A 141,415-nucleotide genomic window follows, 5' to 3' on the forward strand; every position below is an offset into this window, starting at 1 on the left:
AAATTTGGAAGACTGAGGAATTCATAGCGGGGGTGTTTGTCTTTGCAAACATGGACATCAAACAGAGAGTCCTTCTTTTCCACAAATTCGGAATATGTCAGGTCCTCTAGAAGTGAAGTGTGCCACAGGGGATCCGGAAGTGGGTTAGAAGGTATACCTGTAGAATCTTCTTCTGAACCTAATGGTCTTGGCTCATTTATCCAGGACTCCAATGACAAAAAGGGTGTTGCGAGCATGGACCCTTGGCTCGAGGTGGTGTTGGCGTTACCTGTGAGGGAGACCCCTGCAGGTCCCCACCATTGGGAGGAGAGGCCAGATGGGAAGCAGAGGCCAGCAGGAGCTTCGCCACTGCCAGCCCTCGTTCCCCACAGGTTGAGCCCTTGGGTACCAGGGCCGGCTGGTCTTAGGTGGGCCTCTACGCGGATGATCCCGTAAGGCATGATCAGACGAGGTAGGCGGCCACTAGAGACCGATGGTCCGAGGCAGGTGGTAGAAGACGTGGTCAGGTCCAGTCCAGAGGTCAGAGGCAGGTGGCAGAAGACGTGGTCAGGTCCGGTCCAGAGGTCAGAGGCAGGCGGCAGAAGACGTGGTCAAGAAGCAAGCTGGGTCAAGAGCCAAGGTCCGTCCGAGGGGAGAGGAGTAAGGAACCGGAACAGGAATTGGAACGCAGGAACGGGAGCTGGGATGCAGGACAGGAGCTGGGACTCAGAAACAGCAACTCGAGTATGCTGGAAGAAGACAGCGAGGAGACCTATTGCCAACTGCCTGCTGGGAGCCCGATGCTGCCTTAAATAGGTTGGAGCTGGTGATGTCATCGGGGAGGACCGGCATCAATTTCCCACCACCAGCCCTTTAAGGCCTGGGAAGAGATGTGCGCGCGTAGGAGGGGCCCGAGGAGGAGCAGCAGTTTGCGGCGTCCCGGCCGCAGAAGATGGAAGGGAGATTCCAGTGGCCCTTGCATCGGCAGCAGTTGCCTGACGCTGCCAGAGAGCCGGGGCCCGCTGACTTCACTGCAGGTCGGCGGGAGGTGAGTGGGGCCGGCTGTGAAGCCTGCTGTCGACGAATGTAACAGAGGGCAAACCTGGACATTCTTCCAGTTGCCCCTGAGGAGATACTCCCTGGTCCACCACCTCTGACTGACTGGACTCCGCTGCCGAAGAGTGGGATGATGAAGGATCCCAAATTAAGGGTTCTGACAATGTGATTTCCCCGGAGGTGACATTGGGATTCCGGTCTGAGGAATCACTGCAGCAATAGTGGAGAGGAGAGGCTGGATAGTTCCTTCCATCTCTTTGGTCAAAGAGGAAAGGAAACTTCTCACCAAAACTGCAATCTGGTCAAGTGACTGATGTGTTCTCTAACCTGGTGTGGATGGTGGAACATCCTCTTCGGAGACCAGGTTAGGGTCCAGCATCTGAATAGGAGATTTATTAGACGTGAGTGGAACTATGGCGCATACTGGCTCCTGGAGGGGGCAGAGGTAAACTGACTCCTTCCACTGCAGATCTAGGATGGGCTGCATATAATTGTGTTGGGAAAGCAGCCAGATGAGGCTTGGATGGAGTGGAATGCTTGGATGATTTGGAAGACCATGACTTTGATTGCTTTGACAGATTTTTAGTGAGTCACGTCAAGGAATCCAGTGCAGAGCGAGGATGCTGCATCAATGCAAGAGTTGAGTGCAACTCAACTCTAGCATTGATTGACTGATTCCACTTCTTCCTCCACGCGGGGCAGCTGACTCTACTTGACGCCCTGGCTTTGGCCAGAACTGTTGGGGAATCTTTAAGGAATGCAGAGACATCTGTCCACGGGTCTGACAATTCTTTTGGTCACGTTCTGAAGCGAGGCATCGACAGCACAGCTCATGGCCATCGGTGAGAGACATTTACCTTGCCACAGATGCAAGTTTTGAAGCAGCCACTATTTAGTTTTTCTTCTGACCTGACATATTGAGGAGGCCTCTGGAAAATAAAATTTCCCTTTTTTTTCAGATAGTACTAAAAAATGCTGTTCTGGGTGCTGCAGAGGCAGCAAGACAACGTGAAAAAGAGAATTTTGAGGAAGAATATTGAATTCAATAGTTTAGAGAATAAATTAAGAAACTGAGCACATCCATGCTTGTGCACAGACAAAAAATGACTGAGGAGGGATGATCTGGGCATGATTTATGCGTGTTACGAGGTGCTTTTCTCTGGTGTAAGTGTCCGGCTGAGCATGTTCTGGGCATGATTTATGCGTGTTACGAGGTGCTTTTCTCTGGTGTAAGTGTCCGGCTGAGCATGTTCTGTGCATGAGTTATGCGTGTTAAGAGGTGCTTTTCTCTGGTGTAACTGTCCGGCTGAGCATGTTCTGTGCATGAGTTATGCGTGTTACAAGGTGCTTTTCTCTGGTGTAACTGTACAGCTGAGCATGTTCTGGGCATGATTTATGCGTGTTACGAGGTGCTTTTCTCTGGTGTAAGTGTCCGGCTGAGCATGTTCTGGGCATGAGTTATGCGTGTTACGAGGTGCTTTTCTCTGGTGTAACTGTCCGGCTGAGCATGTTCTGGGCATGATTTATGCGTGTTACGAGGAGCTTTTCTCTGGTGTAAGTGTCCGGCTGAGCATGTTCTGGGCATGAGTTATGCGTGTTACGAGGTGCTTTTCTCTGGTGTAAGTGTCCGGCTGAGCATGTTCTGGGCATGATTTATACATGTTACGAGGTGCTTTTCTCTGGAGTAACTGTCCGGCTGAGCATGTTCTGGGCATGAGTTATGCGTGTTACGAGGTGCTTTTCTCTGGTGTAAGTGTCCGGCTGAGCATGTTCTGGGCATGATTTATGCGTGTTACGACGTGCTTTTCTCTGGTGTAATTGTACAGCTGAGCATGTTCTGGGCATGAGTTATGCGTGTTACGAGGAGCTTTTCTCTGGTGTAACTGTCTGGCTAAGCATGTTCTGGGCATGATTTATGCGTGTTACGAGGTGCTTTTCTCTGGTGTAACTGTCCGGCTGAGCATGTTCTGTGCATGAGTTATGCGTGTTACGAGGTGCTTTTCTCAGGTGTAACTGTCCGGCTGAGCATGTTCTGGGCATGATTTATGCATGTTACGAGGTGCTTTTCTCTGGTGTAACTGTCCGGCTGAGCATGTTCTGGGCATGATTTATGCGTGTTACGAGGTGCTTTTCTCTGGTGTAAGTGTCCGGCTGAGCATGTTCTGGGCATGATTTTTGCGTGTTTCGAGGTGCTTTTCTCTGGTGTAACTGTCCGGCTGAGCATGTTCTGGGCATGATTTATGCGTGTTACGAGGTGCTTTTCTCTGGTGTAACTGTCCGGCTGAGCATGTTCTGGGCATGAGTTATGCGTGTTACGAGGAGCTTTTCTCTGGTGTAAGTGTCCGGCTGAGCATGTTCTGGGCATGAGTTATGCGTGTTACGAGGTGCTTTTCTCTGGTGTAACTGTCCGGCTGAGCATGTTCTGGGCATGAGTTATGCGTGTTACGAGGAGCTTTTCTCTGGTGTAAGTGTCCGGCTGAGCATGTTCTGGGCATGAGTTATGCGTGTTACAAGGTGCTTTTCTCTGGTGTAACTGTCCGGCTGAGCATGTTCTGGGCATGATTTATGCGTGTTACGAGGTGCTTTTCTCTGGTGTAAGTGTCCGGCTGAGCATGTTCTGGGCATGATTTATGCGTGTTACGAGGTGCTTTTCTCTGGTGTAACTGTCCGGCTGAGCATGTTCTGGGCATGATTTATGCGTGTTACGAGGTGCTTTTCTCTGGTGTAAGTGTCCGGCTGAGCATGTTCTGGGCATGATTTATGCTTGTTACGAGGTGCTTTTCTCTGGTGTAACTGTCCGGCTGAGCATGTTCTGGGCATGATTTATGCGTGTTACGAGGTGCTTTTCTCTGGTGTAACTGTCCGGCTGAGCATGTTCTGGGCATGATTTATGCGTGTTACGAGTTGCTTTTCTCTGGTGTAACTGTCCGGCTGAGCATGTTCTGGGCATGATTTATGCGTGTTACGAGGTGCTTTTCTCTGGTGTAACTGTCCGGCTGAGCATGTTCTGGGCATGATTTATGCGTGTTACGAGGTGCTTTTCTCTGGTGTAACTGTCCGGCTGAGCATGTTCTGGGCATGATTTATGCGTGTTACGAGGTGCTTTTCTCTGGTGTAAGTGTCCGGCTGAGCATGTTCTGGGCATGATTTATGCGTGTTACGAGGTGCTTTTCTCTGGTGTAAGTGTCCGGCTGAGCATGTTCTGGGCAGGATTTATGCGTGTTACGAGGTGCTTTTCTCTGGTGTAACTGTCCGGCTGAGCATGTTCTGGGCATGATTTATGCGTGTTACGAGGTGCTTTTCTCTGGTGTAAGTGTCCGGCTGAGCATGTTCTGGGCAGGATTTATGCGTGTTACGACGTGCTTTTCTCTGGTGTAACTGTACGGCTGAGCATGTTCTTTTTTTTTTTTTTTTTTTTTTTATAGGTTTAACAATTATTCAAGAAGATATTTCTTGTTTGAAAAAAAGAGATACATCAAACTTCTTAGCAAGAAATATAGCATCATTAATAAAGAAAATAAACATTTTGATCTCAAATCAAAGTCCACAATTACCAGATCTCAAGACTACAACCTAAGGAAAAAACAAATTGTAACTTACAATTTTATATTGAAGAAAAGGAAGCTATAAAATAGATCTAGATACATATTTTTGTTCCTTAGCAGTCCTGAAATTCATTCTATAGGAGAGGAGGTTCCTGGTAATATGTTTTTCCTCACCAAGAAAGCAGTGAGTTGATTAGGTTGATAGAAAACATGTGACATCCCTTGATATTATTTTATAAGACACTTACAGGGATGTTTTATCAAAAACATAGCCCCAATTTCCAATACTCTAGGTCTCAACAAGAGGAACTGTTTCCTTCTTTTTTGAGTGGCTTTTGATAAATCAGGAAAAACATTCACTTTAAGACCTAGAAAATTTTCTGTTCTATGTCTAAAGAACATTTTTAATGTCCATTCTTTATCTGCCTCAAGCAGAAATGTAACCACCAATGTGGCAGGGGTAACCTGACCTTTATGGGATGTTTCCAATATTTCAGTTAGGTTTAATTGTAATGGGTCAACATTAGATGTTATATTAATCTCTTTATCATTTGCAAAATTCTTATTTTTAATAGATGGTATATAACAAATCCTCGCCGTTACAGGTATCGCCTGATCAGAAATCTTTAGTATTTCTATCATGTATTTCTTCCACATCTCCTTTGGGGATATAAACTGACTCTTGGGAAAATGAATAAACCGAAGGTTCCTACCCCTTAAAACATTTTCCATATTTTCTAATCTAGAATTCAAGATATTATTTTCTTTCATTAGGGCATTTTGGAGCACTAAGGTATTTCCCACTTCTGTATTAACTTTAGAAATACACTCTTTATCTATTTCAATTTCTTTTTCAACCTTCTCAATGCGTGTTTCCATTTTCCCCAATATGAATAGACTGGAGCCATCTGATTGTAGATATTCAAATTCGATGCCTGTATAGCGTCCCAAATAGATTCAAGAGAAATATTTGTTGGCCTCAACCCTTCTAATTTCTTAAGCTGAGGAAGCACATATTTCTCCCCAGTATTCCTCTCAGATGAAATATCATTTATACCCCCAGCACCTGATGGTAAAGTAGGGAGACTAACATAAGCCTGTGATGTTTCACCCCCTTGAGCACCCAGAGTTCGGAGATTTCCTAATTCCAGGTGTTCCGGAGCTGGGGCTTCAGGACTCCGCTCTACTGGGGAAAGGGTGGTATTCAACTCTGGAGAGGGGTCCGGTAATTCTCTCTCCTTTCCCACTCTCAGCGAGACTTCACCCGGTTTTTCAGTATCACAGTGTATGTGTGCGTCCATTGGGCCAATAACACTTTGTGGTCTCGGTAGGGCCTCTTTTTCTTTGGCCCTCCGTTTCCTAACAGAATGAGGCATTTAAAAAAGAAGATTTGTGCCACCAGGCACTACTCACAAAACACCGATAGCTTCTATCAGTCTCTGATCTGTCGCTCGGGTGCCACCCGGGCAGGTGGAGATATACGGGAGAAAAATTCAAAGTCCAAAGTCCCCAAACTTCTCATTTAAACCAAAATTCAGGTAATTCAAAGCCACGCGTGCCGAAGGGGCTTAGGCAGCGCGCCGGCGTCTGCTGCACGCCGCAGATGGGCGGGCTTTATAGTCACTCAGCCGGTCCTTCTGAGATGACGTCAGGAAACAATTTCAGCTGTGCACAGTACTGACCATCGAGGCCTGGAAATACCCCCTGGAGAGACTGCTGGAATAACGCCTCAGCTTCAGGTAAATATTAGAGATGTGATTCGTGTCCTCGATCGTCTTAACGATCGATTTCGGCTGGGAGGGGGAGGGAATCGTATCGTCGCAGTTTGGGTGTTTAGAGTATCGTGAAAATCGTTAAAATCGTGAACCGGCACACTAAAACCCCCTAAAACCCACCCCCGACCCTTTAAATTAAATCCCTCCCCACCCGAACCCCCCCCCAAATGCCTTAAATTACCTGGGGGTCCAGCGGCGGTCCGTAGCTAAATCGGGGGAAGGGGGAGGGCAGGAAAACCGGCACACTAAAACACCCTAAAACCCACCCCGACCCTTTAAATTAAATCCCCCACCCTCCCGAACCCCCCCCCAAATGCCTTAAATTACCTGGGGGTCCAGCGGCGGTCCAGAACGGTCTCCTGCAATTGAATCGTGTTGTCTTCAGCCGGCGCCATTCTGCGCCGCCATTTTGCAAAATGGCGGCGCAAAATGGCGGCGGCCATAGACCAACACGATTCGACTGCAGGAGACCGTTCCGGACTGCCGCTGGACTTTAGGCAAGTCTTGTGGGGGTCAGGAGGCCCCCCCAAGCTGGCCAAAAGTCCCTGGGGGTCCAGCGGGGGTCCGGGAGCGATTTCCTGCCGCGAATCGTTTTCCGGACGGAAAATGGCAGGAGATCGACTGCAGGAGGTCGTTCAGCGGGGGTTCCGGACCCCCGCTGAACGACCTCCTGCAGTCGATCTCCTGCCGGCGCCATTTTCCATATGGAAAACGATTCGCGGCAGGAAATCGCTCCCGGACCCCCGCTGGACCCCCAGGGACTTTTGGCCAGCTTGGGGGGGCCTCCTGACCCCCACAAGACTTGCCAAAAGTCCAGTGGGGGTCCGGAACGACCCCCTGCAGTCGAATCGTGTTGGTCTATGGCCGCCGCCATTTTGCGCTGCCATTTTGCAAAATGGCGGCGCAGAATGGCGCCGGCTGAAGACAACACGATTCAATTGCAGGAGACCGTTCCGGACCGCCGCTGGACCCCCAGGTAATTTAAGGCATTTGGGGGGGGTTCGGGAGGGTGGGGGATTTAATTTAAAGGGTCGGGGGTGGGTTTTAGGGTGTTTTAGTGTGCCGGTTTTCCTGCCCTCCCCCTTCCCCCGATTTACAATTTTTTGACGATAAATCGGGGGAATTGGTATTGTATCTTGGCCCTAACGATTTTTGACGATTTAAAATATATCGGACGATATTTTAAATAGTCAAAAAACGATTCACATCCCTAGTAAATATCTCTCCCTTCTGCTCCGCGGAGAACTCAGCAGATGGGCGGGCTTTATAGTCACTCAGCCGATCCTTCTGAGATGACGTCAGGAAACAATTTCATCTGTGCACAGTACTGACCGTCGAAGCCTGGAAAAACCCCCGGAGAGACTGCTGGAATAACGCCTCAGCTTCTGGTAAATATCTCTCCCTTCTCCTCTGCCAGCTGAGCATGTTCTGGGCATGAGTTATGCGTGTTACGAGGAGCTTTTCTCTGGTGTAAGTGTCCGGCTGAGCATGTTCTGGGCATGAGTTATGCGTGTTACGAGGAGCTTTTCTCTGGTGTAAGTGTCCGGCTGAGCATGTTCTGGGCATGAGTTATGCGTGTTACGAGGAGCTTTTCTCTGGTGTAAGTGTCCGGCTGAGCATGTTCTGGGCATGAGTTATGCGTGTTACGAGGAGCTTTTCTCTGGTGTAAGTGTCCGGCTGAGCATGTTCTGGGCATGAGTTATGCGTGTTACGAGGTGCTTTTCTCTGGTGTAAGTGTCCGGCTGAGCATGTTCTGGGCATGAGTTATGCGTGTTACGAGGAGCTTTTCTCTGGTGTAAGTGTCCGGCTGAGCATGTTCTGGGCATGAGTTATGCGTGTTACGAGGTGCTTTTCTTACATCTTTGTTACTTAGATGTAAGCACTATTTTCTCATCTGTTCCTGTGGAATGTTTTCCTTTCCAGGGGATTGAAACCGGTCCTTGTAGCAATGTCTAACTAGAGAAGCTGCAGTTACTGCCCCAGACCGGAGTCCCACAAAGCTGAAGTTTAAAGCTTCCATGTATTCGGATTTGTAAAGATTCTCAGAGGTGTGGAAGAGTAAATAATTATAAGAGCACTTAACAGCATCTGAATTTTCTTGGTCTCTAGATATTTTGGGGGGTAAAACAGATTGAATGGAAGGTAGCCTGGGGTCAATCCAATGGCTCCATGGGGAGACTTCTCTCCCAAATTCACCAGTTCCAAATGAGCTGGAAAACCAAAAGAGCAAATGGAAGTTTCTGGAGGAAAAAGAGGCCATGCTTACCTGCGGCTGCTGTGCAGGATTTTCCTGATCTCCAGCTGAGGCAGAGCCTTGGTCTTGGAGCTGCAGATGTTTTACCCTGACCTCTGACCTTGCAGGCTCGGGAATCTCCCAGGGCTCAGCTATTGGTTTCCAGGAGGGCGATGCCATTTCCCTGCATCACGTGGGAGTAAGAGATCTCCTGCAGCTGCTCCAAGAGATCTTGGTGCAATTTTCTCATTGGCTAAAATGAATTAGACAATAACCTGGAGTCCAAAGGAAAGAGATTTGATAGTGGGAGCTGTTAGTGCCTGCTGTGTCAGGCTCCTGGGAAAGCGTGTTGCTAAGGGATAAGTTTGTTCATGGTTGTCAACAAGAGGATCATAACCTTCATGTTAATGTCTGTGCCTGCAGTGAGCTTCTGTGATACCTGAAGCATCACAGCAAACGCTCTTTCAGTTCTACGTGTTAGTTAGAAGCATTTTATTCCTTCTGTTTTTCACATTTTGCAGGCTCTTCACCATCTCGCAATTTGTTCCTGCTTCCATTTCTATTCGCTTCCGGTTATTCTTTCAGGGCATTCGTGGCATTGATGATATTTTTATTCCCCTCCTGACGCATGCAGGACAAACCAAAGCAGTCATTCCTGTCACCGGCAGCAGCAGTGACGACTCTCACAGTATTTCACAACCCCAGGAACTATTTCTTTTTTCATCGGGAGGGAATATTCAGCTGCTGAGCGGCTCGGCTAGTTAGTCAGATAAACTATCTGCCTAACTAGCAGCACATATACCTGGCTAGCTTAAAGTTAGCCTCATATGTTTATGGGGCTAACTTTAGGGCAGGTCAAGTGCACAAACAGAATTAGCCACTAATTCTGCTCCTCCCCAAAATGCCTCCCACCTACCCCCGGAATGTCCCCAGCCTATGTGCCTAAATTCGAGCCGCATAACTCTTCTAAAATGCTGCTTTTGTCATCGTTTGAGTTATCCTTCTAAATGGCTTTTGCATATGGACATCCAGTCATGCATTTTCAGGATATTATATCAGTTACTGTACTGAAAACGCAGACCTTGACACAGCATAGGAAAATCTTCAAACAACTCCCATCTCCCCCAACTAAAGGAGCCTGATTCCCACTTGGCATGCGTAGCTGTAAAGAGTTCTCACAATGTCCAGTAGCTCTGCTGCCTCGGCTGTGTCCTGGAAGACAAGCCACGCTGTCCCTGTAGTGCATGCACTGCCTGGCAGTGTCCCTGCAGGATCAGTGCAACCTTCAAACCATGCACACAAGTATGAAATCTGCAGGAATGGGGCCAGGAAGAATCTGTTCACAGACCCGTGCCTGCTACTTCAGGGTACTTTCGCCATTCTTATTAAGGGCCACCGAGCTGCATAGTTTGGGAGTGAATATTTTGGGCATGTTTCTGGCCAGCCGGATATCTCATATTCCGGCTTAAATGTATCCAGAAAATGTAAGGTGTTGCAGGGGAGTTTCTGGGAAGTGTTAGGTTATCTGGTAACTCTGACTGTGCCATAGAGCTGCTCTGGGTCTCTTTAAGATGCGGCTGCACCACCGAATATCCCTGAAAAGTTAGCTGCATAGGTTTATCCGGCCAATGACTGAATATGTACCTGTAAATCTGTCCATTGTCCCCAGAAACTCTCCTCTCTCTGATCATAGAAGGTACACAGACAGTGGCACTATGTAAAGAGGGGCTGGGCATGAAACTGTCCTCAGAGTATAAACAGCAGCCCTGCCGTATCCACACGCGGTCCCCACAGAATGTGCACTGTCTCTGTAGTATCCTGTATGTACTATATCTGCAATATCCATGCTGTCCCTATAGAATATGCACTGTCACTATATCCTGTATGTACTATCTCTGAAATATCCATGCTGTCCCTGTAGTGTATGCACCGTCACTGCTGTGTCCATGCTATCTCTGCAGTATACTGTATGTACTCTCTCTGCAATATCCATGCTGTCCCTATAGTATGTGCACTGTCACTGCTGTATCCATGCTTTCTCTGCAGTATTCTGTATGTACTCTCTCTGCAATATCCATGCTGTCCCTATAGTATGTGCACTGTCACTGCTGTATCCATGCTTTCTCTGCAGTATTCTGTATGTACTCTCTCTGCAATATCCATGCTGTCCCTATAGAATGTGCACTGTCTCTGCTGTGTCCATGCTGTCTCTACAGTATACTGTATGTACTATCTCTGCAATATCCATGCTGTCCCTATAGTATGTGCACTGTCACTGCTGTGTCCATGCTGTCTCTGCATTATACTGTATGACTATGTCTGCAATATCCATGCTGTCCCTATAGTATGTGCACTGTCTCTGCTGTACCCACACTGTCTCTGCAGTATCCTGTATGTACTATCTCTGCAATATCCATGCTGTCTCTATAGTATATGCACTGTTACTGCTGTGTCCATGCTGTCTCTGCAGTATACTGTATGTATTATCTCTGCAATATCCATGCTGTCCCTATAGTATGTGCACTGTCACTGCTGTACCCACGCTATCTCTGCAGTATCCTGTATGTACTATCTCTGCAATATCCATGCTGTCCCTGTAGTGTATGCACCGTCACTGCTGTGTCCATGCTATCTCTGCAGTATACTGTATGTACTATCTCTGCAATATCCATGCTGTCCCTATAGTATGTGCACTGTCTCTGCTGTGTCCATGCTATCTCTGCAGTAAACTGTATGTACTATCTCTGCAATATCCATGCTGTCCCTATAGTATGTGCACTGTCACTGCTGTATCCATGCTATCTCTGCAGTATACTGTATGTACTATCTCTGCAATATCCATGCTGTCTCTATAGTATGTGCACTGTCACTGCTGTGTCCATGCTGTCTCTGCAGTATACTGTATGTACTCTCTCTGCAATATCCATGCTGTCCCTATAGTATGTGCACTGTCACTGCTGTACCCATGCTGTCTCTGCAGTATACTGTATGTACTATCTCTGCAATATCCATGCTGTCCCTATAGTATGTGCACTGTCACTGCTGTATCCATGCTGTCCCTATAGTATATGCACTGTCTCTGCTGTACCCATGCTGTCTCTGCAGTATACTGTATGTACTATCTCTGCAATATCCATGCTGTCCCTGTAGTGTATGCACCGTCACTGCTGTATCCATGCTATCTCTGCAGTATACTGTATGTACTATCTCTGCAATATCCATGCTGTCCCTATAGTATGTGCACTGTCTCTGCTGTGTCCATGCTATCTCTGCAGTAAACTGTATGTACTATCTCTGCAATATCCATGCTGTCCCTATAGTATGTGCACTGTCACTGCTGTATCCATGCTATCTCTGCAGTATACTGTATGTACTATCTCTGCAATATCCATGCTGTCCCTATAGTATGTGCACTGTCACTGCTGTGTCCATGCTGTCTCTGCAGTATACTGTATGTACTATCTCTGCAATATCCATGCTGTCCCTATAGTATGTGCACCGTCACTGCTGTATTCATGCTGTCTCTGCAGTATCCTGTATGTACTATCTGTGCAATATCCATGCTGTCTCTATAGTATGTGCACTGTCTCTGCTGTATCCATGCTTTCTCTGCAGTATTCTGTATGTACTCTCTCTGCAATATCCATGCTGTCCCTATAGTATGTGCACTGTCACTGCTGTACCCATGCTGTCTCTGCAGTATACTGTATGTACTATCTCTGCAATATCCATGCTGTCCCTATAGTATGTGCACTGTCACTGCTGTATCCATGCTATCTCTGCAGTATACTGTATGTACTCTCCCTGCAATATCCATGCTGTCCCTATAGTATGTGCACTGTCTCTGCTGTACCCACGCTGTCTCTGCAGTATACTGTATGTACTATCTCTGCAATATCCATGCTGTCCCTATAGTATGTGCACTGTCACTGCTGTATCCATGCTGTCTCTGCAGTATACTGTATGTACTCTCCCTGCAATATCCATGCTGTCCCTATAGTATGTGCACTGTCACTTCTGTATTCTCGCTGTCTCTGCAATATCCCTTTTGACAGGCTGATCTTTTAATTTAATTTATGTACTGGGTTGTTTACATTTTAGGTTTAATTTTAAATTGAACTTTAATTTTATTTTTTAATTGTTTTGAATTTGTTCTTAACCATGTTAATATATATGTAAATAAATGTTGGATTATTATTTTTCACAACCCCTGATGCAGCCGAAAAGGCAAACTCGGCCGGAGACGGACGTTATTGTATTTAAGGCATCAGACTTGCTTTTGTTTTTACACATCTATTTCTGCAATATCCATGCTGTCCCTCTAGTATATGCACTGTCACTGTATACTGTATGTACTATCTCTGCTAATTTCCATGCTGTCCCTATAGTATGTGCACTGTCACTGCTGTATCCATGCTGTCCCTATAGTATATGCACTGTCTCTGCTGTACCCATGCTGTCTCTGCAGTATACTGTATGTACTATCTCTGCAATATCCATGCTGTCCCTATAGTATGTGCACTGTCACTGCTGTATCCATGCTGTCTCTACAGTATACTGTATGTACTATCTCTGCAATATCCATGCTGTCCCTATAGTATGTGCACTGTCACTGCTGTACCCACGCTGTCTCTGCAGTATACTGTATGTACTATCTCTGCAATATTCATGCTGTCCCTATAGTATGTGCACTGTCACTGCTGTATCCATGCTATCTCTGCAGTATACTGTATGTACTATCTCTGCAATATCCATGCTGTCTCTATAGTATATGCACTGTCTCTGCTGTACCCACGCTGTTCTCACAGTATCTGCAGTTATTGCAGTCCTGACTGCTTTCTCCCAGAAGGAAGATCAGATCATAGGCCACAGGGGAAGATGGAGAGACAGGTTACATGGGAGTGCCAGGGAGGCATGCTGCATGGGAGTGAAGAATACCGATTGCAGGGTAGTGAGGAGACATAGGAAGCACTGGAGGAGAGAAGATAGAAAGAAGGGCGTGGATAAACGGGTGTAGCTGAGAGAAGACTGAAGGCAGGAAGGAGAGGAAAGAAACTTGGCTGATTAGTGATAAAGAGTGCAAATTACTGTATGGAGCTGCTCTGCACTGCAGGGCTGAGTCTTAGGAGTGAATTTTAAAAGTGTTGCTTGGGCCACGCATGAGCAGTGTGAATTTTAAAAGCCACGAATTACATGCGTATGTGTGGGTGCTCGAGTAAAAGGAAAAGGGGCAGGGCCATCAGGAACATGTGAAAATCTGAATTTAAAAGTGGCCACTGCAGCGAGCGGCAGACTGTTAGCCACGTATGTTTACTTCTGCTCCTGATGAGTTTTAAATCTGCATAAATCTCTGTTTAGGCCTAAAATGACTGGGTGAGGGATCTGGGCCTGAAGAACCAGAGGGGTCTGGATGACCTCGAGATGGACTGGGCAAACTGGTGGACTAATGGGTAAAACTGGAAATATCCTTCAACGAGAGCACATTTTAAAATCCACTTTTCTGCCCATTAAAGCCGACAAATTCTTAAGGAAGATACGTGAAGTACATTTGCTTGAGTAACCACTTAAAATTAGAAGCTCGCATATGCGCGTTCGGCATGTTTTAAATCAAACGCGCGTAAGTGTGCACACAATTTAAAGTTCCAGCATATGTTCACCCACGCACCCATACGCACGAGTATAGGCACTCGCATGCTTGTTTGAAAGTTACTGTCCATGCCATTAGGAACACCGAATGTTGGGGTTTTTTTTCTTGTGTAGATCTGAAGCCAGTTGAGCCAGTTGTGCATGTAAAGAGGCCTATGGTCCCTTCACTAGGTCTCTGCTCCTCCCAGTGGAAATCATATTAAGAGTGGCATGGTAGTGCTTTGCACTAAATCATTTGCTGGGACAATGCCCTCTAGGAGTGGCCACCAAGGTGCAGTCCTGGGGTTGGGTTAGAGCTCGATAGGATATCTGGTCAGAAGAAAGAGCTGAGAAAAGTGAGAAGTCGAGGCCTTAACTCTCTGAAAGGCATGCAGTTTGGGAAGGGATAAAACCTGCCTTTCTCCCTATAGCGAGTATAGAGGGGGTGCTTCGGATACTAAAAATAAAAGTTCCTGAAGAATACAGCAGTGGGCTGGAGAGTAAACCTCTAACCCTGAGCCTGGTCCAAGTTGATGCAGAACAAAGACCTACACAGGAACTGCGAGACGTTTGTGTCTGGAGGTAACCATCAGTGTGAAAGGAAAGGAGGGAGCAGATCCCGGAGTCCAAAGGAGTCCAGGAAGGGAGAAGGAGAAAGGCACACAGCATACATTGCAGTATTTGGAGTATTGAGAAGGAGAAAGGCTCACAGCACTCATTGCAGTATTTGGAGTATCGAGAAGGAGAAAGGCACGCAGCACACATTGCAGTATTTGCAGTATCGAGAAGGAGAAAGGCACGCAGCATACATTGCAGTATTTGGAGTATTGAGAAGGAGAAAGGCTCACAGCACTCATTGCAGTATTTGGAGTATCGAGAAGGAGAAAGGCACGCAGCACACATTGCAGTATTTGCAGTATCGAGAAGGAGAAAGGCACGCAGCATACATTGCAGTATTTGCAGTATCGAGGAGAAAGGCACGCAGCACACATTGCAGTATTTGGAGTATCAGGCACATTGAGGTCCTTGGGAGTCCAGGAGCCCAGTATCCATCTGCATTCTGGATTTCCATCCTCAAAGAACATTTTCCAACTTAATTCCTGAACTATTTTAGTAGAGAGCTGTGTCAAGTGTCTCTTTAGTGTTACACCATCTAAACGCCTTGGGCTTCTGAAGGTTAATCGTGTCCATGTGATGGAGTGTACCAACAATTCCCTCATTCTACCTTAAGGAGCCAGGCTTGGGTTTCTAACCCAGTCCACCTTATGGCAGAACACCGCAAGGGATTCTGGATGAAGAAGTTCCCTTCACCCTTCCTTAAGGATCCTGGCCTAGAAAGCTTGAGGAGGCCCCAGGGAGCTGGTAGGACCTCCTGGTATATTCTTACGGAGTATCTTTACCTGACAATTGTACCTGATGGAAGGGGAGCCATTATTTTGTTTCTGTAACTGTTAAAAAAGGTAAATAAATGCTTGCACCAGAACTGGCCTTGTCAAGTCTCTTTGTGTTCCTGGACTAGTCTCAAGGCCACAGCAGGTCCGAATACGCTGCACCCTAACCTTTGGAGAATCCATGCTGGAGTTGCAGGACTGAGCCCTGGGAAGGCTCGGCAGTTTTACAAAAGGGGTTGGACTGAAAAACGTTGCTTATGTTGATGGAGAGGATGGTTGTGGTCATGATATGTGCACTGTTTTACTGTTTTGACTGACTGTACACCGCATGGTGGCCTGTTAGGGCCAAGAAAGCAGTTTATAAAACGGTGAAATCAATGAATAAATAAGCATTTGCTTGAGACTTGCGAGCAGTAGCCCAGTCATCAAGGCTAATTCAAGCCTTATTTATATCTTTTACCGTGCGTCGAATACTCGGGCAGCGAGTTTTCTGTGCAATTTCAGTACAGTCTGTAATTTTTTTTTTCTGGATGCTCCCTTTTTTCTTCCAAGTGAGGAGTGACCCTGAAGAAACAAATAGAAAATGCAGGGAACCAAGTCTGAATCATATCATCACTTTCTCATTCTGGTGACGTTGCTGGGTCTATTTAAATCTTTTATAAACAGTGCTCTGGTCGTATTAATGCTATCCTTGGGGACTGAAGCTTAACTGCATTATCTGTCGTTTCCATTAGAAACCAACCCCCCAGGTCTGTTTGTGCAACTTTACAGAAAAGGCTTTGAGGGGTCAGAAAACACAACGTCACCAAGAGTAAATGCTAATCTGTTGCACAGAAGTCATTTGCAGATAAGGATTTCAGCTGCCCGGTAATTGTAACAGTAGAAGGCACTGCTGCAATTAGCTAAGATTCCTGGTGTAAACCCATTTACTTGTGAAGTTCCCATCCAAACCTACCTCCTGGGCAGTGAATGCGCAGTGGCAATTTTATTTAATAAACCGATTTTCAAAAATAATAAAGATGGTGCACAATAAAAGCAGATTTAAAGTACAATACAATAACATATGAGTAAAAAACCAAAACATTCCTAAGCTAGGAAACAATATAGCACAATAAAGCACATTCTTCACTAATAAGTTGCCAGTAAAAAATAGTCAAACTTTTAATATTTCTTAATATTTTTAAGGATAGATGGAGACTTGAATATGGCTCATTGCTGTTGTATGTCGTCCTTTGCAAGTTTTGTAAAAACAAGTTTTATGTGTCTAGGGAGTACTAAAGCTGGAATTTTGGTTATCATGTAATGTATGACTGTTTGAATTTCTGGCATGTTTTCATTGATTTGTGTTTTTTAAGATTTTTTATTTTTTGTATTAATTGTGAATATTTTTATTGTAAACCACTCAGTAATTGATGAGGGGTATATACATTTTATAAATAAATAAATAAGATAAAGCTAAAAACACAATTAAAAGAAAAATAATATGACAGTAAAATGTAAACTCCATAAAAATCTAATTATCAAATCCTTGGTAAATATGAGAGAATTCTTCTCTGTACATAAGTTTAAAAGTGTTGCAGTGAAAAGGATCCTGAAGGGAGGGCACCTTTAATAACTCTAATTATGATGACTTCGGTGTTGTTAGAAGTCAGATTCCTTCCCAGGCTCCTCGGCTTCAGACACTCAGGGTGCAGCAGGGAGCTGCCATTGCACGCTCTGACACGGGTATTACTGGGACCCGGTGAAGAGATGCATAGGGCGTGCATGCACGATTCTGTGCACTCTGGCAAGAGAGTCGGGTACTCGCCCCAATGATGATGTCACATGCTCAAGACTACTTAGCTTGCCTGGCACTAGTCTCCTTGCCTTAGCACTAGGTGCCTTGGTCCCTTCCTGGTTTCTGCCTTGCTTGCTGCGTGCCTGGTTCTGGATCTGCTTGCTCTGGATTCTGCTTTCCTGCTGCCTGCCTTGTTCCTGGACTGCTTTCTGGATTCTGCCTGTGCCTGATTGTATCTTGGGATCTGTCTGTGTCCTGCTGACCATCCACACCGAAGGCTCATCCTGGGGGAACGATGGTTAGTATAGGTGAAGCCTCCCTGTGGTCAGGTTCATCGGTGGTGCTTCTTGCTGCCTGAGCACACAGGAGTCCACATCAGCGCCTATAGTCCAAAAGGGCTTACGGAGTGGCCAGAGGGCTACCCCCTCCCACTGACACCAGAAAGGGCTGCCCTCCTAACAAATGTACTACCAGGCTTCTAAAGAATTAATAAATTATTCAAATAGATAGGAACCTCGCTGAATACCGCCCTATACATTGAACAAAAGAGATGGGAAAACAATCCTGTCCCTTACAGACAACTAGTGGAGTTCTTTGAGCATTGGTGTGATGTGCTCCTATGACTCTGGCTGCTGTATTCTGCAATAATTGTAGCCTCCTCAAGGCAACCTCTGTTGTTGCCATATGCAGAGAGTTACAATGTTCTGATTTCCTCAGGAAAGCCAGTTCGCTTACCATAAATGGTGTTTTCTGTAGATAACAGGATGAATTAGCCATGCCATGTGGGGTGATGCACTGAATGGACCTCTCTCTCGCAGTTAGTAGAGCTTTTGCTTTACCAAGTATGCGGGAATTCCCGCTGCTCGGGTGTTGCCTTGTGATCTGAGAACTAATTCTAGCTAGGTACTCAACTCTCGAGGGAGGCAGGAGTATTTAGCATGGCTTATTCATCCTGCTATCTACGGAAAACACCATTTAGCATAAGCAAAGGAGTGGAGTAGCCTAGTGGTTAGAGCACAGGGCTACAAACCAGGGTACAAATCCCACTGTTGCTCCTTGTGACCATGGGCAAATCACCTCACCCTTCATTGCCTCAGGTACAAACTATTGCGTCCGTCGATCGCAGACGGCTGCAACCGCTCTGCCTTACCTCTTTTTCTCCCCTTTCTCTCTCTTTGGGCAAGATGGCTGTCTCTGTTGCCAGGTGCCGAGGGCCTCGGCGTTTCCAGACCAGCATGGGCGACCCCATCTGCCATGCATACTCCCGTGGCCTCGCGCACATCTCCGACGCTCAAATACACGTCATAGCGGGAACCTCTGGGGCGGCCCCACTGCATGACGACAGTACCTCCGGGTATATCTAACCTCCGCTTCCGCTACTACTTTGAGTTAGCAAAGACTTCGCTTCGCTACTCTGCCTGCTCTAAGCTGCACACTTAGACACCACTTTTACGCTAAGGGCCTCACTCCAGCAGAAGCTCTAGACACCCGCTCCTCGGGGGTCTCTCGCTTCCAACTTCCCTTCGGGGTCCTCACTAACCAAGACAACCGCTCCTCGATATTCTTTTCTCTCTATTCATTTTCAGGATATTGGAGCATTGGGTAAGAACATAAGAACATGCCATACTGGGTCAGACCAAGGGTCCATCAAGCCCAGCATCCTGTTTCCAACAGTGGCCAATCCAGGCCATAAGAACCTGGCAAGTACCCAAAAACTAAGTCTATTCCATGTTACCCTTGCTAATGGCAGTGGCTATTCTCTAAGTGAACTTAATAGCAGCTAATGGACTTTTCCTCCAAGAACTTATCCAATCCTTTTTTAAACACAGCTATACTAACTGCACTAACCACATCCTCTGGCAACAAATTCCAGAGTTTAATTGTGCGTTGAGTAAAAAAGAACTTTCTCCGATTAGTTTTAAATGTGCCCCATGCTAACTTCATGGAGTGCCCCCTAGTCTTTCTATTATCCGAAAGAGTAAATAACCGATTCACATCTACCTGTTCTAGACCTCTCATGATTTTAAACACCTCTATCATATCCCCCCTCAGTCGTCTCTTCTCCAAGCTGAAAAGTCCTAACCTCTTTAGTCTTTCCTCATAGGGGAGCTGTTCCATTCCCCTTATCATTTTGGTAGCCCTTCTCTGTACCTTCTCCATCGCAATTATATCTTTTTTGAGATGCGGCGACCAGAATTGTACACAGTATTCCAGGTGCGGTCTCACCATGGAGCGATACTGAGGTATTATGACATTTTCCGTTTTATTCACCATTCCCTTTCTAATAATTCCCAACATTCTGTTTGCTTTTTTGACTGCCGCAGCACACTGCACCGACGATTTCAATGTGTTATCCACTATGACACCTAGATCTCTTTCTTGGGTTGTAGCACCTAATGTGGAACCCAACATTGTGTAATTATAGCAAGGGTTATTTTTCCCTATATGCATCACCTTGCACTTATCCACATTAAATTTCATCTGCCATTTGGGTACTCGTTTCTCCAGGGCCTATCTACTTCATATCCTGCACCACGGATCTTCGGTCCCACCATTCTACCATCAGGAAGACGCCTTCACTCTGTGAGTACCTCTACGATCTGGAGCTCCAACTCCAGTCACCAGCCACGGCGTTACTCGCACTGCGGGCTCCTGCCTATCGTGAACATCTGGGTGAGACTACACTTCTGAGCCTGTTGAACATACTGGCACTTCGTGGATCAGTGCCTTACCTTCCTGCTTCACCATCTAATTACAGCAGTACAATAAAGACTCTATCCATTCTGTGTCTGCTATCTGTGTCAGCCTATCGCAGTGGCTCCCCATGGGGCTCCTCCCCGTGGGCGGAGTCATCTCCATTGTGACCAAGAGTCCAAAATGCCTCAAACACAATACAAACTTAGATTGTGAGCCCTCTGCGGACAGGGAAATACCTGCAGTACCTGAGTGTAAACTGCTTGAAGTGTCGAAAAGTAGAAAATAAACAAACTTGTTTTCAGCATCAACAAGCAGGGATGAATTAGCAAGCATTGGAGCATTTACTGAAAAAGCAACCCAGACCCCATTGTGGAGAGTGGACCACTGAGTGAATAGGCTATGTACAAATTTACTGTCACCCTTTGATAAATTTTCCAGACAATCCTGAGAATAAAGGTCTGCACTGATGACCACGTTTCAGTTTTGCAGATGTCTTTGAGAAGTAAAGCTCATAGCTGAACCACTGATTCAGCCATGGCTCTCACTTGATGAACATTGATAACGTTCATAAGTTAGATGTAACATCTGGCCAGCCGCAGGACAGCCCCACGACCGGCCTCACTCACCCCAAAGACACCGATGCAACAAGATGCCCCCATGATGCTCCTTGTGTGGGTCCCCCTAGACACGCATGCATGCAGCCCACCCCTACTTAAAGGAAAGCAGGATTGCCAGCGCTCACAGATGATCTCATGCAGCTCAGTATATAAACCCCCAGCTGCGCTCCCTAGTCTTGTCTCAGCAGCTGGTCCTCTTGCCTTGAGCAATGCGTATTGCTACATCCATAAGCCTTGTCCAGCTTGTCTTGTCACTACTTTCTGCCTTGCCCTGTCTTAGTCCTAGTCTTGCCTGCCTGGTATTGACCTCTACTAGGGACATGAACTACTCTTTTGCCTGCTACCTGGTACTGACCTCTGCCTCAAATCCCACCTATGTCTTGCTTGCTGTCTGCCCAGATCCTTGGCCTAAAGTTGGCAATTCTGTGATCACTGCCTACCTAATCTCAGCTTGCCTTTGGACTTTCTTCTCTGACCGCCCACAGGGACACTCACCAAAATCCTGCCGTCCCTGGAACCCAAGGCCTCAACATGCAGGGAATGAGGTTGGTACAGGTGAAGGTCCAGCTCAGTTCCAGTGTAGGATATGTTAGCCAGCTGTCGGCATGGGCCTAACAGGTTCACCTCCTAGGTTGCATCAACCATTCCCCAGCACAAGGGCTCACTACCATTACACTGGATGCCTGCTAGGGTACAGCAATATGCAATACAGTCTGCCAGCCAAATGGACAATGTTCATTTGGCCATTGCTATGCTTAGTTGATTAGGATCAAAAGAGACAAAGAATTGTGAAACCTGACAATGTGGCCGAGTCCTTCTTTTGTAATAAGCAAGCACCATCTTACTGTCCAAGTGCATGTGGCCTTGGGAAGAACGTAGAGAGTATGATGGCTTGAGTAATATGGAAAGCTGATACTACTTTTGGTAGAAATTTTGGGTGCGTGTAGAGCACTATCTCTTTATGCTGCTATAGTGCTACTCAATATATGCAGCACTGTACAAACAACATAGAAAGGGAATCAGTTAGAATCCAATTCAAAACACCTATATATGCCAACTGTTACAGGATCATGGGTCACCAATGTAAGTCTCTGTTAAGAAATTTTGTAATCTTTATTCAAAATATCAAATTCTAAAATGAATCTCAATTTTACATTTTACTATTTTTAATTAAATTATTTTATATATTTTTTATAATAAAGAGACAAGGCCTCAGAACTGGTATCTTAGGTCTGGACCTAAAATTGTTAAACCAGTAAGTTCAATCACCGGCCCATTTTTATAAGTCTCTTATTCTACTTTAAAATAAAATGCCAATGTTGCAAGTTGTTTTAAATTCTCAAAACTACTGTGAAATCAATCTTTACATTTTTAAATTCTCAAAACTGCTGTAGAATCAATTTTCTTTATTGGAATTATGTTTTTATAATAGGGATGATGCAATTTATCCCTTCTGTATATCTTTACCATTGATAACAAGAATATTTCACTTGATGCAAAAACATCTATCGATATTGGTAACTTGTATCCCAATTTGTAAGCCCAACATCTTATAGCTTGCACAACTGTGTAGTGGTTTCAGAATCTGACTGACTGAAACTTGCCCGATATTGTAGGTGTTACGATCCCCCCTGTCGCTGCGCTACAGGAGGTATCTTACCTTCCTCCCGGAGGCCGCTTCAAAGCCAGGGCCTCTCCTGTGCACCATCCGGGACTTGCTCCAGGGCCTGGGAGGCCTAGCGGTTCCTGAGGCCTGCCTGTGGCTTGCATGCATGCGTTTGGACTTCCTGTTTGGCGACGCCCTTCTCCTAGGGGCCGGCCCGCAGCTCTCTACCCCACTTATAGGGCCAGCGAGGGGCGGTCCTGGCAAACTCCTCCCAGGGAGTTGCCTACAACTTCCAGTATATAAGGACTTTCTTGTCACTTGCAACTGGTCTTCGGATCGGGTACTACAGTTGCCTGTAACCTTCTCCTCGATCCAGGTCATCCGTGGTCTTGCCTGTGTTGATGGTGCCTTGTCCTGTTTTGATGTCTGTTCCTGATCTTGCCTTGATGTCTGTTCCTGACCTTGCCTTGATGTCGCCTTCGGATTGAGTGCTACAGTTGCCTGTACCTCTTCCTCGATCCAGGTCCTCCATGGTCTACCTTGTTTTGATGGCTCCTTGTCCTGTCTTACCTTGATGTCCGCTACCTGATGTTACTGATGTCTGTCCTGACCTTGCTTTGATGTCTATTCCTGAAGCCGCCTGATCCTGTTCCAGTTCCGGTTGTTCTGCCCTATGTCCTCGTCTGGCTCCTGAGCCTTCTGGCCTGTTGGGCCCTGGTGTGGCCAACAGGAGGGATTCGTCCCCTGGGCTCTTGAGCTTCTGTTCCTGCCAGCCGACAGGGCTTCGGATGTCATTGGTCCCAGCATCGGAGTTCCTTCTCGACTGGACCTTTCCTGGTGCTCTCCCACTCTCAGCGTGGTCCGCGACCAGCCTTCCTGGGCTGAGTAGGGCGCGTATGGGACAGGGTGGTCTGCGACTCAGTCCCGTGGGTGGGCTGAGTAGGGCGCCCTCAGGGACAGTGCCCATGTCTCCTTCCAGCCCTCATCTTTGATGTCTGCACCTGCCTTGTCTACGATGTCTTCAGTGTAAAGGACTCTGTCTGCCCTCGCCTCTGTCCGGCCTGCCGCCCATTGCCGTACCCAGCGGCAGGTCCGAAAGGGCCGGGAACAGTTGGAGGACCGTTCATCAATCAACTTCCAGTGTTGGTTGCCATGGGCGTGCAGGTCCGGCTGAGGGTCAGACTCCGTGCCTGCTCCCCTGCTTCTGTCCCCGCCTGGCTCCCCATGCCTGCCCAGCTCACCTACCACGGTGTGGCTTGGGGCTCCTCCTTGAGTCCTGCCGTGGCCCAAGGGCTCACCACCCGCCTGAGACGACCGCGCTCCGCGTGCGCTCGTAACAGTAGGAGAACTGTTTATAATCTTGCTTTGATGTGGTTTCTTTTTTTCAGCGATCAGCTTGCTGCACAATTAAATTGAAGCCATCAAGAAACGGCTACAAAGTATCAAGGAGGCATATTACAAATTATCAAAACTTATTGCTGGTGTCTAGCCAAAGCAATGCAGGCCTCTCTTGAATGGCTGTTGTATCTGCTGATTTAATACAGCAAATGCACTTATCTGAAACTTGTAGCGTCATTCTGGTTTTCTTAGCTTAACAAGTCAGTGCCGTGCATTGTGACTTACATTGGTGACCCATGATCCTGTAACAGTTAATATATATAGGTGCACTGTACAAACAATACATAAGAGACGGTCCCTGCTCAGTAGAGCTTATAATCTAATCAAGACAAACATGCAAAGCAAAAGAGACTTTGGGAATTTCATTTATTATAACAATGGTTAAAAATTAATGAGGCTTTAAACAAGACAATCAGGGGTTAGGTGTTGCAATTTGTGGACCCTTGGGCCAAGGTGAGGTTAGCGTTACCCATGGGGAGGAGCCCTGCAAGTCCTCACTGTCAGCAGGTGGAGCTGGTCGGTGCAGAGGCCCAACTGGAGTTTCACCACTACCAGCCCATGTTTCCCGCAGGTTGAGCCCTTGGGTGCCGGGGCCGGCTGGACTTAGTATACAACGTAGAGGAGGGGAACCAGCTAGGAGAAAGCAATCCATACAGACTTGAGCCGGGCTGGTGACAGACAGCAGAGACGAAGATTGGCCGAGGTCAGGCAATCAGCAAGGTTAAGAGGAGGTCCGAGGTCAGCCAGGAATCCACACAAAGACAAAATCAGGAAGCAAGAAGTGACCATAATAAAAGCATACTAAAAGACACAAAATACAAAAATATGTTTAACTTCATAGGCTTGCTTAAAACGATAGGTTTTTAGAGCTTTTTTAAAAAAAAACTTGGGCTCCTTCAAGTTTTGGATCTCTTTTGGAAGTGAGTTCCAAAAAGTTGGAAAGTGCGTTCCCTAGTTTTGACCAGATGAGCTGTCTTTGGAGTAGGAATAGCCAAAAGGTTTTGCCCAGATAATCGCAGCTCTCTAGCGGGGGCATGTATTTTCATTTTGGCATTAATCCATGGTGAATGTAAATTATTCGTAAGGGAGTGTACAATGGTGGCGAGTTTATATTGAATACGTAAAGTTAGAGGAAGCATATAGGTTAAAGAGCATAAGGACTGAGTAAAGGCTTTTGGCTTTAGACATAAACAGGTCATTGGAGACTTAGGTAAGGGCTGTGTCTGTCGAATGCAGAGGGCAAAAATAGACTGGAGTGGATCAAGAATGGCTTGAGATGAAAGAAACTCGCAACAGCAGAGGTAAACAGCAGGTTCAAGGGAGGAGGGAGAGGCGATGATGGTTGGCAGGACGGGCAGGATCTAGTGAAGGTTTTTTTGAGGAATGGTATGATCACAGCAGGTTTGAAGGCAGCAGGAACAGTGGCAGTGGAGAGAGAGAGATTGAGGATGTGACAGATGGAAAGATGACTGCAGTGGAGATAGAGCTGAGGAGCTGGGAGGGAATGGGGTCAGAGGAACAAGTAGTGAGTTTGGAGGAGGAGAGAAGATGAGCAGTTTCTTCCTCTGTGACTTCAGAAAAGGAGGAGAGAGTGTCAACGCCCATGTGAAAGTTAGAGGAACGGAGTGGGGGAGAAGGAGATGGAGGTGATCTGGTTGAGAATTCAAGACTAATTTTGTGAATCCTCAGCCAGAGAGTGAACAAGGGAAAGAAGCGAAGGAAATTTGAGGAGGGAATCGAGTGTGACAAAGAAATGGTGAGAGTTTGCCAAATGGATTTAGTAGCCTTGCTTGGCAAATGCAATAAGACTGGAAGGAGGTTAGCAAAAATGTGAAATGATTGAAGTCTGCATGGGCACAGGATTTTATTTATTTATTTATTTAACATTTTTATATACTGGGATTCATGTAGAATATTACATATCATCTCGGTTTACATTATAACGGTAACAAGCATGTAAGGATGCAATTACATTGAAACAAGGGCGTAGAAACTTGGGACAAATACATGAGGAGTAACGGATGAAATGATATAAAGTATAAGTATAAGAAATGAATAAGATTTTTTTTTTTGAGCTAAGGCTGGTCTGGCTGAAGATCTAGGTACATACTGGAAATAGATTCAGGTCCGGTGCTATGAGTAAACTTGGATTGCTCGTTTGTAGAGTTGGGATGCCAAGCTATGTGTAAAGACTGAATGGATAGATAGTCTGATAATTGGCCTGTTGGCTAGTAAGGTGATGGAGGAGGTATCTCATTGGCAGAACTCTCATTGGATTTTAGCAAGACACATTCTGCAGAGTGGGCACAGGAACAAAGGAAGCAAATTCTAGGGCTAAGCCAAGGCTGGGGATTGGTGCACCTTACAGGGCAAGAGTATCTAAAACACAGGAGAGGATAGGAGCTGGTCCAAGAAACTTCTTCCTGAACTGATTCAGAGAATGTAATGAAGGGAAGGAGAGATGAAACAGTAGTGGAGAGGATTCAAGGGTTGACAGCTTGGAGATTCCTGAAGATATGGCTGGTGACTGGAAAAACATAAGATAAGAACATGCCATACTGGGTCAGACCAAGGGACCATCAAGCCCAGCATCCTGTTTCCAACAGAGGCCAATCCAGGCCATAAGAACCTGGCAAGTACCCAAACACTAAGAAGATCCCATGCTACTGATGCAATTAATAGCAGTGGCTATTCCCTAAGTCAACTTGATTAATAGCAGTTAATGGACTTCTCCTCCAAGAACTTATCCAAACCTTTTTTGAACACAGCTACACTAACTGCACTAACCACATGCTCTGGCAACAAATTCCAGAGTAAATAACCGATTCACATTTATCCCTTCAAGTCCCTTCATGATATTGTAGACCTCTATCGTATCCCCCTCAGCCGTCTTTTCTCCAAGCTGAACAACCTTAACCTCTTTAGTCTTTCCTCATAGGGGAGTTGTTCTATCCCCTTTATCATTTTGGTCGTCTTTCTCTGTACCTTCTCCATCACAATTATATCATTTTTGAGATGCGGCGACCGGAACTGCACACAGTATTCAAGGTGCGGTCTCACCATGGAGCGATACAGAGGCATTATGACATTTTCCGTTTTATTCACCATTCCCTTTCTAATAATTCCTAACCTTGCATTTCCAGAATCCGCTTTTTAGCTAATCACTTTCTTTCTATTTTGCAACTCATCCTTGCTCATTTCTCTTCACAAATTTGGTTTGGTGTTTAAATTCTTTCTCATATCTCACTTTTTTTTTTGCTAACCCATGGTCCCTTTTAAGATACCCTCAGATACCCTTTAGTCTTATACTCCTTGTATTTCTTCTATGCCTAGACATCTGCTTATCTTATTCTTTACCCTAATAGATCCATTCCCAACTCAATGGATCGATCTCTTTTAGGTCATTTATGACTATGTAATGTAAATTGTTTTTCTCTGGTCAGTTAAATTTATAAATATGTTGCCCAGTTTATTATACTGTATGTTCTTGGTTCTATGTATCACCTTACTGGCTGTTTTTTGTTCCTTGTAAATCGGTTTGATTTGTATCTAATGCAAGAAGATCGGTATATAAAAACTAAAAATAAACTAAAATAAATAACATTCTGTTTGCTTTTTTGACTGCCGCAGCACACTGAACCAACGATTTCAATGTGTTATCCACTATGATGCCTAGATCTCTTTCTTGGGTGGTAGCACCTAATATGGAACCTAACATCGTGTAACTATAGCATGGGTTATTTTTCCTATATGCATCACCTTGCACTTATCTACATTAAATTTCATTTGCCATTTGGATACCCAATCTTCCAGTCTCGCAAGGTCCTCCTGCAATTCATCACAATCCGCTTGTGATTTAACTACTCTGAATAACTTTGTGTCATCTACAAATTTAAGCACCTCACTTCTTGTGCCCCTTTCCAGATCATTTATAAATATATTGAAAAGCACGGGTCCAAGTACAGATCCCTGAGGCACTCCACTGTTTATTGTTTCCACTGTGAAAACTGACCATTTAATCCTACTCTCTGTTTCCTGTCTTTTAACCAGTTTGCAATCCACGAAAGGACATGACCACCTATCCCATGACTTTTTACTTTTCCTAGAAGCCTCTCATGAGGAACTGTTCCATCCCCTTTATTATTTTGGTTGCCCTTCTCTGTACCTTCTCCATCGCAATTATATCTTTTTTGAGATGAGGCGACCAGAATTGTACACAGTATTCAAGGTGGGGTCTCACCATGGAGCGATACAGAGGCATTATGACATTTTCCATTTTATTCACCATTCCCTTTCTAATAATATATATTGCAGAATTATTTCCTGTGCTCCCCTGCCATGATTTCTCATTTGCAAAATGCACCATTTTATCTGCCATTATCTATGATCACAATCCAATTGGGATCACCCTGTCTGTTGGGTCATCTAGACCTAAAATATTCTTCTGGAGATTAAATACTTCTCTTTTGGGTGATAAGAATTTTTCAGTTTTACTTAATGAGGCTGCTGCAGATTTCAATATTCATAACCCAGCGGAAGATTACATTCCTGTTTTATGCTGGGAAGCATTCAAGGCTTTCCTTTGTCGGAAAATAATTAGTTATGCTAAATACATTCAAAGGGAAAGGAGATGTAAGGAGAGTGATCTTCTGGTGCAGATTAGAGACCTGGAAATGTTGCATCAACAAGACTGCTCAGCTCATACGTTAAAATATTTAGAAGAACGATGAAGAGAATTACAATCTTTGGAAATTGTGAAGATTTGTCAAGTTCTTAAATATACTAAATTTAAGATTCTATGAACATGGGGATAAGCCTAAGGTCTGGAGGGTAGGCAGAACATTTGTTCCTGGCCTTCAGAAGCCAACGGGAGACACCACTTTAAAATCAGTAAGATAGAGGCCTTGTTTACTAAATACTTTTCTGAGCTCTACGCTGCCCAGTCTCAATTGACTGTGGTTGGATTCATGATTTCTTGAATTTACCACCGTTGACTGAGCTGTAAAAACAATCATTGTCCTTACTTGAAATCCAGACTGTAGTTAAGTCCTTACCTAGAAAAAGTGTCCTGGCCCAGATGGGTGTTCAATAGATTTGTTTAAGAAATATCTGCCTGAATTAGCTCTCTTTACGTCCCTTGTTCAGTGGGACAGGGGATGGTGGCCTGGACTTGGGTGATATGGCTGATGTGAATATTACCCTTATTCATAAAAAGGGAAGGATGCCCTCGAGTGTGGTTCATGTAGGCTGATCTCCTTGTTAAACTCTGACATTAAAATTCTAGCAAACGTTTTGCAGTTGCGGCTTGAGAATGTCCTCACAAATTGGTTCATGCTGATCAAACTGGTTTTGTAAAGGGACAGCAGTCCACCTCCAATACCAGACGTTTATTTAACGCAGAATCCATTCTCAACTCTCCCACTTACACCCGTGAGTTTACTATCAGACGGCGAACAGACTCAATTCTTATCTCTATCACTTATAGCCATGAATTTACTTTCAGCCTTAGCAGACTTCATTCTCACCCCACACTTAACATCCATGAGTTTACTATCAGCCTGCGCACAGACTCCATTCTCATCTCTCCCGCTTACACCCATGACTTTACTATCAGCCTGTGGACAGATTTCAGCCTTAACGCTCTCATTTTTTCCTCCAATATATCTTTATTAAGGTATACAGCAAGAACAATTCAGTCAACACATAAAACACCAAAAAAACTGTGCAGTACACCTACAAATATTTTCACCCACTACATCCATTCCCACCTCATCTCCTCCCCAGAATAACACTTTGACAGAGTCTCACCAGCTTAACAAGGTATACTTCCCATTATTCAAGAGAGTCATAACTATATTAAGACAAAACAAAATGAAAGAGTGGAGTGTATGAGCCCGCCCAAACTATCAGTTTGCATGCAGAATCCATTCTCATCTCTCCCATTTACACCAAATGAGTTTACTATCAGCCTGCACACAGACTCCATTCTCATCTCTCGCACCTACATCTATGAGTTTACTATCAGTTTGTATAAGAACATAAGAACATGCCATACTGGGTCAGACCAAGGGTCCATCAAGCCCAGCATCCTGTTTCCAACAGTGGCCAATCCAGGCCATAAGAACCTGGCAAATACCCAAAAAAGTCTATTCCATGTTACCGTTGCTAGTAATAGCGGTGGTTATTAGAACATAAGAACATAAGAAAATGCCATACTGGGTCAGACCAAGGGTCCATCAAGCCCAGCATCCTGTTTCCAACAGTGGCCAATCCAGGCCATAAGAACCTGGCAAGTACCCAAAAACTAAGTCTATTCCATGTAACCATTGCTAATGGCAGTGGCTATTCTCTAAGTGAACTTAATAGCAGGTAATGGACTTCTCCTCCAAGAACTTATCCAATCCCCTTTTAAACACAGCATAGTTCTCTGCTTCAAAGGCAGGGGGAATGAAGAAAAGTGGATCTATATACAGACAACAACCAACAAGGACTGAATAACATAGTCTGGGTAAACAAATAAGCATGGGTGTAGCTTGCTTAATGTGGCGGTTACTACCCCTAACTAATTAAGCTAGATATTTCACTTAGACGCAGTTCCAACACTGCTCTCTACATTAATGGTGGGGGTGGAAGGTAAATAGAACCAAAAGGTTACTAAGAGCCAAGAGAAACAGATAAGTATGAGAAGAGAAAAAAAAAAGTGCGAAGCTTGCTGGGCAGACTGGATGGGCCATTTGGTCTTCTTCTGCCATCATTTCTATGTTTCTATTAAACCTTGTATTTCTATATATTCTGTGATTTTGATGTTTAATAAAACGGAAAATGTCATAATGCCTCTATATCTCTCCATGGTGAGACCACACCTTGAATACTGTGTACAATTCTGGTCGCCGTATCTCAAAAAAGATATAGTTGCGATGGAGAAGGTACAGAGAAGGGCAACCAAAATGATAAAGGGGATGGAACAGGTCCCCAATGAAGAAAGGCTGAAGAGGATAAGGCTGTTCAGCTTGGAGAAGAGATGGCTGAGGGGGGATATGATAGAGGTCTTTAAGATCATGAGAGGTCTTGAACAAGTAGATGTGACTCGGTTATTTACACTTTCGAATAATAGAAGGACTAGGGGGCATTCCATGAAGTTAGCAAGTAACATATTTAAGACTAATCAGAGAAATTCTTTTTCACTCAACGCACAATAAAGCTCTGGAATTTGTTGCCAGAGGATGTGGTTAGTGCAGTTAGTATAGCTGGGTTCAAAAAAGGTTTGGATAAGTTCTTGGAGGAGAAGTCCTTTAACAGCTATTAATCAAGTTTACTTAGGGAATAGCCACTGCTATTAATTGCATCAGTAGCATGGGATCTTCTTCGTTTTTGGATAATTGCCAGGTTCTTGTGGCCTGGTTTGGCCTCTGTTGGAAACAGGATGCTGGGCTTGATGGACCCTTGGTCTGACCCAGCATGGCAATTTCTTATGTTCTTATGTTCTTAGAATACTTTCCACTATTTTTCCTGGCACTTAAGTCAGGCTAACCGGTCTGTAGTTTCCCAGATCACCCCTGGAGCCCTTTTTAAATATGAGGGTTACATTAGTATCCTCCAGTCTTCAGGTACAATGGATGATTTTAATGACAGGTTACAAATTTGTACTAATAGGTCTGAAATTTCATTTTTTAGTTCCTTCAGAACTCTGGGGTGTATACCATCCGGTCCAGGTGATTTACTACTCTTCAGTTTGTCAATCAGGTCTACCACATCTTCTAGGTTCACAGTGATTTGATTCAGTCCATCTGAATCATTACCCATGAAAACCTTCTCCAGTACGGGTACCTCCCCAACATCTTCTTCAGTAAACACCGAAGCAAAGAAATCATTTAATCTTTCCGTGATGGCCTTATCTTCTCTAAGTGCCCCTTTAACCCCTCGATCATCTAGCGGTCCAACTGACTCCCTCACATGCTTTCTGCTTCGGATATATTTTAAAAAGTTTTTACTGTGAGTTTTTGCCTCTACGGCCAACTTCTTTTAAAATTCTCTCTTAGCCTGTCTTATCAGTGTCTTACATTTAACTTGCCAATGTTTATGCTTTATCCTATTTTCTTCTGTTGGATCCTTCTTCCAATTTTTGAATGAAGATCTTTTGGCTAAAATAGCTTCTTTCACCTCCCCTTTTAACTATGCCGGTAATCGTTTTGCCTTCTTTCCACCTTTCTTAATGTGTGGAATACATCTGGTCTGTGCTTCTAGGATGGTATTTTTTAACAATGACCACGCCTCTTGTACACTTTTTACTTTTGTAGCTGCTCCTTTCAGGTTTTGTTTTTTTTTAATTTTTAATTTATGCATTTCCATTATACAACAAGAAATCTTCCATGAATGAATACAGATCAAGAAATTTCAAACAATATTAACATTTATCTCTCCAATCATGTTTCTATCTAGTATTCATATCTAGTATTTAAAATACTGAATCCCTCTTCCTTGCACCATCGTCTCATCCACGCATTGAGACTCCGGAGCTCTGCCTGCCTCAGGTGACCTGCGCGTGGAACAGGGAGCATTTCAGAGAATGCTACCCTGGAGGTTCTGGATTTAAGTTTTCTACCTGAGACTAAATTTGGCTTCCAGAACCTCCCTCCCACATGCAAATCTCAATCGCTTTCCAAAGATGAGCTGTATGAATGCAGGCAAAAGAGATTGTAGGGCAGTGGCTGGAGCTCAGTTTTCCCACATCTTACCATGCCCACCACATCACATGACCTCTCAATTCTCCCACTTACACCCAAGACTTTACTGTTAGCCCGTGCATGGACTCCAGTCTCATCTCTCCCATTTACACCCATGGGCTTATTATCAGTTAAGAACATAAGAACTTGCCATACTGGGTCAGACCAAGGGTCCATCAAGCCCAGCATCCTGTTTCCAACCGTGGCCAATCCAGGCCACAAGAACCTGGCAATTACCCAAACACTAAGAAGATCCCATGCTACTGATGCAATTAATAGCAGTGGCTATTCCCTAAGTAAATCTGATTAATAGCCATTAATGGACTTCTCCTCCAAGAACGTATCCAAACCTTTTTTTGAACCCAGCTACCCTAACTGCACTAACATCATCCTCTGGCAACAAATTCCAGAGCTTAACTGTGCATTTAATAATAGACTACCTTATCTCCACACAGGGACAGTACTGGGGCTGTAATATACACACACAGCAATAGGGCTCTAAACCCCAAACCTGGATATCACTGTGGCTCTTATCCCCACACACAGATAGCATTGGCACTCTAAACCCTTACACTGATGGCAATGGGGGTTCTAATCCCCACGTGTAGAGCATGGGAGCTCTAAACCTCACACATTGACAGCTCTGGGGCTCTAATCCCCACATGCAGAGAGCACTGGTTCTCTAATCTGCACTCTGAGACAGCTCTGGGGCTGAGAACCCCACAAACACACAGTAATTCCTATATAGATGGCATTGCGACACTAATCCCTTCACAAAACACAGGATGTTCTCCTTGGGGGGCATGAGCTCTCCCCCGAGCTCCCCCTCTCCCTCGGATAAATGACCTCACCCCTAGGCTCGCCCCATGCCTCTCACCAATTCATGAGCTCCACCCTTATGCTCCCCCAACTTTGGCTACGAGCTCAACCTGAATCTCTCCCCAGATTCATGAGATCATTGTTGCACGCCTCCTAGGGGGTGAAGAGAGCAACCAAGGGCACGCTGGGGTCAGGACAGGCAGCAAGCGGGAGACACAGAGACAGGCCAAAGGTCAGGGCAGGCAATGGGCAAATGTGGTGAGGTTCAAGCAAGCCAGCAGGCAAACATGATGAGGTCCAAAGCAAGAGATCAGGCCAAAGTGGATAACGACACTGGATGAGACCAGAAGGGAATGAGGCTGGACGAGCGAGGCTGGAACAATAGGGTCACAGGAACAGATGGGGAGCAAGATGCTGGAGCAACACCCTCTGCAGGATGCAGCAAAGCCGCTGCTGAGGCACTGGTAGGCAGTCCAGGAGCCCTTATATAGGAAGGGCCTAGTGACATCATCAGAGGGCACCGCAGGGATTTTCCCCACCGAGGGCCCTTTAAAGCAGAGAGTTGTGCATGACTTAGGAGAAGCCAGGACATTGGTGGCATCCATGCAGCATTGTGCTCGCGGATTCAATGCTGCGTTGAGTTTGAGGCCTGTCGGCGGCATGGAGATGAGTGCAGTGGCTCGCAGGGCTATTCCACGAGCCGCGAATCCTAACAAGGGCAGCAGAGTTTTAAATAATCAGTAAAAAGTGTAATATATTTTGGAGTAAACCAGAATAAAGAGAGTTACAGTAGTCAATGGAAGGAAAGTGTGGAAGTTGGCAGGCTGAGGAGTCTCAACATCCTTAGTTTCAAGAATTCATTTTTAACAAAAGATTTGATATGTGGAATTATAGATATATTTGTGTCGAGAAAGACTCCAAGGTTACAGTCTGGGATGTTGGAATAGTATCACTAAGGAGTTGAAAGGAATCAGGGATTGAAGATAAGTGCTTTGGCCTTTTTGATTCAAAGAAAGCCAGCACTGAATAGACTGAAGACAGATAGGTGCAAAGTGAACATAGCAGACAATGAAGAGTACAGCAGGAAGAAAAACTGCATGTCATCTGCATACATTTTATATATGAAACCAAGCTACACAAGAAGATGACAGAGAGGAGTGAGGTATATACTGAAGAGTGCCACAGAAAGCGCAGATCCCTCGCGTACACCAGATGTGATGGGGTACCATGACCTCTGGATGCTGAAATATATGAGGAGAGCGGTGGTTAGAATCAACAGAAAAAATAGCCAATGCGGTAAACCCCATTAAAACATTACATATCAAAGAAACAAAACAAAATAACCAATGGCATAATACAAAAATTAAGGATGCAAAAAGAAAACTCAGAAAATTCGAGAAAACATGGAGAAAAAACAAAACAATTGAAAACCTAACCAAATTCAGGAAACACCTAGCTTACTATTATTATTATTTTATTATTATTATTATTATTTAACGGTTTTATATACCGACATTCATCAAAGATATCACATCGGTTCACAGCGTAACAAGAAACTAGTGCCAGTGGCGGCGCTTTACATCGAACAAGTTTAACATAATACAGTTAAAAAATATTGGAACATAATAACTAGAGCATGAGGAAAGGTAGGGGAAGTAAAACATTAAACTAAAATTAGAATCACAAAAAACTAATCTTGAATACTAAAAAAGAATACTACAGTAACAAAATAGAAAAATTCGCCAATAACCCAAGGACCCTCTTTGCTATAGTAACAAATCTTACAATCGACAAGCAAGAGTCACCCCAAAGCATACCTGAATCAAAATGTAATGAAATAGCCCAATTCTTTAGTGATAAAATATCAAATCTAAGAAATAAGCTCCCAAATAACACCAAACAAACAATCATAATGCAAAAGAGAGATGTTAACCCATGGTCAGCTTTTGAAGAAATATCACAACTAGAAGTAGAATCAATGATAAAAAATACAAACCCCGCCCCCCATATGATTGATACCATACCCACAACAGAGATAAAAAAGATCACCGAGGTAGTAGCCCCAACTTTAACAAATATCATAAACCTATCCCTAACAGAAGGAATAATGCCAGACATACTAAAAGGGGCAATCATTAAACCAATAATCAAAAAGAAAAACAGTGACCCCTTAATTCTCAATAACTACCATCCAGTCTCAAACCTCCCACTAATAGCCAAATTAATAGAGAAAGCAGTGCAAAAACAATTAGCTGAACACCTAGATGAAAACAACATACTGTACCCTTCGCAACACGGATTCCGTAAACACTACAGCACTGAGACATTACTTCTCTCATTAACTGACAACATCTTAAGAGGTTTTGATAACAGTAAACACTACATCCTTGTATTGCTAGACTTATCCGCAGCTTTTGATACGGTTAACCACCAATCATTACTTAAAAGGCTAGAAGAAATTGGATTATGCGACAAAATGATTAACAGGTTCAAATCTTACCTCAGCAATAGGTTCTTCCAAGTCATGATAAAAAACACTCTTTCAAAAAAAACTTAAACTTGAAACCGGAGTACCTCAGGGTTCAGCTCTGTCTGCCACCCTCTTCAACATATATATGCTGCCCCTTTGTCATCTATTGGCAGGACTAGGGTTAATTCATTACATTTACACTGATGACATTCAGCTAATTCTACCAATAGAGGACTCCATTGATAAAACACTAGGGTTAGCGAACATGTACCTTGGCATAATAAAACAACTTCTAACCCAAATGGAACTGGTTATTAACATTGATAAAACAGAATTCCTACACCTTGAACGAAGATAAACCGAAATCATCAAAACACCAATAACTCTAGGAAATAACCAGAAAATAGAACTGGCCGAAAAAGTAAGAAATCTGGGAGTAATAATGGATCCAGAAAACAATTTAAAAGAACACATATCCTTAAAAGTAAGGGAAGGTTACGCAAAACTCATGATCCTTAAAAGACTGAAACCATTACTCACACCTGCCCACTTCAGAACAATCCTACAAACACTTGTTTTCGCCAGTACCGATTACTGCAATGCACTCCTACTAGGACTCCCCAGTTCATCAATCAGACCACTCCAAATACTTCAAAATACTGCAGCCAGAATACTAACCGGAAAAAAAAGAAGGGACCATATAACAGAAACTTTAGCAGAACTACATTGGCTACCAATTGAATACAGGATCAAGTACAAAGTCTTATGCACAATACACAAACTAATATACGATAAAGAAGCAGACTGGCTAAATACAGCTCTAAGAGTCCATGTCCCGCAAAGGAACCTTCGTTCAGCTAACAAGGCACTACTAACAATCCCTACAGTAAAATCGGCAAAACTAACCCAAGTAAGAGAAAGGGCCTTATCACTGGCTGGACCCTTTCTATGGAACACAATGCCCACTGAACTAAGAATACAGAGTGATATAAAATCCTTTAAGAAAACCTTAAAGACATGGCTCTACAAACAAGCCTTTCCAAAAGAAACAGTGGGGTAGAGAGGGAGTGAGAGAATGAAAAATACAGAAAAGCGCAGCTAAGAATAAATGACATCACAATATTATAAATACATAATAATGCTGAGAAGTAGATCGAATCATAGTATCCCAATAACTTTCCTGGATTAAGCCATCACTACACAAAATTTAATTTATTAATGATATTGTAACCGTTCTTATTTGGCACCTGTTAGAATGTATGATAACTACCTATATATACCTTATTTTGTGCCTATTTGTAAACCGTTGCGATGGGGCATAACTTAGTGACGGTATAGAAAAGTTTTTAAAAATAAAAAAATAAATAAAAGAACTAGGAAAGGACGGAGCTAGAACTACCTGTCTCAGATAGCCATGAAGGAAGGATACTGTAATCTAAAGTATCGAAAGCTGTGGAAATATCTAAGAGCAGATAGCAAGACCCAGAGTCAAAACTATGACAGATGGAATCCAGACTAGAAGAAGAATTTCTGTGCTATGATACTTGCGAAAACTGAATTGATGCTGATTTTGCACAGCCTTGCTCGCGCCGACCCCGGATTTTAAAGGATACGCGTGGCTACGCGCGTATCTATTAAAATCTGGCGTACTCTTGTTCGCACCTGGTGCACGGGCGTACTTTATTAAAATCTACCCCATCATGTCCATCACTGACAACCATAATTACTGTTATATTTGCCTAGGTCCAGACCATGACCAGGCAAAACGTAAGGACTGCAGCGACATGTCTCCTAGGGCAAGGAGACAAAGAGCGGTGAAAATCGCTACCTTCCAGGAGCAAGAAGATGTTTCCTCATCAGAAAGTTATGCGCCCTCTCCGAGGTGCTCAGTACATTCCTCCCCGGGACCCAAACTGAAGGCTCGTGAGGTAACCATAAGAACTTCATCAGACGAACTGAGGGGTCAGAAACACTTGACTCCTCCGCGGTTAGAGATCGCCTCAGCACCTAAAAAACCCAGACCTGAAAAAGAGCATAGGCACCACACTAAAGATCATGATGTGTTGGAATCACCGAGGGAAGTGGATGAAAGAAAGTGTGCCGATATGCACGACGCACTGAAGCATCACTCGGAGCACGAGGTAGCGACACGGCCTTCGAAGCACAGACATGAAGCTCCTATGCCAAAACCATCCAAATTCTGTGCTTCGACGCAGACTAGTCATTCTAAATCCGTCGCAGTCTCCACAAAACATCCTGCAACTCAAAAAAGCAAACTCCTAACTGGGAGAGTTGAATCACACAAATCTCCATTCCTCTCATCTGATCACTTACAGGAAACGCTTTTCAGCCTCCCTGGGTATCATCTCCTCCTGTACAGACTGGGCCAGATATTCAAACCTACGCGCGGGCGTAGATTTCTGCGCGCAACCCGGCGCGAACAAATCTACGCCCGATTTTATAACATGGGCGTGCTGCCGCGCGCATGTTATAAAATCCGGCGCGCGCAAGGGGGTGCATACATGTGCACCCCCTTGCGCGCGCTGAGCCCAAGGGGAGCCCCGATGGCTTTCCCCGTTCTCTCCAAGGCCACTCCGAAATTGGAGCGGCCTTGGAGGGAACTTTTTCTCCAGCCCCCCCCCCACCTTCCCCTCCCTTCCCTATGTAACCCACCCCCCAGCCCTAACTAAATCCACCCCCCCCCCCCACCTTTGTTGAAAAAGTTATGCCTGCCGGCCAGCTGCCAGCACACTGTGCCGGAGCACTCGACCCCGCCCCCGACCGCCGCCACACCCCGGCCACACCCCCGGCCCGCCCCTGATCCGCCGCCACGCTCCGGCCATGCCCCCGCCCCTTTTTGCAAGCCCCAGGACATACGAGCGTCCCGGGGCTTGCGCGCGCTGTCGAGCCTATGCAAAATAAGCTTGGCACGCACAGGGGCAGATTTTCTCGGGTTACACGCTTAGCCTTTGAAAATCTGCCCCATTAGCTCTAGATCAGCGTCATCACTGGAGACCCATCTGTATATTCTGAAATGTTGTCCCATTGACACCAACAACACTCTATTCTTCAAGGGGATCTCTTATCAAAAGCTATACGTCCTGACCGAGAACAGAGATCTTGGATACATAAGAACATAAGAAAATGCCACACTGGGTCAGACCAAGGGTCCATCAAGCCCAGCTTCCTGTTTCCAACAGTGGCCAATCCAGGCCATAAGAACCTGGCAAGTACCCAAAAACTAAGTCTATTCCATGTTACCATTGCTAATGGCAGTGGCTATTCTCTAAGTGAACTTAATAGCAGGTAATGGACTTCTCCTCCAAGAACTTATCCAATCCTTTTTTAAACCCAGCTATACTAACTGCACGAACCACATTCTCTGGCAACAAATTCCAGAGTTTAATTGTGCGTTGAGTAAAAAAGAATTTTCTCCGATTAGTTTTAAATGTGCCCCATGCTAACTTCATGGAGTGCCCCCTAGTCCTTCTACTATCCGAAAGAGTAAATAACCGATTCACATCTACCCGTTCTAGACCTCTCATGATTTTAAACACCTCTATCATATCCCCCCTCAGTCGTCTCTTCTCCAAGCTGAAAAGTCCTAACCTCTTTAGTCTTTCCTCATAGGGGAGTTGTTCCATTCCCCTTATCATTTTGGTAGCCCTTCTCTGTACCTTCTCCATCGCAATTATATCTTTTTTGAGATGCGGCGACCAGAATTGTACACAGTATTCAAGGTGCGGTCTCACCATGGAGCGATACAGAGGCATTATGACATTTTCCGTTTTATTCATCATTCCTTTTCTAATAATTCCCAACATTCTGTTTGCTTTTTTGACTGCCGCAGCACACTGAACCGACGATTTCAATGTGTTATCCACTACGACACCTAGATCTCTTTCTTGGGTTGTAGCACCTAATATGGAACCCAACATCGTGTAATTATAGCATGGGTTATTTTTCCCTATATGCATCACCTTGCACTTATCCACATTAAATTTCATCTGCCATTTGGATGCCCAATTTTCCAGTCTCACAAGGTCTTCCTGCAATTTATCACAATCCGCTTGTGATTTAACTACTCTGCACAATTTTGTGTCATCTGCAAATTTGATTATCTCACTCGTCGTATTTCTTTCCAGATCATTTATAAATATATTGAACAGTAAGGGTCCCAATACAGATCCCTGAGGCACTCCACTGTCCACTCCCTTCCACTGAGAAAATTGCCCATTTAATCCTACTCTCTGTTTCCTGTCTTTTAGCCAGTTTGCAATCCACGAAAGGACATCGCCACCTATCCCATGACTTTTTACTTTTCCTAGAAGCCTCTCATGAGGAACTTTGTCAAACGCTTTCTGAAAATCCAAGTATACTATATCTACCGGTTCACCTTTATCCACATGTTTATTAACTCCTTCAAAAAAGTGAAGCAGATTTGTGAGGCAAGACTTGCCCTGGGTAAAGCCATGCTGACTTTGTTCCATTAAACCATGTCTTTCTATATGTTCTGTGATTTTGATGTTTAGAACACTTTCCACTATTTTTCCTGGCACTGAAGTCAGGCTAACCGGTCTGTAGTTTCCCGGATCGCCCCTGGAGCCCTTTTTAAATATTGGGGTTACATTTGCTATCCTCCAGTCTTCAGGTACAATGGATGATTTTAATGATAAGTTACAAATTTTTACTAATAGGTCTGAAATTTCATTTTTTAGTTCCTTCAGAACTCTGGGGTGTATACCATCCGGTCCAGGTGATTTACTACTCTTCAGTTTGTCAATCAGGCCTACCACATCTTCTAGGTTCACCGTGATTTGATTCAGTCCATCTGAATCATTACCCATGAAAACCTTCTCCATTACGGGTACCTCCCCAACATCCTCTTCAGTAAACACCGAAGCAAAGAAATCATTTAATCTTTCTGCGATGGCCTTATCTTCTCTAAGTGCCCCTTTAACCCCTCGATCATCTAACGATCCAACTGACTCCCTCACAGGCTTTCTGCTTCGGATATATTTAAAAAAGTTTTTACTGTGAGTTTTTGCCTCTACAGCCAACTTCTTTTCAAATTCTCTCTTAGCCTGTCTTATCAATGTCTTACATTTAACTTGGCAATGTTTATGCTTTATCCTATTTTCTTCTGTTGGATCCTTCTTCCAATTTTTGAATGAAGATCTTTTGGCTAAAATAGCTTCTTTCACCTCCCCTTTTAACCATGCCGGTAATCGTTTTGCCTTCTTTCCACCTTTCTTAATGTGTGGAATACATCTGGACTGTGCTTCTAGAATGGTATTTTTTAACAATGACCACGCCTCTTGGACATTTTTTACTTTTGTAGCTGCTCCTTTCAGTTTTTTTCTAACAATTTTTCTCATTTTATCAAAGTTTCCCTTTTGAAAGTTTAGCACGAGAGCCTTGGATTTGCACACTGTTCCTTTTCCAGTCATTAAATCAAATTTGATCATATTATGATCACTATTGCCAAGTGGCCCCACCACCGTTACCTCTCTCACCAAGTCCTGTGCTCCACTGAGAATTAGATCTAAAATTGCTCCCTCTCTCGTCGGTTCCTGAACCAATTGCTCCATAAAGCTATCATTTATTCCATCCAGGAACGTTATCTCTCTAGCGTGACCCGATGATACATTTACCCAGTCTATATTGGGGTAATTGAAGTCTCCCATTATTACTGCACTACCAATTTGGTTAGCTTCCCTAATTTCTCTTAGCATTTCACTGTCCATCTCACCATCTTGACCAGGTGGATGGTAGTATACCCCTATCACTGTAGTCTTCCCTGACACACAAGGGATTTCTACCCATAAAGATTCAATTTTGTATTTAGTCTCATGCAGGATGTTTATCCTGTTGGACTCTATGCCATCCCGGACATAAAGCGCCACACCTCCTCCCGACTGCTCCTCTCTGTCATTGCGATATAATTTGTACCCCGGTATAGCACTGTCCCATTGGTTATCCTCTTTCCACCATGTCTCTGAGATGCCAATTAAGTCTATGTCATCATTTACTGCTATACATTCTAATTCTCCCATCTTACTTCTTAGACTTCTGGCATTAGCACACAAACATTTCAAAGTTTGTTTTTTGATTGTATTTTTATTCTGCTTTTTAATTGATAGGGATAAGTTAGAATTTTTTAGCTCAGGTGAGTTTTTAGTTACAGGCACTTGGACTACTTTTCTAATTATTGGAACCTCACTGTCGAGATGCCCTAATTCTAATGCATCATTAGTATCCTTTAAAGATACATCTCTCCGAACCATGCGCTGCTGAGCGACTGTCGGCTTTCCCCTTTGTTCTAGTTTAAAAGCTGCTCTATCTCCGCAACCATCTACCAAAATTCTAGCTGCGAAACTTCACCCTCAGGGAAGATGCTCCCATTCTTCTCAGGGAGAATGACATCATAGGAAATCCGATGCACAGGCCATAGACCAGATCTCCTTTATCATTAAGGATCTATTCTCAACATTATATCCACAAATGTCTCCTCCACACATTCCTGGACCAAGTGGAGATGCAGATCCACCATCCAGTTTTTCTCCTGAGGAGCAACTATCTCCAGCCCCAGGGGATAATCCTCGTACAGTCCCACGATTCTCCACAAGATTACTCTCCATGAGACCATTCCCCAGACAACTCAACGGGAATTCCTTCTGATCCCCCAGATGAGCCCTCGGACCATTCATCTCCTCCAGAGGATCTCACCTACTCAAAATTTGTGGAAAAACTGGGCAATCTGCAGGAAGAAGAGATCCATAAAATATCTGTCCTGTGAGAGGAAGAGTTCGGTTTACTAAAAATACTAGATGTACCGGCCGAACCATCAGCTCTTCCAATACATACACTGCTGGACTCAGTCCTGTCCAAAATGTGGGAAACCCCTCAGTCAATTCTTCCAGTATTCAGAAAGTTAGATTTAAAGTTCAGACTTCAAAAGTTGGACACATACGGTGTTGTTCAGCTACCTCATGCTTCTAGTCCTCTGATAAAAGAACATAAAATCCTAGACGACTATGTCAAAACATTTTTTCAAAGCACTATGTTAATTCCAAGAATTCAACAGCACCAATTTTATATGGTGCAGTATCTCTGTGAGACCTTACAACTGCTGAAACCATTTTTACGCTCTGAATCAGGCCAACCAGTTACTCCTCAGCCATTCTATGACCTACAGGAAGGCCTACACCACCTTATCAGAGCAGTATACGAATCTTTTCAAACGTCTTCTCGAACATCAGCTACTGCTATAGTGGCTCGGCAATGGCCTGGCTCCGCTCTAGCTTGATCAGAGAAGATGTGCACGAAAAGCTGGCCAACCTTCTATGCTTTCCAGACAACTTGTTCGGTGAGAAATTTAAAGATACTGTGGCCCAATGAAAGGAACAGAACATAGCTCTTCAGTCTCTTTCAGTATTTTCCAACTCTCACTCTTCTAGATGCTACTATCAGCAGTTCAGGAAATCATACTATAGCCAACAGAAACCGTACAAATATTTTCCGCCTTACAGACCACAGCAGTTTCAATTATTCCAGGAACCTCGAACCCAGACTCAACCAGCTCCATCTAGACTTAGTTTTTGGGTACTTGCCAGGTTCTTATGGCCTGGATTGGCCACTGTTGGAAACAGGATGCTGGGTTTGATGGACCCTTGGTCTGACCCAGTATGGCATGTTCTTATGTTCTTATTTAGAAACTGTCCAAATGATAGGAAACAACAAAAGTTATCCCAGCCCTCAGTTCAGAAAACTCCATTGTCTTTTTAAGGAACACCGAGCCACAGCCTCATCTTCCAGAAGAGCATCCTTTGCCATGCAATGGAGTCATATCACCATAGACCAATGGGTCCTTCACATTGTCAGTGAGAGTTATCACCTAAATTTCCTATCCCATCCTCTTCTTCCACGACTTATAACACGTTTCAAGGATTCTTCTCAGTCACCTTTTCTGAAGCAGGAGATACACACTCTTCTTCATCAGAAGGCCATTCAAGTGGTGCCCAAGCACCAGATAGATACGGGTTACTACTCCTAATACTTCCTCATTCCCAAATGCTCAGGGGGTCTCCGCCAATCTTGGATCTACACTCCCTAAACAAATATCTTTGGAAAGAGAAATTCAAGATGACCTCCCTCAAACTAGTACTCCTTTTCATCCAAGAGAACAATTGGATGTGCTTTTTAGATCTCAAGGATGCTTACACACACATTTCAATACACCCCTCCTGTGACGGTTCCTGTGCTTCCAAGTCAACTCCAGACACTACCAATACAAAGTTCTACCCTTTGGTCTATCCTCGGCTCCCAGAGTCTTCGCCAAGTGTCTAGTAGTGGCTGTGGCTCACCTAAGGCGTCAGAGGATCCACCTCTTTCCCTATCTGGATGATTGGATGATAGTTTCCCCCAACCAAATGTCTCTGTGTCACCATCTAGAATATACAATCTCCTACCTGGAATCTCTGGGATTCTTCATCAACTATGAGAGAAATCGGTACTCAAACTGACTCAAATCTTGCAATTCATAGGAGCCAGAATAGACTCGATCCAATCTCGAGCCTTCCTTCCCCAAGAAAGAATCGATCGTCTTCATCACTTCTGCATAGACTTGCTCCTCAATTCAAGGATCACGGCCCGTCAAGTGTTAGTATTGCTGGGTCACTTGGCAGCAGCTATCCATGTAGTACCTCACACTCGTCTTCACATGCGCCATCTTCAATGGGGACTAAAAGCACAATGGACCAATATCTTCAACCAATGTCCTCCCAGATAACCATATCAAACTCCATGAAGAAGGACATTCATTGGTGGCTAAATCCGAAAGTCCTAACCATCGGATCACCTCTTCAAGATCCCATCCACATTCTCATATTTACCACAGATGCTTCCGCTCAGGGTTGGGGAGCGCACTTATTCCATTACAATACTCAGAGTCAATGGTCAAAAGAAGAACTTGTTTACCAAATAAACCTTTCGGAACTCAGAGCCATGAGTTATGCCTTAATGACCTTTACACATCTTCTACTAGGACCTACTGTCATGATTCAGACGGACAATCAAGTGACCATGTTTTATGTAAACAAGCAAGGAGGGTCAGGTTCCTGAATTCTATGCAGAGCAGTATGGATCTGGGAATGGGCCCTCAATAATTTGATAAACTTGAGAGCCACATACTTCCCGGGCATAGCGAACACCTTAGCCAACCATCTCAGCAGACTTTCATCCCCACGAATGGTCTCTTAACCCATCAGTAACAAACAAATCTTTCTACACCGGGGTCAACCTTGGATAGATCTTTTTCCCACAGAACAAAATCAGAAAGTTAATCAGTTTTGTTCCATATGCCCAATCCGTCTCAGAAAAACATAGGATGCCTTCCTAATGTCATGGTTGACAGGTCTCCTTTATGTGTTCCTTCTGATTCCTCTCATCTCAAGAACAGTTCAGAAAATGATAAGGCCCGTATGATACTCATAGCACCTGCGTGGCCAAGACAACCCTGGTTTGCTTATCTGGTACAGTACTCCAAGACCAAACCCTTAGATCTTGGTCAAAATCCAGATCTCCTGATTCAGGAGGATCTCTTCTACACCCTCTTCATGCTCCCTCCACCTGATGGCTTGGATGTTGAATGCGAAGCTTTACAAACCTTAATACTTTCAGCAGATATCAAGGAAATTATAATAGCAGCTAGAAAACCATTAACCAGATGCAATTATTCCTTTAAATGGAAAAGATATGCCGACTGGTGTCAAAATCGAAACATTAGCCCTTTCTCCTATGCACCCACAGAAATCCTTTCCTACTTACTACATCTGTCTAATGCAGAGTTAGCAACATCATCAATTAGAGTTTACCTAAGTGCTATTGCTGCTTATCATGATAGGATCAAAGACTCTTTAGTAGCAAACTTGCTTCTTCTGCAGGTTCAGATGACAGATAGAAGCCGGCAGAATGAGCTACACAAGAGTAAAAAGTGCTATTCTCCCCCTGCCAAAGGAAGTGGGGAGGGTGAGAATCATGCAATCATGGTTCCACGAGGACTGAACAAAATTGAGTGTGCCCTAAACTAAAAAAGGTTGAGAAACACTGCCCTAGGATTCATGAGCTCGTCCCTGCACAGTCCCCTCCAGCAGGACTCATGAGCTCGTCCCTACACAACCCTTCTCCCCCATGATTCATGCACTAGGCCCTATACCTAAGGCTGGATTTAAGATTATGGTGCCCAGAGCCAAAGGAACCGGGATGCTGGTTTTATCCCTGAAAATCAGAGAGCAGCAGAGGGAGTCCCAGTTTTGGGATGCTTTCAGAATTTGGCATCCTAGGCACATGTCTAAGTTGCAGCTGCCTAAAATCCAGCCTTGCCTGTACCCACTCTCCCAGGTTTCATGAGTTTGCACATATATAGCCTGTTTCCACCAGCAATCAGGAGCTAGCGCCTGCAATGCAGGATTCATGAGCCTCCTCCTGTATCCTCCCATCCCAGGATTCATGAGCTCTCCCTGCACTCCCCCCTCCCCAAGGAGACATGAGCTCGCCCCTGTACCTTCCCATCCCAGGATTCATGAGCTCTCCCTGCACCCCCCCCCCCCCCAAGGAGACATGAGCTCGCCCCTGTACCTTCCCATCCCAGGATTCATGAGCTCTCCCTGCACTCCCCCCTCCCCAAGGAGACATGAGCTCTCCCTGCACTCCCCCCTCCCCAAGGAGACATGAGCTCTCCCTGCACTCCCCCCTCCACAAGGAGACATGAGCTCTCCCTGCACTCCCCCCTCCCCAAGGAGACATGGGCTCGCCCCTGTACCTTCCTATCCCAGGATTCATGAGCTCTCCCTGCACTCCCCCCTCCCCAAGGAGACATGAGCTCTCCCTGCACTCCCCCCTCCCCAAGGAGACATGGGCTCGCCCCTGTACCTTCCTATCCCAGGATTCATGAGCTCTCCCTGCACTCCCCCCTCCCCAAGGAGACATGGGCTCGCCCCTGTACCTTCCTATCCCAGGATTCATGAGCTCTCCCTGCACTCCCCCCTCCCCAAGGAGACATGAGCTCTCCCTGCACTCCCCCCTCCCCAAGGAGACATGGGCTCGCCCCTGTACCTTCCTATCCCAGGATTCATGAGCTCTCCCTGAACTCCCCCCTCCCCAAGGAGACATGAGCTCGCCCCTGTACCTTCCTATCCCAGGATTCATGAGCTCACCCTGCACTCCCCCCTCCCCAAGGAGACATGAGCTCTCCCTGCACTCCCCCCTCCCCAAGGAGACATGAGCTCGCCCCTGTACCTTCCTATCCCAGGATTCATGAGCTCACCCTGCACTCCCCCCTCCCCAAGGAGACATGGGCTCGCCCCTGTACCTTCCTATCCCAGGATTCATGAGCTCTCCCTGAACTCCCCCCTCCCCAAGGAGACATGAGCTCTCCCTGCACTCCCCCCTCCCCAAGGAGACATGGGCTCGCCCCTGTACCTTCCTATCCCAGGATTCATGAGCTCTCCCTGCACTCCCCCCTCCCCAAGGAGACATGAGCTCGCCCCTGTACCTTCCTATCCCAGGATTCATGAGCTCACCCTGCACTCCCCCCCTCCCCAAGGAGACATGAGCTCTCCCTGCACTCCCCCCTCCCCAAGGAGACATGAGCTCGCCCCTGTACCTTCCTATCCCAGGATTCATGAGCTCACCCTGCACTCCCCCCTCCCCAAGGAGACATGGGCTCGCCCCTGTACCTTCCTATCCCAGGATTCATGAGCTCTCCCTGAACTCCCCCCTCCCCAAGGAGACATGAGCTCGCCCCTGTACCTTCCTATCCCAGGATTCATGAGCTCACCCTGCACTCCCCCCTCCCCAAGGAGACATGGGCTCGCCCCTGTACCTTCCTATCCCAGGATTCATGAGCTCTCCCTGCACTCCCCCCTCCCCAAGGAGACATGAGCTCGCCCCTGTACCTTCCTATCCCAGGATTCATGAGCTCACCCTGCACTCCCCCCTCCCCAAGGAGACATGGGCTCGCCCCTGTACCTTCCTATCCCAGGATTCATGAGCTCTCCCTGCACTCCCCCCTCCCCAAGGAGACATGGGCTCGCCCCTGTACCTTCCTATCCCAGGATTCATGAGCTCACCCTGCACTCCCCCCTCCCCAAGGAGACATGAGCTCGCCCCTGTACCCCCTCCCCAAGGAGACATGAGCTCGCCCCTGTACCTTCCTATCCCAGGATTCATGAGCTCTCCCTGCACTCCCCCCTCCCCAAGGAGACATGAGCTCTCCCTGCACTCCCCCCTCCCCAAGGAGACATGGGCTCGCCCCTGTACCTTCCTATCCCAGGATTCATGAGCTCTCCCTGCACTCCCCCCTCCCCAAGGAGACATGGGCTCGCCCCTGTACCTTCCTATCCCAGGATTCATGAGCTCTCCCTGCACTCCCCCCTCCCCAAGGAGACATGAGCTCTCCCTGCACTCCCCCCCTCCCCAAGGAGACATGAGCTCGCCCCTGTACCTTCCTATCCCAGGATTCATGAGCTCTCCCTGCACTCCCCCCTCCCCAAGGAGACACGAGCTCGCCCCTGTACCTTCCTATCCCAGGATTTATTTATTTATTTATTTATTTTAAGTTTTTCTATACCGGCATTCGCGATAAATATCGCATCATGTCGGTTCACAATTAACAAGTGGATAGGAACAAAATCAAAAAATAACATTTAGTAATAAATAATAATAATAATAGTAGTAAAAAACATAGATCAAGAGAAGGCTAAGGAATGCAGTTACAATAAAACAAGGGAATAAAATAACTTGGATCTGAGAAAAGAATGCAGGGGTTTAAATTAACAGAATATATATGCCAGTCAATGTGCTTATAGCATTGATGAATTGCCCTTATGAGGTAGGGATGTTAATTACCATGATTAAGGCAAAGTCTGGGCGACTGGTTGATAATGTAATAAGTTCAGTTTAGTTCAGGAAAAGCTTTCATGAATAGCCACGTTTTAAGTCTTTTCCTAAAAGTAGGAAGGCAGGGTTCCTGTCGCAAATCTGGTGGGATAGAGTTCCACAGAGTTGGTCCTGCAGTGGAGAATGCCCTGTCTCTGGCGGTTATGTGCTTCATGGTTTTGGAGTGTGGTATTTGTAGGGTTTCTCTATAGGACTCTCTGATTGGTCTTTTGGACGTGAATTTTTTGAGAGGAATTTGAAGGTTGAGCTGAGATTGTTGATGTATAGCTTTGAAAATAGTGGTTATGGACTTATATATGATTCTGTAATGAATTGGCAGCCAGTGCAGGTCTTTGAGGATTGGTGATATGTGGTCTCTTCTCCGTGTGTTTGTTAATATTCTCGCAGCCGTGTTTTGGACCATCTGAAGGGGTTTAGTGTGAGATGCTGGAAGACCTAAAAGCAAAGAGTTGCAGTAATCTAGTTTAGAAAATATTATAGATTGTAGAATAGTTCTGTAGTCATGAAAATGGAAGAGTGGTCTTATTCTTTTTAGGACTTGGAGTTTATAGAAACAGTCCTTAGTAGTTTGATTTATGAATGCTTTTAGGTTTAACCTGTTATCCACGATGGCTCCTAAGTTTCTTACTTGTGGATTCATGAGCTCTCCCTGCACTCCCCCCTCCCCAAGGAGACATGAGCTCGCCCCTGTACCTTCCTATCCCAGGATTCATGAGCTCTCCCTGCACTCCCCCCTCCCCAAGGAGACATGAGCTCTCCCTGCACTCCCCACTCCCCAAGGAGACATGGGCTCGCCCCTGTACCTTCCTATCCCAGGATTCATGAGCTCTCCCTGCACTCCCCCCTCCCCAAGGAGACATGAGCTCGCCCCTGTACCTTCCCATCCCAGGATTCATGAGCTCTCCCTGCACTCCCCCCTCCCCAAGGAGACATGAGCTCGCCCCTGTACCTTCCCATCCCAGGATTCATGAGCTCTCCCTGCACTCCCCCCTCCCCAAGGAGACATGGGCTCGCCCCTGTACCTTCCCATCCCAGGATTCATGAGCTCACCCTGCACTCCCCCCTCCCCAAGGAGACATGGGCTCGCCCCTGTACCTTCCTATCCCAGGATTCATGAGCTCTCCCTGCACTCCCCCCTCCCCAAGGAGACATGGGCTCGCCCCTGTACCTTCCTATCCCAGGATTCATGAGCTCACCCTGCACTCCCCCCTCCCCAAGGAGACATGAGCTCGCCCCTGTACCTTCCCATCCCAGGATTCATGAGCTCTCCCTGCACTCCCCCCTCCCCAAGGAGACATGAGCTCGCCCCTGTACCTTCCCATCCCAGGATTCATGAGCTCACCCTGCACTCCCCCCTCCCCAAGGAGACATGGGCTCGCCCCTGTACCTTCCTATCCCAGGATTCATGAGCTCTCCCTGCACTCCCCCCTCCCCAAGGAGACATGAGCTCGCCCCTGTAGCCCCCGACCTCCCAGGATTCATGGGCTCTCCCCTGTACCCCCTCCTCCCCCAGGATTCATGAGCTCTCCCTGCACTCCCCCCACCCCAAGGAGACATGAGCTCGCCCCTGTACCCCCCCTCCTCCCCTGGGATTCATGAGCTCTCCTCTGTACCCCCCCTCCTCCCCCGGGATTCATGAGCTCTCCCTGTACCCCCCTCCTCCCTCAGGATTCATGAGCTCTACCTGTACCTCCCCTCCTCCCCCAGGATTCATGGACTCTCCCCTGTACCCCCCTCCTCCCCCAGGATTCATGAGCTCTCCCTGTACCCTCCTCCTCCCTCAGGATTCATGAGCTCTCCCCTGTACCCCCCCTCCTCCCCCGGGATTCATGAGCTCTCCCTGTACCCCCCTCCTCCCCCAGGATTCATGAGCTCTCCCCTGTACCCCCTCCTCCCCCGGGATTCATGAGCTCTCCCTGTATCCCCTCCTCCCCCGGGATTCATGAGTTCTCCCTGTACCCCCCTCCTCCCTCAGGATTCATGAGCTCTCCCCTGTACCTCCCCCGGGATTCATGAGTTCTCCCTGTATCTCCCTTCCCCTCAGGATTCATGAGCTCTCCCCTGTACCTCCCCCGGGATTCATCAGCTCTCCCTGTACACCCTCCTCCCTCGGGATTCATGGACTCTCCCCTGTACCCCCCTCCTCCCCCAGGATTCATGAGCTCTCCCTGTACCCTTCTCCTCCCTCAGGATTCATGAGCTCTCCCCTGTACCCCCACCCTCCTCCCCCGGGATTCATGAGCTCTCCCTGTACCCCCCTCCTCCCCCAGGATTCATGAGCTCTCCCCTGTACCCCCTCCTGCCCCGGGATTCATGAGCTCTCCCTGTACCCCCTCCTCCCCCGGGATTCATGAGTTCTCCCTGTACCCCCCTCCTCCCCCAGGATTCATGAGCTCTCCCCTGTAACATAGAAACATAGAAACATAGAAATGACGGCAGAAGAAGACCGAATGGCCCATCCAGTCTGCCCAGCAAGCCTCACACATTTTTTCTCTCATTCTTATCTGTTACTCTTAGCTCCTTGTTCTATTCCCCTTCCACCCCCACCATTAATGTAGAGAGCAGTGATGGAGCTGCATGCAAGTGAAATATCTAGCTTGATTAGTTAGGGGTAGTAGGGGCAGTAACTGCCGCGATAAGCAAGCTACACCCATGCTTATTTGTTTTACCTAGACTATGTTGTACAGCTCTTGTTGGTTTTTTTTTTTTTTTTTTACTTCTCCCCTGCTGTAGAAGCAGAGAGCCATGCTGGATATGCATTGAAAGTGAAGTATCAGGCACATTTGGTTTGGGGTAGTAACCGCCGTAACAAGCCAGCTACTCCTCGCTTTGTGATTGCGAATCCTTTTTTTCTTCACCCCTGTTGTTGAAGCTATGCAGGATATGCGTGAAGCATCAGTTTTTTTGTTTTTGTTTTATTTTTCCCCCTGCCGTTGTTTGTTGTTTGTTTGTTTATTTTTTTTCCCCTGCCGTTGAAGCAGAGTGCTATGCTGGAAATGCGTGATGTATCAGTCTTTCTCCCATGCCGATGCAGCAGAGAACCATGCTGGATATGCATGGAAAGTGAAGTATCAGGCACATTTGGTTTGGGGTAGTAACCGCCGTAACAAGCCAGCTACTCCCCGCGTTTTGAGTGCGAACCCTTTTTCTTCTCCCTTGCTGTTGTAGCAGAGAGCTCTGCTGGATGTGTGAAGTATCAGTTATTCTTCTCCCCTGTCATTGAAGCAGAGAGCTATGCTGTATATGCATTGAAAGTGAAGTATCAGGCATATTTGGTTTGGGGTAGTAACCGCCGTAACAAGCCAGCTACTCCCCTCTTTGTGAGTGCAAATCCTTTTTTCCATTACCTCTTGCTGTTGAAGCTTAGAGCGATGTAGGAGTCACAGTAAGCATGTGTATGTTTATTTAATAAGGGTATTGTGTCAATAGCCATCACTCTGGCGAGTCACCCACTCTTCATTGGCGGCCTCTTGACTTTATGGATCCGCAGTGTTTATCCCACGCCCCTTTGAAGTCTTTCACAGTTCTGGTCTTCACCACTTCCTCCGGAAGGGCATTCCAGGCATCCACCACCCTCTCCGTGAAGAAATACTTCCTGACATTGGTTCTGAATCTTCCTCCCTGGAGCCTCAAATCATGACCCCTGGTTCTGCTGATTATTTTCCTACGGAAGAGGTTTGTCGTTGTTTTTGGATCATTAAAACCTTTCAAGTATCTGAAAGTCTGTATCATATCACCTCTGCTCCTCCTCTCCTCCAGGGTGTACATATTTAGATTCTTCAATCTCTCCTCGTACGTCATCCTATGAAGATCCTCCACCTTCCTGGTCGCCCTTCTCTGTACCGCTTCCATCTTGTCTTTGTCTTTTTGTAGATACGGTCTCCAGAACTGAACACAGTACTCCAGGTGAGGCCTCACCAAGGACCTGTACAAGGGAATAATCACTTCCCTTTTCTTACTTGATATTCCTCTCTCTATGCAGCCCAGCATTCTTCTGGCTTTTGCTATCGCCTTGTCGCATTGTTTTGCTGTCTTCACATCATTAGACACTATCACCCCAAGGTCCCTCTCCTGCTCCGTGCACATCAGCCTTTCCCCCCCCATCGAGTACAGTTCATTCGGATTTCCACTCCCCATATGCATGACTTTGCACTTCTTGGCATTGAATCTCAGCTGCCATATCTTCGACCACTCTTCCAGTTTCCTTAGATCCCGTCTCATTCTCTCCACTCCTTCCGGCGTGTCCACTCTGTTGCAGATCTTAGTGTCATCCGCAAAAAGACAAACCTTACCTTCTATCCCGTCCGCAATGTCGCTCACAAAGATATTGAACAGGACCGGTCCCAACACCGATCCTTGCGGCACACCACTTAAAACCGCTCTCTCTTCAGAGAAGGCTCCATTTACCATCACACATTGTTTTCTGTCCGTCAACCAATTTGCAATCCAGGTCACCACCTCGGCACTCACTCCCAAGCTTCTCGTTTTATTCACCAGTCTCCTGTGCGGAACCGTATCAAAAGCCTTGCTGAAATCCAAGTAGATGACATCTAGTGCTCTTCCTTGATCCAATTCCTTGGTTACCCAGTCAAAAAAGTCAATCAAATTTGTCTGACAGGATCTTCCCCTGGTGAATCCATGCTGCCTCTGGTCCATCAATTCTCCAGACTGTAGATAGTTCACTATTCTCTCTTTCAGCAGTGACTCCATTACTTTTCCCACCACCGAAGTGAGGCTAACCGGTCTGTAGTTGCCTGCCTCTTCCCTGTTCCCACACTTGTGAAGCGGGACCACCACCGCTCTTCTCCAATCACTCGGCACCACTCCTGTTTCTAGGGATCTATTGAACAGGTCACACAGCGGACCCGCCAGAACATCTCTGAGCTCCCTCAATATCCTTGGATGAATCCCATCAGGCCCCATGGCTTTGTCCACTTTCAGGTTCTTTAGTTCTTCCCACACATTTTCTACTGTAAAAGGATTTTCATCTATTCCCCTTCCCTCCAGTTTCTTGTTGTTTAGAGATGGTCCTTCTCCAGGGTCTTCTTTAGTGAACACAGAGCTGAAGTATTCGTTTAATATTTCTGCCATTTCTTCGTCTCTCTCTACACATTGATCATTACCACCTTTCAATTTCACTATACCACTTTGGACCTTTCTCTTTTCGCTGATGTATCTGAAAAATGTTTTGTCACCATTTTTATCTCCTTGGCAATCCTCTCTTCCGCTTGACTCTTTGCCAACTTGATTAATTTCTTTGTCTCCCTCAGTTGATACAAATATTCTTCTTTGTGCTCCTCCCTTTGGGATCCTTTATATTTCTTGAATGCTGTTCTTTTAGCTTTAATTTTGTCAGCCACCTCCTTTGAGAACCAGATAGGTTTCAGTTTTCTTTTGCTTTTCTTTACATTTCTAACATATAGAGCAGTTGCCTTGGTGATTGCTCCTTTTAGATTGGTCCACTGCTGATCCACATCTCTCTCGTTCTCCCATCCTTTAAGTTCTTCCTCCAGGTAGTTCCCCATTTCCTCAAAGTCTGTGTTTTTGAACTGTAAAACTCGGGTCTTTGTGGTTCTTTTCCCTATTATTTTAGTGTACCCCCCTCCTCCCTCGGGATTCATGAGCTCTCCCCTGTACCTCCCCTCCTCCCCCAGGATTCATGAGTTCTCCCTGTATCTCCCTTCCCCCCAGGATTCATGAGCTCTCCCTGTACCCCCTCCTCCCCCCAGGATTCATGAGCTCTCCCTGTACCTCCCCTCCTCCCCGGGGATTCATGAGCTCTCCCTGTACCCCCTCCTCCCCCGGGATTCATGAGTTCTCCCTGTACCCCCTCCTCCCCCGGGATTCATGAGCTCTTCCCTGTACCTCCCCCGGGATTCATGAGTTCTCCCTGTACCCCCTCCTCCCCCGGGATTCATGAGCTCTCCCCTGTACCTCCCCCGGGATTCATGAGTTCTCCCCTGTACCTTCCCCTCAGGATTCATGAGCTCTCCCTGTACCCCCCTCCTCCCTCAGGATTCATGAGCTCTCCCCTATACCCCCCTCCTCCCTCAGGATTCATGAGCTCTCCCCTGTACCTTCCTCGGGATTCATGAGCTCTCCCTGTACCCCCCCTCCTCCCTCAGGATTCATGAGCTCTCCCTGTATCTCCCTTCCCCTCAGGATTCATGAGCTCTCCCCTGTACCCCCCCTCCTCCCCCAGGATTCATGAGCTCTCCCTGTACCCCCCTCCTTCCCCAGGATTCATGAGCTCTCCCTGTACCCCCCTCCTCCCCCAGGATTCATGAGCTCTCCCCTGTACCCCCCTCCTCCCCCAGGATTCATGAGCTCTCCCTGTACCCCCCTCCTCCCCCAGGATTCATGAGTTCTCCCTGTATCTCCCTTCCCCTCAGGATTCATGAGCTCTCCCCTGTACCCCCCTCCTCCCCCGGGATTCATGAGCTCTCCCTGTATCTCCCTTCCCCCCAGGATTCATGAGCTCTCCCCTGTACCCCCCTCCTCCCCCGGGATTCATGAGCTCCCCTGTACCTCCCTCCTCCCCCGGGATTCATGAGCTCTCCCTGTATCTCCCTTCCCCCCAGGATTCATGAGCTCTCCCCTGTACCCCCCTCCTCCCCCGGGATTCATGAGCTCTCCCTGTACCCCCCTCCTCCCCCGGGATTCATGAGCTCTCCCCTGTACCCCCCATCTCCCCCGGGATTCATGAGCTCTCCCTGTATCTCCTTTCCCCCCAGGATTCATGAGCTCTCCCCTGTACCCCCCTCCTCCCCCGGGATTCATGAGCTCTCCCCTATACCCCCCTCCTCCCCCGGGATTCATGAGCTCTCCCTGTATCTCCCTTCCCCCCAGGATTCATGAGATCTCCCCTGTACCCCCCTCCTCCCCCGGGATTCATGAGCTCTCCCTGTATCTCCCTTCCTCCCAGGATTCATGAGCTCTCCCCTGTACCCCCCTCCTCCCCCGGGATTCATGAGCTCTCCCTGTATCTCCCTTCCTCCCAGGATTCATGAGCTCTCCCCTGTACCCCCTCCTCCCTCGGGATTCATGAGCTCTCCCCTGTACCCCCCTCCTCCCCCGGGATTCATGAGCTCTCCCTGTATCTCCCTTCCCCCCAGGATTCATGAGCTCTCCCTGTATCTCCCTTCCCCCCAGGATTCATGAGCTCTCCCTGTATCTCCCTTCCCCCCAGGATTCATGAGCTCTCCCCTGTACCCCCCATCTCCCCCGGGATTCATGAGCTCTCCCTGTATCTCCCTTCCCCCCAGGATTCATGAGATCTCCCCTGTACCCCCCTCCTCCCCCGGGATTCATGAGCTCTCCCTGTATCTCCCTTCCTTCCAGGATTCATGAGCTCTCCCCTGTACCCCCTCCTCCCTCGGGATTCATGAGCTCTCCCTGTATCTCCTTTCCCCCCAGGATTCATGAGCTCTCCCCTGTACCCCCCTCCCTCCCCCGGGATTCATGAGCTCTCCCCTGTACCCCCCTCCTCCCCCGGGATTCATGAGCTCTCCCCTGTACCCCCCTCCTCCCCCGGGATTCATGAGCTCTCCCTGTATCTCCTTTCCCCCCAGGATTCATGAGCTCTCCCCTGTACCCCCCTCCTCCCCCGGGATTCATGAGCTCTCCCTGTATCTCCCTTCCCCCCAGGATTCATGAGATCTCCCCTGTACCCCCCTCCTCCCCCGGGATTCATGAGCTCTCCCTGTATCTCCCTTCCTCCCAGGATTCATGAGCTCTCCCCTGTACCCCCCTCCTCCCTCGGGATTCATGAGCTCTCCCTGTATCTCCTTTCCCCCAGGATTCATGAGCTCTCCCCTGTACCCCCCTCCTCCCCCGGGATTCATGAGCTCTCCCCTGTACCCCCCTCCTCCCCCGGGATTCATGAGCTCTCCCTGTATCTCCTTTCCCCCCAGGATTCATGAGCTCTCCCTGTATCTCCCTTCCCCCCCCCCCCAGGATTCATGAGCTCTCCCTGTATCTCCTTTCCCCCCAGGATTCATGAGCTCGCCTGCAGTGTTTACACTCGGAATGGCCGATTGAGGAGAGGCACAGGGGGGGAGCGCGAGCCGGACGGTTAATTCCAACCACTTCACTGAGTAACGCTTCTGCGTGCGCGCGTGATCGAGGCCAGGACTCGCTCACTCGCGCGCCGGCCGCGGTGGGCACTGGGCTGCGCAAGCCCCGCCGTGGCGCTGTCCTGTGCTACCTCCTCGGGCTGTGCTCCCCCGCTGCCTCGCGCTCATGGTACGCTCCGGTGCGCGCTCTGCCTGGCTGTGGCGGCGCGAGCGCACTGCTCCCCGGTTCTCGCTGTCGGCGATGCGAGCGCGCGAGCGGCTGCCCGCGCCCCGCTGCCTCCTCCTCAGCAGCGCCGCCGCCGGGGCGATGAGGGCGGGGGCTCCGCGCCGCCCCCCCACCTCCCGCCTGCGAGCGCCATGGAAACGGCAGCGGACGGCAGGCCGAGCGGGCCAAAAAGCAGCGAGAGGCGGCGGCGGGGGGGCTGCAGGCCGCGGCTGAGGCCGCCGCCGCCCCCGGCCGGGGAGAGCCGCCGCGGGCCCCGCTACAGCCTGCTGGCCGAGATCGGCCGCGGCAGCTACGGCGTGGTGTACGAGGCGCTGGCGCGCCGCAGCGGGGCCCGCGTGGCCGTGAAGAAGATCCGCTGCGACGCGCCCGAGAACGTGGAGCTGGCGCTGGCCGAGTTCTGGGCCCTGACCAGCCTGAGGCGGCGGCACCGCAACGTCGTGCGCTTCGAGGAGTGCGTGCTGCAGCGCAAGGGCCTGGCGCAGAAGATGAGCCACGGCAACAAGAGCTCGCAGCTCTACCTGCGGCTGGTGGAGACCTCGCTGAAGGGTGAGGCCCGGGGCCGGGGGGCGGCCTGGGGGCTGGTGCAGTGGGCCACGAAGCAGGAGACCAGGGCTTGTGAGCGTCAGCGAGTCCCCTGCCCCTCCTCTGTTTGTAAGCCCCACAGTACCTGAATGCAGGTGACTAGCGAAAATGACCGAAGGGCAAAAAGAGGGAGAGGATTTACCAAATTCATTTCCATTCCATGCCTAATGTACTGCAAAAAAAAAGCGTAAGTGATGCTACCAAAAGAGAAACGAGAAGAGGGGCACCACCGAAGCTCTGATTGTGCATACTGGGTCACGCCACAGGTCCAAGCCCGGTCTCCTGTTTCCAATAGTGGCCTATCCAGCCTATAAGTAACATGGCAGGGGCCATACATCCTGGCTTAAGAAGTGGATTTTTGCATCTCCACCTTAATAGTTTATGGACTTTTCCTGCAGGATTTGTCCAAACCTTTTTTAAACATAGCTACACTAATACCCTTCATCTCATCCTCAGGTGGCAAATTCCAGAACTTACTAATGCATTGAGGACATTTTCTCTGTTCGTTTTAAATGTATCATCTACTAACTTTATTGTGTGCCCTTCTACTCTTTGTACTCTTTTTGAAAGAGTAAACCAATTAATGTTTACTCTTACACTCCTCATTATTTTAGAGACCTTTAGCATATCTCCCCACAGCTATCTCAAGACTGAAGAGTCCTAACTTGTGAGCTCATGTCTGGCAGGGGAATTGTTCCCTCCCCTTTATTATTTTGATTGCCCTTCTCTCTACCTTTCCAATTTTTCTATATCTTTTTTTGAGATGTGACCAGAACTGCACCCAATACTCAAGATGAAGTCTCACCGTGGAGTGATACAGAGGATTTATGATATATCTTTTGTTCTCTATTCCACTTCCTACTAATTCATAGTATTCTATTTGCTTTCTTGGCTGCTGCTGCACACTGAGCAGAAGTCTTCAACAATGATGCCCAGATCCTTTTCCTGAATAGTGACTCCTAATGTGGAACTTGCATTATGTAGCTATAATTCATTTGCCTTTTGCATACCCAGTCTCCCAGTTTTACAGTGTCCTCTTGCAATTTCTCACAGTCCTCTTGTGATTTAACAACTCTGAATAATTTTGTGTTATCTGCAAATTTGATCACCTCACTTGTTAACCCATTTCCAGGTCTTTATAAATATATTAAAAAGCTGATCCAGCAGAACAGATCCCTGGGGCACTCCACTATTCACCTTTTTCCATTGATAAAATTTAACATTAACCCTACCCTGTTTTCTAACTTTTAACCAGTTGGCAATCCACAATAGCACACTGAAACCTGTTCCATGACTTTTTAATTTCCTAAGAAGGGACTTTGCCAAATGCTTTCTGGAAATCCAGATACACTATATCAACTGGCTCACCTTTATCCTCATGTTTATTTACACCCTCAAAAAAAATGTAGCAGATTGGTGAGGTGAGGAGGGTAGAATGCAGGAGGTGAAGGGCAATGTAAGACAGGCCAATGACCAGAGTCAAAAATAGAGACAGTTAAGGGAAAAGAAAATGGATATAAATGTTAAGAGCCAACAGATTGTGTATAGAGAGTGGCAAGCATGCTGGAGTCTGGGAGAGAGAAAGACTAAGATAAACATAAGATATACCATACTGGGTCAGACCCAGTGTCCATCCTGTTTCCAACAGTGACCAATTCAGACTACAAGTACCTGGCAAGTAACCAAACAGTAAACAGATCCCATGCTACTGATGCCAGTAATAGCAGTGGCTATTCTCTTAAGTCAGGTTGATTAATAGTATATGGACTTCTCTAGGAACTTATTCAAACCTTTTTTTTTTTTTTTTAAACCCAACTACTAACTGCCTTAACCACATTCTCTGGCAATGAATTTCGGAGCTTAATTGTGCGTTGAGCTAAAGAATTTTCTCCGATTTGTTTTAAATGTACGTGAGTACCCGCTAGTTCTTGTATTATCTGAAAGAGTAAATAACAGATTCACATTTATCTGTTCTAGACCTCTCATGATTATATAGACCACCATCATATCCTCCCTCAGCCGTCTCTTCTCCAAGCTGAAAAGTCCTAACCTCTTTAGTCTTTCCTCATAGGGGAGCTGTTCCATCCCCTTTATCATTTTGGCTGCCCTTCTCTGTACCTTCTCCATCGCAATTATATCTTTTTTGAGATGCTGTGACCAGAATTGTACACAGTATTCAAGGTGTGGCCTCCCTCCCTCCCACAATAGAAGAGGCATTATGACATTTTCCGTTTTATTCACCATTCCCTTCCTAATTCCTAACATTGTTTGCTTTTTTGACTTCCGCAGCACACTGGATGATTTCACTGTATAATGTCTAGATCTTTTTCTGGGTGATCACTCTGGATGTCAGGTTTCATATTAAGAGTTAAATGCATGATCAGTTAAATCAGTGAGGGTATAATCTGTATAATAAACATTTTTTAATATTATATAAGTGAGCTCATGCAGAACTGTGCAGGAAAATTATTCCTCAGAAAATGTTACCACCACCGATGCAGGGACGGAAGAAAAGAAGGAAGATCTCTTCCCTGGAAAATGTATTGGGAAAGAGTAAAACCAGTTAAAACATCAAATAAAGCTTTAAGTAGGTTATTGAGGAATATATAGGAAAGTCCACTTGTACCCAAGAGAGAAGCAGAATAGCTATCCAGCATAGGATACTGGGTCAGAAAAGCAAGGACAAGGTCCATTGAGCCCAACAGCCTGTCTGACAATAGCCGGGCCAAGTCGCATGTACCCTGCAGAACCCAAAAAGTCAATTGATTTTTTTGGTTACACACAGGGGTAGTGATGGCTTTCTGTAGTCTTATCTGGCTTTTCCTCCAGGAACTTGTCAAAACCTCTTTTAAATCCCACTTTCTAAGCTGCTCTGACCTCGTCCTTCAGCAGTAAATTCCCTAGTCTGATTCTACAACTTGTTTTAAATTTACTGATGGTTAGTTACATGGAGTGTCCCTTTTTTAAGTAGTTGAAAGTGAGTAAGCATTCCACCTAACTTGTGATTTTATAAACTCCTGTCTTGTCCCCTGAAGAAAACTAATATGTGTCGTCTCGCCCTTCAGTCCCTTTATCATTTTTGTTGTGGTCTCTAATTCCACTTTCTCTTTTGAGATGGGGCGACCAGCACAGCACACACTACTCCAGGTTCGGTTGCATCGTGGATCGTTAAAGTCAATGGGATATCTTCTGTTTTTTTATTCTCCATTCCTTTTTGGGTCATTCTTAACATTGTTTGCTTTTTTTTGACCACCACACACTGAAATCCTCAGCTTAGTATATTTCCACAAGGACGCAATGTCCTTATCCTGGGTGGTGACTCCTAATATGGAACCCGATATTGTGTACCTGTGCATCGCTTTGCACTGTGACATTAAATTTCAGGTGCCCAGTCTCTCAAGGTCCTTCTGCAGTTCCTCTCAATCTGCTGCTTGAATAATTTTATCTGTAAATGTGATCACCTCACTTGTTCTCTTTCATGTCATTTTATGTACTTGACATTTTTTGCTAACATGCTTTTTTACTGTTTTATTTGTATTCCACGTTTCAGCATTTCACTGCAGATTACATCTTCATTTGGGCCTGCTTTCCATTTTTTAAAGGATGCCCTTTTAACTGTCACCTCTCCATTGAACCAGTTGGTCCTCAACCTTTTTTTTGTTTTTAATTACGGAATGCAGGGCACACTTTATGAGCTTTGCTGGTTGCGCTTCATACCTGTAAAAGCCTTCCTTGGTTGCCTTCACCAAATCTCACAATTAATCAAACTTCCCAAGTCTTCTTTTACTTATTACATCGACCTATGCCTTGTATGACCTTAGGAATTTTTCTTACCTGTGTAAGATTCTTTGAGTCCCTCCTGACGCAGCCCCATCTGTAAAACATGGCCGTGCTGGAACTATACCTTTTACAACAAGACTCAAATTGCTTTGCTGCACATTTTGAAGACTCTAGATTTATTTTCTAAAATTTGGAACAGCATTACCCATATTCACACAATTTATTGACTTTTTTTGGCATGCATGGAATACATTTACTTAAACTGAAGAGAGACAGTCTTAAGTGAAGTCCCTTGTGGATCAGTTTTGGGACAAATTCTGATCAATATCTTCACGAGAAACATTGCAGAGGGGATAGAAGGAAAAGTTTTTTGTCTTCTTGCATATGACACTAAGATCTGCAATGCAGTAGACATGCCTGAAGGATTAGCGATAATAGAAAGTGATTTTAAGGAACCTTGAAGAGTGATCAAAAGCTTTGCAGCTGGGATTTAATGCTAAAAAGTATAGAATTATACTTTTGGGGTGCAGTAATACAAAATAATTGTTTGAGATGGGTGGTGAAAGACTACATTTATTTTTATTTTATTTATTTAAATTTCTTATATACCGGCATTCGCGATGGGAGTCGCATCATGCCGGTTTACAAATAACAAGGTGTGACAACAGAATAAATACTTAATAACTTAAAAACATTAACATGTGATAGAAGAATAAGGTAGCAGTTACAATAAAACAGGGATAAAATGCAACTTGGAATGAAGAGAAGGCAAAAGAGAGATTAACACTGAGATAACAAAAGAATGACCAAGGTAAATAAAACCAAGGTAAATAAACCTGCCTCATTAAAAAAAAAGAGAGAGAACATTATTGAGTTGTCAAAGGTTGTTGATTACCCTGACGGGAGTTCTTAGTTGCTTGAGTTGAGAGTGGGTTCAGTTGGTGTCTGGAAAGGCTTTCAAGAATAGCCAGGTTTTAAGTCTCTTTCTGAAAGTGGGGAGGCAAGGTTCCTGTCTCAGTTCTGGTGGGATAGAATTCCACAAGGTAGGTCCTGCTGTAGAGAAAGCCCTGTCTCTGAGAGTCCTATGGTTAAAGGTTTTTGCAGGAGGCACCTGCAATGAGTCTCTGTAGGACTCTCTGATAGGTCTGATGGAGGTATGTTTTTTAAATGGGATTTGGAGGTTAAGCGGAGAGAGTTGATGGAATGCTTTGTAGATGGTAGTAATGGATTTATATAAGATTCTATAGTGCACTGGCAGCCAATGTAAGTCTTTGAGAATCGGAGATATGTGGTCTCTTCTTCTTGTGTTTGTCAAAATTCTGGCCGCCGTGTTCTGAACCATCTGAAGAGGTTTAGTATGAGAAGACGGGAGACCTAATAGAATAGAATTGCAATAATCTAACTTAGAGAAGATTATTGATTGCAAAACTGTTCTGTAATCGTGGAAATGGAAAAGTGGTTTGATTCTTTTTAAGACGTGTAATTTATAAAAGCAGTCCTTCGTGGTTTGATTAATAAAAGATTTTAGATTTAGCCGATTGTCGATAATGGCTCCTAGGTCTCTTACATGTGAAGTTTGAAAGCCGGTTGGAGGATTTGAGGTGAGGTTACTGTTTTCAGGGGAAATTAGGAGGACTTCGGTTTTAGCGGAATTTAAGATTAGATTTAGGCTGGAGAGGAGGTTGTCAATATTTTGAAGACAGTTTTCCCAGATTTTGATAGTTTTTGTAAGGGATTCTTTGATAGGGATGACAATCTGGATGTCATCTGCGTATAGAAAGTATTTGAGGTTAAGATTGGTTAATAGTTGACATAGGGGTAGGAGGTAAATGTTAAAGAGCGTGGGGGAGAGAGAGGAGCCCTGTGGAACACCTAGCGAAGAAGGGTAAAACTGTGATTCTTTGTTATGTATTTTGACTTTATATCCTCTGTTTCCCAAGAATGATTTGAACCAGGCAAGAGCAGAGCCTGTAATTCCGATGTTCGCTAGTTGATTTAGGAGAAGGGAGTGATTCACGGTGTCAAAGGCCGCCGATAGGTCGAGGAGTATCAGCAAGTAGGCGTGACCTTTATCGAGGCCCATGATGAGGTAATCTGTCAGAGATATGAGAAGTGATTCTGTACTTAAAGATTTTCGGAAGCCGTATTGAGTGGGGAATAATATGTTGTTGTCTTCGAGGTATTCAGATAATCTGGTGTTGACTAATTTTTCTGTAACCTTGGCTATAAAAGGAAGGTTGGATATTGGGCGGAAGTTGGATGGATCTTTAGGATTAAGGTTCGGTTTTTTTAATAGGGGTTTGATAGAAGCAACTTTCAGGTCGTCTGGATAAATTCCTTGGGCTAAGGAACAATTGATAATGTCAGTTAGGGTTTTGGAGATGGTATCTGGTATTAGCAGCAGTAGTTTGGGAGGGATCTGGTCAAATGGGTGGGATGATGGTTTCATTCTCTTCAATACTAACTTGGTCTCTGATATTGCAATGGGTTCGAAGGTTTGTATAGCAATGTCATTGCAGTGATGGCGGAATGTGCTGGGTGGGGCTAGGGTATTCGTTTTTAGTTGAGATTGCAGGTTGGAAATTTTGTTACTGAAGAAGATGGCCAGCTCCTCAGCTTTTTCGTGCACTTGGTTGAGTGGGATGTCCGGAGAATTGGGTTGAGTTAAGTTCGAGACGTAAGTAAAGAGGGCTTTTGAATCGAAGATGAGGTGATGTATCTTGTGAGCGTAGTAGTCCCTTTTTGTTTTTAGTGTGGCGCTCTTGTAAATGTGAAGAGCGAGTTTGTAAGCTGAGAGGGAGGTCGGTGATGGTGCTTTACGCCATTTATTTTCTTTTTGTCTCAGTGAAAGCTTGAGTTTTTGTAGTTGGTCATTAAACCAGGGTTGTCTTCTGGCGGCATTATGTTTAGGTTTTTTTGTTGCCAGTGGGCAGAGTTTATTAGCTGCCGATTCTGTGATGTTGGACCATGAGTGGAGAGCCGTGTTGGGAGTGGAGATGTCTATGTGGGGGAGTTCTAGGACAAGGTGTTCGTGAAGTTCATCGGATGAACATAGGTTTCTGTAAGTAAATTGAGGTTGAAGATCTTGTTTGATGTTAGATTGTGCCAGCGAAAAAGTGGTAGAAATTAAAGCATGGTCTGACCAGGGGACTATTTTGCATATGGGGGGTGCTGAGTACGCGATGCCTGAGTTTACAAAAATGAGATCCAAAGTGTGTCCTGCTCTGTGAGTAGGGTTGTTGATTATCTGCTTGAATCCCATGGCGGTCATTGCATTTAGGAAAGTTTCACAGTTTGTAGATGGAGAGGGGTCATCAACATGTAAGTTGAAGTCTCCCAAAATGATGGCTGGAACCGCAAGATTTAGGTTAGTAGCTATTATTTCTAGAATGGGGGAGGCATCTGATTCCAGCAGTCCCGGAGGGGCGTAGACTAGAATGATTTGTAGCTGGTCAGATTTGAAAAATCCGGCTTCAATTTTTGTGGGAGAATGAATTGGGAATTGAGTAAGTCTCAGCTCTTTTTTGGCTGCAAGGAGAATACCCCCACCCTTTCTTTTCTGTCTGGGAATAGAGAAGAAGTCATGGGATTCCGTAGGAAGTTGGTTTATTAGTGCGGTGTCCGTCTGTTTAAGCCATGTTTCAGTAATTGCACAGAGGTCGGGTTTGGTGTCCAGTAGAAGGTCATTAAGTATTAGTGTTTTTTTGGTAAGGGATTGAGCGTTGAATAAAATCAGAGAGAAAAGAGCCAGGCCTAGTGTCTGTGTAAGGGGGGAAATCATGATAGGAATGAGTGATTTATAGGTAGTTGGCCGTGAAAACACTGATGGGTTTCTAATGAGAAATGACCTTTGTTGGAGAATTGGAATAGGGAGACCAGTATGCATTGAGGCTTGGAGGGGTGAGCGCTGGATGCTTGCTGGAGTGGAAGGAGGAGCGCTGGATGCTTGCTGGAGTGGAAGGAAGAGCGCTGGATGCTTGCTAGAGTGGAAGGATGAGCGCTGGATGATAGCTGGAGTGGAAGGATGAGCGCTGGATGATAGCTGGAGTGGAAGGAAGAGCGCTGGATGATTGCTGGAGTGGAAGGAAGAGCGCTGGATGATTGCTGGAGTGGAAGGAAGAGCGCTGGATGATTGCTGGAGTGGAAGGAAGAGCGCTGGATGATTGGAGTGGAAGGAAGAGCGCTGGATGATTGCTGGAGTGGAAGGAAGAGCGCTGGATGATTGCTGGAGTGGAAGGAAGAGCGCTGGATGATTGCTGGAGTGGAAGGAAGAGCGCTGGATGATTGCTGGAGTGGAAGGAAGAGCGCTGGATGATTGCTGGAGTGGAAGGAAGAGCGCTGGATGATTGCTGGAGTGGAAGGAAGAGCGCTGGATGATTGCTGGAGTGGAAGGAAGAGCGCTGGATGATTGCTGGAGTGGAAGGAAGAGCGCTGGATGATTGCTGGAGTGGAAGGAAGAGCGCTGGATGATTGCTGGAGTGGAAGGAAGAGCGCTGGATGATTGCTGGAGTGGAAGGAAGAGCGCTGGATGATTGCTGGAGTGGAAGGAAGAGCGCTGGATGATTGCTGGAGTGGAAGGAAGAGCGCTGGATGATTGCTGGAGTGGAAGGATGAGCGCTGGATGATTGCTGGAGTGGAAGGATGAGCGCTGGATGATTGCTGGAGTGGAAGGGTGAGCGCTGGATGATTGCTGGAGTGGAAGGGTGAGCGCTGGATGATTGCTGGAGTGGAAGGGTGAGCGCTGGATGATTGCTGGAGTGGAAGGAAGAGCGCTGGATGATTGCTGGAGTGGAAGGAAGAGCGCTAGATGATTGCTGGAGTGGAAGGATGAGCGCTGGGTGGAAGGGTGAGCGCTAGATGATTGCTGGAGTGGAAGGAAGAGCGCTGGATGATTGCTGGAGTGGAAGGAAGAGCGCTGGATGGTTGCGTAGGTCTCTGGGCTATTTGAACAGAATGTAAAAGGTCCTCATTGAGCCTAGGCTTCAAGATGTGGTTGTAGATTGGTGGAGTTTCACGTAGCTGTAGTTGTTCGCAGGTGGGTGGTGTCGTCTGCAAGAGGCCTTTGTTTGTTTGTTGGGCTTCCCTGGGTGGAGAACGGGGCTGCAACGAAGGGGCGAGACAAAGGGGCTGGCCCCTTTGTCGTGCTCCTTAGGCGTGCGACGCACGGCGTGCGACGCCTAGGCGCTGTGGTCGATTTAAAGGGCTCCTGGCCCTGCTGCTATTGGCGGCTTGTGCGGGTACGGATTGGCCGCTTCACGGCCCGGAGGAGGGCTGTGGGTGGCGCCTCGGTTCGCGGCTCTGCGCCTCGTGGCCGGCGCTGGGGGCTGCCGGGGGCAAGGGTGCGAATCAGGGCCTTACCCCGGTGGGTCTCGGCGCCGGCTGCGCAGGCCTCGCACGATGGGAGACGCTGGATCGGAGACGCTGGAGCAGGTAAGAGCCATACTGAGTCAGACTGAGTAAGACTGAGTAAGACATGCCATACTGAGTCAGACTAAAGGTCCATCGAGCCCAGTGTCCTATCTCCTAGCAATGGCCAATCCAAGTCAAAAGTACCTGGCAAATACCCAAACATTAAATAGATCTCATGCTACTAATGCCACAACAAGCAGTGGCTGTTCCCTATTGTTTGATAGCAGTTTATGGACTTCTTCAGGAACTTATGCAAACCTTTTTTTAAACCCAGCTACACTATCTTAAGTACATTCTCTGGCAACAAATTCCAGAGCTTAATTGTGTGTTGAATGAAAGAATTTTCTCCGATTCGTTTTAAATGTTTCTTGCTAACTTCATGGAGTGCCCGACTAATATGCAGGGACTGGGAGAGGGACCTTGGGATAATCGTGTCTAGTGATCTGAATGCAGTGAAGCAGTGGCACAGGACTATGGAAAAAGCCAGAGGGATACTGGCTTCACAGAAAGAATAACCAGCAGGAGAAACAAGGTGTTAATGCCCTTGTACAGGTCTTATGGAATACTGGGTTCAGTTCTGGAGACCTAATCTGAAAAAGGATAAGGACAGAGAAAGCTGACCAAAATAGTGTGGGGGACTTGAATCTGTGTACCCTGGAGGGAGAGGATGTGCAGGGGAGATATGAAACAGATCCTCAAATACCTGAAATGCATTAATGATGCAGAAACATCAAACCTTTTCTGCTGGAGAGGACATTGAAGAGTAGGAGTATAAAAGTCCGGGGGACACCTCAGAACCAGCATCAGGAAATATTCCTTCTCAGAGGGAAGTGGAAGCATGGACTGCCCTCGCGGAAGAAGTGGTGAAGATGAGACCGGTGATGGAATTCAAAAGCGCAAAGGATAGGATAAACGCTGCGGATCCCTATATGTTAACTTTAGGTGTAACACTTCTGAATGAGGTAACCTGCAAGGAGCAGCAGTTACTACTGCCCTTAAGAGAAGGCATGGGAGTAACCCGCATGGAGCTGCAGTTACTACCAAAACAACTTTCTGGGCTTCAAGATGGTGTGTTAAAAAATATCCACAGAGCATGTAAACTTCTAACCTTTGCAACCACTCCTTCTAGTATTGTTTTCTAAATTTCCGCATTATGTCATAGTCTCCCTTTTTAAAGTTATACGCTATTGCCGAAGTTTTACCTAATGTGATATCACATTTGTTCACATTGTGGTGGTTGTAAAGCAGCTCCGCTCAGTGCCCTCATCCATCAGCTTGTGCGTTTCATGGAGGACTACATCTAAAGTAGCTCCCCCTCTTGATTCTAGGACAAGCTGCTCCATGGAACGGTCAGATGATTTTCCATACTGGGTCAGACCAAAGGTCCATCAAACCTAGTTATGGCACCTTTAGCATGTCCCAGTGAGGCAAGGCCCAACCAATAGCTGGAGTAAATGACATCGTGTTGTGCCAAACTGATTCCCCTTTCTAGTTTTTGATAGCATTTTTCAGTTTCTTCACTTTGTACTTTCCCATCGCATACTTAATTTCTATCCATAAGCATTCCACGGTGCATTGTTTCCTGGAGGACACTTGTGCTTTTCTCTGTAGAAAGGAACACAGAAAAGGTAAAACATCAAAATTATAGGATAACGAGAAACTAGCTTAAGAACGCTGACCCTCGTCTCTCCACTCAGATCTGGCAAAACTGAATTGATCAGACAGAATATTACTCCTTCCAAAGTAGTGTCCCGAAAGATACAGAGGAAGAATCTGCCTGCCTACAAACGGTTTACTGCAATAGATGAAAATGAACCTGTCTGAAATTGTTCCCCAGGAATTTGGCCAAGTAGATCACTGCCCTCCACGCGCATATGAACTAGGAGGATGGTGAATGTGAGCTGCAACATCACGTTTCACTGATGTTTATTTTGGGGAGATTCCTTGTCACCATTTTGTTCTTTCTTGCATTAAATCAGTCATTGAGTATGTTACCTTTCGGACTATGGATTCAGTAAGCTGGGATCACATTTACTATTTCTGGTGGTTGAAAGCATAACTCTTGATAAACATTTTGAATAGTGAAGAGCTGCTCAGATAGCATCTGGTTGATATTTGGCCTCGACAAATGTAGCTAAGTGACCTTCACTGGAGGAAATGGACCCAAAACTGAAAACGTCTCCTAGATTTGAAGACTATAGTATAAAAACTGTAAAGTAGATGAAGAAGCAAGAATCCAAGATAAAACACTGAGAAAAGATCAGCAGAGCGTATCATAGAACATGCTGGCAGTAAGAGTCATCTTGCTATTCCCGTATTGTTTCTACAGCTTGGAATCGGACTTAACCCGTTGTGTTTAAGAACCTTAACTGCAAGTCCTAAGAGCCAAAGGAGGTAGTAGGGGTCTTAGAGAGAGAAATTGCACATACAGAGCTACTACCGTACACTTCCAGGCGTGGTAATGCTATGAAGAGGTGCTGGAGTATAAAAGCAGTCTCCTTTCACCCTTATCCCATGAGCCGGCTTGCCTCCTGTGTTTGCCACATTTAAAGCTTTCTGTCACATCCCTCCTTTTCTCCAGGATACGCCCCATATGCTTTATAGTGACCATTTTGCCAGCTTCTCTTTGGACATGCTTTCCAAATTGTACTTAGTACTCCAAATGAAGTTTCAGCAGAGACTCTTATCTCAGAAATATTGCACCCAAGCAGTCTTCTGGCTTTTGCCATGAACTCTGAGCACCAGCAGCAGATCCTGCTCTTGTTTTGTGCACAGAAGAGCTTCAGCCCCTATGCATGTACCTGCTTTGCATTTTTGCATTAAACGTTAGCTGCCAAGCTCGTCACCATTTCTCTAGTTTTTCACTCCTCGTGTGTAATGTTGCAGATTTTGGCATCTACAAAAAGGCAAACTTTCCATCATATTTATACAAATCTTGAGCAGAACTGGCCTGAGAAGAGATGTTGGTGGGGAACCACTACCATTTCCTCAGCATGAACTCAGCTTACCTTTTCTTGCCTTGGATCCTGTCCTCCTTTTATCCCTCACGGAGTTCAGCGGAACACTTTTCCCTCCCCACTTTCATTTTTGTGAAGAGGAACTACATTTATCCTGTCTCCAGTCCCACAATTCCTGAGGTTAAAAGTGTTTTGAAAAGCTCCGGTACAGCTGCAAGAACTTCCTCAAGTTTTCGTACCCTCGCATGCATCCCACCCAGCTCCACTCATTTCTCTGTTCTCGAACGGTCTCTTAAAGACTGAAGTCTGTGCCACTTCCATTCCTATTTGTGGAAGTTTTTCTCGGTGAACACTGAACAGAAATATTAAACAATTCTACTTTTGCCTAGTCTGCCTCTTTGCCTGAGTCCTAGAATCCCCTATCATTAACGTATCTAGCAAAGGAAATCTTGCCTCCTGTATTAGCTGTTTCTTCCATGTATGCTTTTGCACTCCTGACTATTTTCCCAGCTTCTCTTACCTTTTCCAGATATTGTCGCCTGTCTTCCTTCTGCAATCTCTTGCAGTTTATGAATGCTTTTTCAGCTACTTTAGAAAAGCAGTGGCCTTTTTTTTTCTTCTTAACAAAGGATTGTTGCCCTGACAATATCTCATTTCAGTTTTGCCCACTGCCCTTCATTTCTCCTAGCTTATTCCATCTAGTTAATGGCTCCTTGAGGTACTACCCCCATTTTAAGCTATTTTTTTTGAAGTCTGACATGCCCTTAGAATGAACCTTCACCGGTGCTTAATGCATCACAAGTGAGCCCGCTATTTATTTTAAATGTATAGGCGGCACAATACAATGTTCTAAGATGCTTGCAGTAAAACGTACATAATTATAATAAAATACATGGATATGTATTTAAAAACTTTATAATCTGTGCTCATAGCAGAAAAAAGTTTGAGGCGGAGCACACATGTTACAAGCATAATACAAACATAAGAACATAAGAACGTGCCATGCTGGGTCAGAGCAAGGGTCCATCAAGCCCAGCATCCTGTTTCCAACAGAGGCCAAACCAGGCCACAAGAACCTGGCAATTACCCAAACACTAAGAAGATCCCATGCTACTGATGCAATTAATAGCAGTGGCTATTCCCTAAGTAAACTTGATTAATAGCAGTTAATGGACTTCTCTTCCAAGAACTTATCCAAAGCTTTTTTGAACCCAGCTACACTAACTGCACTAACCACATCCTCTGGCAACAAATTCCAGAGCTTTATTGTGCGTTGAGTGAAAAAGAATTTTCTCCGATTAGTCTTAAATGTGCTACTTGCTAACTTCATGGAATGCCCCCTAGTCCTTCTGTTATCCGAAAGTGTAAATAACCGAGTCACATCTACTCATTCAAGACCTCTCATGATCTTAAAGACCTCTAACATATCCCCCCTCAGCCATCAGACAAAAAGAAAACCTCATATTCTGTCTTCTGTACAGAGAGCTGCTTACAAAGCTAGTCGTGATTAAGTGCTCAAGCAAAAAGGTGAGCTTTCAATGCTTTTTTAAACAACTTCATACATTCCATCGTTTGAAGCTGATCTGGAAGGGAGACCCAAAGGACCTGACCAGCAACTGAAAAGGCTCTGAGGTTCCAGATGGGCCAGTTTGGCAAAGGGAACCTCCAATAAATATTTAGTTGCAGATCTTAATGATAGAGTAGGTTTATAAACTTGAAAAGTAGCATTCGTCCAGAAGCCTGTGAATTAGGGAAGCAGTCAGTATTGGACTTTGCATTAATGTGAAGCCAATGCTCTGATACAGGAGTAATATGGTCCCGCATTCATGCACTTGATAGCATCCTGGCTGCGGCGTTTTGTACTAGTTTTAATGGGTGGATCACGTATGCTAGGAGGCCTGTGTACAGTTCATTACAATAATCCAGTCCAGCCAAATAGCCTCAAGTGGTATGGAGGTTATTTGGCTCAGGAATTAGGCTGGATTTCCTGAGCATTGGCAATTTATAGAATGAGGATTTGAGTTCCCTTGATATGCAGAATCATGGATAAACTAGGATCAATGATAATACCTAGATTACGCACTTGGGTGACTGGAATGCTGTGGCTTCCGAATTGAAATATAGATGGAGTATAAGCAAGTGGAAATTTACTGGGCATAATTGCTTCAGTTTTAGTGAGATTCAAGAACAGCTTATTATGAGAAAGCTAATGGTTCATTGAGTCCAAACAGAAATCAGCTTGACAGTTCAGACCAGAAAGAGTTAGTTGGAATGAAGAATTGACTATCGTCAGCATAAACTTTGTAGCTCATGCCAAGGCAAGCAAAAACCTTACATAAAGGAGACATGTGGATGTTAAACAGTTGGCAAACACTGGAGATCAGAGCAGACCAGTCAGTGCATTTCTTATTCGGACCTGTTGAGTCCAATGAGTAAATAGGAATGAAAACCAGTTTACTACAAACCAGAGATACCAAGTGATCCTGATGTGCCAACAAAATCTCACGGATCAAGGGTGTTGAATGCAGAGGAAAATCTAAGAAAACTAAAACACATTCAACACCACTGTCGAAAGGTCCATGTCAAAATGCAAGAAGATGTGCATTTCTGTGAATCCACATTGTTATTGAAGAATGATTGCATGATTTCCAAAGGTCTGTGAGCTAAGCTAATACAGCGCGTTCAGTTATCTTAGAGGCTGTTGGTCTCTAGCTAGCTGGGGTGAGTGGCTCAGCAGAAGATTTCTTCAGTGCTTGTTTAAGATTAACAATACCAGCTATAGATTTATGGAGGTTATCACTCAGTTTCAGCAAAGCAGTAGGACAAGGATTGAGGGAAAGAGGCTAATATACAAATAATATCGGCAGAGATGCGTGGAGTTTGTGAGGGTAGTCCAAATTAATAGCATCAGAAGAACAAACAGTGTCAGTAGAACTTCTTCAAATGTTTACAATTTTAGTGGAGAAAAAAAATAGTAAATTCATTACAGCGAGTAGAATTATCAGTTGCCCCAGAGTTCACTGGTCTGGACTTTAAGGATTTCACAGTATGAAATAATTCTGCAAAATCATTCCCCACTGAATGGATTTTTTTGTGAGTAGTATAGTGTTTTGGTTTTTTTTTTAATTTTCATGCAATAGCAAGTTTCTGGAGCTAAAGAGCTTTAGTGCTCAGAGAGAGACTTCCACAATTTACTTTCATGACTTCATTTTTGTTTTAGGTATCTCAATGAAGCAGTGAACCAGGGAGCAGCTTTAAGGCACTTGACATAAGGTCTAATAGGAGAGGGATGGCCAACTCTGGTCCTGAAGAGCCACAGACAGACTGTTTTTTCAGGATATCCATGCAAATGTCATGCATATTCATTGTGGATAACCTGAAGACCTGGCCTGTTTGTGGCTCTCGAGGACCAGCCTTGGCCATCCCTCTCCTATTAGACCTTATGTCAAGTGCCTTAAAGCTGCTCCCTGGTTCACTGCTTCACCCCTGTAATAGAAGCAACTTCGTCAAGCGTGGGCAACATAGAGTTCCAGCTGTTGGTGGCAAGATCTGTATCACATTCGGGGAACTCAAGAAGCTGAAGCAATGCAGCAGCTTTAAATCGGTCTGGATCGGTGGGGCCATGCCATAAGCAGTAGTAGAAACTTGATGAGATCTAAAGTTTTATAGATAAGTCATCTGACCAAGGGATTCCTTGCTCCTTAATATGTACAAGATTTTGAGACAAACATCCAGGATTAAGGAAAACTAAATGAAGGGAATGGCTCTGAGTGGGACAGTGAACATACTGTTCCCACCCTAGACCAGACCTGGATGTTATTTATTTAAAAAATTTTCTATACCGTCGTTAAGTTAAATACCATCACAACGGTTTACAGAAGGGCACGATAAAGAGAAATATGGATGGGTATAGATTACAAATTACTCGTGTGCCATCATAGTACGGTAACAATGTAAAATAATAAACTAGGTGTGTAAGTTAAACCTGATTGTTAGGAACAAATTAGGCAGTTTGATTTTAACATTAATGTGCTTATGTAGGTTACTAAAAACTTCTAGCTTGGTGCATCCTTATCGCTCAAGTATTTTTCTCCTTTTCTTTATCTTTATGAAAACTTGTTTAAAAAGCCAGGTTTTCAGATTAGTGTTGAATAATTTCAGATTTGTCTGTAGTCTTATTTCGAGTGGCATGGTGTTCCATAGTACAGGACCAGCCAGTGACAGTGCTCTTTCCCTTACTTGCGTGAGATGTGCTGATTTGACAGAGGGGACAGTTAGTAGAGCTTTATTTGCAGATCTCAGGTTTCTTTGTGGTACATGCACGCACAGTGCTGTGTTAAGCCAGTCGGCTTTATCATCGTGGATTAGTTTATGGATATACAAAGTGCTTTATATTGTATTCTTTGTTCAATTGGAAGCCAGTGGAGTTCAGCAAGTGTTCCTATCTGTTAGATAGGATGCTGTCGCATTTGATGAAGAAGTTTGCTTCAACATCTGTATTAAAGTCTCCAAGGACAATTGTGGACTCCATAATCTACATTTAGATCAGAAATTAACTCAAAGAACTGTTATGTGGCCAGAACCCTGGAGCAGAGTAAACTTGGGAATGGTTGAACTGTCTAACATGACCTCAAACAGGTATTGTGTCTTGGTTGACTTGCAAAGGTCTAAACTCATCTTGAATGATAAACACCAAGCCACAACCGTATTTACTTGAGTGAGACTGAGAAAAAAAACTGTATAAGCAGAAGGAGAGATGTGGTTTAATAATGTCACATCAGACAGACAATCGGGCGGATTTGATTTTTAACACATTGCGAAACAGGTGGAAGAATACAAGAGATCTGCAAGGGTCGTCATTCTGGTTATGGCTTACAGAGTAACACACAATGCCAAACGAACATGGAGAATGCATTGCAAAGCTCAGGCCTTTTGTCATTTTTCAGACAAGTCCAGTGCTCATTAAAAGCTTTAACAAGAGGTCTAGAGATGGTCTTCGAATGTATTAAAGCTTGACTTCTTCCGAATTACTTCATGTTAAGCATTGCAGAATAAAAAGCTGGCAACTGCAGGTGTCCTTTCTCACAACTCAGCAAGCAGGACGGACATCAAGGAGACCAAGGCTGGCAGATCTTAGATCCGTCGTCTGCCTGCAGATTTTTAAAAGGGAAGGGTTGCTTCATTATTTATTTATTTATTTATTGGTTTTTATATACCGCCGTTCATCCTAGGATATTGCGTCGGTTTACAGGAAAACAAAACGTCAGAGCGTTGTACATAGAACAAGGTAGTAATAATTATGAACTAGTATATAAATAATTAAGGGAAGAAGTAACTTACATATAACCAGTTAATAATAATGAACTAATACATAAATAACTAACAGTGAGAATAGCTAAGTAATTTAAACGGCAAAAACTTAAAGTAGAGGGAAAGGGGGGGGGGGAGGAAGAGAGGATTGGACGTGCCGGGGTATTTAGAGATGTTGCATCATGGAGGAGGGAGAACGTGAAGGATAATGTCTATTGTGCTTGCAAAATGGGTAGAATGAAGTGGGAAGGAGCAGGGGGGATCATGTGTAGGCTTGAGTAAATACTAAGGGCCTTGTGAATTAAGAGTAGGATCTTGAAGTGGAGGAAATGAAAAACAGGGGAGATCTGATCGGAGCGGGCAGTGCAGTAAGGCTATGACATCTGAAACTCTCTCCTTACTTGTGAGCAGCAGCTTAGCTCGCTGTAGAGTATGTATGGCCTCTCAGATTTAGTGCGCCGGACCTGTGTGTGCATAATGTGCTGCAGTACCCAGCCCTGCACCTACAGGTACCAGGCAAATCCCAGGTGCTGTGCCAAGGGCATCAGAGCCCAGGCTGGAGTCCTCGAAGCAGAGGGATGCGGACAGTGAACGTCATTCAGTGCAGCAGGAGGATGCTTACTTTGTCTCTGACAGGAAGACTTCACGTTGTTTTGGGATGTCTTCTCCATAAATCTGAGCTAAGTGTGTGTTTCATTTGGAAATAATTTGAAAAAGAAACTTGATTTTCACGTTGCAGAGCCCTTTGATATACGTGGACTTTACGTGCTTTTCAGTGACAACATACCGACTGATTATAGTTGGTGAATAATTACGAACGCGCCAGGTGTTATCACCTCGCTGGCTAATTTGTTCCTAACAATCAGGTTTAACTTACACACCTAGTTTATTATTTTACATTGTTACCGTACTATGATGGCACATGAGTAATTTGTAATCTATACCACCCATATTTCTCTTTATCATGCCCTTCTGTAAACCGTTGTGATGGTATTTAACTTAACGATGGTATAGAAAAATGTTTAAATAAAAATAAATGTGTTCAGTAGTTTTGTCTTGTTCTTGCTTTGCCTATATTCTCATTTTCAGTAATTTTATGTGATCAGGGTGGTGTTATTTATTTATTTATTCTTTTAGTTACACCGCATCACTATGGCTCCAAGGGAATCACTATCATCTCTTGTATGTGCATGGTGCAAATCCCTGTAAAATCTTATCTGTATGGTGTGGTGTGGAGTTATGGAAGCTTATTTGCAACTTCTGGATTGCAGCCGGTGCCCATCCAGACTGTAGGCTGTGAGCACACTGACCTTGCACTGGAGTGAAGGGGGAGCCGTGTGCTATGGTGACCCTGGCTGTTCTCTACTTTTCCACTCTGTAACCTTGGCTGGGATTAGTGCAGTGAATGGCTTTTATTTAGGGAAAGGAAGGACATCGCGCTGGCGGTTTTCTCTCCTGCTAGTGAGAGCTGAGCCTGGCTGCCTTCATTTAGGTACCTTGACTCTGATTTTGCACAGCAGTAGTTGTGTGTTCTGCTGATTTAGACCCAGGGGCACTAAGTTGCACGGTTTTTTCCGGGGACTGTTGTGGGAGGCTGCTGCTGTAATAGTGGCACCTTCCCCCGAAAAAACCTCACTGCAAAACACCGTGGGGCAAAATGCAACTTCGACTTTTTAGGTGCGGGACAACCATCACTTTAAAGGGCTCTGCCAAAAAAAAAAAAAAAAGTGTGAGGGGTTCAAAGCTAATCCTTGCTCACCCTGGGCCCTCCATTCAAGATATCCCCGAAAACCAATTGAAATAGTTTGTGTGATGATGGCCCAACCCTCCAATCTAACGTATAGGGCCCCCCAATGCCTCCCCAGCCCTCAAATGTGTAAAAAAAAAAAAAGTCTGTTTCAAGTGGACCCCTAAACCCCCAAACCCCCCTCCTGCAGTCCTAAAAATCAAATAGAACTAACCGGACCTTGCCCCGGTAACATAGCCAGGGCTCGTCCATTTCAGCTTTGGGGGGGTGGGGAGTTAAGTGTCTACTCGATAGAGGGGTAGGGGGACAGGGTTGGGAGGGCTGTCACACAGACCACTGTATTATCTTTTTTTACATTTGGCTTTTCAGGGTCACCTTGAGTGGTGGCTCCGGAGTGAGCAGCGGGTCAGCTTTGACTCCCTCATATATATATATATATATATATCTGACAGCTTTAGATCAGCTAGGTTACGTTAACATCATATTGCCTATTAATGAGATGCTTTGCATGGATTTGCAAAATTCATTCTAATAGGGGAGGGAATCTGGGCAGGACTTTGCAAATTATGATGTATAAAGCGCGTTTTAGCCCTGTCATGGCTTGATGCTTCTTCTGTTAAGTTGTAGTGAGGGTGCAGTCTGGCCATGCCTATGCCATGTGTGTTAGTCCTGCAGCTCTGCACCCTCCTGGTATTAGAGGTAATTGGGAGGATTCCTAAGTGTATTGCAGCAGATTGCTCAGAAAAGAGATTTGGGAGTATTTTTCATACAGCTGCGTTGAACCAGTTTCTACTTGTGTAAGAGAGGCCAGATCCTGAAGGTAGTCAGCAGTGTGGAAGGGGGAGGTGTGTAAATAAAGCACGCCACCCCATGCAGTGTGCTTCGGGCAGTAGGGAACTCATACAAGCCCAAACAAAGGATTTCGTGATCCAGCTTCACTGAACCTGGAATCAGTTTATCAGTACTTGTAATTCATTTCTGTAGGATGGTCCTGTATAGCAGCCTGTAGAAACGTCTATAGCGCAAGCTGGACCTGGTAGGATAGGTAGTACCTGACTACTTTGCAAGGACTTGTGGTTTGTACTTACGGTTTTCAGAGCAATCCTAGCACTTACGGAAGATGCTCTTATCCATAGTACAGATTGATAAGTGCACAAGATTTCCAGAACCAATTGCCTTAAAAAAAAAAAAAATAATAATAATAATTCTTTAATCTTGTCAGCGATAAATGCATGTAACCAAATACTGTCTTTGTATCTTGAACATTAAGGTTGAAACATCCCCCTGCTGCTCCATTTCCCGAGGGACTCCATAGCAGCAGATTATTCCCCATGAACGTGCAGCACGTTCCAGCCTGTCCCACAGCACTCAGTGTTTCTGATGTAGATCGCATGCCTTACACTTCTTGAGACTGACTGTAGTCCTCCGTTATCCCAGTCAGTCTAGTTCCTCTTCTCCTTTCTGCCTCCGTGCCTGAATGCACATCTTTGCCAAGCATTAACAACTTAATGAGGTTCTGGGGCTTTTTGGTTTTCTGTGTTTGGAGGCATTCTGTCTGGCTGAATCTGCTGTCACATCTTGGCAACTTAAACTGCACTGCGTATCATCTGCTCTCTGCAAACATTAGGAAAATAGCCCTGTGGGAGCTTCCCCATCCTTTCTCACCTCAGCGCACCCATGCTCTCATCCCCTGCTCCCAATTTAGCACACTTTGTTACCCATAAACCTTGGAAGGCTTCCCACAGGGGGCTCACATCTTGGCTTTAAATGCATAGAAATATGGTTAACAATTATACATTTTAGGACTAGGCCCCAAAGCTAGTTTTGTGTGTTAAATTGAGGCACCTGACCTTTATTTCTACATATATTAACACATCATGCATATTTACCTTTCTGCTTTTAAATGAAAACTTCCCTGCAAAAGACTTATTGTCTCGTCCCAAAGTGGAGACGATTAGAGCGTGCCAGCAGCAGAGCAGTTGGTGATGGTGGGAAGCCGTCTGCTTCTGCAGTGGGGAGGGCTGGAGGACACGGCACGTGCTTTGCATGCATGCAGAACTTACTGTCCCAGTAGGGATGCTTTTTGTAACAGTGTTTTGAGGCTAGGGGGGTCCTGATTAAATTACTGTTGTAGTTAGGCACAAATATCTCCATAGCTCTTTCTGCCACCCTTGTTGTGATGTTGGAATATGGGACTGTGATCTTTTGTCATTTGTGTATTGATTGTTCCCTGCTCTGCTGCTTTTGTTTCAGGCGAGCGGATCTTGGGCTACTCGGAAGAGGCTTGCTACCTGTGGTTTGTCATGGAGTTCTGTGAGGGAGGGGATTTGAATCAGTACGTGTTATCTCGCAGACCAGACCCTGTCACAAACAAGAGCTTCATGCTCCAGCTGACAAGTGCCATCGCCTTTCTGCACAAAAATCAGATTGTGCACCGGGACCTGAAGCCTGACAACATCTTAATCACGGAGCGCTCCGGGTTTCCGGTCCTGAAAGTGGCTGACTTTGGACTCAGCAAAGTGTGTGCTGGCCTGGCCTCCCATAACAAGGAGGGCAGCGAAGGAGCTGGCAAAGAGAATAAAAGTGTGAATGTTAATAAGTACTGGCTGTCTTCTGCCTGTGGCTCGGACTTCTACATGGCCCCAGAGGTGTGGGAGGGCCATTACACAGCCAAGGCGGACATCTTTGCCCTCGGTATCATCATCTGGGCTATGATAGAGAGAATCACCTTCATCGATGCAGATTCCAAGAAGGAGCTGCTTGGGACCTACATCAAGCAAGGCTCTGAGATTGTGCCTGTCGGGGAAGCCCTGCTGGAGAACCCAAAGATGAAGCTGCACATCCCTCAGAAACGGAGGACTTCCATGTCAGAGGGCATGAAGCAGCTTCTGAAAGACATGCTGGCTGCCAATCCTCAGGATCGCCCTGATGCCTTTGAGCTTGAAACAAGGATGGACCAGGTTACATGTGCTGCTTAAATTTGGGGACATGGCCAGCCTAAACCACCCGGTGAGTGGCACTGCTTTTATATTGTCGGCTTTCTGTGGGGTGGGGGTGGGGGGGTCATCCTGGCACTGCAGCCTTTGCTGGAGAGGAGAGGGTGATTTGAGGTTGCCCCTCACAGTATTTTGCTTTCCGACCCTGGTGAAAAATTGCCAGTCGCCCGCTCCAGGCTTAAGAGCTGCTGCTGGTCTGCACAAATGAGCTGGCGTCCTGGCCTGGAGCCACAGGGGGGGGGGGGGGGGGGGGGGGGTGAAATCTAGAATAAGGATGGAGAAAGGGAAGAGAAGACAAAGGAGCTGAGAGAGAATATGGTGGGGGTGGGGGAGGAAATCACACATTTTGAGCTAGTGCCTATTTTCAACATACTCCTCCAGCCCAGCCCTGCTTATTGTAAATGTGAAGTAACGGAGCAGTTTCCTTGTTCCAGAGTTCTGCAGGTAAAATTGAAAGGCACATAACATTTCAGCTTATTTTGTGTGTGCCATGAAAGTAGTGTATAGTCCTGAATTTTGTGTTGGTGATTTTTTGATGTTTTCTGGAAAAGCCAAACAAATCTCCAACACAAATTCAAATTCTTCCTAAATAAACAAGTTTAGAATCCCCTAGACTCTACATCCATTTATCTTTGCTTAAAAACCTTACATTCCACTCTTGTGCAGCAGTTCAAGGCAGATTGCTTGCCTTGATTTGAGACTTAAGTGCATCTGAGACTTTGAAACTAGCCATAAAGACTCTAAGGGCCCAATATGCAACTTCTGTGCAAATACAAGCCCCCAGTAAAACTATTGCCATTATTTGTGAGCATCATTCAAGCAATCTTCTTATAGGGGAGTCTGTCATTCACCCCAAACTGCACAGAATGGGACCGAACTCCGACAGTTCTGCAAACAGATACTAATAATGGGAGCAGGGCAGAATTAGGACACTTCCTCTTACTGCTCAGCTTGCAAAAAGTGTATTCTGGGGTCATCGGGGAGGGAAAATACTCAGTGCCTATATGGCAAAGCTGCCATACTAATCCAGCACTAACACCCAGAACTCAAACTACAACCCAGCATTGAAAGAAGTGGCAGTGCAATTATTGCAGCATGCCATGGAATACCAATACACCTCCTACTGGGAGGAGCAGCTCAGAAAATAGAATAAGGTGCACTGCTACAGCTAGTTACCCAGAAAATAAATGCTAGCAGAATCCCTCGCCTCAGTTATAAATGCAAAAAATAACCAGGCAGACTCTCAGCAAATATAGGATAAAAGATCACAGACTAGAAACAAAGATGGAAAGCCCGAGAAGCCACACTGGAGCAACAGAACCAGAAATGCATTTCCTCCTGTGCCGTGCAAAATCAGATCAATGATACATTTCCCAAAGCCCACAGAAAATCCAAGACTTCTCACAAAAGAAAAAGCAAAATAAATTGTTATCCTGGGGGAAAGGAGAAACGGTGGCTATAGCAGCAAAATATGAGGTATTCTGCTACCAGACCAGAAATGAACATAGTAACACAAGAATGACGGCAGAAAAAGACCAAATGGGCCATCCAGTCTGCCCAGCAAGTTTCTTATGGTAGTAACTGCCGCTCCATGCAGGTTACCCCCATGCCTTCTGTTAATGGTAGTAACTGCCGCTCCATGCAGGTTACCCCCATGCCTTCTGTTAAGGGTAGTAACTGCCACTCCGTGCAGGTTACCCCCATGTTTCTGTTAAGGATAGTAACTGCCACTCCGTGCAGGTTACCCCCATGCCTTCTGTTAAGGGTAGTAACTGCTGCTCCGTGCAGGTTACCCCCATGCCTTCTGTTAAGGGTAGTAACTGCTGCTCCGTGCAGGTTACCCCCATGTTTCTGTTAAGGGAAGTAACTGCCGCTTCGTGCAAGTTCCCCCCATGCCTTCTGTTAAGGGTAGTAACTGCCGCTCCATGCAGGTTACCCCCATGTTTCTGTTAAGGGTAGTAACTGCTGCTCCGTGCAGGTCACCCCCATGTTTCTGTTAAGGGCAGTAACTGCCGCTCCATGCAGGTTACCCCATGCCTTCTGTTAAGGGTAGTAACTGCCGCTCCGTGCAGGTTACCCCCATGCCTTCTGTTAAGGGTAGTAACTGCCAATCCCTGCAGGTTATCCCCATGTTTCTGTTAAGGGTAGTGACTGCTGCTCCGTGCAGGTTACCCCCATGTTTCTGTTAAGGATAGTAACTGCCGCTCCATGCAGGTTACCCCCATGCCTTCTGTTAAGGGTAGTAACTGCCGCTCCATGCAGGTTACCCCCATGCCTTCTGTTAAGGATAGTAATTGCTGCTCCATGCAGGTTACCCCCATGTTTCTGTTAAGGGTAGTAAGTGACGCTCCATGCAGGTTACCCCCATGTTTCTGTTAAGGGTAGTAACTGCTGCTCCGTGCAGGTTACCCCCATGTTTCTGTTAAGGGTAGTAACTGCTGCTCCGTGCAGGTTACCCCATGTTTCTGTTAAGGGTAGTAACTGCTGCTTCCGTGCAGGTTACCCCCATGTTTCTGTTAAGGGTAGTAACTGCTGCTCCGTGCAGGTTACCCCCATGTTTCTGTTAAGGGTAGTAACTGCTGCTCCATGCAGGTTACCCCATGCCTTCTGTTAAGGATAGTAACTGCCGCTCCGTGCAGGTTACCCCCATGTTTCTGTTAAGGGTAGTAACTGCCGCTCTGTGCAGGTTACCCCCATGTTTCTGTTAAGGGTAGTAACTGCCGCTCCGTGCAGGTTACCCCCATGTTTCTGTTAAGGTAGTAACTGCCGCTCCGTGCAGGTTACCCCCATGTTTCTGTTAAGGGCAGTAACTGCCGCTCCGTGCAGGTTACCCCCATGTTTCTGTTAAGGGCAGTAACTGCAGTTCCCTGCAGGTTACCCCCATGTTTCTGTTAAGGGTAGTAACTGCCGCTCCATGCAGGTTACCCCCATGTTTCTGTTAAGGTAGTAACTGCCGCTCCGTGCAGGTTACCCCCATGCCTTCTGTTAAGGATAGTAACTGCTGCTCCGTGCAGGTTACCCCCATGTTTCTGTTAAGGGTAGTAACTGCCGCTCCGTGCAGGTTACCCCCATGTTTCTGTTAAGGGTAGTAACTGCCGCTCCGTGCAGGTTACCCCCATGTTTCTGTTAAGGTAGTAACTGCCGCTCCGTGCAGGTTACCCCCATGTTTCTGTTAAGGGCAGTAACTGCCGCTCCGTGCAGGTTACCCCCATGTTTCTGTTAAGGGCAGTAACTGCAGTTCCCTGCAGGTTACCCCCATGTTTCTGTTAAGGGTAGTAACTGCCGCTCCATGCAGGTTACCCCCATGTTTCTGTTAAGGGTAGTAACTGCCGCTCCGTGCAGGTTACCCCCATGTTTCTGTTAAGGTAGTAACTGCCGCTCTGTGCAGGTTACCCCCATGTTTCTGTTAAGGGCAGTAACTGCCGCTCCGTGCAGGTTACCCCCATGTTTCTGTTAAGGGCAGTAACTGCCGCTCCGTGCAGGTTACCCCCATGTTTCTGTTAAGGGCAGTAACTGCCGCTCCGTGCAGGTTACCCCCATGTTTCTGTTAAGGGCAGTAACTGCCGCTCCGTGCAGGTTACCCCCATGTTTCTGTTAAGGGCAGTAACTGCCGCTCCGTGCAGGTTACCCCCATGTTTCTGTTAAGGGTAGTAACTGCTGCTTCGTGCAGGTTACCCCATGTTTCTGTTAAGGGCAGTAATACTATTGACATTTTTATGGGGTGAGCAGCTTTGATTCTTCAGACAATGCTGCTTGACGAGCTTTGCTTTTGGACTTGGCCATAGAAGCAGTCCTGCGTTTTCCCCCTCTTGTCTGTGTATCAGTGCCCTGAACTGTAAAGGTCAGGGCTGTATTGTCTCTCATCTGATTCCAATTGCTCTTTCAGCCCCCACCATTGAAGCGGAGAGTGATGTTGAAATTGTGTCAAATTCATGAAAGCTAATTGGTTAAGGGTAGTAACTGCCGCTCAGTGCAAGTTACCCACATGCACCTTTTTCTTCATTTCCATTCTCTAGCCTTTAGGGATCCAGTGCTTATCCCATACCTATTTGAATTTGTTTACTGTGTTTGTCCTCGCCACCTCTTCTGGAAGGGCATTCCAGGCATCCACCACCCTCTCAGTGAAGAATTATTTCCTGATGTTGGTTCTGAGTCCCCCCTGGAGTTTCATTTCATGACCCCTAGTTCTACTGTCTGCTTTCCAAAGGAAAAGGTTAAAAGTTTGTGGATCATTAAAACCTTTTAGGTATCTGAAGGCCCATATCCTATCTCTCCTGCACTTCCTCTCCTCCAGGGTGTACATGTTTAGATCCTTCAGCCTCTCCTCATAAATCTTCCAATACAGACCCCACATCATTTTGATCGCCCTTCTCTGGACCACCTATGATCTCTCTACTTTAAGATACGGTCTGCAGACCTGAACACAATACTCCAGGTAGGACCTCATCCAAAGGCTTACTGGTTATTCCTCTCTATGCAGCCCAGCATTCTTCAGGCTGTAGCTGTCGCCTTCAGATCACCAGACACTTATCACCCCATGGTCCCTCTCCCAGTCTGTCTGCATAGGTCTTTCACCGCCCATCACTTTCAGCTCTTCTGGATTGCTGCACCCCAGGTGCACGACTCTGCACTTCTTGGCACTGAATCCCAGCTGCCAAATCTTTGACCACTCTTCAAGCTTTCTTAAATCACTTTTTATTTTTTCTACTTGATCAGGCGTGTGCACTCTGTTGTAGATCTTAGTATCATCCGCAAAAAGACACATTTTACCTTCTATCTCTTCCATAATGTGCTCACAAAGATATTGAACAGAACCAGTCCCAAAACCGATCCCTGTGGCACTTCACTTCACACCGTTCTCTCATCAGAGTAGGCTCCATCTACCTGTCAGCCAACCAGTTTGTAATCCACTCTACCGCTTTGCCTCAGACTCCCACGCTTGTCATTTTATTCACGACTCTCCTCTACGGGACAGTATGAAAAGCTTTGCTGAAATCCTAGTAAATCACATCAAGCACTCTTCTTTGATCCAATTCTGTCATCACCCAATAAAAAAAATCAATCATATTTGTCTGACAGGACCTTCCCCTGGTGAATCCATGCTGCCTTGGGTTCAGCAGCCCACCAGCTTGTAGATAATTCCCTATTCTTCCCTTCAGCAGAGACTCCATTAATTTCCCACCACTGAAGTGAAGCAGTCTCCTCTCTGCTACCGCTCTTCTCCAGTCACACGGCAGCAACCCCTGAATCCAGGGATCTATTGGACAGGTCATTCAGCGGATCCGCCAGCATCTCTGAGCTCCCTTGGTATCCTGGGATGAACCTCATCAGGCCCCTTGGCCTTCTCCACTTTCAGTTTGCCTGGCTTTTCCCGTACATTCTCTTGTGTAAATGGAGTTTCCACCACCCCATCCCCATCTACTGTCTCATCCGCCAGCGCCGGTCCTTCTCCAGGGTCGTCTTAGTGAACGCTGAGCTGAAGTATTTGTTTAATATTTCTGCCATTACTTAATCTCTCTCCACCCACTGTTCTGTCACCTTTCAGTTTCACTCTACCACTTTTGGCCTCCCTCACCTCGCGTTACCTCTTTGGCAATCCTTTCTTCTGCTTGACCTTTTCCTTTCCTGATTTCTTTCTTCGTTTCTCCAAGTATTCTTCCCTGTGTTTCTTTTTTTGGGATTTGTTATATTTCTTGAACACTGTTCTTTCTGCCTGAAGTTTTTCAGCCTCCTTCTCTTGAGAACCAGATCGGTTTCTTTTTCCTCTTACTCTTTACTTTCCTAACATATAGATGTGTTGCCTTTTCAATAGCTCCTTTTAATTTGGCCACTGTTCCACCTCATCCATTATCTCCCAGTCTTCTGATTCTTCCTCCAGGAACGTCCCCATTTTGACAAAGTCCGTATGTTTGAAATTCAAAACTCCGGTCTTCGTGTGACTTCTCCATACCGTTTGACGATCACTGGTGCTGAGGTGGGCACCCACCCGGACATTAGAGACGTTCTCCCCGTTAGCGAGCACTAAATCGAGTTTAGCTCCCTCCCTCATGGGTTTCATTACTATTTGTTTGAGCAGAGCCCCGTGCAGGGCATCCACTATCCCTCTACTACTGTTAGATTCTGCAGAAGGGATCCTCCAGCCCACATCCGGCAGATTAAAGTCTCCAACAATCATCCCTTCTCCCTTCTTTCCCACCTTTTGGATGTCTTCAGTCAGATCTCTGTCCAGTTCTTCCATTGGGATTGAAGGTCTGTAGACCACACCAGTGTAAATGGAAGCACCATCTTTTTCTTTTGTTGACAGCCCATAATGCTGCTTCCCCTCATCCCTTGTGATTCAGTTGCTTGGATATTGTTTTGTATGTAAAGAGCTTCTCCTCCCCCTTTCTGTCCTCTCTCCTTCCTTCTCAGGTTATAGTCCGGGATGGCCAGATCCCGACCATAAGACTCCATGAGCCAGGTCTCTAACAGCAACGATGTCTGAGTCTGCAGATCTGGGATTTTATTGCCCAGACTACGAGCATTTGTGCTCATAGCTTTCCACCTTTTCTCCCTTGGTTTGCTGCTCTTCCTAGTCACATTTTCTGCTTTTTTCAGTTGATTGATTTTTTTCTCTCCTCCCAGTTCCTGTATTGCTTGGGGGTGACATGGCAATTTCATTGGCCGCCTGCTGCCATCCCCACCCTCTAGTTTAAATGCTCTTAATGTTTCACTTAGCATCCTCTTTCCTGCCAAGGACAAATGTAGACCATCCTTACTGTATAACCTTTTACTGTTCCAGCCTCCAATGTATCTAAAACCGCTTGCTTTACACCAGGTTTTGAACCAGATATTGAAGTTTATCTATATGGCAGAGCTTTTCCTTCCCCTTTCAATGAACAAGGTAATACTGCTGAAAAGGCAATGGTGTCTGCCATGTGAATACTCTTCTTCTTCCCTAGATTTTGGAAATCTTTCTATTTCAGCAAGGATACCATTTCTAGCAAGGTCATTGGCCCCTAGATGGAAGGTAACATTGATTATGAGCCTCTACTTTCTTCTGTAATTGCATTGACTATCTGGTTGCTATTTCTTCTGGCTGAGTACCCTCAAACTGGTTTCTCTGATGACAAGTCTCCCCAGCAGAAGTAGCTTCCTTTTGTGATCCTTGATGATGTTTAAGGGTTTCTGGGTACACTGGATGACTACATCCCTTTCAGACATCGCTTCATTTTCAAATGCAGAAAAGGTATTATCGGGTCGATATTCTAAGGCCGCGGTAGAAACAGTGCGGCAGTGTCAGGCGCACCCTCGTTCCCCGCACGCACAGTTCTCTTCACCTACCGCTCTATACTCTCTTCTAATTGCATGCAAATGCATGCCGCGGCTGCGAAGCCTTAGGCAAGCGTTAGGCCCGCGCAACCAATTTTACTGTATAGAGCGCCTATACAGTATCCTGGGTTCGCGGGCCTAACGCTTCACGGCCGCGCTGGTATCTGTCATTTCAAATGACATTTGAAATGACAGGTACCAGGAAGTGGACAGTTATGTTCCCCGATGCTCGGCAAACTATCCCCCAGCCCCCGCTCACCTGCCCTGGCCCCGTCCGGTCTCCGGTGCAGCCCCAGTCTGTGTCCTCCTCCCGAGGCAAAAAAAAAAAAAAACCAGAAAAAGTAGCAAGGCTCGGGCCTGCTACGATAGTCCCTTCTCCCTTCTCCTCTCCTCCCGATTTCGGCGCTCAAGGCGGCCGGGTGGGTGTGCATTCATCCAGGCACAGGGAGCCGGCGGCGAAAGCGGCCTCCGGCTCCCTCTGCCTGGATGAATGCACGGCCCCCGCCGGCAGCGAATGAATGCCCGTGCGATTTCAGCGCTCAAGGCATGAGCGCCAAAATCGCACGGTTAAGGACGCAGCAAAACAGCGGGTTACAAAGGAGATAATCTGAGCGTGCGTCACAGTATCGGAGGGGAATAGCTAATTCCTTCATTATACAGCTAATTCGTTCATTTACATATCATATACATGCTGCGTGCGGATAGGGTTATGCGTCTGTTTTAAGAAGCACCAAGGATGCGTGAAACTGGAGACTGTTATCGCTGAATCGCCTTACGCATCCGAATTGTGCGCTCCCAGCACGTTACAGACGGGAAATCTTCAACCGCACGTTACAGTATCGACCTGTATGTAAGGGTAACAGTGGAGAGAGTGTGTGTGTGTGTGTGGGGTGGGGGGGGGGTCCTCTTCATGACAGGCCTCATTCTGCCAGAGCCCACTGTGATCCACTTATTCCTGGTTGTCCAGCTTCTCTGTGGGGGTGGGTATTCAGGATGCACAGGTGGGGAAATTGGGTGTCCTATAGTCACATGTCTTATTCTACCAGAGCCTATTGTAACCCATTTAAACATCCTTTGCCAGAGCTGGCAATGATATTCTGGATGCTGCCAAAAAGGGAAAGTTTTCTGAAACCTGAGCAATTCTACTTTCCTAGCATGTAGCAGATGGACTCAGGACCAATGGGTATAGTGTGCTCCTGATAGCAGTTGGAGATGGATCAGATTTCAATCTGACATCAGCCCTAGTACATATACCCCTGCAGGAAATGCAGCTCTTCAGTATTTTCCGTCTCCATAGCAGTTATGGACTCTATGCATGCTCGCACAGTGTGAGAGTAATTTTACCAAAGAAAACCAAAATAAGAAATCTTACCTCTACAGACGAGCCCCGCTGTACTGCAGTGACACCCATTGGGTCCCTCCCCCAGTTGAGAATTCCCAAGGTGATTTCTGCGATCCCTCGGAGGTAAGCCTCGGTCAGGCAGCCGACCCTCGGCGGGGACCTAGCCCCCGACATTGGGTGAGGCTGAGAGGCAGCAGGTGCAACCTTGAGTGCGGCGGTGAAGGTATTTTCCCTCTCCCCCCACAGCCGGAGACCGCCCGGAACGAGACCGGGAAGTGCTGAGACAAGATAAGGTAGAAATCTATTTAAAAGTCTCCAGTCTCCGAAGCTCGAGGAGTCGCACAGGTCGCCAGCCAGGACCAGTGCCACTGGGTTGATCTACCCTAGCAGGGCTAGACCCCGGTCAGATTCGAGGGTCCTCCCATGTGGAGACCCTCCGAGGTGGTCGCTGTCACCATTTTGATCTGTTAGCCGCCGTGCACACAAGCGACACGCTTAGCCACATGCTTACTGTGCCGGGCGCACAACAGCGCGCACATCTCCCCTGAGCGCGCACCAAACCTACACGCACAACTTCGCACCGGAGCGCACAACTGTATTTTACTCGCACAAGCCATGGTACCACCGGAAAAGAAACTCAAGGCTCAGGGCCTTTGCCCAGCATGCCACAGAGTGCACAGCATGAGGAGGCCATGGCCCTGTGTATACTATGCGAAGAGGCCCTAGGGGATCCAACTCATGGCCCTCCCCAGCCAGTCCTAGCATTGCACAGCGGAACCCCCCCTCCCCCAAACGGGGCTCCCCAGGGACATAGCACACCTTAGTCTAGACCCGGCATCTATCTCCTGGGTGGAATTCTTCAAAGGTCTGCATACCTTCGTCCACATGCAACCAGGGCTCCCTATAATACGGCCACAAGCTACACCAGAGGACCTGAACGTCCCGGGACCCTCTCTGCCCAGGGAAGTGATCCCACCGCCCAGAAGCCCCACCTTCGGGAACACAGACAACTCGGATGAGGATTCGGAGCCCCTGGAGGAAGGGGAACTCCCTCCAGGGACAGAGCTCCACCAAACAATGAGACACTTCTTCACCAAGGACGAGCTTCCAGTCCTGGTCTCACACAGCTTAAAAGAGCTTGCTATCCCGGGCACAAGTGCCTCAGGGGGAACCCAAGACGAACCCCGTACTAGAGGGACTCTGTCAGACGTCCCGTCATGTCCCACTATTACAAGCCGTCCAGCAACTAATTGACCTGGAATGGGATGCCCTGGAAACTACGTTCAAAGGGGGGCGGGCTCTGGCAGCCATGTACTTCTCTGTACCTAGCCACCAAAGATCTCCTGCCATGTCCGAAAGTGGATGCCATGGTCTGCGCGGTCTCGAAACGCACTACTATCCCGATGGAGGGAGGAGCAGCACTCGAGGATGCTCAAGACAGACGTCTAGAATCTATCCTCAAACAGTCCTTTGACGTCTCCGCTATGTCTTTACAGATAGCGGCCTGCTGTGCAGTGGTGACATGCGCCTGCTTATCACAGACCAGGAATAACAGTCCTGGGGAGGCCCTGGAACCAGCTGTATCATTCCTCTCGGACACCGCAGCTAGAGGAGTGTCATCCGCCGTGGCGGCCAGAAGACAACTCTGGCTCCGAAACGAGACTCACAAGGATGCCTTTCAAGGGAACACTCCTGTTCGGAAGTGAACTAGAGAAACTAGCCAACAAATTGGACAAGTCCCCACTGCCCCGGCTACTGGAGGACAGGAATAAGAGAAACCAGTGAGCCTTCCCCTGAACCTCCAGGGGCAGAGGATCACAGCGCTTCAACCCATATAGAAGCACATTTCAAACGGCCCGCCCCGCAGGCCGAAGCCAGTTTTTTCTGAGCAAGTACAACAAAAGGGGAGCCAGCTCGGGCCCAGGCCCCAGCCACACCCCACAATGAAAATCAGCCGACCCGTCCAAAGGAAGAAGCCATAGGGGGCAGACTTGCCCTATTCTACCAAAGATGGGTTGAGATAATGTCGGACAAGTGGGTCCTATCCATCATTCAAGAGGGATATTACCTGGATTTCCACCACTTCCCTCCGGACAAGTTTGTGGCATCCCCCTTCCACGACCCTTCCAAGAGGATGGCAGTGGAAGCTACACTGACCAGATTGCTAGCCTTAAAGGCTATAACACCGGTGCCCCCACAACAAATAAATACTGGACATTATTCCATCTATTTTATCATCCTCAAGAAAGAAGGAACATTCAGACCCATCCTGGACCTCAAGGCGGTCAACCGTCACCTGAAGATTCCTCGCTTCCACATGGAAACCCTATGCTCGGTAATAAGGGTGATACAACTGGGAGAGTTCCTTACATCCCTGGATCTGTCGGAAGCCTACCTACACATTCCGATCCATCAAGAGCATCAGCGTTTCCTATGCTTTTCGATCCTGGACAGTCACTACCAGTTCCAGGCCCTACCATTTGGGTTAGCCACTGCACCCCGGACGTTCACCAAGATGATAGTGGTGGTGGCAGCAACACTGAGGAAGGAAGGAATCTGCGTGTCACCCTTATCTAGACGATTGGCTGATCAGGGCGAAATCCCCAGAGGAAAGCCACCAGGCAACCAACAGTGTCAAAAGTCTACTGGAGAGCCTCGGGTGGGTGGTCAACACAAACGAGAGCTGCCTGCAGCCTTCCCAATCTCTAGAATACTTGGGAGTCCGGTTCAACACCAAACAAGACAAGGTCATCCTGACACCGACAAGGAGATGAAAACTGATGACCCAGTTACGAACCCTGTTAAGCGAACTTCGCCCCACAGCATGGGACTACCTACAAGTCCTCGGCCTCATGGCATCCACACTGGAAGTAGTGCCATGGGCACGAGCTCACATGAGACCCCTACAACGCTCACTACTATCACGATGGAATCCACTGTCCCAAAACTACACCGTACATCTTCAGCTCCCGGACAGAGTTCGGGCCCAACTACGATGGTGGCTAAAAGGCCATCTGAGTCAGGGAACGAGACTATCCTCACCAACCTGGATCCTGCTCACCACAGACTCCAGCCTACGAGGATGGGGAGCACACTGCCAGGAGCTAACCGCCCAAGGGCAATGGAACAAAGAAGAGTCTGGATGGAACATCAATCGCCTAGAAGCCCGGGCAGTCAGACTAGCCTGCCTACGGGTTCGGTCACAGACTCCGAGGCAAAGCGGTCAGAGTAATGTCGGACAAAGCCACAACAGTGGCCTACATCAACCGTCAGGGAGGAACCAGAAGCCAACAGATGTCTCTGGACATAGACCTCCTAATGTCATGGGTGGAAGCGAATCTTCAAGAGATCTCTGACGTCCACATCGCTGGGAAAGACAACGTCTCTGCAGATTACCTTAGCAGAGAAAGTCTAGACCCAGGAGAATGGAGGCCATCGAACACAGCAGTCCAATTGATAATAAACCATTGGGTTACACAAACCATGGACCTCCTGGCAAACCGGTCCAACTCCCAAGTGCCCAGTTTCTTCAGCCGCAGGTGGGAACCCCAGTCCCAGGGAATCGATACCCTGGTACAGACCTGGCCACAGGAGACTGTTATATGCCTTCCCGCCGTGGCCCCTATTGGGCGCAATCATCCGCAAGATAGAACACCACAGGGGACCAGTACTTCTAGTGGCCCCGGACTGGCCAAGAAGACCGTGGTACGCAGACATGCGAAGACTGCTGACAGGGAGGCCCCTCCCGCTACCTCCACACAGAGACCTGCTCCAACAGGGAACGATCATCCACGAGGATCCAGCTCGATTCTCTCTTACGGTCTGGCCATTGAGAGGACTCGCCTGAGAAGAGCGGATACTCGGGGGCAGTAATTGACACCCTACTCCGAGCATGCAAGTTCTCCACATCCCTAACATACATAAGGATTTGGAGAGTATTCGAAGCCTGGTGCGAGGACCCGCGACGACATACCGCGCTCATTCAAAATTCCTGCGATTTTTGGAATTCTGCAGAACGGCTTACAGAAGGGATTGTCTCTCAACTCCATCAAGGTACAGGTGGCCGCATTGTCATGCTACGGAACCAAGAGCGAGAGCGGCAGCATAGCTTCTCATTGGATGTCTCCTGCTTTCTGAAAGAAGACAAGCAGATCCAACCACCCCTAAAGTGGCCGGTGCCTCTTTGGATCCTCAACCTGGTCCTAGATTTCCTAGCAGGGACCTCTCCGCGGCCTGTCTCTCTGACTATTAACATTGAAGACAGCCTTTCTGCTGGCAGTCTGTTCGGCCCGTCGTGTATCCGAGCTACAAGCACTGTCCTGCCGGGAGCCGTTCCTCAGACTCACCTTGGGAACCATCCAGTTACGCACAGTTCTGTCGTTCCTCCCCAGAGTGGTGTCTCACTTCCATCTCAACCAAACCATCTCGCTACCTTCTCCAGATGAGCATAAGAATTCGAAAGAAGCTCGAAGTCTACGCCATCTCAACGTTGGTAGACTCCTAGTCCTATACCTGGAAAGGTCTGAATCTGTACGAAAGACGGACCACCTATTCGTCCTTCTCAGCGGGAAGAAGCAAGGGGAAGCAGCCTCGTGAGCAGCCATAGCCCACTGGATCAAAAGTCATCAAGGCGGCCTACGTAGAACCAGGCAAGCCACCGCCTTTACAAGCCTAGGCCCATTCTACTAGAGTCCAGGCAGTGTCCTGGGCAGAAACCAAGATGCTGTCACCCGCCGAGATCTGCAGGGCGGTGACATGGTCCTCCATCCACACCTTCTCCAGGTTTTACCGCCTGGATGTTCAGGCTCGAGAGGACACAGCATTTGCAAGGGCAGTACTAAGTGGGTCACGGGCAACCTTCCACCCGGTTCGGGAGTACCTTTTATACATCCCATTGGTCCTGAGTCCATCTGCTACATGCTAGGAAATGGAGAAATTATTTACCTGATAATTTTGTTTTCCTTAGTGTAGACAGATGGACTTAGCATCCCGCGCACGGCTGCCTTTACTCATGGAATTCTCGGGTGACATCCCCGAGAGTGAGTGATTCACGGGTAAGACTTGCTTTGCTTCAGCTAGGGCACCGATCCTACCGGGTGTCGACGTTTCTCGGTTGAGGGCACTGGTGGTCTCCAGCTATAACCAACCGGTTCAAATTAGTTAACTTACTTTATCTATTTATTTATTTATTTAACATTTTTTATATAAGAACATAAGAAATTGCCATGCTGGGACAGACCAAGGGTCCATCAAGCCCAGCATCCTGTTTCCAACAGAGGCCAAAAACCAGGCCACAAGAACCTGGCAATTACCCAAACACTAAGAAGAACCCATGCTACTGATGCAATTAATAGCAATTATATACCAAGGTTCTGGTAACAAAATGTTACTAATCACTTCGGTTTACATGTAACATTAGGATGACTTAACATATGAGTCTTACATAGAACAGGAAAATGAACTTGGAGAAAATTGAATTAGATAATACATAATAAGACAACAAATAAATAACTTTATTATAATTAAATTTATAATAATATTATAATAATTAACTTTATAACTTGGTTAACTTATCCAAGTTATAAAGTTAATCAAGTTATTCAAATTATTCAGTCACACATATATCCACAATGCTTTTCGAGGAGAATACTGAAGAGCTGTACTTCCTGCAGGGATATATGTACTAGGGCTGACGTCAGATTGAAATCTGATCCGTCTCCGACTGCTATCAGGAGTACACTATACCCATTGGTCCTGAGTCCATCTGACTACACTAAGGAAAACAAAATTAGCAGGTAAGTAATTTCTCCATTAGTCATGTTCCCTTCAATAGTTTTCAGTAGTGGGATGTAATTAAGAACAAATAAGAGGTTGTGATCCAATGTTTATCCCCAAATATTTAAGGCATGATTTAGCCCAACAGAATGGAAAGCATTTCTTAATCAAGGAGACCTCTGAAGCTTGCTGTCTTCTTCACTCGGACATCTTGGTTCATTTAGTAGAAAGGTCTCTCTATTTGTTTTCCTTCAGCTGGACAGCAGCACTGTTGGTCTGAGTGAGGGAAGTTCTGCAGCTTGGGATAGCAGGAAATCACGCCCTGGGGAAAGGAGGAGCAACAAATGGGTAGGCGTGATGCTGCTTTTCTAAAGTCAGGAGCTCATAAAGAAGGGGGTTTACATTTATTTTTCATTTCTTCCTCTTTCATGATATATTCAGGTACTGTAAGTATTCCCCTATCCCCAGAGGGCTTAGTCTGTCTGAACCTGAAGCAATGGAGGGTGAAGTGACGTGCTTAAGGTCACAAGGAACGGCAGTGAGGTGCCCACAGATGCAGCCATGTGATGGTTCTTTACTGGCAAAGTGTAACCTACAACTAGTCCAAAATAGTGCAGCTCGCTTATTATCTGGTACCCCGGTTCGCAATCATATAACTCCTATCTTACAATCTCTTCACTGGCTACCCATAAAATACAGGATAAAATACAAAATACTCTCAATCATTCACAGCTTAATCTGTAATTCTTCCTCCACCTGGTTATGCACCTTACTTCGTATTTACAAACCGACCTGACACCTAAGATCACTCACTCAAAATCTCCTAGACAATCCCTCACCACGACAGGCCAGATTAGACATAACCAGAAAGAGAGTATTTTCAGTAGCAGGACCATCTCTTTGGAACTCTTTACCCAACCCTCTCCGTCTAATATCGAACCCTCATCACTTCAAAATAGCTCTGAAAACATACTTTTTTCAACATGCATTTAATAACTCCTCTAAGTATTCTTCCAACAAAACTGAAGTTCCCACTTCTTCAACCCCGTCCATTTGACACATACTACTCCAATCTGCTCACTTGACACATATTACCTTAATTTTTCATTCAATCTTTTTTCATTCCCTTCATTTTTTGGGATATATTTATCTGATAACTCATCACCTCTTCCCTCCCCCTCTCACCTTTTTACTTTTCCTATTCTGTTTACCATGGCACGCTACTACTATTATTATTATTATTATTATTATTGTTTTATTTTTTTATTAAGAATTTTATTTTAAGCTAGTAATTATCTAGCTATTTAACTAAATTTATGTATTTTTATTTAATTTAATTTGCACTTTATTTTTATCTTATTTTAAACTATTGTAAACCGTTTTGATAAAATTTTATTTTAAAAAGCGGTATATAAACATTTTTAAATAAATAAATAACCTTCCTTCTCAGGGAGCATCCAGCAGGTTATCCCATGCATGGCATGTTCTTCTGATCATCCCTGCTTTAGGATGCCTTAATATAAAGAATAGAAGTGTCTTGCTTTTCTGTTGTATTCTTACCTCTTAATGTCAGAGCTTTGTGGTTCCACTGTTTTTTGTCACATTGCAAGCCCTGCACGTCTGTGCTGGGACCCCCTCTTGTTGGGTAGTATGTGCGCACTACAGTGTTAATATAACTTTCCTAGCTTGTAGCAGATGGACTCAGGACCGATGGGTATAGTGTATTCCTGCTAGCAGTTGGAGACGGATCAGATTTCAATCTGACGTCCGCCCCTAGTACTTATACCCCTGCAGGAAGTGCAGCTCTTCAGTATTTTCCATCTCCATAGCAGTTAGGGACTATCTGCACGCTCTCAAGCGTTAGATCAAATTCAAAGAAGAAAACCCAAAATTTAAAGAAGAAAACCTACCTGAAGACAAGCCCCGCTCTCCTGCGGTGATACCCTCGGATCCCTCCCCCAGTTGAGATTCCCGAGGTGATTTCCGTGGTCCCTCTGAGGTGAGCCTTGGTCCAGCGGCCAAATCTTTGATGTTACGCCCACAGCCGCCCCAGTTGTTGTTGCTCTATATATTGTTATTCACTGATGAATCATTTCACTATTTGTTATTGTTGAATTGTTGACCTGTTCTATGTTCATTGCGCAATGTTGGATGTAACGCCATAGCCGCGACTGTTCTGTTTAATTGTAAACCGATATGATTTGATATCTTTGTTCAAGAATGTCGGTATAGAAAAATTCTAAATAAATAAATCGCGGCGAGGACCTAGCCCCCGATCCTTCGGGCACGGCTGAGAAGCAGCGGGTGCACCCTCGAGCACGGCGGTGAAGGTATTTGCCCTCTCCCCCCGCAGACCGCCTGGGACGAAACCGGGAAGCGCCGAAGACAAGGTAAGGTAGAAATCCTCTACTTGAATCTGGTCTCTGAGGATCGAGGAGGAGCACAGGTCACCGACCGGGACCAGTGCCACCGGGTTGATCCGCCCTAGCAGGGCCAGGCCCCAGCTATTCCAAGAGTCTGCCCACGTGGAGACTCTCCGAGGGGGTAACCGTATTGCCCGCATGCTCACCATCGCCATCTTGGCATACTCGCAGCGCCGTTTGCCTCCGAGTGCACATCTCCGAGTCAGGCGCACAAAGCACTTGTGCGTATAGACTTACGCGCGCATAACTTGCACGCACAGAGCTGAGCGCATATCTACGCACAGCCTCGCGCACAACTTACACGCTCATTTTAAGTGCACTGGAGTGCATAAGATTTACGCGCCGACAACCATGGCACCCCCAGGAACAGAAATTAAAGTGCAAGGCCTCTGCCCAGCATGCCACATCAGAGTCGCACAAAGCGAGGAGGCCGACGCCCTGTGCGAGGAGGCCCTGGGAGATCCAGCTCAGGGCCAGTCCCACCCAGGGCCGAGTTCTAGCTCCTCAGGGGGCACCCCGGACCTAGCCCGGGGACCCCCACAGACAGGGACCCCAAGGAACCAGCGCCCCTCGGCTTTAATCCAGCGTCGATATCATGGGTGGAGTTCTTCAAGGGGATTCATGCCTTTGTACAAATGCAAACTGAACCTCTGGCTGACCAGCTACATGCTCCACTGGAGGACCCACATGCCCCAGGCCCTTCAAGACCTAGGCAGAGGCTCCCATTACCCAGAAGCCCCACCTTTGGGGACTCGGACATCTCTGAGGAGGAAGCCGAACCCCTAGAAGAGGGGGAGCTCCCCCCGGGGACAGAGCCTCACCAAACCATGAGTCGCTTCTTCACAAAGGACGAGCTCCCGGACCTGGTCAATCAATCTCTGACGGAGCTCGCTATCCCAGGCCCAAGTACTTCGGGGGAACCTAAACCGAACCCCCTGCTGGAGGGTCTTCGACAGACTTCTCACCACTTCCCTCTGTTACAAGCAGCACAACAGCTGATTGACCTGGAATGGAATGCTCCAGAGTCCGTATTCTAAGGGGGACGAGCCTTGGCAGCCCTGTACCCCCTGGACCCAGCAACCAAAGATCTTCTTGCATGCCCAAGAGTGGATGCCATGGTCTGCGCGGTCTCTAAGCACACCACTATCCCAGTGGAGGGAGGAGCTGCGCTTAAGGATGCACATGACCGACGTCTGGAGTCCATCCTCAAACAGTCATTTGACGTTGCCGCTATGTCTCTACAAATTGTGGCCTGCTGCACCGTGGTGACACGTGCCTGCTTATCACAAAACAGGAACAACACCCCGGGAGAAGACATGGAACCAGCAGTATCATTCCTAGCGGACGCTGCCTCCGACCTAGTGCGCACAGCGGCCAGAGGAGTGTCATCTGCGGTGGCTGCCAGGAGGCAACTCTGGCTCTGAAGCTGGTCGGCCGACGTATCTTCCAAAACGCGCCTCACAAGGATGCCCTTCAAAGGATCCCTCCTGTTCGGCAGCGAACTCGAGAAACTGGCCGACAAATGGGGCGAGTCCCATTGCCGCGACTACCGGAAGATAAGACTAAGAGAAACCAGCGTCCCTTCCCCAGGTCCTCCAGGGCAGAAATTCGCAGCGCTTCAATTCTTACAGGAGCAACTATCAAGCGCCCCGCCCTACGGGCAGGAACCAGTCCTTTCGGACCAAGCACAACAAGAGGGGAGCCAGCTCGGGTACGGGCCCCAGCTGCACCCCACAATGAGATTCAGCCGACCCATCCAAGGGAAGAAGCCATGGGGGCAGACTAGCCCTATTTTACCACAGATGGGTCGAAATAACCTCGGACAAGTGGGTCCTAGCCATCATTTGGGAGGGGTACTACCTGGATTTCCAACGAACCCCTCCGGACAAGTTCCTGGAGTCCCCCCTGCCACGACCCCTCCAAGAGGGCGGCAGTGGAAGCTACAGTGTCCAGACTACTGGCCCTAGAGGCCATAACCCCAGTGCCTCCACAGGAATTAAGTACTGGCCATTATTCCATTTATTTTATCGTTCCCAAGAAAGAGGTAACATTCAGGCCCATCCTGGACTTCAAGTCAGTCAACCGCCACCTCAGGATCCCTCGCTTCCGTATGGAAACCCTACGATCCGTTATAAGGGCGATACAACCAGGAGAGTTTCTCCCATCCCTGGATCTTTCGGAGGCCTACCTGCACATCCCCATTAATCAGGAACATCAGCGCTACCTAAGTTTCAAAGTCCTGAACCATCACTACCAGTTCCGGGCACTACCCTTCGGGTTAGCCACAGCACCCCGGACATTCACCAAGCTGTAATAGTGGTGGTGGTGGCAACACTGAGGAAGAAAGGAATCCTCGTTCACCCTTACCTGGACGATTGGCTGATAAGAGCAAAGTCACCGGAGGAAAGCCGCCAAGCAACCAGCAGAGTTATAATTCTACTGGAAAGCCTAGGATGGGTAGTCAACACAAACAAAAGTTCCCTACAGCCCTCACAGTCGCTGGAATACCTAGGAGTCCGATTCGACACCAAAGAGGACAAGGTCAACCTGACCCCGACAAGGAGATCAAAATTGTGGAACCGGCTGCAAACCTTGCTGAATCCTCGTCCCACAGCATGGGATTACCTGCAAGTCCTCGGGCTGATGGCATCCACACTGGAAGTTGTGCCATGGGCATGATCCCACATGAGACCCATACAGCGCTCACTCCTATCACGGTGGAGCCCATGGTCCCAGAACTACACCGTACGTCTATCACTCCCGGGCAGAGTTTGGACCCAGCTATGGTGGTGGCTGCAGGCCAGCCACATGAGCCGGGGATCGAGACTATCCTCCCCAACCTGGACCCTACTCACCACAGATGGCAGTCTGAGGATGGGGAACACACAGCGAGGAGCTAACCACCCAAGGGCAGTGGAACGCAGAAGAGGCGGGATGGAACATCAACCGCCTAGAAGTGCGGGCAGTCAGACTAGCCTGCCTGCGGTTCGCTCACAGACTTCGAAACAAAGCGGTCAGAGTAATGTCTGACAACGCCACGACAGTGGCCTACATCAACCGGCAGGGGGGAACCAGAAGCCAACAGGTGTCCCTAGAAATAGACCCCCTGATGGCATGGGCGGAAGCAAACCTCCAGGAGATCTCTGCCGTCCACATTGCCGGTAAAGACAACATCACGGCAGACTTCCTCAGCAGGGAAAGTCTAGACCCAGGAGAATGGAGGCTGTCGTCCACAGCCTTCAAGATGATAGTGGATCGGTGGGCGACACCGGACATGGACCTTCTGGCAAACAGATCCAACGCTCAAGTATCCAGATACTTCAGCCGCAGGCAGGAACCGCAGTCCCAAGGGATCGATGCCGTGGCCCCTACTGGGAGCAATCATTCACAAGATACACCTACACAAGGGACTAGTTCTTCTGGTGGCTCCGGACTGGCCAAGAAGACCCTGGTACGCAGACATGAGAAGACTGCTGGCAGGAAACCCCCCTACCCCTGCCCGCACACGGACCTGCTACAACAAGGTCCGATCCTCCACGAGGACCCAGCTCAATTCTCTCTTACGGTCTGGCCATTGAGAGGGCTAGCCTGAGAAAGAGCGGATACTCGGGGGAGGTAATCGACACTCTCCTCCAAGCACGCAAGTTCTCCACATCGCTAACGTACATAAGGATCTGGAGAGTATTTGAAGCCTGGTGCGAAGACCACAACATCAAGCCACACTCATTTACAGTTCCCGTGATCCTGGAATTCTTACAGAATGGACTACAGAAGGGTCTGTCCCTCAACTCCATCAAGGTACAGGTGGCCGCATTGTCATGCTACAGCTCCAAGAGCGAGGGCGACAGCATAGCTTCTCACCTGGACGTGTCACGCTTCCTGAAAGGAGTCAAACACATTCGCCCACCACTAAAGTGGCCAGTACCTCTGTGGAATCTCAATCTCGTTTTGGACTTCCTAGCGGGAACCGCCTTCAGACCCCTCCGAGGCCTGTCCCTCCGCTTGTTAACCTTAAAGACGGTGTTTTTGCTGGCGGTGTGTTCAGCCCGCCGCATATCTGAACTACAAGCACTGTCCTGCCGTGAGCCGTTCCTCAGACTCACCCCGGGGTCCATCCATCTACGCGTGGTCTCACACTTCCATCTTAACCAGACCATCTCACTACCAACAACAGATGACTTGAAGACTTCGGAAGAAGTCCGGAGTCTACGCCACCTCAACATCGGCAGACTCCTATCCAGATACCTGGAAATGTCCGAACCCGTATGAAAAATGGACCACCTTTTCGTCCTTCACAGCGGAAAGAGACAAGTGGAAGCGGCCTCGCGGGCAACCATCGCCCGCTGGATCAAGGAAGTCATCAAGGCGGCCTATATAGAAGCTGGCAAGCCACCACCTCTACAGGTCAAGGCCCATTCTACCAGAGCCCAGGCAGTATCCTGGGCAGAAATTAGAATGCTGTCACTTGCCGAGATCTGCAGGGCGGCGACATGGCCTCCATCCATACCTTCTCCAGATTTTACCGTCTGGACGTTCAGGCTCGGGAGGACACAGCATTTGCAAGGGCAGTACTAAGTGGGTCACGGGCAGCCTCCCACCCGGATCGGGAGTAGCTTTTATACATCCCATTGGTCCTGAGTCCATCTGCTACACGCTAGGAAATGGAGAAATTGCTTACCTGATAATTTCATTTTCCTTAGTGTAGACAGATGGACTCAGCATCCCACCCTTGGCTGCCGTCTCGCATGGTCTTTCAATGATTCAAGGGTAAGCCATGTTTTCATTTACCTAGGGCATCCACCCAGCCGGGTGCAGATGCTTTCCGGTTGAGTACACTGGCGGTCTCCAACTGTAGTCAATCAACCAGTTCAAGTTAATCAAGTTTGAACGTTTAACCAAGTTATGAAGTTATTCAAGTTAATCAATTAGTCAGTCACTCATATATCCACAATGCTTTTCGAGGAGAATACTGAAGAGCTGCACTTCCTGCAGGGATATATGTACTAGGGCTGACGTCAGATTGAAATCTGATCCGTCTCCAACTGCTATCAGGCGCACACTATACCCATTGGTCCTGAGTCCATCTGTCTACACTAAGGAAAACGAAATTATCAGGTAAATCATTTCTCCATTGCTATGACTTCTTCACATGGAGCCCAATCCTCTAATTGGTTTTGCTTTCAGGTGCCATTGATAGTCAGGGAAGGGGGCCCTGTAACAGCTCGGGGTGGGGGGAGCCCCTATCTAGGGGGAAAACATTTTCTGACAACTTGGATTCCAGGCACAGTTTTTTAGTAGCCAGGATTAAATGTTTTCTAGATAACTTTTTTTTTAATTTATTTTACTCATTTTAATATTTATAAACTCTTACTCTACTCATTCTTTTAGCTTTTTGTCTCCACCTCTCAGCTTTTTCCCTAGTCTGGCCCCACTGTGGCCTGAAATAGCATTTTGGCCTGGGTAACAGGTACTGTCAACCTGAGGATGGCGTCAAGCACCAGGTCCCAAAATCTAAGTGGCCTGGGACTTTGCCAGCCCTTCCCCCATTTGTCTTGTGCCATTGGTGATGGTAGGCTGTTTATCTATGATGTGGATGTCCGCGTCCTCGTTCTTGTGTCAGGTACATCTAGTAGTGCTGTAGCAGTAAGTGGTACTATCTTTTAGTCACAGTACATGCTTGAATTTTATGGTACTGATTATTGCTGACTGTTATAGTCTGAGTGCCAGATGATGGTGCCGAGGTGCGACCTGTGGGTGATTCACCTTAAAGGTGCTGTCCATCACTTCTTCCTGTGTTGTGATTCTCTCAGATCTGTCTTGTAATGCCCTGCTGTTGCACCCGGCTTCTCCATGCATGTTAGGGTAATTGGGCCGTTCCTTCCATAATTTTGATTACTGTACTAGAAATACAGACCAACTTTGCAAATGTCCTGATTAATTATTGTATATATATTCTGTTGGTACCGGTAATAACCATAATTGCAAGGTCATGATTAACATGGCTTTTCTTTTAATCATGCACACCTCTGCCAGTGCCAGTGCACCTCAATCCTGGTGCATAGCTGGGACTTCTGAATCTAGCTTTTAACTGAGAGAAACCTCAGCTTGGAAAATCTCCCCTAGTATTCTTAGCCCTCCTGTTGCTTGTCTTGGGCTTCACTCTAGGTTTTTGTGCCTTTTCTGTGCTGCTAACTCCGCAGCTGCACAAATTTATGTATTTTAATCATAACAGGTCCCCAACAATAGTATGTGTGCTGGGCAAATAGATGTTTGTACTGATTAGCTGGAAAATAAAGCTATGAATTTATAATTTAAGTATAGAAGCCCTGCCCATAGCATCTCCTATTCATCCGGTCTTGAGCTGTCCCCTGGGTGCAAGAAAGCCATTTCCCCAGGTACGATGGAGTATGAAGCCGCCTGGTTTTGAATTCTGATCTTAATAGTGCAGAGGTCATGGCAGCAGATTTTCTTTCCTTCCCCTCTGTTTAAAAGAAAAAGTACTTTGCCTTGTTCATATTTTCATGGCTCAAATTTGAAATCTCTTTTTTGCTTCTTTCTTCAGGCTCGTTAATTGATGTCCCAGCAGCTCATGATGACCATAGAGAGGGTCCTGCTTCCAGCTCTGGCAGGCTTGGATTCATGCCCTTCGTACACCTTGTGGGATAGTGGAAGAAAAGCTGATGCAATGACCTGTTGTCTTTTTGGGATGGGGATTCTGTTTCTTAGATTGGTACTCCTGGGGCAGTCAGTGCCGGCAGCCCTGTGTAATAAGAATTGGTTGCGGGTAGATCTGGACTCTAAGTGGCCATGGCAGGTAGATTACGCCCCCCCCTTGCTCTGTACTCCTTTCATGGGCAGGTGATCTGAGTACATTAGCAGAGGTGCCTGGTACAAAGGGCTGTGCTTGCAGTCTGCTGCTGCTGCTGCTGCTGTAGGGACCCTGAATCTTTTGGGGGCAGAACTGCACCTGGGAGGGCCTACAGTTCAGGACAGAAATACTCCCTTGCCAGACTGAGCAGTAGGGACACTGGGGATGGGAACTGTTTCTTGGGTTTTGTTTACACTCTGCTTCTATCCCATTCCCTACTACCTCCCTCCCTTTCTAGGGATGGGGATAGCTGCCTGTTTGCAGCTCTAGTTCAGTCTCAATTCAGGCCTTTCCTACCCAACTGAGGACTGTCATGTAGTACTTTGTGTCCTGCTCATTACCTTCCTGGGGTACCTGCTGCCATAGAGGTATCTAGGGTCATGTACAGCTAGATGGGCATGAAAAAGGGAGCAGAGAGATTTTGGGAAGAGAACCCACCTTCCAGTGTTATCATAGCTGCACAGACCTGCTGTGGTTCCCCTGCTTTGCAGTCAGAAGCCTTCCTGTCTTTCAGAGCAGCTCCTGCCCAGTTCTCTGCCATTGCCTTCAGGGAATATTCCCCGACTTTGGAGGAGTATCGGTGCTGGGAGATTTCTTTATACACTAAGAATTCCCCACTCCAGTGCAATTCCCCACTCCAGTGCAATAAACGCCTTTCTTTAAAATGAAACCACATTCTTTCCAGTCTCTTCTGCATGAGACTATGTCTGCAGGGGTGGGTCGAGCTGCAGTAGTGAGCACAAAGGAGCTAGGAACACTCGGTGCCTGCAGTCTGTATGATGCCAACATCAGAGATCACCAAGTTTCCATTTTCCAAAGCTCTCTGTGTACCATAAACTCCCCAGAATCAGATTACATGTAAGTGCTGACTGCTTCAACTGGCTCATGGTGAACTGTAGCTGTCTGCTGGAAGGAACCTCACCATGTGATAAGCAGGGAAGCATATACCGTACTATCTTTTCTCAGGGGCCTGCAGAGGGATATAGTGCTCACTCTGGGCTCTGTGCACGGCTCCTTGCGTTTTACCAATAAGGTAGACCACAGTGCCTTGTAAACCATTGCATTGCTTTATAAAGCTTTCAGCTTTGACAGGAGAGGGATTTGGTTATAGTTGTGATTTTCCTTCTCCCGGATACCTGGAAACTTTTATTGCCCTGGGAGTAATTAGACATTTTGAGAAATTCAGAGAGCAGGATCTTCCTTGTGACTGTTCCACCTTATTGGATGTAGATTTTTCAGACACTATTTGACCTCTGCATGCAACTCCCCCTGCCATGCCCCTTCCCCACCACCATCAGCACTGCAGACTGCTCTGATCAGTAGGTAGGAGTCGTCACCTGGACAGTGCCTTGCTCTGAGCTGTGAGATGGTGTCCAGTTGTTGATGATAGCAGAGATTTCTACACAGACTTTCTTGGGGGAGGGGCACTTATGCAGGCTATTTTGCAGCAGCCACTGGTGGCAAGGCCAATATCTTGAGGATGGCGTGCTGCTTGTGGACCCTGCCATCACTGGCATTCATAGATTGGGTTCCTGCCGCAGAGTCAGCTCCTCTGAAGTAATAGCCACTGTGGCAGCTGAATTTGTGCTCAGCAGGGCGATTGCCTGTCTTGCTGTGCCCTTCGGTTTCAGGATAGCTGCTTTAGAGGCTGGCTGGGCTCAGAATTCACGGCAGGTCTGAGCAGCAGGTTTCGGCCTCAGGGCAGCGCGCAGCCTGGATCCAGGTAAGCGTGCTCGGTGAGCATGGCCTTTCCCCTTTCCATCATGGGTGCGTGCAGAATGCAGAGCTGCTGCTGCTGCTAAAGAGTTTTGTAAGGAGCTCCTTGCTCTTTCATTTTGAGGTTCTAGATCAAAGCTCAAGTAAGGGGCTGGGCTGAATTGCACTTTTAAAACCTGGCTTTGTCATACAAGATCCCCTTTGTCCTTTTTATAAAGCCTTGCATTTCTTCGTCCTACCTGCAGGAAAATGTAAAAACATTGAACACTAAGACTTCAGACTCCCCCCGTCCCCCGCTGCTGATATTTGAGCACATGGGGACTTTGTTTTGCATTTATGGAAGACGCTCAGCCCTTCTCCTTCCAGTCAGGGTGCCCTGTATTGTATTTTGCCTGTGCCATTGGGCTTGTTGGTGCCCTGCAGCTTCTGGAAGACTGCCATACCTCTCGTTGTGATTCACTTTCCTAAGAGCGTATTCTTCTTCTGGGTTGCCTATAAATCTTGAGTGCTGTATATTAGATTTTGTGCATATTGGCAAATGGGAAGCCCTGCATTGGCCTGCAGATGAAAGCTGCTTGGCACATGCTTGCATATACTTGACTGACTAATATGCAGTCTCTTCTAGAGCTCTTAACAGCCTTGTACATTTTCCACATTCTGCTCTAAAATATATAGATCCAGAATGCATTAAAGTGCGCGTTTTTGATTGAGCTACAAAACATACTCCAAAAATAATTTGTCTAAGAAAAAAAGTTGATTGCATGAATCTTCCCACCCGTTAACTCGGTACTTGGTGGATGCCCTTGGTTTTTTGCAGCGGGATAACAGCAGTGACTTGTTTAAGGATCAGTGTCTACCAACTTTGCACAGTGAGAAGAGGCGTCTTAGACGATGAACTCAAGCTCTTTCAAGCTAGCTGGGGATCATCTTCAATTCTTGTCACAGATTGTCTATTTGCTTCAGGAACTTGGATGTTCATTTTGTTCTTACTGAGCTACTCCATTGTTACTTTTTCTGTATGCTTATTGTCCTGCTGAAAAGCGAATCCTCCCCAGTGCCAGGTTTGTGGCAGACTGGAATAGGTTTCCCTTCAGGATCTGCCTGTATTTTGCATCATCCATCCTTCCCTTGACCGTCTCGAGCCTCCCTGTCCCTGCTACTGCAAAGTATCCCCTCAGCATAATGCTGTCACCACCATGCTTTACTGTAGGGGTGGTGGTAGCAGGGTGATGTGCCGCATTTTGGTCTCACACCGCAGAACCTTCTCCCACATTCTTGCAGTGTCCCCTGTGGCTTTTCTTCAGCTACCTTCCCATGCAGGTCATGGGAAGGTAGCTGGAATTGCTGGCTGGTAAACATTTTCCCCAGACTTAACCAGAGAACTCTGTAGTTCTTTTAAAGTAATCTTCAGACTCTGTGACCTTCCACAGCAGACTCCTTAACCCATAGCTACTGACGTTGGAGGGATGGCCTCATCAAGACAATGTCTTGTTGGTTCCAAATTGCTTTCCACTTTGCAGTGATGGACTTCCCAGTGCTCCAAAGGATTAACGCGTTGAAATTTTGTTATAGCCTTCCCCTATCTGTACTATTAATAACATCCCAGGGATCTTTCACTTGCTCCTTTTAGCATGTTTGACATCTGTTTCAAATTCATTTCAAAACAGCTTGATTCTTCATCCAGTAGTATTTGAATCAGCTCAACGTAGATACAGGTGGGCTCTATTTAACTTATTATAGGCCTTGTTAAGGCTTTTTTTTTTAAACCAGAGCTAATTTTGGTTTGCTGTGACAAAGGGTGTGAAAACTCATGCATTCAGGATTTTTACAATATTCTTAATTAGTTTGTCTTTCTAGAATTTCACAATGAAACTGTTGAGTATGTTGTATAGATCTTTGAGACTCTTATTTTAATGCATTTCGATATGTGTTTGTGTGTGTGAGTGTGAGAAAATATGGAAAATGCACAAGGATGTGAAGACTTACAAGGGACTATACTATTGGGTGCTGAGACTGGCGGGGGAAATAAAAGCATGACGACACAGACCATAGTCTGCCCATCTCTACAATCCCTAGCACGTCTTCTCACTGGCACTACAGGGATGGTGATGATCCTGCTCTGTGTTTGATAGGATGCATCATAGCCTATTTAAGGCCTTCTCGTGGGCTTCCTTGTCTAGCCAGTGTACTGCTGGGTATAGAAGCTGCTTTTCTGTGCTCAGTCTGAGAGGGCTATCATGTTTAAACACTTGAACATATATGTCTGCACAGACTTATGAAAAGAGGAAATGCTGTTTGTGAAAGCTGGAACTGGGGTCTTGTTTCAGGTTCCCTGGCAAAGCCTTTGCACCATGTTGGGTATGGAGGGTTTGGCAGGAAGAGGCCTAATAAAGAAACTTTCCAGTCAACGTGGATTCCTTGCTATCTTTCTCATTTTGCACAGAAGCTGGTAATAGGACCTATGTGTGAACAACTTTTTATAAATATTTTTTGTACTTGGTTTACTGAGTTTGATATGAAATATATTTAAGTTTCTTTAACACTGTGGATAGCTGATATGTATGAATGGCAGAGGCATTGTAAATTAAGAGATGTGTGACGAATAAAACATTTTGGTTTTAAAAGCCACCAAGTGTGTGTTGTGGTTTCTGTTGAATGTTTTATTGGCTTTGGGAACTGGAGGGTTCTGGTATAGTGGATGATGGGCTGTGGCTGGAGAACTTTGCAGAATTTCTGGAGAGGTTACTCTTATGGGAAAGACCTGCACTTGAAGGGAAGTCCAAGGTGGGAAGTCAGGTTGCTTGTCCTCAGATTGTTGGTAGGCAGAATTTTAGAAGTGCACACACTGTATTAGTTTTGTACTGAATTTTCAGAAAACTCTGGGCAGGGTTATGGCCATGACATTACTTTCTATGAGATTCCAAAACCATTGGTTAATGCTCCCCTTATCCCCTTCTCTTTTGAAAGCACTGTTTTGAGAACATGGTCCATGTTTTGACTGACAGTTTCAAGGAGACTGATCAAAGGACATGTGTAGCAGTTAATCTGAAAAGGAAAAGAACATTCACCACTTCACTATCCAACTTAACTACAAAGTATTGCTATAAATATATGGCATCATTCACAGAAGGAAAATACAGCAATTTTATGCCCAGAGCCCTGGGTTCACTCTGAACACACAAGCACAGGAACTATGGGCAGAAGAAGGCAATCAAGTGATCTAAAGGTGCCCAATGAAATGGCCTGCTGAAGCAAACGAAATAGCCAATTTAAAAGGGCAACACTGTCTGCCGTGGAATTTCTCAGTAACCAATAAAATAAAATTTCCTAGCGTGTAGCAGATGGACTCAGGACCAATGGGTATAGTGTACTCCTGATAGCAGTCGGAGACGGATCAGATTTCAATCTGACGTCAGCCCTAGTACATATATCCCTGCAGGAAGTACAGCTCTTCAGTATTTTCCATCTCCAAAGCAGTTAGGGGCTCTGGTGTTTTTACCAAAGAAATCCAAATTAAGAGAAATCTTACCTCTACAGACGAGCCCCACTCTCCTGCGGCGACACCAGTTGGGTCCCTCTCCTAGTCGAGATTCCCGAGGTGATTTCTGCGATCCCTCGGAGGTAAGCCTCGGTCCTGTGGCCGACCCTCGGCGGGGACCTAGCCCCCGACATCGGGTGAGACTGAGAGGCAGCGGGTGCAACCTCGAGTGTGGCGGTGAAGGTATTTTCCTGCTCCCCCCGCAGCCGGAGACCGCCTGGAACGAAACCGGGAAGCACCGGGACAAGGTAAGGTAGAAATCTATTTAAAAGTCTCCGGTCTCCGAAGCTCGAGGAGACGCACAGGTTGCCAGCTGGGACCAGTGCCACCAGGTTGATCTGCCCTAGCAGGGCTAGACCCCGGTCAGATCAGAGGGTCCTCCCACGCGGAAACCCTCCGAGGTGGTCGCCATATTGTCCACGTGGTTGCCGTCACCATTTTGGCCCTATTTGTCGCCCTGTCCGCTGTCTCGATCCGTGCGCACAGAGGCAAGCAGTGCACGCGCACAAGCAAAGCGCATAGCCACGTGCTCACTGTGCCGGGCGCATAATTTCGACCCGCGCGCACATCTCTGCACGCGTGCACCAACCTATGCACGTAACCGCACACCGGAGCACACAACTGTATTGTATGCGCACAAGCCATGGCACCACCTGAAAATAAGCTCAAAGCTCAGGGCCTTTGCCCAGCATGCCACAATAGAGCTGCATAGCATGAGGAGGCCACAGCCCTGTGTATACAGTGCGAAGAGGCCCTAGGGGACTCAACTCATGGCCCTCCCCAGCCGGTACCAGACCCCAGCCTCTCAAGCGGTATGCTGGACCTAGATCACACAGTGGGACCCCCCAAACGTGGCTTCCCAGGAACATGGAGCCCCCTAGTCTAGACCCAGCTTCTATCTCCTGGGTAGAATTCTTCAAAGGTCTGCATACCTTTGTCTGCATACAACCGAGGCCTCCAATGCAGTCACAGGCCCCACCAGAGGACCTCAACATGCCAGGACCCACTATGCCTAGGGAAGAGATCCCACCACCCAGAAGCCCCACCTTCAGGGACACAAACATCTCAGATGAGGAGTCAGAACCCCTGGAAGAAGCGGAACTCCCAGGGACAGAACACCACCGAACCATAAGAACATAAGAAAATGCCATACTGGGTCAGACCAAGGGTCCATCAAGCCCAGCTTCCTGCTTCCAACAGTGGCCAATCCAGGCCAAAGGAACCTGGCAAGTACCCGAAAACTAAGTCTATTCCATGTTACCATTGCTAATGGCAGTGGCTATTCTCTAAGTGAACTTAATAGCATGTAATGGACTTCTCCTCCAAGAACTTATCCAATCCTTTTTTAAACACAGCTATACTAACTGCACTAACCACATCCTCTGGCAACAAATTCCGGAGTTTAATTGTGCGTTGGGTAAAAAAGAACTTTCTCCGATTAGTTTTAAATGTGCCCCATGCTAACTTCATGGAGTGCCCCCTAGTCTTTCTACTATCCGAAAGAGTAAATAACAGATTCACATCTACCCGTTCTAGACCTCTCATGATTTTAAACACCTCTACCGTATCCCCCATCAGTCGTCTCTTCTCCAAGCTGAAAAGTCCTAACCTCTTTAGTCTTTCCTCATAGGGGAGTTGTTCCATTCCCCTTATTTTGGTTAGCCATTCTCTGTACCTTCTCCATCACAATTATATCTTTTTTGAGATGCGGCGACCAGAATTGTACACAGTATTCAAGGTGCTGGTCTCACCATGGGGTGATACAGAGGCATTATGACATTTTCTGTTTTATTCACCATTCCCTTTCTAATAATTCCCAACATTCTGTTTGCTTTTTTGACTGCCGCAGCACACTGAACCGACTATTTCAATGTGTTATCCACTATGACACCTAGATCTCTTTCTTGGGTTGTAGCACCTAATATGGAACCCAACATTGTAATTATAGCATGGGTTATTTTTCCCTATATGCATCATCCTACACTTATCCACATTAAATTTCATCTGCCATTTGGATGCCCAATTTTCCAGTCTCACAAGGTCTTCCTGCAATTTATCACAATCTGCTTGTGATTTAACTACTGTGAACAATTTTGTGTCATCTGCAAATTTGATTACCTCACTCGTCGTATTTCTTTCCAGATCATTTATAAATATATTGAAAAGTAAGGGTCCCAATACAGATCCCTGAGGCACTCCTGTCCACTCCCTTCCACTGAGAAAATTGTCCATTTAATACTACTCTCTGTTTCCTGTCTTTTAGCCAGTTTGCAATCCACGAAAGGACATCGCCACCTATCCCATGACTTTTTACTTTTCCTAGAAGCCTCTCATGAGGAACTTTGTCAAACGCCTTCTAAAAATCCAAGTATGCTATATCTACCGGTTCACCTTTATCCACATATTTATTAACTCCTTCAAAAAAGTGAAGCAGATTTGTGAGGCAAGACTTGCCCTGGGTATAGCCATGCTGACTTTGTTCCATTAAACCATGTCTTTCTATATGTTCTGTGATTTTGATGTTTAGAACACTTTCCACTATTTTTCCTGGCACTGAAGTCAGGCTAACCGGTGTGTAGTTTCCCGGATCGCCCCTGGAGCCCTTTTTAAATATTGGGGTTACATTTGCTATCCTCCAGTCTTCAGGTACAATGGATGATTTTAATGATAAGTTACAAATTTTTACTAATAGGTCTGAAATTTCATTTTTTAGTTCCTTCAGAACTCTGGGGTGTATACCATTCGGTCCAGGTGATTTACTACTCTTCAGTTTGTCAATCAGGCCTACCACATCTTCTAGGTTCACCGTGATTTGATTCAGTCCATCTGAATCATTACCCATGAAAACCTTCTCCATTACGGGTACCTCCCCAACATCCTCTTCAGTAAACACCGAAGCAAAGAAATCATTTAATCTTTCCGCGATGGCCTTATCTTCTCTAAGTGCCCCTTTAACCCCTCGATCATCTAACGGTCCAACTGACTCCCTCACAGGCTTTCTGCTTCGGATATATTTAAAAAAAGTTTTTACTGTGAGTTTTTGCCTCTACAGCCAACTTCTTTTCAAATTCTCTCTTAGCCTGTCTTATCAATGTCTTACATTTAATTTGCCAACGTTTATGCTTTATCCTGTTTTCTTCTGTTGGATCCTTCTTCCAATTTTTGAATGAAGATCTTTTGGCTAAAATAGCTTCTTTCACCTCCCCTTTTAACCATGCTGGTAATTGTTTTGCCTTCTTTCCACCTTTCTTAATGTGTGGAATACATCTGGACTGTGCTTCTAGAATGGTATTTTTTAACAATGGCCACGCCTCTTGGACATTTTTTTACTTTTGTAGCTGCTCCTTTCAGTTTTTTTCTAACAATTTTTCTCATTTTATCAAAGTTTCCCTTTTGAAAGTTTAGCACGAGAGCCTTGGATTTGCACACTGTTCCTCTTCCAGTCATTAAATCAAATTTGATCATATTATGATCACTATTGCCAAGTGGCCCCACCACCGTTACCTCTCTCACCAAGTCCTGTGCTCCACTGAGAATTAGATCTAAAATTGCTCCCTCTCTCGTCTGTTCCTGAACCAATTGCTCCATAAAGCTATCATTTATTCCATCCAGGAACGTTATCTCTCTAGCATGACCCGATGATACATTTACCCAGTCAATATTGGGGTAATTGAAGTCTCCCATTATTACTGCACTACCAATTTGGTTAGCTTCCCTAATTTCTCTTAGCATTTCACTGTCCGTCTCACCATCTTGACCAGGTGGACGGTAGTAAACCCCTATCACTATAGTCTTCCCCGACACACAAGGGATTTCTACCCATAAAGATTCAATTTTGTATTTAGTCTCATGCAGGATGTTTATCCTGTTGGACTGTATGCCATCCCAGACATAAAGCGCCACACCTCCTCCCGAGTGCTCCTCTCTGTCATTGCGATATAATTTGTACCCTGGTATAGCACTGTCCCATTGTTTATCCTCTTTCCACCATGTCTCTGAGATGCCAATTAAGTCTGTCATCATTCACTGCTAAACATTCTCCCATGAGATGCTTCTTCACCAAGAACGAGCTTCCAGACCTCGTCACACACAGCTTAAAAGAGCTTGCCATCCTGGGCACAAATGCCTCGGGGGAACCTAAGACTAACTCACTTTTGGAGGGACTTCGTCAGACCTCCCGCCATTTCCCACTATTACAAGCCGTCCAGCAACTAATTGACCTGGAATGGGATGTCCCAGAAACCATGTTCAAAGGGGGCCGGGCTCTGGCAGCTATGTACCCTCTGGATCCAGCCGCCAAAGATCTCCTGGCATGTCCGAAAGTGGATGCCATGGTCTGTGCGGTCTCTAAGCGCACTACTATCCCGGTAGAGGGAGGAGCAGCACTCAAGCATGCTCAAGACAGATGTCTGGAATCTATCCTCAAAACAGTCAATTGACGTCTCCACTATGTCTTTACAGATCGTGGCCTGCTGTGCCGTGGTGACACGCGCCTGCTTAGCACAGACCAGGAACAACACTCCTGGGGAAGCCCTGGAACCAGCTGTATCATTCCTCGCAGATGCCGCTTTGGATCTGGTACACACAGCAGCTAGAGGAGTCTCATCCACCGTGGCGGCCAGAAGACAAATCTTGTTCCGAAACTGGTCAGCCAACGCATCCTCCAAAACGAGACTTGCAAGGATGCCTTTCAAAGGAACTCTCTACTAGCAGGGACCCCCCTGGCACTATTTCCACACAGAGACCTGCTTCAACAAGGCCTGATACTCCATGAGGATCCAGCTCAATTTTCTCTTATGGCCTGGCCATTGAGAAGGCTCGCCTGAGAGCGGATACTCGGGGGCTATAATCGACACCCTACTCCGAGCACGCAAGTTCTCCACATCCTTAACGTACATAAGGATTTGGTGAGTATTTGAAGCCTGGTGCGAAGACCATGACATCATACCATGCTCAATTAAAGTTCCCGTGATCCTGGAATTCCTGCAGAACGGGCTACAGGAAGGGTCTGTCCCTCAACTCCATCAAGGTACAGGTAGCTGCATTGTCATGCTATGGCTCCAAGAGCGAGGGCGACAGCATAGCCTCTCACCCGGACGTTTCACGCTTCCTGAAAAGAGTCAAACACATCCGCCCACCACTAAAGTGGCCGGTACCTCTTTGGAATCTCAACCTGGGCCTAGATTTTCTAGCAGGAGCCTCCTTTAGGCCCCTCCGAGGTCTGTCCCTCCGCCTGTTAACTTTAAAGACAGCATTCCTGCTGGCAGTTTGCTCAGCCCGCCGCATTTCGGAACTACAAGCACTGTCCTGCCGTGAGCTGTTCCTTAGGCTCACCCCGGGAACCATCCAGCTATGCACGGTCCCTTCGTTCCTTCCCAAAGTGGTGTCACACTTCCATCTCAACCAAACCATCTCGCTACCATCGCTGGATGAGTTGAAGAATTCAGAAGAGGCTCGTAGCCTATGCCACCTCAACATCGGCAGACTCCTATCCAGCTACCTGGAAATGTTGGAACCCATACGAAAAAACAGACCACCTATTCGTCCTTCACAGCGGGAAGAGACAAGGGGAAGCGGCCTCGCAGGCAACCATAGCCCGCTGGATCACGGAAGTCATCAAGGCGGCCTACGTAGAAGCAGGCAAGCCACCGCCTTTACAGGTCAAGGCCCATTTTACTAGAGCCCAGGCAGTGTCCTGGGCAGAAACCAGAATGCTGTCACCTGCAGAGATTTGTAGGGCGGCGACATGGTCTTCCATCCACACTTTCTCCAAATTCTACCACCTGGATGTCCAGGCTCGGGAGGACACAGCATTTGCAAGGGCAGTACTAAGTGGGTCACGGGCAGCCTCCCACCCGGATCGGGAGTAGCTTTTATACATCCCATTGGTCCTGAGTCCATCTGCTACACGCTAGGAAATGGAGAAATTGCTTACCTGATAATTTCGTTTTCCTTGGTGTAGACAGATGGACTCAGCATCCCACCCTTGGCTGCCGTAACGCATGGTATTTCGAATGATTCAAGGGTAAGCCATGTTTTCATTCACCTAGGACACCCACCTTACCAGGTGTCGACGCTTTCCGGTTGAGTATACTGGCGGTCTCCAGCTATAGCCAAGTCAACCAGATCAAGTTAATCTAGTTAATCAAGTTTTAAAGTTTAACCAAGTTATAAAGTTATTCAAGTTAATCAAATTAGTCACACATATATCCACAATGCTTTTCGAGGAGAATACTGAAGAGCTGCACTTCCTGCAGGGATATATGTACTAGGGCTGACGTCAGATTGAAATCTGATCCGTCTCCAACTGCTATCAGGCGCACACTATACCCATTGGTCCTGAGTCCATCTGTCTACACTAAGGAAAACGAAATTATCAGGTAAGTCATTTCTCCATTCTCTTCCAAGCAGTTTTGAAGGATTTGATATATCTATTCTCAGTCTTTGCAGTCACTATTAGTATATTTAGCTCAATTCTGTGAATATTTTCTTTTATTGAAGGGGATTTTTGTGTATAACTAAAAATTTCAAATAAGCTTATTGATGTAACAGATATTTGGAAATGTTTTCATAAGTCATGATTGACTACAGTACTAGCTGAAATTTAATAATAGTAAATAATTTTTGGCAGCACAATAATGGGAGATTTCAATTAATCAGGTCAGTGTCTCATCAGAACGTGCTTGAAAGGTTAAGTTTCTAGATCAGGTTTCTAAACCTGTCCTGGGGACCCCCAACCAGTCAGGTTTTCAGGTTATCCATAACAAATATGCATGAGATAAAATATACATGCTATGGAGGCAGTGCATGCATATTTGTTGGAGTCCACCAGGATGTTTGGGAGCCTCTGTTCTAGATGCCATAAATGACTACTTCATGGAGCACCTGGTCCTAGAACTGAGCTACTTTAGATTTAAGTCTCAGTGGCATGCAAGCCGCCCTGGTAGGAGGGGTTATTGTGGTGGGGCTACTAAGCAATAGTGATCATAATGTGAACAAATTTGACATAATCACTGAAGGGAGAGGACATTAAGTAAAACTAGTTCAAGCAAGTTTGCTTACCGTAAACGTTTTTTTTCGTAGATAGAGTGAATTAGCCATGCTGATTGAGTGCGATGTCCTCTGGTGGTGTGGCTCAGAACCTTCTATAGCAGAACTTTGTGGTCTGCCCAGGTTAGTGTTCAGTTGGTATAAAAAATCACAGATTACATCTCCAAAAAATCTCTAGAGACTGCCAGGGAGGTGGGCGGATTCACATGGCTAATTCACTCTTATCTATGGAAAACACTGCTTTTTTTTTCCGTCGATAAGTGAGTGAATTAGCCATGCTGATTGGGGAGTCCCAAGCTGAGGGTTGCTGCTTTTCAAGAAGAAGACTCGAGCAGACTAATCGGTGCTCTTGTACTATTATGCAACCTGATCACTTAAGTGGCAGGCTCTAGTTTATTTCTTATTGTCGCTAACACTGCTCTTCTCACAGAATTGTCCAGCTCAGAGAGCTTGTCTAGACATTAAGGAGATGTAATGAAAGGACCATTTTGCAGCCCTACAGATGTCTGTTATAGGTACATCCTTTAGATGTGCCAGAGAGGTTGCCGTCACTCTTATCTGGTGTGCTTTCACTTTCCCAGGTAGAGGTGCAGAAGCTATGATATGGCAGTGATAGATAACGTTTCATCAACCAATTTGCTAAGGTCCTTTTGGAAACTGCAACGCCCATTTTGTTGTGGTTAAAGGAAATGAATAATTGTTGATTTCCTCTGACCCTGTGTTCTTTCCTTGTAGTATGCAAGGGCCCATTTACAATCCAACGTATGTAAGAGTCTTTTCCCTCATTTTTATGTGGTTTTGGGAAGTACATCAGGAGGGAAATGGATTCATTCAAATGAAAGGCAGACACCACCTTTGGCATAAAGTTTGGGTGTGTCATAAGGTGTTATTATCATTAATTGAAGATATGGTGAGAAATGGACCGAGGCTTGCAGCCCAATAATTTGTCGTGCTGATGTGATTGCTACCAGGAATAATACTTTCCATGTAAGGAACTTCTGTCCTGCTGTCACTAGGGGTTCGAAGGGGCTGATCATGAGAGCCCATGGAATTGGAGGTTTTTGTACTGGTGGACGAATTTTAGGAGGCCCTTCATGAAGCAAGACACTAACGGGTGTGACGAAATGGAATGTCCATTTACTTGATGGTGATAAGCAGAAATTGCACTTAATGTACTCTCACTGAAGGAAGTCTGTAGACCTGCCTGGGACAGATGATAAAGGTAGTTGAGTAGGAGTTTTGGAGAGCAATTGAATGGTTTGACAGATTGTGTATGACACCAATGGACATAACGGGACCACTTAAAGGAGTAATTGCGGAGAGTCTACGCTTTCCCCAAAAGATAGGAGAATTTCTTGAATCATGCTCAGAAGATGCAATGGTTGTAAGACTTGACACTCAATCTCTGAGCTGTGAGGTGGAGTGATGAGAGTGAGGGGTGTAGCAGGATTCTTTCTTGTGTCAAGAAGGTTGGTTGGCATCCCAGTGACCTGGGCAGTTGCACTGACAACTGTACAAGATATGCGTACCACAGTTGCCTCTGCCACGCCGGAGCTATTAGGATCATTTCCACTTAGTCCTGTATGCACTTCTGCACTGTTCGTGTTTAAGAGTGAGATTGGTGGGAATGCGTAGAGTAGACCGGTCGACCATGAGAGGAGAAACGCATCTTGTGATTCTCTGTTCGGGCTGGGAAGCAGAGAGCAAAATCTTTCCAGTTTTGTGTTGCATTGAGTCACAAAAAGGACTATGCAAGATTCACCCCAGTTGATGAAATACTATTTGCTATGGATTGGTCTGGGGCCCACTCATGTATGGGAAAAACTCTGCTGAGTTTGCTTGTAAGGTAGCCTGTAACGAGATGGCTCATTCTGTTGCCAATTCCCGTGTCAGAATCACTTCCATGCATAGGCTCAACAAACCGGATTTGCTTTGCTTGTTTATGTAAAACATGGCCACTTGGTGGTCTGTGTGGACCATGGTTGTCTTTCCCGTCAGGATATGTTTTGAATACTCTGAGCTGTTAAAGGTAAGAGGCTTCCATGGTTGACCACAACCCCTGGGTTTGATAGTGAAGGAGGTGTGCCCCCCAGCCAGTGGTGGAGTCATCCTTGGTGAGAATTAGCTGGTGAAGGGGAGGTCGCAGAGGTGCTCCCTCTGTTAGGGTTTTTGATTTCAGATACCACGCTATGTCTCTTCATTGAAGCTGTGACTAAAATATTTGCAGAGAGATGTTGAGAACCTTGAGTCCATTGCCTTTAGACCCCCACTGCAGTCTCTTCATATGCAACTGGGTCAGGGGTACCACATGGATAGCTGCTGCCATATGGCCCAGCAGTTTTAACAGCATAAGTACTGTTCTGGTTTTGTTTTTTAGGTGTAACGCCAGAAGTCGCAGGCATTTGACTCTGCTCGAACAGGAATTCTCTCTCCCAAATGGAGTCTATCGTTGCTCCTTTTCCTAGCTTGTAGATAGTCAGGACCAGTGGGTTATGCTCCCCTGCCAGCAGATGGAGACAGAGCAAGCTGAAGTCAAAGTATATATACTCCCGCAGTAACCCCAGCCTGCCAGTATTCTCTATCTCCAGCAGATGGTGGAGATGCATCTCCCTATGGGAATTGCTGTGAATTTTGAAAGGAGAATTTTAAAATTATGAAATGAAAGCCCTGTATTAGGTATTACCGCAGGAAACTGCGGTAATACCTAAAGGTCCCTCCCCTAGTTGAGAATTCCTGACGTGATTTCTGAGATCCCTTAGAGGTGTGCCTTGGTCCAATAGCTGGTTCCCAGCATGGACTTAGCTGCTTGTACAGCTGAAAGGCAGCGAGTGCAGAAGGCCGAGCACAGTGGTGACCGCAGATGCTCTCTTTCCCCGCAGCTGAAGAACATATCTGTTCTCAGCCAGTAAGCGCTGAGCTCCGGCATGCTTAAAAATAATAAATAAATAGAGCTTTTACCCTCAGAGATAGTATGGGGGTTTTAGGCCTTTCTTTGATCTCCTTGCTTGGTGCACCATCCCAACGTTCCCACTCTCATTGGGGTTGGGGATCTGGGCAGCCTGGTGGGTTGAGCAGCCCAGGTGGGCTAGACTATGCAGTAGGCTTTTCTTGGCGCACCGCATGGTAGGCCATGGTGGTGTCTTCATGTGCACTTGTGCATGCTTTACCGCCCTCTTTGGGACGTATGTGTGCGCAGGCGCAACCTTTGCATGCATAACATTTTTGTGCACAGTGATGCGCTCCAGCGGAGTGTATTAGTAGTGCATGCGCCTTGCCATGCTTATTGCTGGGGAGCCTATAATTTGTGCACGCAACTTTTGTTAAGCACAAGCCATTTGAACGCACAGTTGCTGCCACTCATTGCACCAGTAAACAAGCCTAAGCGCCATTCTTCTTGTGTTGCCTGTCATATTAGGGCTTCTCAGCCTGACCTGGCTTCCACTGTGTGTCAGCGCTGCTTGGATTTTGCTAAGCCTGGATCCTCTCGTTCTGATCATGGTCTGGTTACGGTTTTGGCTGGAAGTGCACCAGATCTTGGTACTCCCTTGACTGGCTTCTGTGCAGGAGATAGCAGTTCAGTTGGGCCCGCTCCAGTATCTTCAGGGCTTGGTTTGGTCTGGCTGCTTTTTCTTGGGTGGAGTGTTTTCAAGGTTTACAAGCCTTTGTTCAGGCGCAGTCATCCACTACTTATCCGGCCATAATTTATCCAGATAAGTGGCTGAAATTGCCAAATTAGCTATTTAAATTATTTGTCCAAATGACTTTTGAGTATTTCCCTTGTTATTTCCATTGTTATAATATTTGGTTTATAATAAGTTTTCTGTAAATCACATTAAATGTGTATTAAAGTAGTCGTTCTGTAGTGGATTTACTTGAGGGTTGTCGTCTTGCTAGCTGCCCCACATTTGGCTCGGCTTCAGCTCACAGACAGATGGCCTGACATTCTGACAGATTTTCCTCATGGTAGATGCATTCATCCTTACATCAGTTGTAGCGAGAGAGGCCTGCAAATCTTTAGATGCTAATAAGGGATTCTTTTCAACTTCATGGATGGTTTTCCGGTTTGCTCTTAGGGTGATCTTGTGTGGGCAACCACTCTTGGGTATAGAGTCTTCACATTTTTCCATTTGTAGACTATCTGACAATGGTTGAGCCCCAAATGTTTAGAAATGATCTTTAACCCTGTCTAGACAGATGAGAACCAACTACTATTTTTTGCAGGTCTTCTCAAATTTTTTTATCGTGACATAATTTTCCGGTGAAGACCAAACTCAGAATCTGCTGACTTTTATATAGGGCAGGATGCCTAAACTCAATCCTGTGCATTTACTCTGCAGGGCGGCTTACTTGTCACCCTGCTATTTAAGCAGCTGAACTAAGGGATCACTTAACTTTTCCATTCACAGTCGTTCTGAATTAGTCTTTTTGTTCCTACTGGTAGATTATTGTGACTGAGGAAACATGGACTTGTTTGTCAGAAGGCACTCTAGGACTGTGCCTGGGGCAGCTGCAGATTCGCTGAATCTCTCTCAGCAGAGAAGAGGCCTCTCCTCCAGGCAGCATGCAGGGAACAGGAGAGCCTGCAGCAGCAGAGCAAAGGGGGCTTCATTGTGGAGATTAGGAGGGGATGGGCTGGGGGTGTATGCCTGTGTGTGAGAGAGAGGAAGGAAGGGTAGAGGGCAGTGTTCATGTGTGGGGAAGAGGAGGGATATTGAGTGGGATGTAGAGAGGGCCTACAAGGAGGAGCAGGAGCATGATAGGGACCCCCCTCCCTTCTGTCCATCCACTGCAATTCAAATCCTCCCTCCTTTGATCTTGAATTCTATATCCCGGGTCCTGGAAGCCACTCCTCAACCCTTCCTAATCCTCCTTCCCCTTGCTGAATCCAAGAACCTCCCTTCTCTTCCCCATCCCGAGTCCTCTTTCCTTCTCACTCTCTACACCCCATTCCTGCTCCTCCCTTCCTTTCCCCATGCCTGAGGTCTCCTCCTTGTACTGATTCTTGAGATCACTTTTCTTCCCCCAATAAAAATTAAATAAATACTAATTAGGCTGTAAAACTACTTTGGTTTTATAATGCAGTGTGAAAGATGGAAATGTCTGCTAATTTGCTTCACAATTTTGTAATGTTTGCCACAGGATCTACCCCTGAGCTGCCACAGGAAAGACCTTCTGCTCTCTGAAGTCCAACCTGGAAAGTGGGGGGTGACAGTGCCAACAGTGCCTAGGGGGCACCAAAATCATAAATCCGTCACTGGTAAGAACTTGATGTTCTCATCCTTACACTTTGGTGTTCAGAAGCTTTTTCTCAGCACTGTACCTTGAATAGCAGAGGCAATGGGCACCGGTGGAGCAGTTCTAGAAAACTGGATTTTGGTTTCTGCTTCCCGACAGACATGGAATCTCTCTCTCACTCAGCCCATGTCACCCTTTCTACTCACTAATCCCTTTGGACGTTTTTGATTATTTCAGCTTGAGGCTGTCAAAATCCAGAAGCAGCAAAAAGCAGAAAACCAATCCTGGCTTCTCGCCTGAGTGGCCTCAAGGGCGAGTCTTTTCTAGCAGGGGCGGTGGTGGCTGTCCCCGCAGATCAGGAGCAGTCAGAAAGATTCAGTGCTCTGTCCCTACACCACTGCAGATGGAGGACTCTGCACGATCACGCCTGCCTGTTTTCTTGCTATGCTAAATGTCATGCAATGCATTCTGCCCCAGGGCACTGCAGAGTCCTGCAATAAAATGTTCTCTCCTGTCCTTCATATTATGCACCTGGGCCAACGTCAGAGAAATTGGACTTATTAGAGCAGGATCAGATGAAGGTGAAGAATATTCTCCAGTTCTCTCTGTTACTGAGGGGGCCACAGAAGCAGTTACCACCCTCACACATCCCTTACCACAGCCCTCCGGCCAGAGAGGCATACTCCACTCTCCTCTCCCGCCTAGAAGCCTAGACATATCATACATATCATGTCTCTTCTTCAGGCGTTCGGCCTGGTGAACATACTCCATACCTCATTTATGGTCAGCCCATGCATGTCTACTCCTTGCCTCCTGCATTAGAGACAGGCCCTGCTCCATGGTCTTCCCATACCACTCACGCTTACTCCTCTCCTCCTGCATTAGAGACAGGCTCTGCTCCATGGTCTTCCCATACCACACACGCTTACTCCTTGCCTCCTGCATTAGAGACAGGCCCTGCTCCATGGTCTTCCCAACCACACACGCTTACTCCTTGCCTCCTGCATTAGAGACAGGCTCTTCTTCATGGTCTTCCCAACCACACACGCTTACTCCTCTCCTCCTGCATTAGAGACAGGCCCTGCTCCATGGTCTTCCCATACCACACACGCTTACTCCTTGCCTCCTGCATTAGAGACAGGCTCTTCTTCATGGTCTTCCCAACCACACACGCTTACTCCTCTCCTCCTGCATTAGAGACAGGCCCTGCTCCATGGTCTTCCCATACCACACACGCTTACTCCTTGCCTCCTGCATTAGAGACAGGCCCTGCTCCATGGTCTTCCCAACCACACACGCTTACTCCTCTCCTCCTGCATTAGAGACAGGCTCTTCTTCATGGTCTTCCCAACCACACACGCTTACTCCTCTCCTCCTGCATTAGAGACAGGCCCTGCTCCATGGTCTTCCCATACCACACACGCTTACTCCTTGCCTCCTGCATTAGAGACAGGCCCTGCTCCATGGTCTTCCCAACCACACACGCTTACTCCTTGCCTCCTGCATTAGAGACAGGCTCTTCTTCATGGTCTTCCCAACCACACACGCTTACTCCTCTCCTCCTGCATTAGAGACAGGCTCTTCTTCATGGTCTTCCCAACCACACACGCTTACTCCTCTCCTCCTGCATTAGAGACAGGCCCTGCTCCATGGTCTTCCCATACCACACACGCTTACTCCTTGCCTCCTGCATTAGAGACAGGCCCTGCTCCATGGTCTTCCCAACCACACACGCTTACTCCTTGCCTCCTGCATTAGAGACAGGCTCTTCTTCATGGTCTTCCCAACCACACACGCTTACTCCTCTCCTCCTGCATTAGAGACAGGCCCTGCTCCATGGTCTTCCCATACCACACACGCTTACTCCTTGCCTCCTGCATTAGAGACAGGCCCTGCTCCATGGTCTTCCCATACCACTCACGCTTACTCCTTGCCTCCTGCATTAGAGACAGGCCCTGCTCCATGGTCTTCCCATACCACTCACGCTTACTCCTTGCCTCCTGCATTAGAGACAGGCCCTGCTCCATGGTCTTCCCATACCACTCACGCTTACTCCTCTCCTGCATTAGAGACAGGCCCTGCTCCATGGTCTTCCCATACCACTCACGCTTACTCCTCTCCTCCTGCATTAGAGACAGGCTCTGCTCCATGGTCTTCCCATACCACTCACGCTTACTCCTCTCCTCCTGCATTAGAGACAGGCCCTGCTCCATGGTCTTCCCATACCACTCACGCTTACTCCTCGCCTCCTGCATTAGAGACAGGCCCTGCTCCATGGTCTTCCCATGCCACACACGCTTACTCCTTGCCTCCTGCATTAGAGACAGGCCCTGCTCCATGGTCTTCCCATGCCACACACGCTTACTCCTCTCCTCCTGCATTAGAGACAGGCCCTGCTCCATGGTCTTCCCATGCCACACACGCTTACTCCTTGCCTCCTGCATTAGAGACAGGCCCTGCTCCATGGTCTTCCCATGCCACTCACGCTTACTCCTCTCCTCCTGCATTAGAGACAGGCCCTGCTCCATGGTCTTCCCATGCCACTCACGCTTACTCCTCTCCTCCTGCATTAGAGACAGGCCCTGCTCCATGGTCTTCCCATGCCACACACGCTTACTCCTTGCCTCCTGCATTAGAGACAGGCCCTGCTCCATGGTCTTCCCATGCCACACACGCTTACTCCTTGCCTCCTGCATTAGAGGCAGACTCTTCTTCATGGTCTTCCCAACCACACACGCTTACTCCTTGCCTCCTGCATTAGAGACAGGCTCTGCTCCATGGTCTTCCCATGCCACACACGCTTACTCCTCTCCTGCATTAGAGACAGGCCCTGCTCCATGGTCTTCCCATACCACACACGCTTACTCCTTGCCTCCTGCATTAGAGACAGGCTCTGCTCCATGGTCTTCCCATACCACACGCGCTTACTCCTTGCCTCCTGCATTAGAGGCAGACTCTTCTTCATGGTCTTCCCAACCACACACGCTTACTCCTTGCCTCCTGCATTAGAGACAGGCCCTGCTCTATGGTCTTCCCATACCACACACGCTTACTCCTTGCCTCCTGCATTAGAGACAGGCCCTGCTCCATGGTCTTCCCATACCACACGTGCTTACTCCTTGCCTCCTGCATTAGAGACAGGCCCTTCTCCATGGTCTTCCCATGCCACACACGCTTACTCCTTGCCTCCTGCATTAGAGGCAGACTCTTCTTCATGGTCTTCCCATGCCACACATGCTTACTCCTCTCCTGCATTAGAGACAGGCCCTGCTCCATGGTCTTCCCATGCCACACACGCTTATTCCTTGCCTCCTGCATTAGAGACAGGCCCTGCTCCATGGTCTTCCCATACCACGCACGCTTCCTCCTTGCCTCCTGCATTAGAGACAGGCCCTGCTCCATGGTCTTCCCATGCCACACACGCTTACTCCTTGCCTCCTGCATTAGAGACAGGCCCTGCTCCATGGTCTTCCCATGCCACACACGCTTACTCCTTGCCTCCTGCATTAGAGACAGGCCCTGCTCCATGGTCTTCCCATGCCACACACGCTTACTCCTTGCCTCCTGCATTAGAGACAGGCCCTGCTCCATGGTCTTCCCATGCCACACACGCTTACTCCTTGCCTCCTGCATTAGAGACAGGCCCTGCTCCATGGTCTTCCCATACCACACACGCTTACTCCTTGCCTCCTGCATTAGAGACAGGCTCTGCTCCATGGTCTTCCCATGCCACACACGCTTACTCCTTGCCTCCTGCATTAGAGACAGGCTCTGCTCCATGGTCTTCCCATGCCACACACGCTTACTCCTTGCCTCCTGCATTAGAGACAGGCCCTGCTCCATGGTCTTCCCATACCACACACGCTTACTCTTTGCCTCCTGCATTAGAGACAGGCCCTGCTCCATGGTCTTCCCATACCACACACGCTTACTCTTTGCCTCCTGCATTAGAGACAGGCTCTGCTCCATGGTCTTCCCATGCCACACACGCTTACTCCTTGCCTCCTGCATTAGAGACAGGCCCTGCTCCATGGTCTTCCCATACCACACACGCTTACTCCTTGCCTCCTGCATTAGAGACAGGCTCTGCTCCATGGTCTTCCCATGCCACACACGCTTACTCCTTGCCTCCTGCATTAGAGACAGGCCCTGCTCCATGGTCTTCCCATGCCACACACGCTTACTCCTTGCCTCCTGCATTAGAGACAGACTCTTCTTCATGGTCTTCCCAACCACACACGCTTACTCCTTGCCTCCTGCATTAGAGACAGGCCCTGCTCCATGGTCTTCCCATGCCACACACGCTTACTCCTTGCCTCCTGCATTAGAGACAGACTCTTCTTCATGGTCTTCCCAACCACACACGCTTACTCCTTGCCTCCTGCATTAGAGACAGGCTCTGCTCCATGGTCTTCCCATGCCACACACGCTTACTCCTTGCCTCCTGCATTAGAGACAGGCCCTGCTCCATGGTCTTCCCATGCCACACACGCTTACTCCTCGCCTCCTGCATTAGAGACAGGCCCTGCTCCGTGGTCTTCCCATACCACACACGCTTACTCCTAACCTCCTGCATTAGAGGCAGGCCCTGCTCTGTGGTCAACCTTGTGTTTTGCTGCAGGATTTTTCCATTTATGCAAGAGCTGAGAAGATGTTTTCAGATTAACATGCATGAGGTCTTTTCTTCACTTTTGCCTGTCACTTTAAGAGAATTGTAAATGTGGGGAGATGCTTCGGGCTCTGCATTAACCTCTCCCTGGATCCTTTTTTTCTATTTCTTTGTCACTGATGTGGGGGGTGTTGTTTTTAAAGGTTTCTCTTTGAGGTGAGAATAATATAATATGATCCTCTTCACCTTACAATATGCAGTTACCATGGAAACACTAACAAACTGCCAATTAGTCAGTACTGTACTTATGGGGTCTGAGACCTTATCAACAACGCAGAGGGGGAGGGGGTGTTGCATGGTAATACAAGCCCAGATTTAATGACGACAGTACATAAAGAGCAGGTGGCCCTCGCGCCTTTCTTATTCCCAGGATTTTCATTATAATAATCATTTAGATTTATCCAGTGCTGGGTGCCTCACCAGCGAGGAGGAATTTCTAACCTGGGGGTAGACGTGGGTCCCCGTTCCCATTCCCATTCCCACAACGCCCCAGCAGTAACGGGCAGGAACTGAGCTCTGCTTCCTTCCTGCAGGCATCGCCCTGGGTTCAGAGGTTACAGGGACAGACGGTGGGGAGCACACACGGAGAGTCCTCCTCCCAGGAAAACATTAACTGCTCCCCCTCCGGACCTGCAAGATGGCAGAAGGCTCTTTAGCTTGAATAAGGAGGAACGTGACTCTTACGGTGCAGGCATTAGGGAAATGGCGCAGGACTGCTTCTGAAGCCAAGTCCAAAAGCAAAGCACCTTCAAACAGCAGCACGGTATGAATTATCAAGAGGGTGGCTCAGCTCGTAAGAATGTTGCTACAAGTACTTATTTTCTTCTGGGTTTAGCAGTTGCTTGGTTTTGATTGTAAATATTACTACCCTTAACATAAGAACCATAGGGGTAACCTGCACAGAGCGGACGTTACTTCCCTTAACATAAGAACATGCCATACAGCTCAAGGGTCCATCAAGCCCAGATCCTGCTTCCATCAGAGGCCAAACCAGGCCATAAGAACCTGGCAATTTCCCAAACACTAAGAAGATCCCATGCTACTGATGCAATTAATAGCAGTGGCTATTCCCTAAGTAAACTTGATTAATAGCCATTAATGGACTTCTCCTCCAAGAACTTATCCAATCCTTTTTTGAACCCAGCTACACTAACTGCACTAACCACATCCTCTGGCAACAAATTCCGCTGCTGTGCCCTCATACCACACCACCTTCAGGCCTGCTGCTGTCCTTCAGATTTCCTCCCTTGGTAGGAAGATATTTCTGGCTTGGGTTTATAGCTTCACTAGGCTCATGGCTGTTTTTGCATTCAGTGGCTCTGGCCCACCGCCATCTCAGCTTTCAGTGATTTTAGCTCAGCTAAACTCATGGCTAGTTATGTGCTGTTACCCAGCCTGGCTTTTACTTTATCTGTTGTCTGACACTAGATGGGTCACCTCTCAGCCAAAAGGCCAAGCTCCAGGCAGGTCCACCGAGAGAGATCATGTGCATGCCCCAGTCTTCCTCTATTGTCTGGGAACTTGGTACCCAGGTGTCTGAACATCCTTGTTAGTCAGGGTGAAAATCTGTTTGCTTCCTAGAACTGTTCTCCAGTACATTTCTCTCATAAATCCCTTTCCCAGTCAAAGTTCTGTAATTTAGGAGTTTGAATTCTCTGATTTTTTGGGGGGATATTTCATTGCAAAATTAACAGCAGAAGTTCATGGTGCTGTGATATGCAAATCCCCTACCTAAATATCTGACTAATCTATTCAATGGTCAGTTAAGTACCTTTACACTAAGGTGCCTGACTACCTTTTCAATTTCATTCTGGGTTTCCTGGGCTGGCAGCTCATGTTCCCTGTACGTACCCGGATCAGTCCAGACCGTGGGTTGAGCCTCCTGTCCAGCAGATGGAGACAGACCAAAACTGAAAGGGTATCCTATATCAGGACACAGCCTACCCTGCAGCCCTTCAGTATTTGTCTGTCTCCAGCAGATGCGACAGCTCACCCTGCGGTTCCCTGATCTTGGCTAGTCAGTCCTTGTTTTTCCTGTTGGTTTTCTTTTGTCTCTGAAAGATCAAGCAAGTAGTAATTTATTTCCAGTGTTAACTTTTTTTTTTTTTTTTAATTTGTTTGTGACAGACTCTGCCTGTCTCTTCTCTCACAGGAGACGGTTCTGTCTCCTGGCTCTTGCAGGGCTTAGGGGAGCTTAGCCCCTTGTGTGTGGCATAGCCTAAGCCCTGTTTTGCTTCCTCGGTGTGGGGGGTGAAACTGGTGGTCCAGTCCCTCACCCACCCCCACCCCCCACCCCCTTCCCTGGCTGCCTTGGGGGCTCAGAGCTCCTCTTTTTCTTTCCCTACGCTGGGAAGGTTTCCACTTTCCTCTCAGTTTAAAAAAAAAATAAAGAAGGGAAATATCTAAGTAAAATAAATCCACAAGCCGGCAGCCAGGGTCTTTAGTGCAGAGGAGTGTGCAGGGTTCATTCCTCTGCCTCCGCTCCTGCCGGCAGCTAATTTTTTTTTCAACTCAGCTGATTTTGACTGCAGATTGCGGCTCCTCTTCAGTGAGGATGCTGCATCCACATTCCTGAACTGCTTGTGGTGAGCCCTTGATGTGCCTATTGCGCGAGGGGCTCTGCTGCCGGGTGAGGAGGATCCCTCCTTGGCAGCGCTTGCAAATCCAGCCCAGGGTCGCATTCCTCACTGCATGGCACGGCCGTTCCCGGGTCGGCAAACCACGGGAACGGTGGCCATTTTGGGTGTTTCGGCAGCTCCCGATTCGGGGCTGCCAGGCGCTGAGGAATCTAATTTTTCAGCGTTACCCCCCCCCCCTCCCCGGCAAGGCTAGGCCTCGTATTTCCTCGGAATTTGTGCTTTTCATGCACAAATCTTAGTTGGCCAGCTTGCAGGAGGAGGAGGACCCTTTCCCAGGTCCCCTGCCGGCAAAACTCCCACAGCCAACTCTGCCGCCTGCTGCTCTGACTCCTGAGCCGCAGGGGCCAGTCCGGGTGATCCTGGGGGTACCTCCCATTCCTAATCCTCCACCTCTGGTTGATCCGGATCCCAGCATGGATTTGGCAGGGGCGCTTCCCCCCTGGAGGGGGTTGACCCCCGGGTCCTCAGCATGTTTCAGAGGGAGGAATTGGAACCCCTCATTCCCTTTGTCCTCCAGGAGCTAGGGATTGAGGGGCCCCCTGCGGATACTCTGACGGCTTCGCTGCCCAAGGATATGGCCCCGGTCCTGGTGGGACTTAGGGCTCCGGCATGTGCTTTTCCCTTCCATCCTATGCATAAGTTGCTGCTCCTCTGGGAATGGGAAGCTCCCGAAGCAGGGCTCCGTGTCGGGAGGGCTGAGGACAAGCTCTACCCCCTCCCGGAGGACTGCTTGGACATGCTGAGAATTCCCATAGTAGATTCTTCCATCTCTGCGGTCACCAAACACACCACTATTCCAGTAGTGGGGGCGACAGCCCTGAAGGATGTACAGGATCGTAAGCTCAAATCCCATCTAAAACTTATCTTCGAGGTTCTGGCCCTGGGAGTTCGGGCAACTATCTGCAGCAGTCTCATGCAGCAGGCAGGTCTTAGGTGGGTTCAACAATTGCTCGGCACCCGGGACCTCCCATCTGCAGAAACGGAGCAGGCTGAACGGTTGGAAGGCGTCATCGCGAATGGGGCAGATGCGCTGTACAACCTGCTCCGCGTCCAGGCGACGGCGATGGTCTCAGCGGTATCCGCCAGAAGGCTTCTCTGGTTGTGCAATTGGTCCGTGGACCCATCATCCAAGGCACGGTTGGGCACGTTGCCTTTCAAGGGTAAGTTGCTCTTTGGAGAGGACCTTGAGCAGCTTATTAACTTCTTGGGGGGAAAACAAGGTTCATTCTCGGTCATTTGCGCCCTCCCATCCTCGATTCCGGGGTCAACGGAGATATACGCATCGAGGCTCCTCTAGAGGTTATTTTCCCGCTCTCAATCTTGGTCCCAGCCTTTTCGTGGGCGCAGGCCCTTCCGCGAAGGAGCTTCTCAGCACGCCACCCCAAAGCCAGCTCCACAATGAAGTTCGGTTGACCATTCCTCAGTCCCCTTTCTGGGTGGTTGTGTCTCCCTGTTTCTCGAGAAATGGGTCAAAATCACGTCGGACCAGTGGGTTCTCGAGATTGTCTGAGACGGTTACGCTTTAGAATTTGCTCGAGACCTACCGGACCTCTTCGTAGTCTCTCCTTGCGGCCATCTGAAGCGGGAGGTGGTGGACCAAACACTCACCAGTCTGGGCACCATTGTCCCAGTTCTGGAGGAGGAACTTGGCGCCAGCCAGTATTCCATTTACTTCATGGTACCCAAGAAGGACGGTGTTTTTCGTTCGATCTTGGACCTCAAGAGGGTCAACCGGGCCCTCAAGATCCCACATTTTCACAAGGAGACCTTGAGAGCGGTCATCACGGTGGTTCATCCCGGCGAATTCCTCGCCTCTCTCGATCTGACAGAGGCCTACTTTCAAATTCCGATTCGCCATGATCACCAGAAGTATCTTCGCTTCCACATCCTCAACCAGGATGTGGAAGCATCGAGTGTCACATGTATGACTTTTTACCCACTGGTGAGAAGTTGTACATGTGCATGTGATGCAAAGAGCTCCTGGCTCTCAGAGAACGAGTCCGATCTCTGGAGGCTAGAGTGGCAGACCTGGAGGAGCTGAGGCAGATAGAGAGGTATATAGATGAGACCTTCAGGGACATAGTAGCCAAGTCCCAACTTCAGGCTGGCAGCCCTGGTGCTGCCTTGGAGGAAGAAGGTCTTATGATTGGAGAGCATCAACCTGGTGTAGCAGGAAAGGATCCTGTAACAAGGACCCGCTCTCCAGGTGATGCACTATCCTTTCGTACCGAGGATATCTCCCCAAGGCCTACTGCCCAGGAGGGAAGGGTTAGGTCGGCCATCATAGTAGGTGATTCGATTATTAGGAGTGTATTCAGCTGGGTGGCTGGTGGGCGTGAGGATCGCCTGGTAACATGCCTACCTGGTGCGAAGGTGGCGGACCTCACGCGTCACCTAGATAGGATTTTAGACAGTGCTGAGGAGGAGCCGGCTGTCGTGGTACATATGGGCACCAACGACATAGGAAAATGTGGGAGGGAGGTTCTGGAAGCCAAATTTAGACTCTTAGGTAGAAAACTTAAATCCAGAACCTCCAGGCTAGCATTCTCTGAAATGCTCCCTGTTCCACACGCAGGTCACCAGAGGCAGGCAGAGCTCCGGAGTCTCAATGCGTGGATGAGACGATGGTGCAGGGAAGAGGGATTCAGTTTTGTTAGGAACTGGGGATCCTTTTGGGGAAGGGGGAGTCTCTTCCGAAGGGATGGGCTCCACCTTAACCAGGGTGGAACCAGACTGCTGGCGGTAACCTTTAAAAAGGAGATAGAGCAGCTTTTAAACTAGAACAAAGGGGAAAGCCGACAGTCGCTCAGCAGCGCATGGTTCGGAGAGAGGTATCTTCAAAGGATACTAATGATGCATTAGAATTAGGGCACCCCGACAGTGAGGTTCCAATAATAAGAAAAGTAGTCCAAGTGCCTGTAACTAAAAACTCACCTGAGCTAAAAAATTCTAACTTATCCCTATCAATTAAAAAGCAGAATGACGTTGGCAAGTTAAATGTAAGACATTGATAAGACAAGCTAAGAGAGAATTTGAAAAGAAGTTGGCCATAGAGGCAAAAACTCACAGTAAAAACTTTTTAAAATATATCCGAAGCAGAAAGCCCGTGAAGGGAGTCAGTTGGACCGTTAGATGATCGAGGGGTTAAAGGGGCACTTAGAGAAGATAAGGCCATCGCGGAAAGTTTAAATGATTTCTTTTCTTCTGTGTTTATTGAAGAGGATGTTGGGGGGGTACCCGTACTGGAGATTTTCATGGGTAATGATTCAGATGGACTGAACCAAATCACGGTGAACCTAGAAGATGTGGTAGGCCTGGTTGATAAACTGAAGAGTAGTAAATCACCTGGATCGGATGGTATACACCCCAGAGTTCTGAAGGAACTAAAAAATGAAATTTCAGACCTATTAGTAAAAATTTGTAACCTATCATTAAAATCATCCATTATACCTGAAGACTGGAGGATAGCTAATGTAACCCCAATATTTAAAAAGGGCTCCAGGGGTGATCCGGGAAATTACAGACCGGTTAGCCTGACTTCAGTGCCAGGAAAAATAGTGGAAAGTGTTCTAAACATCAAAATCACAGAACATATAGAAAGACATGGTTTAATGGAACAAAGTCAGCATGGCTTTACCCAAGGCAAGTCTTGCCTCATAAATCTACTTCACTTTTTTGAAGGAGTTAATAAACGTGGATAAAGGTAAACCGGTAGATGTAGTGTACTTGGATTTTCAGAAGGCATTTGACAAAGTTCCTCATGAGAGGCTTCTAGGAAAAGTAAAATTCATGGGATAGGTGGCGACATCTTTTCATGATTTACAAACTGGCTAAAAGACAGGAGACAGAGAGTAGGATTAAATGGACAATTTTCTCAATGGAAGGGAGTGGGCAGTGGAGTGCCTCAGGGATCTGTACTGGGACCCTTACTTTTCAATATATTTATAAATGAGCTGGAAAGAAATACGACGAGTGAGGTAATAAAATTTGCAGATGATACAAAATTGTTCAGAGTAGTTAAATCACAAGCAGATTGTGATAAATTGCAGGAAGACCTTGTGAGGCTGGAAAATTGGGCATCTAAATGGCAGATGAAATTTAATGTGGACAAGTGCAAGGTGATGCATATAGGGAAAAATAACCCATGCTATAGTTACACAATGTTAGGTTCCATATTAGGTGCTACCACCCAAGAAAGAGATCTAGGCGTCATAGTGGATAACACATTGAAATCATTGGTTCAGTTTGCTGCGACAGTCAAAAAAGCAAACAGAATGTTGGGAATTATTAGAAAGGGAATGGTGAATAAAACAGAAAATGTCATAATGCCTCTGTATCGCTCCATGGTGAGACCGCACCTTGAATATTGTGTACAATTCTGGTCACCGCATGTTCTTATGTTCTTAGGATTTTCAGTTCCGGGCATTGCCCTTCGGTCTGGCCATCGCGCCACGCACCTTCACCAAGTCATGGTGGTGGTGGCGGCAGCTGCCCTCCGCCGAGAAGGAGTCCTGGTCCACCCCTATCTGGACGACTGACTCGTACGGGCTAAGTTGGCGATTCGCTGCTGGCAGGCGGTAGATCGGGTTCTAGCTCTCCTCGCCTCCCTCGGGTGGATAGTCAATTTTCCCAAAAGCAATCTTCAGCCTTCCAAGGTGTTGGAATTTCTGGGGGCACGCTTCGATACTCGGATCGGCAAGGTGTCCCTACCTCGTGCTCGGGCTCTCAAGCTTATCGACCAGGTGCAAAACCTTCTCTCGCTTCTGCTTCCGACAGCGTGGGACTACCTCCAGGTTTTGGGCTCGATGGCCGCCACCATCGACCTCGTCCCCTGGGCGTTTGCGCATATGTGACTGTTACAGAGAGCTTTGCTATCCCGTTGGCAGCCGGTGTCGGAACAGTTTCACACGGTTCTCCCGCTTTCGGCCTCTACCATCGCCACCTTGCAGTGGTGGCTTTCGCTTCCTCATCTTCTCCGGGGAATGCCTCTTCAGACTCCACAGTGGATGGTAGTAACTATGTATAGCAGTCTCTCCGGCTGGGGTGCTGTCTGCCAGTCCCAGACCATGCAGGGGATCTGGTCTCCGATTCAGTCTCATTGGCACATCAATCAGCTGGAGGCCCAGGCGGTGCGTCTGGCTCTACAGGAGTTTCTGCCCCTGATCCGTGGCAAGGCTGTGAGGGTCCTTTCCGACAACTCCACCACCGTTGCTTATATCAACCGTCGGGGGGCACTCGCAGTCGCCTGGTGGCTCTAGAAGCCAGCCGTCTCTTTGCCTGGGCAGAGCGTCATCTGGATTGCCTGGCGGCCTCCCATATAGCAAGCAAGTAGAATGTACAGGCCGATTTCCTCAGTCGCCAGTCTCTCGATCCGGAAGAGTGGGAACTCTTGGAAGAAGCCATGGATCTGATTGTTGGCAGGTGGGGTCCCCCTCACCTGGACCTCATGGCGACCTTGCGCAATGCCAAGGCCAACAGGTTCTTCAGCCGCTGGAGGGAGCACTGTTTGGAGGGAGTGGATGCTCTAGTTCTCCCCTGGCCCGCAGACGTCCTTCTCTACGTGTTCCCTCTGTGGCCTCTGGTTGGGAAAAGTTCTTCGAAGAATAGAACTCCACCAAGGGCCAGTTGTTCTGGTAGCACCCAAATGGCTCGCAGACCGTGGTTCGTGGATCTCGTCAACCTGGCGACGGGCGGACCTCTCCGGCTCGGCCATCTTCCTCATCTGCTTCGACAGGGGCCCGTATTTTTCGACCAGGCCGATCACTTTTGTCTAGCGGCCTGGTTTTGAATGGAGACGCCTGAGGCGTAAGGGCTATAAAGAGAGGAGGTTATCTCCACTTTACTGCGGGCTCGTAAGCAGTCAACTTCTCTGGCTTATGCATGCGTTTGGAAAGTTTTTGAGACAGTTTGTGCGGAATCGGGGGTTTCAGCACGCTACGCTCCGGTTTCATTGGTACTTTCCTTCCTCCAGAAGGGTCTCTCCCAAGGGTCTTTCCATCAGTTCCTTGCACGTGCAAGTCTCCGCTCTCGGCTCTCTTCTCGGTAGGGTAGAAGGTCATCCCTTAGCGGGTCACCCGGACATGGTTCGGTTCTTGAAGGGCGACAAGCACCTGTGGCTGCCCGCTCGCTCCACTTGTCCGTCGTGGAGTCTTAATCTCGTCCTTCGGGTTCTCTGTGCGGCTCTGTTCAAACCCCTCCATCGGGCTACGGTAAAGGATCTTACGCTCAAGGCAGTTTTTCTCGTTTCTATCTCTTCCACTCGGCGGGTTTCAGAGATTCAAGCATTATCCTGTCGGGAACCTTTCCTGCGGTTTACCGATTCAGGAGTCTCTCTCAAAACGGTGCCTTCTTTCTTTCCGAAAGTCTTTTCTGCTTTCCATGTCAACCAGTCGGTGGAGCTTCCCACGTTCTTTCAAGAGGAGATTGTGGGTACCGCTGGGGGCGATCTTCGCAGACTTGATGTTAAACGCATTTTACTCCGGTATCTCCAGGTTACCAATGACTTTTGGGTCTCGGATCATCTTTTTGTCCTCTGGAGTGGTCCAAATCGGGGCAAACCGGCTTCCAAGACTACTATTGCTCGTTGGTTGAAGGAGGCAATTTCCTCGGCCTATCTTTGTCAAGGTCGGGCGGTGCCTGAGGGCCTTAAGAGCCCATTTGTTGCATTCTCAAGCTACTTCCTGGGCGGAAAGTTAATCGGTTTCTCCACAAGAGATCTGCAGGGCCGCTACATGGACATCCCTGCATACGTTTGCTCGCCACTACTGACTGGATGTGCAAACGCCGGTTTTTGGTTCGTTCGGTCGACAAGTGCTTTGAGCGGGACTGTCTCGGTCCCACCCGGTTTAGGGAAGCTTTGGTACATCCCACGGTCTGGACTGATCCGGGTACGTACAGGAAAAGGAAAATTAGTTCTTACCTGTTAATTTTCGTTCCGGTAGTACCACGGATCAGTCCAGACACCCTTCCCTGTTCGTTCTTTCACGTCGTCCACTCAATGCTTTTCCTACAGATATTCAGATGATAGTACTGTATTCTTCTCTTCAGAACACCGGAAGCTTTGGTTTTGATGACCAAGTATATGTAAGAGCATTTCCTTCTACAGAGTTCCTTAAAAGGTTGTAGAGTTACTCAGTTGAGTTTTTTGGTTACTTGCTTGATCTTGTTCTTTGTGTTTTTTTCTGCTTTGATAATGGTTATACTGAAGGGCTGCAGGGTAGGCTCTGTCCTGATATAGGACACCCTTTCAGTTTTGGTCTGTCTCCATCTGCTGGACAGGAGGCTCAACCCACAGTCTGGACTGATCCATGGTACTACAGGAATGAAAATTAACAGGTAAGAAATAATTTTCCTTTACATAGCTGCATTGTCCTCTGTCTCTTGTGTGTGTTGGAGGTTTCACTCTCCCCACTTAAATTTAAGAACATAAGAAAATGCCATACTGGGTCAGACCAAGTGTCCATCAAGCCCAGCATCCTGTTTCCAACAGTGGACAATCCAGGCCATAAGAACCTGGCAAGTACCCAAACACTAAGTCTATTCCATGTAACCATTGCTGATGGCAGTGGCTATTCTCTAAGTGAACTTAATAGCAGGTAATGGACTTCTCCTCCAAGAACTTATCCAATCCTTTTTTACACACAGCTACACTAACTGCACTAACCACATCCTCTGGCAACAAATTCCAGAGTTTAATTGTGCGTTGAGTAAAAAAGAACTTTCTCCGATTCGTTTTAAATGTGCCCCATGCTAACTTCATGGAGTGCCCCCTAGTCCTTCTACTATCCGAAAGAGTAAATAACCGATTCACATTTACTCGTTCTAGACCTCTCATGATTTTAAACACCTCTATCATACCCCCCCTTAGCCGTCTCTTCTCCAAGCTGAAAAGTCCTAACCTCTTTAGTCTTTCCTCACAGGGGAGCTGTTCCATTCCCCTTATCATTTTGGTAGCCCTTCTCTGTACAAATTTCTTGTTGTCCTCAACAAGACACCACTCTCTTGCAAGTACTTCCCCTTTTAGACCAAAGTCTCAAGGCATTCTTTCATTACTTTTGGGTAATAGGCAGTCACCTGTTTGTGTGCTACAGTTAAGGGGACATTCACTGGATTTCAAGGGCTATCATAAGTCAGTCTTATTATGGGTTTCACAGTCCTGCCTGTTCTTCTGGGCTCTTGGGGTGGCAGTGGAACCAATTCCTTAGCCACTGTAGTTTCTGATTCTCTCTGGGTGTGAATCTCATCTATGGCACCTCTGTCCCTCTCTTGTTCCAGGTTGTCCATCCCTCTCTCGCCATCTGTACCACCCTCAGTCCTATCATTACTCTGGAAGGCATCTTGGATCTCCCTCTCCTGAGTTTCCATTCCCAGGAACTGTCTTACTAAGTCCCCATAATGTGCCTGTTGGTTAGGGATATGGTCTCTCCAATGTGGCTCCCAGGTGAACCTCAAATGTCCTCCATCTAACTCTCCTTCTGAATCCTCACTATCATATCCCCTATGTCTGTTTTCCAATGGATACTCAGGGGTCCTTACCAGTTCCCAATGGGGATTCCTGTCAAACTCCCAATGAGGTCTCGGATCTTACTGTTCCCCTTCTTCTTGGTTGAGGTGGAGGGGTTCAGCTGTAGCTTGGGGTTCCTCTAGGGCAGAGCTTTCCAAACTTTTCATGTTGGTGACACGCTTTTTAGACAAACATAATTTCGGGACACAGTAATTCAGTTTACTAGCAAACCAGATGTTAAAGGTTAAACGAACGAAATGTATTTCGACAATATATTTATTTATTTATTTATTTATTAACTTTTATTTACCGACATTCGTGCAGCACATCATGCCGGTTTACAGAGAACTCAGGCGGGAAATACAATGAAACAATATAACAATATAACATTAATAACAGAACCAAAAATCAGAATACAAAAAGAACCAAAAGGGGCAAGGATGGCGGGGGGAGGAAGGGGGAGGGGGGATGGGAAAGAGGGGATGGGGAGCGGGTGGAAAGGCGTAGCTAGATGAAGTATAAGACAAAAGAAACAAAAAATATGATTGTTTCCTTAAATATATACATAATAAAATGTTTCACGACACAACCTATCTTGTGAAAACCTTTCATTTATATTAAAACTATATAATATTCCAAGATTAATGTTATTGTTTTAATTTATGAGTAACAATAATAAAACAAAGTTATTCTGTTATTCAATTTACCTCTTTAATGAGATATATGAGTTTGATGGGATGAACACAGCTTTTGAATATTTGGTGTTAATAAAAAAGTCCAAAGGGTCTTCTGCGTAATTTTAAAAAGCTGGCCAGTTTCACACTATAAAATTATTTGATAGCCTCATTCAACTAATTCTATGTGGCTATGAGAGTGAAGACTGGAATATATAGGAAGGGACAGAATGTCAATATAAATCCTGCACATCCACTGAAATTCCCCCAAACAATGGAGCTTGGATGTTTCCCTTACAGCTCATCATACTAAAAGATATTTTCAAATTCTGGTGTCACCTCACAGTAACAGCAGCACAAACACCTTCCACTGCCAGGCACATTGTGAACTAACACAAAACCCCCCAAAAAAGACACTCAAAATCTATACTGCAATCCCATCATAACATAACAGTAATAACACCAAGGACTCAATCAAGAATAACCCTACCTGTGAAAAAGCAAGGGTAAATATTAGACTGGGTCCTAGAATACCAATACACCACCTACTGAGGAAACAAAACAAACCAGATTGCTATAGATCCCTATGCTAGCAGAATCTCTCATCATGGTCACACACACAGAGCAGAGACAGACCCTCACCAAATACAGAATACAAAATAAAGGAGCACAAATTAGACAAAACCTGAAATGGAAACCCCAAGAAGCCAGACTCTGTGTATTAATAATGGAAAAACAGAACCACCATTCCTCATAAAACAAATAAAATCAAGAAACATAAAGCATCAGTTATAATAGTAAAACCATACTAATAAAAGAATATTTTAAAACTACTGATAAATAGAATTTCTATTCATTAAAATCATATACATTTTTTACAAACACCAATAAAATATTTCAAAACAGCACATATATCAAATAACACCCAATAATTAAAACTAAGGATTTTAAAAAGCCCCTGCTGTCCATACGTGGGAGTTCTTGATTTCCAGTCACCCTGATATTGTCGAGGATTAGGAGGTTATCCTCTCTCTCTCTCACACATACTCACATGTCCATTCTCTCTCACTGTCACATACATACACCATAACCTCTCGCTCTCACAGACACTGACACACTCTCTCCCCCTCCACACACAACCCCCACACAAACTCTTACTCCCCTGGATTTTCTCATACACACTCATGCTCTCACTCTCTCTGGCTCCCTCACATACACACAAACACACACATCCAGGCAGGCTCCCATTCATTTTCATGCCACTCCCTCATCATCCCCGAGGCATGCACACATTCATTCTCACACACACAGACCCCCAGGCAGGCACCAATTCATTATCACACACGCATACACCACACACCTGCAGGCACCTATTGTCACACATACAAACCCCAGGAAGACACCCATTCATTCTCATACACAGACACACCCTCAGGCAGGCACCCATGCATTCACACACATACACCCCCAGGCAGACTCCCATTCATACACATGCACACACTAAAGGCAGACCCCCTCTCTTTCTTTTGCCAGCAACCTCGGAGCCTCTCTCATTCCTCTGCTGCCACTGTCACTGCTGCCGCATGGCTATTGGGGAGGCGCTGATTGCTGCTACTGGCACTGAAGCCCATTCTGCTGCCTCCTCTGTGCAGGCCCCGTGGGCTTCCACTTCCTCCATGTTGATCTCGTACATTGTGAGATCCGCATGGAGAAAATGCCACTCTTGCACATTACCAAAGATTACATGTGCCAATCAGTAAAAAGTAATTTATTTTTTTTTTTATACCTTTGCTGTCTGATCTTAGTTTTCTAATCGGTTAGTCACAGGCTTTTTTGTTCCACCTTCCCTTTCTTATTTTTTTTGCCAGTTCCTTTCATATTGTCTTTTTTTCTATTTCTTTTCTCTCCATCTTTCTTCTTCCCTCAAACACAGTCAGGTTCTCATTCTCACATGCTTTCTCTCTCTCACACACACACACACAGGCTCTCACTCTCACATGCTCTCTCTCATACAATCATTCATACACAGTCTCTCACTGGCACATGCTGTCAGACTCTCTCTCTCACTCCCACATGCTGTCTTGCTCAAGCATAGGCTCTCACTGTCACATGCTCTCTCTCATATAAAATCATTCATACACACAGGCTCTCACTGTCACATGCTCTCTCTCATATAAAATCATTCATACACACAGGCTCTCACTGTCACATGCTGTCTCTCTCACACACACACAGGCTCTCACATGCTGTCTCTGCAAACATTCAGGTCCTCACTCTCACTCTCACTCTCACACACACACAGACACACAATTTCTCAGCTCATCTCATACACGCACACAATCTCTCAACTCATCTCATACACACACTCTATGGGCCCTCAGTCTCTCTCTTACCTCTGGGCCTCCTCTTCACGGATCGCTGCAGGATGGGCTCTGCAGGATGGGCTCTGCAGCGGCCCTGATCTTCTCGGGCCGATCCGCGGTGGCAGCCTTGCTACCGGGCCGCCTCCTCTTCTCAGCCCACTGCAACAACGCTGCTCCTCTTCTGCACGTGGCTGATGCTCCTCCTCCTTCATGCCCATGTGGCTCCGGCAACATTTTTCTTCCGGGGCCACGCGGGCAGGAAGGAGGAGGAGCACCTGCATGTTTAGACGTGACCTTTTTCTTCGGGCCGTGGTGACATGGGATCCGCAGCGGCCCTGCTATTGGGTTTCCTCCTCTTCTTGGGCTGCCGCGACATGGGATATGCGGCGGCCCTGCTATTGGGTTTCCTCCTCTTCTCGGGCCGCCGTGAGGTGGGATCCGCAGTGGCACATTAACGCTGCTATTCTTCTGTAGGCAGCAGATGCTCCTCCTCCTTCCTGCCCACGCAGCTCCGGCAATGTTTTTCTTCCGGGGCTATGCAGGCAGGAAGGAGGAGGAGTGAACGTAACCCTTTTCTTCGGGCCGTGGTGAGGTAAGCTCCACCACGGCCCTGCCAATTTTCCTGCTGTAGTTCCCTGCTTCCACCGGCCCTGCGGACCGGGCGACACACCTCCACACTACAGGCGACACAATAATGTGTCGCGACGCACACTTTGGAAAGCTCTGCTCTAGGGGAAATAGCAACTGTCCAATGGGCGGGAGATGGTTTCTGTGTACCATTTTTACTGGTCCTTCACCCCACTCTGGCCTTACCCGATAAAAAGACAGGTTGTTCAGTTTTTCCTCAACAACCTAAGGGGTAGACCTTCACCTATTAGCAATTTTGTGCCCCCCAAATAGCCCCCAGTTCTCTAAGAGTACTCTGTTCCCTGCCAACAAGTCATTCTGCCTCAATTTCTGGTCATGATGGCGCCGGCCATCCACTGGATGGCCCGCGCCATTTTTAAAGATGGCGCCGGCCGTCCGGTGCTCCTACCATGTGACAGGGGCCGGCCAATGGCACGGTTACCCTGTCAATTGGTAAGGGCAAAGGGCCATCGGCGCCTTTTTTATTAGTGGCAACCGACGGCCCGAGAGTGGGAGATTGCTCCCGGGGCCCACTGGACCACCAGGTAATTTTAAAACATTTTTGGGGGGGTCGGGAGGGTGGTGGAGGCTAAGGGAGCAGTTTTAAAGGGTCGGGGTGGGTTTTTTTGTTTATCAGCCGACAGCCCGAGCGCGAGAGAACGCTCCTGGGACCCCCGCTGGACCACCAGGTAATTTTAAAACGTTTTTGGGGGGGTCGGGAGGGTGGTGGAGGCTAAGGGAGTGGTTTTAAAGGGTTGGGGTGGGTTTTTAGGTTGTGTCCTAACTCCCGTTAGTGTGCACTAACCAGATTAACTATTTTTTCACGATAAATCGGTGGAATTTCTATTGTATCACACTCTTTAACGATTAATGACTATTTAAAAAATATTGGACGATATTTTAAATCGTCAAAAAATGATTCACATCCC

General features: G+C 46.9%; 1 protein-coding gene across 3 annotated transcripts; it reads left to right on the top strand.

Moving 5' to 3' along the window:
- Window positions 1–56,700: 56,700 nt before the first annotated feature.
- On the top strand, window positions 56,701–121,033 carry STK35 (serine/threonine kinase 35). Of its 3 annotated transcripts, none has more exons than XM_029612890.1 (3): window positions 56,701–57,518; window positions 79,011–79,766; window positions 120,916–121,033. In XM_029612890.1, exons 1-2 carry the CDS (start codon window positions 57,104–57,106, stop codon window positions 79,733–79,735), a joined length of 1,140 nt encoding a protein of 379 aa, XP_029468750.1. In that variant the 5' UTR covers window positions 56,701–57,103; the 3' UTR covers window positions 79,736–79,766; window positions 120,916–121,033. The 3 variants fall into 3 exon arrangements, with proteins under 3 accessions (XP_029468750.1, XP_029468751.1, XP_029468749.1); XM_029612891.1 differs by lacking the exon at window positions 120,916–121,033 and adding an exon at window positions 94,437–94,522; XM_029612889.1 differs by lacking the exon at window positions 120,916–121,033 and adding an exon at window positions 103,167–107,816 and having other exon boundaries at window positions 56,703–57,518.
- The last annotated feature ends 20,382 nt before the right edge of the window (window positions 121,034–141,415 follow it).

The sequence above is a fragment of the Rhinatrema bivittatum genome, chromosome 8 (assembly GCF_901001135.1).
Source record: "Rhinatrema bivittatum chromosome 8, aRhiBiv1.1, whole genome shotgun sequence".
Lineage (NCBI taxonomy): Eukaryota > Metazoa > Chordata > Amphibia > Gymnophiona > Rhinatrematidae > Rhinatrema > Rhinatrema bivittatum.

Coding starts and splice junctions, on each gene's coding strand:
- STK35 (XM_029612890.1), top strand. CDS start 57,104: ATGGAAACGGCAGCGGACGGCAGGCCGAGCGGGCCAAAAAGCAGCGAG. Junction 57,519..79,010: donor GGTGGAGACCTCGCTGAAGG/GTGAGGCCCGGG, acceptor CTTTTGTTTCAG/GCGAGCGGATCTTGGGCTAC.